We start from the raw sequence: 141,072 nt of genomic DNA on the forward strand, positions 1-141,072 counted from the left end.
GTCCATTTTAATTTATGTGGTTTTGATCATGCACTTTTAAGTTTTTATGATTTGCTCGTATCTAAAATAATTCATACGTTTTTTAACGTAGCATATAAATCATTTTCCGTGAAGTCTGAGTTAATAGACGTTAGAGGTTGCTTATACGCCATTCTTACTTACAATAAATTATTAATATAATAGCATATATAATTTAAGTTTAAAAAAGGATTAAGATTCATTTTAACCCATGCAGTTTTGGTCGTGGACCTTTTAAGCCTTTATGGTTTATTTGTGTCTAAAATAATTATTACATTTTTAAAAACGTAACATATAAACCCCTCCCATCAAATCTGAGTTAACAAACATTAGAGTTTACTTACGTGGCATACCGACTCATAATAAATTATTAATATAATGACACATATAATTTAAGTTCAAAAAATTGAGACAACCATCATAGTAGAATGAGGCATTGTCATGAAAGTGACCACTAGCAACAGCACTGAGTCATTGCTACTTAGTAGGGTGTCGTACGCATGCTGCCTCTCTCACGCTAACTACAAGCTTATGAGCTTTTGGTCCTGCCTTAGGTGGATGTGCGTCGACTAGTCCGACACTAGGCATGTAGTGGTCTCCTGGTCCATCTTTCTTCTCTTAGGTATTTTCATCCTCATCGCTTCTCACTTTGTCTTTTCTTGTGTTATCACCCACCATGCTTATGATGTGGTGGTCCAGCTCTCCCTCACCTCTACCTCTGGTCTCTCCTACTTCTTCCTTTTCGTAGGGGAGGTGGCTTACAAGGTATGGTGGTACTTGTTGGGATCGGAGCGGGTGATATTTGCAGTGGTGGGCATAGTTATGGTGGGCGACATGGTGGCATAGTCCCTAGAGCTGGCAAGTGACATTCGGTAGATCCTGATCGCTAGTTCCAAAGCATATGCCATTAAGTCGTGCACCATGGCATTGCTCGCCAGCACGAACGACACTTGCTACAATCTCAACGAGTACCATCATACCTTGTAAGCCACCTCTTCCACGAAGCATGACATCATGAAGATGAAGAGTAGGTGGAAGAAGTGGTTGAGCTGGTCCATGTAGCCCTCTCGCACTTGCTCACTATCCTCGACTAGCTTATCGAGGAAGAGGAAGCGACGGACGAAGACAGAGAGGTAGATGTAGGAAAGGTCGAAAGTGGAAGTGAGGGAGAGCTGAACCACCATATCATAGGCACGACAGGTGGGAGCACAATAGAGGACAAAATGGGAGGTAGCGGGGACAAAGATGCCCAGGAGAAGGAAAATGGTTCGGACCATGAGACAATTAGTCGATGCATATCCACTTGATCTTATTTGCTCCTTCATAGTTTGCAATCAAATCGAGGAGATTGATTGAAGTTGATACGGAAAAGAGAGAATACATTAGAATGACGTGATCCTTTTGGGTGTTTTACCATTCCCATTTTGTATCTAATATGGGTGTTGGGCTTTGTATGTAATATGGGTGGCCTCTTTTGAGGGGGTGTTTGTGATACTCACAATTTTGGTGTGGTGGAGGATGACCATTTATATATTGTAATTATTTTTATTTTTAATTCAACTCTATTTTATTAAAAAATTAATTTATATGAAAATAAAGATAAAAGAATAGTAATTAATTATTTTTAATTTTTGTGAATTTATTGTTAATTAAGTTAGATGTTAATACTTAGTGGTGGCCAACCCGAGTTTATTAATTGAATGCTAACATGAGCAACAAATATGAAGAATCCAACTATTTGAATGGAAATGTTGTCTAATTTATAAGAGAAAATTATAAGGATAGATATGTAAAAAAAACTTAAGCCTATCACATGTAATTAATATCAAATCCTATCTTTACTAAATTACTTATGCTTACTATCAGCTAGCATAGCCACAGCGATAAAAACTTTGTAGAATCAGAACTAAAAATATAAAAATGAAAAAAAAAATAAATAAAAAAAACTATAGGTGATTGATTTGGATGTGTTTTACCAACATAGGTCTCAACTTTGTATTATTCACTGACATGACATATGAATTATTTATGGTGATAGGGATGGGAGACCAAAATCAAGAGAAATCATGATTTCATTTTGATATAATTCCTTTTCTGACATATATATATATATATTTTACCTTTCTCAATAATGCTGGGAGTTACTTTACAGCAGAAATCATGATCCCCAAATTATATATAACGGCTCTTTTCTTTCTAAGTACGCTTCCACAACGTAACGGGTCAGAACTTGTAACGGTTATGTTATTACAATCTGTGCATCAAATTCATGCGGTTCAGTCGAACCGCATGAATTTGATGCACAGATCGAGATTGTAACCCAAGCCGGTTTAATAGGCCATCGTACCGTTCCGACCCAATTACCGGGTTTGGTTCGTATCAATCTGACACCGAGAACACGGATCAGTCGAACCGGATCAATCCGATACGGAGAAGACGAGCGAGGGGTATTATTAACATAACGCTTTAAACACCCCCCGGTGGGGAGGTGCCAAGAAACCCCAACTCCCCTTCGCCCCTTCCTCCGAAGCCAGCCTCCCGTCGCCCCTTTTGTTCTTTGCAGGGAACGGAGCCGGCGAAACAAGGGGAAGAAACTCTATTCCTCACTACGGCGCCGTGGAAGGCGGATACCGAGGTCGACCGAGGGTTGATTCGAGTCCTTTCAAGCCAAAGATTTCTCGTGCTCTTCGGTACGCGTGCTTTCCTGTCTTCTCCCCACTTTTTTGTTGCCGAAGAAGGGATTTTTTTGTTCCTTTTTTTTTTGGAAAATATTCTTTTATTGAGACGCAGCTTTCAGGAATTTTGGTAGGTTTGTTTATTGTATCAAGAACGATAAATTTTGCGGTCAATCTAGTTTCTCGAGGAATTGCGGGAACTAGAATGAGTGTGCATTGAACTTGGATTGTGAGAGTTGGTCTTCTTTCTGTAATTTTGATGCTGTAAATTGGTAGAATAGTTTTAGTTTTGGGGTAGACTTGCTCTTCAGAGGGCACTGTGTCGGTGAGCTGTCGATTGCCAGCCATTTTACGACTTTTGAGGCTTGTTTCAACCACATATAAAAGTAGGCCGTTACTGCCTATTTGGTTGGAAGAACTGCATAGGCACCTATGGTTGTATATATTGCTTGGTAGAACATCACTACTTTATGTTAGCCTTTAAATTTTATTTATTAATTCGAGAAAGCTTGAAACAGGTTCCTGGATAAAAACTTGGTGGAGGCATTGATGAATAGAGATGAGAAGTTATTGTTGGTTAAACAAAAGTGACCTTTAAATATTTTTTGTTTATATGGCTGGAAATGAGAGACAAGAAAAATTTTTACACTTGCAAGATGTGCTTCTTACGTTATTACCAAACATGCAACAACCAAATAAGGAGATGGATTTAGAAACAAAGTTAGTGCAGATAAAAGTCCATACTGACACTCATTATAATCAGGGTTCGCCTTATCGGTCTGTACCGGTGTACCAATCGGTTGACGGTATGATACGTATCGTACCGTACCGACATACCATGTGTCGGTATGGAGGGGCATAACAATGGTACAAAAAATGATTGAAAATAGCTTTAAATTTTTTTGAAAAATAGAAAAAAAAGTTAGATTAAGGTTTTTAAGTTGAAAATAAATTTAAATTTAGTATAATTTTAGTAAAAATAATCTAAATTGGGAAAGAATAATGATAGATATCTTTTTTGGGCTTTGATGAGTTTTTGTGGTACGTTTCGGACCATCCTTCTGTTGATATTGAATCATCTACAACGAAATGATTTGAATTGTTAGATTATTTGTTAAACAACTTAAATTTTAAAATTCAAATGAATCAAGTAATCGATCGATGAATTTACTTAGTTCTACCACCAAAAACAGTGACAGGACTCCACGGGCGGTGGATCGAGGTCCTCGATCTTATGAATTTGTATATTAATTTGATATGTTTGTCTAACCTAATTATGAAATTGATCCCATGATATAGTATACTAATACACCGTATGCTATTGGTGCATCAATGTGGTGATGGCGGTAGTCTGATCGTCATAAACCATACGTGTCCGAGGCAGATCCTAAGGCAAGTATGATCGTGACATGTATTTGTGCGAAAGTTGGAGCATGTCGAAACTTCTACTTTTGCCACTGATTTTTTGCTTTGTATCATAAGATCGATCACTGTATTGCATCTTGAAGAAGTCTCGTCACTTGGGTGATGGGATCATGTCATTGGTCCATGATCTGAATCTTGGGTGGCCTACGTAAAATATTGTTCCTCGGTCGAAGCATCACCGTCAAATTGTGTTAATGAGATGATCAACTCCTCGACATCGCCGCCATCATTGGTCGAGGCATTGTTGTCCATGTCGTTGCCATGTCTCTAGACCGAGTGGGTTGCTGAATACGATTGAGAAGTTGTCTACATGCTTTTGATTAGAGAGTTCTTCCTTTAACCTAGGTGTTAATCCTTTCTAATTAGCATCCTAAGCTTCATTTAATCCATAAATTGCAGTTTTGTGGAGTTCAAGAGAGTGTAAAAGCGAGAATGAGAGAAGTATGTGAGTGAGAAAGTGATTGAGAGAATATATGAGTTAAAGAGAGTGAAAGCTGAGAGAGTGAATGGACCGTTTGAATTCAACAAATCCTAGCCATTGATCGGTATTAGTCGAAATCTGACCGTTATTGATAGGTACAGACCGTTTCGACTGTTAAAGATCTCGTATCGGGCGATACAGGTTCCTCTGTTATGGACCACTCAGTATTGGGCAGTTCGTGTGCCGGTCCCCTATCGGACCGGTACATACTGCCCAGTACAGGTTGGCATGGCGAACTATGGTTATACTAATGTCCTTGGGAATAAGTAGTGAGTACTTGGATCCTAAACCTGTGTACTTATTGCCTTATGTATTAGTTTCTATACAGTTCAGTTTTGTAAGTTTTGAATCTTCTACAAGTGAAGCAAGAAATGCTGTATTCATTGTGGCAAATTGTTTGATATTGCAATTTTCTAGCTGGAGGTTGTTTATCTTAATCATTCTATCCATAAGATTGTCTTTGTTTCATATGTGTATTCCTGCTGCTAGCAAATCCTCTTTTAGAAAAAGGTTGATAATGTTTGCGAGAGAGATATAAGTCAGTGGTTGTCTGTTGATTAGGTTTTGTTGTTATTTGAAGTTTCTTATAGTGATCGTAAATTCAAATAGTTGCATTAGGTAAGATTCCCACTTCTCAGCAATTTGGACCTTGTCAAAAGCATCCTACGAAGTCGTAGGCTTTGCAATTTGGAAATTGATGTGTAGTTCTGGCTCCAAACCACCTATACATATTTTGAATCATTTATTTCTGAACATACTAGGTATCACATTGCTAAGCTTCTTAAGCTCTTTATAATTTGTCAATAGCCTCTGAGTCAGTATTTCTGTTGCTAATTTATAATTTATCATGTGAGAAGGACCCATGTGTGTCATATTCATGAATTAATTAGACATGCGCTTGCTTGCTCGAGATAAGTAGCTTCTTCCAATGAATAACCACATTCTCTATCTATATATATAACAGCAAGAGACATATTAGCTTCTTTTAATGTTTCCATATGGTCGAAGTATTGCTTAGCACAAATTATTCTTGGTTGAATAGCTACCGTGGACTTTGGGATGTCAATTTTAGTGGTCATAAGGTTGAGATTCTGTTGTTGCTATTGATTTTGGCTTGCTGGTGAATTGTAGTACTCTCGAATTTTTTTCGCAATAGTTGAATGTTGTTGCATGGTACTGGTTGAAAAAGTGACATATGAGCTTCTTGGTCGACATTAGGCATTGTGGCCAGCTGCCATTTGTGGCTGTATAGGTTGTACCAAGCCATTCATGTTGCATCAATAGATTTATTGTTGGTGGTAGAATAGCATGAGCATCTACTGATAGCATTGTAGAATCCTGAAAGTCACATAGTTGTCGTAGAATGAATCCAATGAATCAACCCACCGTTAATGGTTTCCCAGCATATAGGGTTGGTAATAACCGTAGCTTTTGCCTAATTTTGTTTTTTGCATGATCATCTACTGATAGCATTGTAGAATCCTGAAAGTCACATAGTTGTCGTAGAATGAATCCAATGAATCCACCCACCGTTAATGGTTTCCCAGCATGTAGCATTTGGCTATTTTAGTTTTTTGCATAGTAGCACATGTTGTTGTTGTACAGGATTTTGAGATTGCCACCTTGGTGTCACTTCAATGCTAATAGCATCATTGTTGATCTAGATTTTGACATCTCACTATGGGAGGTGGATTGTGTTTCCAATTCCTGTAAGAGCATGAGCAAAGTGGTTGTCTTTAGTGGGAAAGGTCACAGACACCATCTCTTGATGTGCAATGTTGTTCAGAGGCATGCCAATATTCAAGACTTTCTCTCCTTTACTTGTTCTGGCGTTCTTTTTGTTGGTGCTTTACTTGATTGGCATTAAATTTTGTTTGATTAAAGTCGGAGTAATGTTTACACTAATTGGATCTAATGAAGATTGCAGTGTGGTGACAAGATTGTGGAGTGCTTCTTTAAGCTTCTCTAACTGCTACAATTCTCACAAAGTTCTTGTTGACATATTTGGGTGAAGAACAAACCAATAGTTCCACCTTGTCCTAAACATTTTCAGTCTGACCACTAAGTTCTGAATTGTACTTTATGATCCTCATCTCATCTCCAAAGGTTAAGCTGTCTTCATAAGCATGCTGCATATAAGACCGGTAAAAGACTTGGTTATTTTGGATGCAGGTTGTCCTTGCCCTAGTACCAATTTATGGATATGCTTCTAATAAGCTTCATCTCAATTCGTGGAGAGCTAAAAGCTTCTCAAGAGAACTATCACTTAGGATTACTGCTAACTAATCTACCTTATTTATATAAAAATAGAAAACAAGCAATAATCGAAACATGAGCCTTGGAGTCTCATATTTATCTTCTATTTATAGGGCTGCTATAGATATCTTCTAATCTAACAAGAGTTCAAAACCAGTCTAAATAACTCTATTTAAAATATTGGAATTAAATTAGATGACACTATTGCTTCAATAACCGGCACAAAAACCCTTCTAGGACATGAGGAATGTCTATCAACAGGTTCTTTTAATTTTTTTGGTAGTTTTCTAGGACTAAACACTTGTGATGATTCATCACAACATTGTCATTTTTGATATTTTCATCTAAAGTATATAATGCAAGGTTTGACTTATCGGTCTGAGTCAGTGTGTCGGCTGGCCGGCGGCACAGCACATGCTGCCCCGTATTGGTGTACCGACACACGGTATGCCGGTGCGTACTGGTGTTTTGACGAGGAAGCAAAAGAGGTTGAAGAGGAAGGTCCGGTAGAGGAGCAGGGGAGGAATGAGAAAGGAAGAAGGAAGAAGAAGAAAAAAAAGGAGGAGAAGTGTAGTGATACCTGGGAAGCAGCAGCATCATAGCAGCGAAGAGGCAGTGCTGCTGCAGCATCGCAGCAGCGAAGTGGTGAAGATGCAGCGCTACTGCACCATTGCAGTGGCGAAGAGGCAACGCCACGGCTTTGTACGCGAGAAGAGCTCTAATATGCTTTTTTAAAATTTTTTTGATGCTGAAATGGATTGGGGCCCATCACTTTTTGATTTTTTTAAAATTTAATTCGGACCGTCTGAAATAGGGTGGTCCACGTATTGCTCCACGCTTGGACTGGTACATATTGTCCAAATCGTACCATTTTGGGTGGTACAGAGCTACAACAATCCTTGGTATAATGAACATAGTTTGAAAATTTTCCATCTTTAGTATCTTTTTTTTTTAGGAGTATCTGGATGATAGATGGAGTTACCAAGAATTTTATATTTCCTTTATTTGATCTTTCATATCAGATTGTGATTAGCTTTCTCCTTCAACAAGATGACAGGATGACTCACCAAAGAACAAAAGCTAGGATCTTTCGATAAATGAGTTAGAATTTTTTTCTTCCATATTAATTTTTGAGTACTATATTTTACATGCTATATATTCACCTATCTTTTTGACTCTTTTGGCAGGAATCTGGAATTTGAGTGATCATTTAACATTTTGGGCAGCACCATGAGTGAAGTTTTCAACAACCAAATATTAGTTGAGAAGCTCACCAAGCTCAACAATTCACAGCAAAGTATTGAAAGTATCCTTAATTTTAAAGTAGGCCTCTTCTTTCATCTCTTTTTCTCTTCATCTCTTCATCCAGATATAAATTGATCAATCAATTAAATATAAAATGATACTGGTTTCAAAACAATGCAATGCATGATATCAAGATTGTTTGACTTAGAAAATTGACTGACATTTTATATTGCTTGGTTTGACTAATGCAACCACATGCCTATTGTGAATTGTATGAAGGCATCTATGAAGTTCTTGACATTTTTCCTGTGTTTGTTAACTAAGGCAAGACTTTTTTGTCAACTGAGAGCAAGCTTTTGTAGCCTTAGTTTATAATGCTGTATTTAGTTATCAACCATATTTGTCAACCAAGCCTTTCTGCTTGAAAGATGGGGCACACTGTTTAGCATAACTCTATATTTTGAAGGGTACGTTCTGTTGTTTAAGCATTTAGGACCAGCTTTCCATCCAATATCAACACTCTACAAGTGGGGGGTTGTTTTGTGCTAAGAAAAAATTGACAAGAAAGAGGCTTGCTTCTAGATGTAGATGGGAAATTGACTATAAGGTCAATGTTAATATGTTGCTGGCTCTAGGTGCAAGTATGATCATCGGACAAAGATAAATTTGAGGGTCAGCAAATGAAGAGTGATGAGTTTACGGATGTACAATATACAATTTCAGTAGACCAAACTTTGATAATATGTAAGCAAAGAGGCAAGTGAACATTGCATTATAGAGATGGCCAGATGTTGCAGTGGCGGTTGGAGATACTTGTGTTTGTAGTGGGAGTGTGGAACCACATTGAAACATAGTGGATTCCGTATTAGTAGACTTAGTCTCTATATTTTGGATGGCCTTTCCTTTATGTATTTTGGTGATTAGTGGTGTTACGGTAAGTAACTTTTTAGCCGTGACTTCAGGGTCGACGCGGCTGGATCAGGGCTCCAAATGGCTTGGATCAGACGTGACCCTCCGCGGGATCCCGAGGGGGTAGATGCGGGGTCGGGGGTTGCCGGGGTGTGCGGGCGTGTTGCTGGCACGAACCGCACCGCTGCACGTAGGCTTTTGCATCTCGGCACATGGTTGGCCAGTAGTAGCCTTGGCGGAGTATCTTGTGCGCCAAGGTTTGCCCGCCGATGTGTTCGCCACAGACCCCCTCGTGAGTTTCAGCCAGGACTGTCCTCGCTTCGTCTGGCTCCAAGCATCGCAGGAGGGGATGGGTGAAGGACCGCTTGTAAAGTCGACCACTCTCCTCGGTGTACCATGCGTGTGTGCGGCGTAGGCGCCGAGCGGCGACTTCGTCGAGGGGGAGAGTTCCGTCCCGCTTGAAGCGCAGCAGCTCTTGCACCCACGTGGTCGGCGCGCCGCCTGGGGCCGTAGTCGCTACTTCAACAGCGCGAGTGGGGAGTTCCTCAATCCTCGGCCACGCTTCGGGGGCTTGTCTCGACGCCAGCTTAGTGAGCGCATCAGCTCTCCCGTTTTCCTTTCTCGGAACATTAGATAATGTGAAGTAAGGGAATCTCGCGGTCAGGTCCCTTACCCGTGCCAGGTATTTGGCCATGGTTGCGTCCCGAGCTTCATATCCATCGTTGAGCTGTTCGGCCACAAGTTGCGAGTCGGTGAGGACGCGTATTGCGGCTACCTGCATCTCGAGGGCCAGCCTCAATCCTGCTAGGAGTGCCTCGTATTCCGCCTCGTTATTTGTGGCTTCGAACCCGAAGCGAAGGGAACGCTCGAACGAGCGTCCGTCAGGGGCGAGAAGGACCAACCCTGCTCCGGCACCCCTCGAGTTGGCCAAGCCGTCCACGTGTAGGGTCCAAACCTCGGGGGTTTGTCCGGGATCTCTGTCCATTTGGGCCAACTCCGCGACGAAGTCGGCTACCACCTGGGCCTTGATGGCGGTTCTGGGAACGTAGTTGATATCATGTTCACCGAGCTCCACCGCCCATCGGAGGAGCCGACCTGCAACATCGAATTTTGTTAAGACCTGCCGGAGAGGCTGGTCGGTGATGACTTCCACCGGGTGCGCCTGAAAGTAAGGGCGCAGCTTCCGGGCCGAGAGCACCAGGGCGAGTGCGAGCTTTCCTATCGGCGGGTAGCGTTCTTCAGGTCCACTCAGGACGTGGCTGACGTAGTAGATCGGGAGTTGAGGACCGGAGTTTTCCTTGACAAGGACGGAGCTGACCGCACGCGGGGAGGCCGCCAAGTAGAGTCCCAGCTTCTCGCCAGGGGAGACAGAGGCGAGTCGCGGGAGGCTGGCCAGGTGCTGCTTCATCTGTTTCAAAGCCTCCTCGCATTCCAATGTCCATTGGAAGTTCTTCGGGTCTTTGAGCGCCTTGAAGAACGGGAGGCAGCGATCGCCCGATCGGGCGAGGAAGCGAGACAGGGCGACAAGTCTTCCGTTGAGTCGCTGCAGGTCTTTAACCGTCCGGGGGGACTGCATATCGATTATTGCCTGTACTTTTTCCGGGTTGGCATCGATTCCTCTCTGGTGAACAATGAACCCTAGGAACTTCCTGGAGGTGACGCTGAAAGCGCACTTTGCGGGGTTGAGCCGCATGCCGAACTTGCGCAGCGTGGCGAAGGCCTCGGCTAGGTCGGCAAGGTGCGTTCCAGCCTCTCTGCTTTTTACAATCATGTCGTCCACGTAGATTTCCATGTTCCTCCCGATTTGATGGGCAAACATCTTGTTTACCGTCCTCTGGTATGTGGCTCCAGCATTTTTTAACCCGAACGACATGACCTTGTAGAAGTATATCCCTCGATCAGTGAGGAAAGCCGTGTGTTCCCTGTCTTCAGGCGCCATCCTGATCTGGTTGTACCCTGAATAGGCGTTCATGAAAGAGAGGCGTGCGTGCCCCGCTGTTGCGTCGACCAGCTGGTCGATCTTCGGGAGGGGATAGCAGTCTTTAGGACATGCACTGTTGAGACTGGTGTAGTCAACGCACATTCTCCAGCTTCCATTGTGTTTTTTCACGAGGACTACATTGGACAACCACCGAGGATACTTGGCTTCTTCTATGAAAGCCTGCCGCCAAGAGTCGGTCCACCTCCTCTTGTATGGCGCGTTGTCGGTCAGGCGTGTGGTGCCGGGGCTTTTGCTTCACCGGGCGAGCGTCAGGTGGGATATTGAGATGATGTTCCGCGACCTCCGGTTCGACCCCCCTCATGTCCGATGGGGACCAGGCGAAGATGTCGGCATTTTCTCGCAGAAGACCAACGAGCTGCTCTCGTTCCCGCTCGGGCAGCTCTGATCCGATCTTGACCGTCTGATCCGGTCGTGCTTCCCGCAAGGGGACATCAACCATGGACCCCCTCGGCTCAGGATGAGGGGCCGGCTTCTTTGCTTCCCGGGGATCTTCTAAGGACGCCTCTCCCCTGGCCCTTTTGCCCAATGAGACGGAGGTAAGGTAGCAGCGCCTGGACTCTTGGGGGCTTCCGGCGACTTCCCCGACCCCCTCACGAGTCGGGAATTTGACGGTCCGGTAGTAGGTCGAGACGACGGCTCTGACCTTGTTGAGGGTTGGCCGACCGAGTATGGCGTTATAAGCGGTGGGAAGGTCGACCACCAGAAAAGTGGTCATCACGGTTTTCGATTTCGGCGGGGTCCCTAGAGTCAGAGGCAAGGTGATGGCTCCCAGGGGTGATATTGAATCTCCCGTGAAGCCGGTGAGCGCCGAACACATCGGGCTTAAATTTTCCCTGGCTAGGCCCAGCTTCTGAAAGGCGTCAAAGTAGAGTATGTCGGCCGAGCTCCCCGTGTCGACCATGATTCTCCTCATTTGCGCGTTGGCTACCCTGGCCGATATCACCAGGGCGTCGTCGTGGTCGGGTCGCTCAACAGCTCCGGTTGGGAAGGTGATCCCGGGCTCGGGTTTGTGCCCCGAGGCTTCGTCGGGAGCGGCCCGGGCGTATTCCTTTCTGCCCGACATAGAACTTCCTCCGGATGCGGGGCCCCCGGCTATGACATCGATGTGTCGCTCGACGGGGCCCTTTGGGCGAGGGGACTGCTCCTTGTTCGGCCGGAGGTACTGGCCGAGATGACCTCTGAGGATGAGCTCCTCGATTTGTCTTTTCAACTCGTAGCACTGCTCAGTGTCGTGCCCGTGTTGTCGATGGAATCGGCAATACTTTGAACGGTCTGCGAGCTCCCGCGGATTCTTCATCGGGTGAGGGTCCCTGAGCAGCCCCTTCCCCCTTTCGTGCAGAAATATCTTAGTCCGGGAAGAATTCAAGGCCGGAAGAGGAGGCCTTGGGTCAGGCCTGTCCAACTTTCGCCGGGAGGCAGTAGGTTGTTGCTGTCGGGGCGGCTCCGACTTGACCTTTCTGTGCTCCTCCCGCTTCCCGACCATCCAGGTTTCCGCGGCGATGAACTGACTGGCCCGTTGGAGCATCTCGGGGACCGCGACAGGGGGCCTCTCGACGAGCGACTAGAAGAACCTGGAGGGCCGCAGGCCAGTCATAAAGGCTTGCATTAAGAGAGAGGGGTGAGCATCCGACAACCCACGGATTTGCGTCGTAAATCGGTTCACAAAGTGAGAAAGGGGCTCGTCCTCCTTCTGGTTGAGCCCTAAGAGCAACGCCATGGACGGCTTCGGTCGGGCGTACGCCAGGAAGTTAAGCTCGAAATCTTTGGCGAGCTGGTCAAAGGAGGCGACGGTTCCTGGCTTCAGGTCGTTGTACCACGCGCGGGCTGGTCCTCGCAGGGTCGTCGGGAACGCCCTGCACATCAGGGCGTCTGAAGTACCGAATAGCGCCATCTGGGCCCGAATAGCGGCCACGTGGTCCGCCGGGTCCGTTGCGCCGTCATACGCGTCCAGGGAGGGGAGGCGGAAGTGCAGCGGGATCGCCTGATCCTGTATCTCGGGGGTGAACGGAGATCCTTGGTGTCCGTCCGCCCCGAGCTCTCCCTTTGACTTATGAACCTCCTGTTGTACCTCGTCAAGCCTTTGACTGACGAGGCACAGCTGGGCTCGTAGGGCGTTCGTCGAATCGGCGGTCGGAGCCTCGGGCTCGGGGCGGCTCACCGTGTCCTCTGCTTCCCTGCTCCCCGGCCGAGTTGCGGGGTTTCGAGGCGAGCCCGGAAGCTCTGGGAGCGGCACGTGGGTCCGGGCGGGGGTCTCCTGTTGCTGCGAGGGCCGCGCCGCATGCGGAGAGGTTCGCTGGGAAACGATGGTCTGCACCATGCTTGTCAGAGCTCGGACCTGGTGGGCGAGGTCATGAAAGGCCTCGGGCAACACTTGCGACGAGTCGACGGGTGCACTGCCAGGGGGCGACAAGCCCGGGTCATTGAACAGTTGCCAGTAGCGCTCCGACACCGCCGCGGGGCGCTCGTCGTGGGTCTCGTCACGCCGTTCCCCTAAGGCGGGGAGCTCCGCATTTGAAGATCCGCCGAGGTGGATTTGCTGATCACCTGACATTTGGATCGGCCCTCCTTCTAGCGCCAATCTGTTACGGTAAGTAACTTTTTAGCCGTGACTTCAGGGTCGACGCGGCTGGATCAGGGCTCCAAATGGCTTGGATCAGACGTGGCCCTCCGCGGGATCCCGAGGGGGCAGATGCGGGGGGCCTGGCTGGAAAACTCCGCTTCGTCGGGGGGACTTCACGGCGGTCGAGTACCTGCACACAGGTCGGGCTGGCAGCTCGGCCCGACCCCTCCGATGATTAAGTCAGATGGGAAGAGTATAGTATTGGATCATGGCCCCCCTTTGGCGTTGGGAGCCGGGGGGTATTTATAAAAAGGGGGGGGGTTTGATGTTACCTGACGGGCCATCTTGTAAGATCAGGGCCGTACCTCTGATGGCGTCTGTTGCCGTCGCGGGCGTTGCGTGGAGGGCCGAGCTGCCGCAGGGTATGGGGGGAGTCAGCTGGTGCCTTTACCTGCCTCGGCCGGCCACGATGGGTCAGCCGAGGAGGTTGTTTGAGTACGGTGGGTGTGGGCGCGTGTCGCGTCGTCGTTAATGCTCTTTCTGGGGTAATGCGCCGTACTGGGCGTCTGACGTGGGGGGGGGGTGTATTACGTCAAATCCGGGGGGTTATGTCAAGTCAGTTTCTTACCCCTATCAAGTGGGGGATAGCATGGACTTAGAGTTTCATTTTCTTGTTGTTTTGACTGAGATAACATTCATGTCGGCTTATTAGTCTTCCAAGGCAGATCTTTATCTGATCATCTATGACATTAGTTTATTTTTATATCAGTTTTGTTTTATTTCTCATTACTAGTGATAGCTATTTGCCCAATGTAACTATTTCTAAAGCTTACTATAATTAGGTGAAAAGAAAATGGCTTTTGTTTATATGGGTCGTTCTAGCTTGTTGGGAACAACACATTGTTGTGTTGTCGCTGATATTGTTGTTGCTGACTTGCTGCTTCTGTGATATTTGTCACCTGCAACCCTGTACTCTGAGTTCTTTCCTAGTACTGTCATGGTGTGTGGTGCAACACCAGGGTTTATCTTCTTTGGCATGTCGCAGATACTTCCCCATCTATATGCGAATGCATCATCAGCAACACATCATGCTGCAGGGCATCAACACCTGCTGGCAATCGTTGATCATGTTTTATGAAATTATTCTGCATTATTTTGCTTTCATATCATCATCCATGTTTATCATCTTTATAAAATGTTGTTCCTTTTAAAATGACAAGCAAACCCAGTCCATTTTCTGAAGTTAAGTTAGATCAAATGATACTGCATTTAAGAAACACAAATATTTGGATTATTAGGTATCATGAATGGCCTTTTTGCTTGGTGTCAGTTGGAACCACAAAGTTTCAATCCTGAGAATGTATATACGTTTACACACAAGATTGTACATTAGGAAAGAAGCAGCAATCTTGTGATCTGGGGTTTGGATACATGTCCATATAATTTATGATTCTTCACTTACATCTTACACTTTGTGGTTGCAATTTTTCTGGAGTAATGTACATCTCTTGGTGGTCTTTCTTGGTAAAATTCAGCAGTTTTTTGTGCTTTCCATGTTTCAGTTGCTTCTTTTGAGTTTGTTGGAATTCTCCTCTGCTCTTACTGTTCAATTGTGGAAAATTTTCCTTTTCTTTCTCTTATCCTATTCTTTTTGTGACTTTGTTTCCTCTCTTTGTGCATAGGTCACTTTCTTAATGAAATAGCCTGGTAGTCTTTTGCCTTAACTTACAAAGGGGTGTGTTTTTCTTGTTGTATGACTTCTGTAAGCATGCAAATTTTCTCCTTTGGAAGTTTTCGTTTGTTCTGTTTTATCAAGATACAGCAACTAAACCGTGCTTTTGGTTGCAATATGTTGCATTTATTTCATTCAATTTGAATGTTGTTCTTGTCATATCTATCATGTGTTTGGCCAATTTGATATTTCTTTGTTGTTTCTTAACTGGGGATTAGCACTATCAAATTGGTGTATTTTTCACCGGAAGAAAGCCAAAGATATAGTTGAGACATGGGATCAAGCATTCAGTAACTCTCCAAGAGAAAAAAGAGTGCCTTTTCTGTATCTGGCAAATGACATCTTACAGAACAGTAGACGCAAGGGAAGCGAGTTTGTAAATGAGTTTTGGAAAGTGCTTCCTGGCTGCTTAAAGAATGTCTATGAGAATGGTGAAGATCACGGAAAGAAAGTGGTTAATAGACTAGTAAGTGTTTTCCATTCTATCATTTTTTTGCTTTTGTAAATTCGTATTTGACTGTTGATCCCAATTCCAACAATAATGTTCCTGTATCACACAAGCAGTTGTGCTATGCTTCTTTGACATGGCAATTCTTTTTTTTATTGGTAGTGCATATCAAATGCTTTTTGTGTTGTTTACTTTCTAATATTTTGAGTCCGTTGTGTGCTAGTTAAGAAAATATGGCTTTGTCTCTGCTATTAGGAACTAAGGTAGTCTCCTTTGTTAATGATACCCTTAATGGCCATAGGAAGTTGAAGCTCTCTATGAAGCCCACTACATGAGGATGACCCTTCATCTCAAGATTAATTAGGAGAGGAAGCATCAAATAGCATGCTCAGTTCTTGTCCTTCATCTCATGGTTAATTAGGAGAAGAAGCACTAAATGGATAGTTCTAGAGGGACGATTCTGTCTGCTCATGCTCAGTTTAAGAATTTTGTCCCTTTCGTCTCTTTCTTTGCCCCTACCCTTGTCTACACCATCCTCTCCTCTGAATTGAGTTTGTATTTTTACCGCTGGTGCATCAAACATTTGCTGGTTGTATTAAGTAGTATCATTTTATTCTTCAGAATTTGTGGAATAATTTTTACATCACATCTCCTGTCATGATTTCTTCTCTATTTCTTGGTCTCATAATGCTCTGGTTCTATTTCCTAATGGATGTTGTCATGTCCCAGCATTGCTTGTCGAATTTCATGGTACCTGTGTTTAAGTACTTAGATGTCAAATTTTAGTTTGAAAGGAAAATTGCCATAATGTTGTAGACAACCCACAAGGATTGCCCCAAGGGGCTTAGGACGACAACGACAACAACAAGCCATTATGTCCCTACCATTTGGGATCAACTACATGGATCTCATTCCTCTACCGAGCCATGCATAGGGCAGCAAACGAAATCCCTAGTTGAAGCAAGACCATTTATATTTAATAAAGCCTCACACTTCTAATCCCAATCAACACACATAGTCTAACTACCGGGTATAGTTCTCCTTGCAACATGTTTGTATTAAATGGTATTCGCTTACCTTGTTCTTTGTTGGGGCTACACCTAATTGTTCTCTTTTTTAGTGTGCATCCATCTTCACTTTCTTAAAATAATGGCTTCTGGTACATGTTCAAAGTTATTCGATACAAAAATTCATAAAACATGGTTAGCCTTACAATTGTACGATGAAAATTATTTTTAATTTAAGGGCACATTGTCACGGACATTTGTCGTGCACTCGCAACACCTTCGTTAATGGATTGTTCGTTGTTTTTGTTTGCTTGTACATATGTTTGACAATGTGTTTTGCCATTTTTTTGTGTTTTTGCTTGAAAATTATGAGCAGGAATAGTTTACAAGGCTGTGGAGCGATCGCTCATCAGAATGGGCAAAACGTCATCCATCTTAGCACCCCAGAAGCTCCCAAATGGAACAAGGTTGGATGGGGGTTTAGGGTAGTGTTGGGCGTTGAAAATTGTCTTTTAATCTAAGGGCACACTATCACGAACAGTTGTCACGCACCAGTAGCACCTTCGTCAATAGATCGTTTGTCGCTTTTGTTTGCTTGTACATATGTTTAGCAGCATGTTTTGCTATATTTTTATATATTTTTACTTCAAAGCTGTGAGCAAGAACAATTTGTAGGGCTGCAGAGCGATCGCTCACTAGAACGGGCAAAATTACCCCAGAATGGCTCAATTTTTGTGTGCCATGGCTTGTTTTCTAGCAGATTGCAGTGCAAAGCAAAACATCAACCATCTCAGCACCCCATAACCCCAAGTGGCATAGGGCTGGATGGGGGTTTGGGATAATGTTAGTCGTTGATTGGATTCACAAGTTTGCACGTTAAACATACGAGAATTTTCCAATGCGCCCAACACTTGGTGAGTAGTCGTTTACGGGCTTGCGACTGTTCGTTTGCCTTCTAAAGTCCTTTATTTTCTCCTTCATCTCTTTTCTTGCACACCAAGTGTTTACTGAATTGCTTATGAAGCTACCCTCTTCGCGGGATGTCAGGATTTGTCTGTCGCTCATTTTCGAACTAATTAATTTTCTCTTTATAGGTCCTTTGGGACCTGAATGAGGTTGTAACTAAGTTGACCCTTTGCGGATGGATAACACAAGGGTGCATTACGACTTAGGCAATTGTAGCTAAGTCCATGAAATTACGGTATCAGAGCGGGCAAGCAGTTCGAGCAAACGGCGAAAGTTTACAATCTCGCCATGGCGAAGCACCATGGCCAATCGAACAAGATGGGGCAAGTGGGACCATTACCCCAAGCAGTCGCAGGTGGGCTGCAAGTGTAAACTCACTATCAAGTTGTTGGAGTGCTCAAGAGGAGCACGACATTGAAAATGACCTGTGAGAAGTTGGATATTCTCCGCGAGGGGAGGAAGCACAATCCGGAGTGCCATTCGCGAAAAGAAGCCATAAGGAGAGGCTTATAACTGCAGAAACCCACCTTGACATTCTGGAAACGAGCCTAGAGGAACTCTGCCAAGGCTAATGAAGGCTTCTTAGGGTAGAGAACTCGCAAGAGGAAGCGGAATCTTGGATTGACAAGGTCGAGTCCCGAGTAGATCGATTGATGGAAGACACCAAAGACTTTGTGCAACACCTACACGAGGTCGTGGCAAACTCACCTCCAAGATTACATTGCTCATAAGGGCTCTTAATGCGAGAGGGAACAACACTCGTGTTGTTGTGCCACAAAACTTGAGGGTACCCGAGCCGCAATACTATGGAGGTGTTAGGGATGCAAAGGATCTCGAGAATTTTCTGTTCGGTATGGAACTATACTTCCGAGTTACAAGGCCTGATTCTCAAGAAACCAAAGTTTCGATAGCAACCATGTATTTGAATGGGAATGCAAAACTTTGGTAGCGAACACGTTGGGAAGAGATCCAACAAAGTCGGTATCGAGTGGACACATGGGAGGACTTGAAGTGGGAGTTGAGAACTCAATTCCTACCCGAGAACATGGAGTTCGTCGTAAGAAGGAAGCTGAGACAACTCCGCCAAAGTACTTCCATTCGTGAAGTAGTTTTCAACAGTGATGTTGGACATACAAGACATGTCCGAAAAGGGCTAGCTGCTCAACTTCCTCGATGGCTTGAAGTCGTGGGCATAATAGGAATTGCATCGAAGAAATGTCATCGATATGGTTGGGGCAATCGTAGCTGTGGAAAGGTTCATTGATTTTGTTTCCTCGGAGGGCTTGGGGAAGAAGAAATAATCTTCGAAAAATCGCCCATCTAAGTATTCTTGAGTGAAGGAGCCCGTGAGCGAGCTAAAGAAAAAGAGTTCACACAAGGGGGTGAGTTCAAAAGGCAAGGCCCCAAAACCTAGCGAATGCTTCTTGTGCGGAGGATCACACATGGTGAGGGAGTGCTTACAAAAGCAAGTACGAAATGCATTAATAGCATGAATCCATCCCCCAAAATCAGACAAGGGCAAGATCGTCACCCTTAGTTCGAATAGTTTGGAATCTAGTAGCGACGATGAGGAGTCGTAAGGACTCCGGATGGGAGCAATTCGCTTGTTGAATTTGTTACGGGGTCAAGTAAGGGAGAATATGGAGACAAAGCAATAAAAAGTAGGGAGTAGCTAGTTGATATACGTGGACATCAAGCTAAATAGTCGAACCCGTGCAATGATGGACATAGGTGCAACCCACAATTTCATTGTCGACCGAGAAGCATGGTGACATGGGTTGAACTTAGAGAAGAGCCCAAATCGAATGAAGGCGGTGAACTCAGAGGCTAAGCATATCTCCAGATTGACAAATAGGGTTCCCATCAAGATCTGGATGTGGAGCGGAAGCACAAATATGATGGCAGTGTCGTTGGACAACTTCCAAGTGATCCTCGGAATGGAGTTCATGCACACGATGAAGTTGGTGCCTATGCTGTTTCTAAACTCCCTATGCTTGATGGGAGGTGGCGACCCCTACGTGGTTCCTGTTTCTCGAGAAGGAACCTAGGACCTAAAGCAAATATTTGCTCTACAACTAAACCTGTTGTGGTGGCGGACATCTTAAAGGAGTTCACTGATGTTATGCCACCTGAGTTGCCAAAAACTACCACCAAGTAGAGGCATGGATCCCCATATTGAGCTGGGGCCGGGAGTAAAGCCTCTAACGAGACCACCATACCGCGTTGTCACGACCTTAGCTGGTTTTGCCTAAGGCGTGCGGCACCCTCGCGCGTCCGTCCGCAAAGGTCAGCCTCCCCGAAGCCTCCCATTGTCCCTTAGGACCAACAAAAGAGAGAACGGGTTAAAGAGAATGCCTCAATCGGGATCCACAAGCAAACATGTCCGAAAAACACTTCATAGACAATGCAAATTACAAACAGACTTTACAAGCTCTGAATAGTTGCACAACAAAGGGTAAAATGGTCTATTACAGACCGAAAAGCTCTCGCACGTGTCCACATGACACAACCTTTATTTACAAGCCTAAAGAGGCCACCAACCCAACTAACATGGGACTATTTAGCCTTCGGCCGCCCCTCTACTTGCTGTACAAGGTATAAACATGCCAAAAGACAACGGACAGACATAAGCATTACATCCAACATCTTGTTCTAGAAGTTTGTCCGTTACATTCTCCCCCACTTATCCCTTCGACGTCCTCGCCGAAGCCTTTGTGAACACTGCAACTCTTCGCCTTTGCTGAGTCTTCAATCTTCCGCTCCAGCTGCAATGCGCCTCCTGGCTCCCAGCTGCTCTCCGCTGCTGTTTTTGAGTAGTCGAATCTTTGATCCGCCATGCTACTTCAACTCACTAATGACTCTGACTCTGGTGTGGGGTTGGCTGAGTTGTGTTGATCCTTGTCGATTCTTGCGGATCCACCAAATGAAGGAAAAGACCATCTTTACTGCGCCAGTCTCTCAAAATTTCCACATGCTGCTTGAACTGGGTGGATGCTTGTTGGAGCTTTAACGAGCATCGCCTCGCAAACTTCTGAAGTTTTTGGGTCCTTCCTCCACAAAATCTGCTCATTGACTCTTCTTTCAGTTAGTTGTCACATCCAAGTAGGTTCGCATCACTTCCGCTTTCGATTGGCATTTCGTTGGGAAATGAAGCGGACAATCTACTCTCAGTAGCACTGATCACCGTTGGTGAGGATTTGACAACTATTGTCTTCCATTATCTTCGAAGGGTCTTTGAACTTGTGCAGAGCTCCTCTGCTGGATAGATAAGAGAACTGGGGTACTCGGTTTCGCCCATTCTCTTAAGAGTTGAGAAGGCAAAGGTTACTTTGACTTCGCCCGCCTCCTCGAGGTTGTACTTCATGCATCGAGCTGGTTACTGGTCTTCGCCTACTCTTTGCTCACACTTCTGAAGCACTTGAAGTGTTTGCACTCCTTGCGTTGAGTTAGCTACTGTGATTCACCTTCTCAATGCCATCGAACTTCTGGAATGCGGGAAGTTTTCACCCCAACTTGGAGTAATTCTCTGATAGATGAGGTCGCCTCTGGGATTGTATCGTCTTCTCCATCAACCCTGTCGCCTACTCCACTGAGTAGCAAAGGTACAGCACCGCATACTGCCTGCTTCGTTCCTTGGTCGTGCACTCTTGCATGACCCGAAGTCCTTCACTTACGGCTATCTTGATGAGAAACTTGTTGACACCGGTCTTACGAAGTTTCTTGGCCTCTGCCCTTCAGCCTTGTCTCGGTACTTGGAGATTGCCTTTGCATGCTCCACCTCCTCGGCCCCTTTCACGACCAAGCGCTCTCCCTCCATGAGAGCAAGGGATCAATGACTTGCACGGAAGTCCCGCCTCTGCGGTACCATGGCGCTGCCATGCCTATGGCCCTACTATCCGTTGCCTCGCCTCTGTATCCCTTTTCTGCATGATCAGTAGAAATGTCTCTGTGGCACTCCTCTGAGTCCACCTCCATTCCGACTGATGCTTGATTTTGGGTAGTTAAGTCCCTCTGGACTCGTCGTCGCTTCCTCGCCCCTTTCGACCCCCTGCTTCAACACCTCTGTGTTCTCTAAGCAGTCCGTTTGGTCGATGGAAAGACAGACTGCAACTCCCATGCATGGCCTCTGCCATCATGTTGTAGAGTTTGCATCGATTCTGTTCTCCTTAGCTTCCTTGGTAGCAACGTTCGCTTACTCGACCTTGTCCTCTGACTTGTCGGGCTCCCTTAAGCGAATATGAGCTCTGGAGAAGTCCAACTCTCCAGCTGCTTCGATCATACCTCTGCATGATCAAGTCCCTCCCATGGAACTCACTGGTACTTGCATTCGAACTTTTCCCTTGGTGGAACCCAGCCCCCATATGCTGATGACCAAGGTTTTCATCCGATGCAAAATTCGGTGCACGCCCCGGAAGACCCGCCTCTGCGGTACCATGGCCTTCACTCCTTGAATCCATAGCCCTTCTTGCCGTCGTGTTGTTCACCAAAGCTGAGCTCACAGTAGCTCCCGATCATACCTCCATATGATCTCATCCCTCACGGGACTCATTGTGTGTATCGCATTGCCACGAACTGTTCCACCACGATCCGCTGCACCATGTCGCCTCTTGGTGACATCTCCATTGCATTTTGATCCTTGTGGAATAAACTCGAATTGTGAACCCTCCATGTGTGGCCTCTGCCAATACATCGCAGGGTCCCTTCCACCTTTGATTTTGTTCGCTCCTCTGGCAATCGACCTTCATCCACCCACTCCTGGGTCACACCTAGATGAAGCACCGCTTTAAGACAGTCCGTCGCCTAGTAGCTCTCGAAGTCCACCGACTTCACTGTAATCTATGCACCATTGTCTGGATCCTGGGCCTCTGCCCCTACCAGCACAATCTCCGCTGCGCACTGCTTCCTTCATAGCAACTCAAATGGCAACACTGTGGCATATTCTTCAAGAGTACCCGCCTCTGCGTCCTCTTGCCTCGTGCTAAGGCCCTTCTGAACCCAACTTCGCCTCCGCAAATTGAGTCGCCTTAGTTCCTCCATCAAATGCTTCTCCGAGTTAAGGTGCATGTGCCGCGAAGCTCCCTTCGTCTTTGGCACCATGCAAGATGAGTCCGCTCCGTCAGAAAGGACCCATGGAACAACATGATCCTACTCTTGCCTCTGCAAGAGTTCATGTCCTTGACCTCTGTCTAAGGAAAGCACTGTGCCTCTGCTCCATGTTCCAACTTCTATGCTGGCTCCCTTCATGCGGCTTGGGTACTTCGCCAAGTTACACCCAAGTTGCTCCGCTCCTCGTTTTTGCATTTAGTCGATGGTGGCCCTCGCGCCCACCATTCCACGGGTCAGCCCTCCCTTGAGTTCGTTCTCCACATCGACTCCAAGTGTACCTTCATAAGTTGCTTTAGGTCGCTCCCCCACTTGATCTCGCAATGCATCCACCAATGCATTCTCTCAAGCGAGATCATGCGACGACTCCTCGCCGCTTGCTCAGTCCATCGAGCTTCGTGGAGTTGTTGTTTGTTGAGGTACTCCTCCTCAACATGTGAGGTCCATGTCACATGATTCTCCCTCTGGAGAGCCGAGACTTATCCCTCCTGGATAACTATCCCGTTGGAGCAACATCTCTCTTCGTTTTGGAGACCACCATCCCCTTGGACTACTCCGAACTGCTGAACAAACTGTGCACTGTTCTGCCTCCTGCAAATGCACTTGCTAGATTGCGACTTCATGTCAATACAGCCCCCGCTGCACCCCTCAAGGCCTAGCAACATGCTGAACTCATTGCACACTTCAGCCTCCGACGGACGTATCCTTCACATGCCGAAGAGAAAGTTTCAATGCTCCATGGCACCGAGTTTCGGTCGCCTTGGGATGGCCACGAACATTCCATCGTCCGCATACAAGCCCATGCATGAGTACCAAATTCTTCGAGTTAGCAATTCCCCTCACCTCTGTGAGCTTTGCATAACTCTTTTGGTCGTTGAGCAACTCATTCCACCTTGCATGGTCTCATTCTTGCCAAGCGCCTCGCTTGCCTAGAGCACCATCAAGTATAGTTGTCAACGTTGAGCCGTAGCTTAAACTCAGCCATCCCAACCTTTGTGCGCTCCAAATTCTTCTAAGCTTGCCTGTTCTCGTGGTGCCTCTTGCGCGAAGGGTTGGCCATTCCTCTGAATGCCAATCTCAGATGCCCGCTCCTCTGAGCGACTCTTTTCCCTACATCTCCATGCCCGCTTTCCCTCAAACGGTCGCGCGTGTGCTGACTGCCCTCAACGCAGCCCTGCTAGGTCCCCCACGTTTGCATGTCAAGTGTTTCTATGAGTGCTTGTCCCGCTTTGATACCATAATGTCACGACTTTAGCTGGTTTTGCCTAAGGCGTGCGGCACCCTCGCGCGTCCGTCCGCAAAGGTCAGCCTCCCCGAAGCCTCATATTGTCCCTTAGGACCAACAAAAGAGAGAACGGGTTAAAGAGAACGCCTCAATCGGGATCCACAAGCAAACATGTCCGAAAAACACTTCATAGACAATGCAAATTACAAACAGACTTTACAAGCTCTGAATAGTTGCACAACAAAGGGTAAAATGGTCCATTACAGACCGAAAAGCTCTCGCACGTGTCCACATGACACAACCTTTATTTACAAGCCTAAAGAGGCCACCAACCCAACTAACATGGGACTATTTAGCCTTCGGCCGCCTCTCTACCTGCTGTACAAGGTATAAACATGCCAAAAGACAACGGACAGACATAAGCATTACATCCAACATCTTGTTCTAGAAGTTTGTCCGTTACAGCGTGGCCCCTCCAGATTTAGCGAAGCTCAAGAAGTAATTAGATAAGCTGCTAAGCGTGGTCTCATCTGCAGTTCTAAAGCACCATTTGGAGCTCCAGTCCTCTTATAGAAGAAACAAGATGGGAGCCTCTGATTATACGTCGACTATCAAGTCCTAAACAAGGTGATGGTGAAGAACAAGTATCCCATCTTGCTCATTGTAGACTTGCTCAACCAATTGGGCAAGACGAATTATTTCTCCAAACTCGACCTTCGGTCGGGTTACTGGCTGCTGAAGATGATGAAGCGAAGACTACCTATGTGGTCAGGTATGGAGCGTTCGAGTTCTTGGTGATGCCTTTCGGCTTAACCAACGCTCTGGACAAATTCTGCACTCTTATGAAGCGATTGTTTAAGGAGTATCTAAACAAGTTGATGGTCGCCTACTTGGATGATATCGTCATTTTCAACTAAACACTCGAGGAGCATGTCGAGCACATTCGAATAATTTTCAAGGTTTACAAGGAGAACACTCTATTTGTGAAAAGGGAGAAGTGCTACTTTGCGCAGACGAAGATTTTATTCTTAGGGCATTGAATCGTGAAGGTTCCATTCGGGTGAACAAATTGAAGGTGCAAGTTGTGGCGGAGTGGCAAACACCAAAGAAGGTACCAGAGCTGAGATCCTTCCTTAGTTCCGTCAACTATTATTGACGCTTCATAACTGGGTACTCGAAGCGCGCATCTCCATTGATGGAGTTACTGAAGGAGCAGCCATGGCGATTGTCAGACAAATATGAAGCTACATTCGAAGACCTAAAGGCTACTTTATTAGAAGAACTAGTTCTCAAATTGCGGACCAGCCTTTCGAAGTCTATACAGATTCTTCGGACTTTGCTATTGGAGTACTTATGCAAGAGGGTCACCTGGTGGCCTATGAGAGCCGCAAGCTTAATAAGATCGAGCAGCGATATTCAGTGCATAGGAAAGAGATGACAGCGGTGGTCCATTGCCTACAAGTTTTGTGGCACTACCTTCTCAGAACGTGTTTTGTGCTAAGGACAAATAACATCGCATTGAGTTACTTTCAAACTCAAAAGAAGCTCTCCCCAAAACAAGCACGGTGGCAGGACTTACTGATTGAATTTGATATAAACGAAGTACAAGCCTGGAAGAGCAAATGTCATGGCCTATGCATTGAGCAAGAAAGTGGAGATGGTGAATGCGATGCAATTGGAAGGCGGAGGCCAAGCAAGTCAACTGCACTTCAACTTCCTTTCCAGTATTAGTGATGGACTGTACAGTGATCCCCAGGCAGTAACTCTGATGCAACTGATTAAAGAAGACAAGACAATGATTATGAGTCCAAGATGGACTCGTCTACATCGAAGGGAATGAAGTTTATATTCCTCGAGCGGACAATTTGAAACATGAACTCTTGAGAGAGTGTCACGATTCCCTTTGGACATGATATTGGGGTATTCACCGAATGTTGGCTCTTGTGGAGAGGGTCTTCTATTGGTCGAAGATGGGGACTCATGTGGAGGAATATGTTCAGATGTGCCTTGTCAACAAGATAAGGTAGAGCAACGGAAGCTGGTAGGACTTTTGGAGCCATTGCCTGTACCTAAAAAGTTGTAGGAGAGCATTTTCTTGGATTTCATATCAAGCTTGTCGATAGTAGGGGGACTCGGGTCGATACTCGTGGTGGTCGATTGGTTTTCAAAGTATACAACATTCATTGTTGCACTCCTACACTACTCAGCGGAAGCGGCCAAGTTGATGATGAAGAATGTGGTGAAGTATTGAGGAGCATAATATCATCAGCGATTGAGACACGCGGTTCTTAGGACGATTATGGACCGAGCTGTTCAAATTGTTGGGATCTAAGTTATTCTTTTCCACAAGCCTTCACCTCTAGACGGATGGCCAAATTAAAAGAATAAATTCGTTCTTTGAGTAATATCTTCGGCACTACGTGAGTACCAACCAACGAGATTGAGTGAAGTTGTTGGACATATTCCAATTCTTCTATAACTTGTAACGAAGCTCTGCATCCAACAAGAGCCCTTTTGAGGTTATTACGGGATAGCAATCGTTGACTCCTCACACCTTGGCGATTAGTTATACCAGGAGTAGCCCATCAGCATATCACTTTGCAAAGGAATAGCACCAAAATGCAAATATTGCTTGGGCATAGTTGGAGAAGGCGACAAAAAAGATGAAGAAGTGGGCAGATCTAGGATGGTGATCACAGAAGTTTAAAGTCGACGACTTGGTGTTGGTGAAGCTCTAACCAGGATCACTCTAGTTCTTTAGGCATAAAGTGCACAAGGGATTGGTGTGCAAATATGAAGGGCCCTTCCCAATTATTAGCAGGATAGACAATATATCCTACAAGTTGCAGTTGTTTGTGTGGCTCAAAATTCATAATATCTTCCATGCGAGCAACTTGAAATCGTACCACTCAGATCCACAAGATGCTTTTCGAAGTGTTTCAACTCGGCTACCCCCCACTAGAGCCTCTTACGAAAAGTGAGTTGAAGCCATTTTAATAGATCGCAAGACAAAGATATCTAATGGAGCAAAGCAAATCGAATATTTGGTGAAGTGGCGAAGGCTCCCTCGAACAGAAGCTAGTTGGGAGCCTGTCATCAAAGCCTACTGGGCTATCGACAAGCGTTGATAAGGGTGTCAACGGTTTAAGTGTGGGAGAATGTCATGGGCGGTCGTGGCACACCTGTAACACCTTTGGCAGTGGATCATTCGTCGCTTTTGTTTGCTTGTACATATGTTTGGCAGTGTGTTTTGCCTTGTTTTTGTGTGTTTTTGTGTGAAAACTATGAGCAGGAAAAGTATGCAGGGCTGTAGAGCGATCGCTCACCTGAATAGGCAAAATTGTCTCAAAATGGCCTAGTTTTTGCGTGCCATGGTTTGTTTTCTGCAAGTTGCGGTGCAGAGCAAAATGTTTGTCATTTCAGCACCCCAGAACCCCTCGGGTGGCATGGGGCTGGATGGGGGTTTTGGGGTAGTGTTGAGCGTTAATTAGATTCACAAGTTCACACATTAAGCTTATGGGAACTTGCCAACGCGCCTGACACCCGGTGAGCAGTCGTTTGCAGACTTACTACTGTTCCTTTGCCTTCTAAAGTTCTTGTTTTCTCTTTCTCTTTTCTCTCGCACACCAAATGTTTGCTGAATTGCTTGTAAAGCTGTTCTCTTCGCGAGATGTCGGGACTTGTTTGTCTCTCGTTTTCGAACTAATAAATTTGCTCCTTTACAGGTTCTTCGGGACCTGAGCGAGGTTGCAAATAGGTTGACCCTTTGCAAACGAATAACACAAGGGTGCCTCATGACTTAGGTAATTCTAACTAAGTCCGTGACAACACGACAAAACAAAGAAGACTCAATGGAAGCACACTTGATTTATCGAAAACAATATTAGCAATGAAGGATACTATTATATTTTGTTCATCATATAGCAGAAATTGAGAAGAGAGAGAGAGAGATACATGAGATCTTTTTCCAAGTAATTTTAGTATGAGGTTGCTCTGCTTGTCTCCAGTGTTGTAAGAATGTATTGCCGCAGAAGTGACACCTGGTGCACACTTCGGGGTCTTTTTCGTGTATTGCGTAGGTGCAAGGGAAGGCATTGGACAACATAAGTACTGTGTATAATTCTTGTAGTTCAATCAATGTAAACGAAAGGGTAGGTTATAGATGTTAAAGGGAAAGTATAATATGCTGTAATATTAGGCATCTGTGGTTAAAAGATGGAAATATGATATGAAAGATAATGGGAATAGAGAAGAAGCTGATAAATCTTGGACTCCTTTCAGGTCCCAAATTCATTGTTGGGGAGGAAAAGATGCACTTAGAGCGCTCACACCTAACATGGAAAAGAGAAGTTCATTTGTTCTATTCCTAGTCACAACCCTTTGTCATGACTCATTAATTAACCTATTGAGCTTGAATCACTGAGCTAAAAAAGAGCTTAAATTCAAATGAATGATAGTAAATCCATGATGCTCTTACCAGTGAGATATTTGATGCATTAATTTATTGAGTCTGAACTGCTAGCCTAATATGCTTAACCTTAAGTTAATGCTTGTATGCACATCAAGCTCCTATAAGCCAATTCAAACCTTTAAACACTATCAATGTGGGACTAAATTTGGAGTTGTTACACCTTTTGTCCTTTTGGTAGACTCGAATTGAAGAAATGAAAAGGAAGGAAAACTATAAACTTAATGAAAATACAACCAAGAAAAGATCCCTTGACAAGGCTGACCAATGACTGTTATCTCTTTAGTCTTTTTTTCGTTGTAGTTTCAAATTTGCTTCTGCATATAATCTTCTCTTGCTACGAGCCTACGAAATAGTTGATTGATATTGACTTCTTGATATAGAATCTGTAAATCAAATATAAGTTTCTTATTTGGACATAATCTTCAATCGGTCAAATTTCTTGACTTTTTTCATTCTCATTTGGTTCTCTTTTTCTTCACTTTGGTCAACTGATGTAGGTGATATAGAGACACATAAGATGTTGTTCATGTAACAACTTATGATGTTTGCAAAACAATAAAATGATTTCAAAGAACCATAAAGATTAAATGACAAAATGAAAATAGGCCCAATTTGAACCTATGTTCATTGCCAATCCAAAGGGATTTAGGTTTGGCTTCTCTGTGTCTAGTGTAAATTTGGAAAGTAAATCCATTTACCATCTATTTCTCTAACTCAAAAAGGAAAAAGAAGAGAAGGAGAATATATATAAATGAACAAAAAGAAAGGACATGGTGCACAACTGTTCAACAGGGAGATTAACCTCCAAATGAGTGCCAATAAAACCAATATTTATGTTAAGATTGGCTATATGTAAATTCATTGTATAATTAGTGAATTCTGGATTATATATGAAAAGAATGTTCCATTCTGTCAGATTATATTTTTATAGCAAAAAATTGGGGATATGCAACATAAAAAATGTTCTAGGAGTACATGTAGTTGGTAATGCCCCAAACATTTGTGTTGTTTGGTTCTTGAAATATGAGCTTAGTTTAGCTTAATGTAAGAGTGATGCCAATTTGAGTTGCTCATACCTAATCAAGTATTCTGAAGTATTCCTTGTAGTGACATCATTTAGCATATGCGGAATACTGGTAAGGTGACACTGGCATTTCCAGAGAATGACAATGACTGATGTGTAGTACATTCTTGTCAGAAGCTGAGAACAAATACCATCTTCTTCTGGCACACTAATGACAGTGGCTCATTCGTTCTTAATTCTTTTTTTCTGTTTATTTCAGGTAGAAATTTGGGATGAAAGGAAAGTCTTTGGTTCTCGTGGGCGAGGCCTTAAGGATGAGATTCTTGGTAATGCACCTATTCTTGTTTCAGATAATGGGAAGAGTACAAATCCCATAAAATTTGTACGGAAAGATGCTAATTTCGTAAGAATAGTAAGTAGATATGTTTTTTTTCCTGTGTTGGTTTATTTACTGTTTCTTTCTTACAGAGTCAACCATTTAAATAGTTCTCTATGCATATCCTTCATGATGTTTGGTGAATACCCAGAAACTGGCTCTTGGAGAAATGCCTGAAAAGATAGTGACTGCATATCAGTCCGTGCTTGATGATCGTTCCAATGAAGATACTGCCTTAAGCAATTGCAAAATTTCTGTTCAAGTACTGGAGAAGATGGAAAAGGACGTTGATGTTTCCTGTACACAAGGTAATATTTGTTCTTAATAGCAAATTTTTATGTATTTTAAAATGCTTGGAGGGGCTATAGTTACAATTTTGATGGGATGTTTAGTTACAAATGTTGTGTTTTGTATGCTCATTGTAACATTACTTGTATGGCATGTTTAGTTGTGTGAGTTGCATGATTGACATATATATTCTTAGCAACTATAAAGCCATAGAAACATTGGTGGTAACAAGTTTTGCTTTCTATGAACTCATATCTGTTACCTTCTAGTATTCTGTTGAGTTGTTATTGCATATGATGACAAAATCTTATTTTTGGGTACAGCTTAATTGATTATTTAATGTTGTTCAGTTGAAAGAAAACATGAATACTTGTACTTCAAACATTGATCAATTGTTTTGTGGTGCATGAAAAGACTAGCATGCAGCCATGATTTTATGATTCTTGCTACACATATATTCAAATTTGAGACGATGATGTTTTGTATGTTAATTTTCCTGGAGAGAATATTCTGACTTTGACTATGGACAACTACATTGCAACAACAGGTCTGAAATAATGCATTAGTAGACTTACTAAATGTACAAACTATGGTCATCATGCCTGGCCCTGTTGTCATGTAAATCTCCAGTCCGGTCTTCCATATGAACCAGGATTGTGGCAAGTTGCCTCAACTTGCAGTAAGTGCTATGTTTGGTTCCTTAAGGTATTCACTGGTCTTCACAACGAACTCTTACTAACATCCATCATGTATTCTTTTGAAAACAAACTAATATTTTCTTTAGATTTGATAATTTCGGCCCTCAAATCATGTATTCTTTCATAATTCATGTATTAATTTTTTTTCAGTCTTCAGTTCCTTTTTGCCAAAAGTGATTATCATATTGTCAACATGCAAAACCATTATGATGACGAGTTGAAAGCAACCACTGACATGCTTTTCTCTAGTCACGAGCTGTGGTTGTTCTGCTAAACCTTCAAAACCATTTTTGTTCTTATATCTGGATTGTAATTTGTTATAACCCTTATGCAACATATGTATGGTTGGCTAATGTCCACCCTCGAAGGTTAACATAGTGGGTATATTTTATAAATAACTTAAGCAACTACCAACCATTTCATACCAGTTACTCGAATTTGTTTCTGTTTAACCTTTATTAGCCTAGTGAACCTTCTATAGCTTTATGAACACAGAAGCAGGTATGAAGTAGAGAGATTTATAAGGGATAAATATTTCAAAATTTTAAAGCAATAGGAGAATCATCCTTGGATGGGTTGGACAGATTTTTGCTAAAGGGTGAGTGGGTTATCAGCCATTGTGTCAGTTTGGATTGAAGTGTTGGGTACCTAACACTAAATCAGCATGGTTTTAGTCTTCAATGGGGTTTCTAATGCACTTGGTGGCTTCAATTTACAGTTTTCATATTCATTTAAATGCTAGTGGCTATTAAATATGACTCTGACCACTTCTGCTGCATTTGTTTTGATAAACCGATCGATATGTGGTTTAGATCTTCTGACTTTTCAATCCCTCAAGCCATGGAATGCTTGTCCTGCCTGCCTGTGCTTCCTTCCCAGTTTTGGAGAGATATGGAGGCCAAGGATGAAGGAAAGCTAGACATTGTTTTGTTTCAATTTTTCCATATTATCTTTAATCCTTTCATGTTACCTGTTGGCTGTCTTGTGTTGGCACGGCATTTGTCATGTTGTGCTGGTCTCCAACCTAAATAAGAGGTATTGATATCTTTTTATTTGGTGGGTATGAACATTTTCAGCTTCTGTCATTGTAACCATCAGGCGTATCTGGAACTAAAAAAAGGGTGGCCAGTGCTGTTAATGCAGGGTCCAGGGAGGGTCTGTGTATGAACTATGAAGCCTGATTGGTTGCTTTGTGTTCTAATGCTGTATTCAGTCATATTCTTGTTATGCTCCCAATGAAGTGTTTATGTTGTTATTTGTTTCATGATCAGGTAACCAACAAGGATCACCGATGATCGATAACCTTCAGGTGCAGGAAACTATTCTTAAACAATGCATTGAACAACTAGAAATTGCTTTCGCAGGTAGAGCTACACTGGTTGCTCAGCTAAAGGAGGCTCTCAATGAGCAGGTTGTGTTTTTCTCATGAATTTCAGTAGATAGGTCTTAATATTAGACTCTCCGAGTGTTATAATTGACTTTTACTGGAATTAAATAAACCAGGAATTGAAGCTGGAGCTCATCCACAACCACTTACAAGTAATAACTCTTGTCCTTTACAATCTAGTTTGAATCTGTGATATGTTGATGGAATAAGTTGTATCATATCATTATTAGAGAAATTGAACTTGACAGTATTTTCATCTTTTGTTTAAAATTCCATAAAAAGAAAAATTCTGTGAATTACTTCCTATTTCCTTATGCTGTTGCTACATTCAAAAATATGGGTAATCTCTGTCTTTGGGAATTTTTATAGATTTGAAAAGTGTGGTCTATTAAACACTAGTTGTGGTCAAATATATACTTTTTGTATTTCACGTTATCTAGTTTTAATACTTAAATTGCATTTGATTGTGATTTTGTTTTCTACTTGGGACAGTTTGTTGTAATGATCTTTTATGCCATAAAATAGTCCATTGAAATTTAATATCATTACATCCATCATTCTTGGTCTCAATATGTAATCTCTCTAGTGGTTACCAAGGTTTAAAATCTTGATCCATGGTTGATATTGGATGATGGCTCATTATGGATCAATGATCAACACTCAATTAGAATTATCTGGTCCAGAGAGAGGGAGTGAAGAGGAGGAGATGGAGGATTGGTGGAGCAGGAGGTGGAGAAGATGGAGGAGGTGCTGTTGACCCTTACAAGGAGTGCTTACATGGCTTGGTGGAGGAAGCAGTGGTACAGAGAGAAGAAAATTGTTACAATTGACAAAAAACCTAAAAGAGGAATTCATATCTTACCGGCTGATATATGTGATTTCAATAATTAAAACTGGGTAGTAGACCTGGTAAGATTGATTCCTAGAATATGCTTCATCATATGCTTTAGGATGAATTTATAGCTACCATTGATACCAAAGAATGAAGTGTGCCTTGGATACTTCAGTTCATCTATATAAATGTTTTGATTGATTGGGAGCCAGCACAATGGCATGCAAGTTGTCCCTTCCCGGTGCATACCAACAAAGGATTATTGTTTAAAACTAGGGATGTGCCCATGGTAATATCTTGACTGGCACAGTATGGTATTGAGGTTGTGCTGGCCAGCATAGTAGAAGTCGCCTAGTCTTTGTATTGGCATGAGTTGCTAGATTGAAGACCGACTCCCATTAAAATGGCACGTAATAGGCATGATCGTCACATGGCCATTACATACAATTCTCACATTTTTATTTTTGTCGATTGCATTGGTCTACTATGTCTGCGTAGGCTCTTACCTTGCGCTTGCTTTGGGGACCCTGGGCCTGGAGTTAGCAGCAGCCATGGGAGGAATAATTGAGATTATCAGCTTTATCTGCAGCCATGTGAAGAGATGAGGTGAGATATGGTTGACAATCCTGCCAATGGAGGAGAAAAGGAGAAGGCACAAAGAAGGGAAAGCATGAGCAGTGGCCATGTCGAAATGTTTGGTGAACTTTTTGAGGCAGGTGCCAAGGGAGACAGTGGCACAGTGGAGCAGCAACTAGGAGGCATAGTAAAATGGTTCTTGTGAAGGTGTCTCAGTCATCCTCGATAACCAGGGTTGTCATTGTTGGATCGAGTGGCAAAAAGGTTAAACTCGTTGGTGAGGGTGTCCTACACAAGTTGCTTGAGCATTCCTAGTGCTTGATCTCGGGGTTCAAGCGGGCGGCCTTGCCATGGTGGCTCAGATCTTATGCTTCTAACATCCATTTGGCCTTCTGGCTCCTCCCCACAATGAGGCTTGAATTTGGGTCACCTCTGAGCACATAACCTGGTGAGACAGACACCGGCATGTTGGTGGAAATCACTAATGCCTGGGAAGAGGAAGAACAATGTAGTCATTGCTGACAACATTTGTCTTAAACATGATAATCAACAACAGTTGTTGTAAGACAAATGAGAAATGGAAAAGAAAACATGTTAAGACACAACATCAGTGGAGAAAGTGTTGCAACTCCCTACCTTAGCTTATATAGCTAAAATTATACTGCTTGACTTCCTTCTTTTCTGGATATTTATTTCTTTTTAAGTCGTCCATAAGCTAATCTTTTAGCAAGTATTAGGTGGCTGCAAAGTGAAAATGCAAAGGGTAGCAAGACCCTGATTCTTGCCCAAGTGCCAGCAACAGCTGATATCAAAAATTTTACATGGAAGATCAGCTTGAAAGATTTACATTATTGATATGTTTCGAAAGTTGCAACATGAAATGAAGTACTGCATGCCTTTGCTAGTCATTGTAGAAGGTTCAAGCTTAACCTCTATAGTGAAAGAATGAATAAATGGAAGACAGGAATATGATGGAAGTCAGCATAATAACTTAGATCAAAAGCGTTTGTTGCTTTTATGAAGACATGCATCTGAGCATGAAACTGTCTAGAGATTTATTAAACAGTCACAGTTTACTATTAAATGTTGGTGAAGGACTATAGGTGCACACACAGATTTGTTAAGCGATTTGCTTAGTCAGTAAAACCACTGTTTGGGAATGATACTCTGGTTTGCGGAAAAAATTTGATGAGTGAAATAGGTGAGATTCAAGAATAAGTGCAAGACAGGCACAAAGGTCAGCTATCAAAGAGAAGAATTTCCTGTGGAAAAGATAGTTAAAATATTAAAATACACTGTGCCAAAGGAAAAATGAATAGTTAACAATTGAAGTAATATCATCCAAATGGCCCCAAATGCACCTCAATTTGAGACCCCTATTTGGGCACAAGGAAGCATCAATTTAACAGGGTAAAACTTGGAACCTGCTGTGTCTCATTGCATCACTAGGTGTACTTGTTAAACAAGAATTAAGAAGTCAATTTCCTGTCAGCAAAGATATGCATACTTCAGAAGTGGACGGCTATGCTACACTGTTGTGTACACCTATATCATCAGTAATCAATGATTTTGTTTGTGGTGTTATAATTGACCCATCTCGAAAGACTTATAGCATGTCATTATTGCTTTGTATTATAAATGTCAATAGCATGCTACAATTTGCATGTGCCATCCAATGCTGAGCAAGAATGATGTGCAATACTTTGTTGCGTTTGAACAGTTGCAGCTTTGTTCTTGTCATATCAGGCATACAGTGTATAAGCTTAACCAGGGTACACCTATTGTCTGCATGTTCATGTTAAAACCAATTTACTTATACATGTCAATTGAGGTTAATTTCATGAACTCAACCCTTCAATAATAAAGCTGCATGGGTAAAAGATTTACGACTTGAGCTGTTTGTGTGCATGAAATTTTTTGTAATACTTGGCTTGGTTTGGGTTCTAACTTATTAAAATTGATTGTGGCTCCTGAATCAAGTTAGAATTACTTTAATGGAGGCATTAGTTTCTTATGTTTTATTAATATACTTCTGAAAGAATTGTGCCAAAAGGAAAATTCTTGGACAACATGAGGCAATTAACTGATTTTGCTACTGATTCATGGTGTGCATATTTCTTTCTTGATGATGGAACTATAGAACACCTTGCTTTATTATCTGCATATTCTGAAGTGAAGACTTTATTCTTACACATTTTAGGACCTAGGCTCTCCAGGTTTGTTGGTTTGAATGTGACGGTTTCCTGAGTTTGATGATTCCCTGATTTTGACGATATGACCATGTTGATAGTGAAGTCACTGCTGTAATTTAGTCTAGTATCATGTATTGCCAATTGTGCTTGCATTTTAAGCTAGGACCGTTTTATGAATGTTGTGTTTGATGATTTGATCTAATTCATTTTTCTTTCACTTAAATTGGTTTTCGGCTTTTTGTTTGAAAATTTGCAGATTGCTCAATATCAGACCGAAAATACTAGCAGCATGAGGCAACGACTTGGTTTGGCCACCACCACAAATGAAATTGTTGCTGGCATGACACTACCTGTCGGAAACTTTGCATCAAAAGCGACATCTGCTACAGAACCCAAAATTTCTCCAATATCCATCACTCAACTGGCACCGGCCCAACCTGTAACATCAATTGCCAGAAGCTTAAGCAGTGTCGAAGATGATCACAAGAAGGCAGCAGCTGCCGTTGCAGCAAAGCTTGCTGCATCATCATCCTCAGCACAGGTTCTTACCTCTATTCTATCCTCTTTAGCTGCAGAAGAAGCTGCTTCCATGAGCAATGGTCTCAGTTCCCGAGTCGTCTCCAATAGCCCAAATTTCCCTTTGGAGAAAAGGCCCAGGCTTGAGAACCTAATGTCCATGGCTGATATGGACAAAACTTCTTACTTCAGTCAGGTGCAGCAGCCACAACAACAACAGCAGACAGTTCCTCTTGTGCTTCCACAAACCTCAGCTGCAAGTATGCAACAATTCTCCCAGAGTAATCTGGCACCACCTAATATTACACCACCACCTCCGCCTCTCCCACCACTGCCTCCACCACCGATGCAGCAGTATGCGCATGGAAGTGGAGCAACAATAAGTGTAACACCTTATGGGTTCATTGGTGGTTCACTGGCCCCTCCGCCACCTCTACCTTCCAACCCATCTCTGGGGTTGACACGACCTGGTATTCCACCACCACTTCCACCACCACCACCACCACCACATCAGCAACAGCAGCCAATCACAGTGGGGTTTTACCAGTCTCCAGGAATTGGGTTCTATGGGCAAGCACAGACTGCTCCCACTGTCCAGCGACAGTAAAAAACATGTTCTGAGGGTTCTACATGACCCAGAGTTTTTATGTACATTATTAGCAGCTTCAATTAATGCAGATTGATGGAATAGGTCAGAGTGATCTAGGAAAAGCTAGATTTGGAGCACTGATCTTGGAAGATTCAATGAACAAAGTCATCGGTGATGGACACATCAAAGTCCGGTTAGTGAAAATGTTTGAATCTGTTGTAATCCCCTACAAGAATTTTTTGTTTCCTTTTCCAATGGATGATGAACCCACCTCTGTGGGTCCTGTTAACCTTTTATTTCTCTTTTTTTTTCCCCTTACATTTTCTTCCTTGTTAGTTTTCTTCACTGTTATCTTCATGATCGGAAAAGCTGCCAGTCTACAAGTGCAAAGGTCCAGCATCCTTGAACAAGGACCAGTAGAATAAAGTAATTTCTGTATCTATAGGATACATAGGAACCGAAGCTGCTGTGCTGACATTACTGTGTTTATGCATATTGGTGCCATGTTGGTGATTGTTTTATACTGACTTCAGTTGTTGTCATGTTCGTATGTCATTCTCTGATAGTCACCATAAATTACGACAGCTTTGGTATCTAGTTCGGACAGTCATTATATATTTGTGCTTGTTGGTTTATATTTTGGATTATAGAGGAAATGAATGTGTTTATTTCAGTTGTTATCATTCAAACTTGGTAGGGGCTGTAATTAAGCTACAATTCTTGGTTCAGATCAGCCAAGTATTTGAGTTGGACTTATATGTTATCATTCAAACTTGGTAGGGGTTGTAATTAGTTGGGTCATATGGGTAAGCCAAGGGAAAAAGGGGGAGAGAGGTATTTGAGTTGGAGCACATTTATTAGATTTTATATCACATTATATATACCATTAAAGACATTTATTAAAAAAAAAGGCAATTAGATCTCTTAATAACCAAATAATCACTACTAGGATTCCAACAGTAATCTAATGGCTGCCAAGCTTAAGGTAGAGATGATAAAACAAGAGAGGCATGTGGACAAGAAGGAATCCAACACTTGCCATCTGCCTTCCAACATCTAATATTTGCCTATGACTGCGTCAATTTTGACCATTTTGTAGCACACCCATAACAAAATATATTCTTCAATATCCTTGCGGCGCAACCAAATCTATTTTGGATCTCCACCACCATTCTTCATTGGTTACGTATTCATAACCCCCGCAACCTCCTCACTTGTGCTCCTTTTGTGTTTGTAGATATCCCTTTCGCCTCTCTCCCTGTCTCTCTCTCTCTCTCTCTCGCTCTCGGTCTCGCGCGCGCGCACACGCCCAAATCGCCATGGCCGCCCCACTCCGCTACGCGCTGCTCCATAACCCCGCAACAGACCTATCCGGGAAACACCATGGCTACAGCCTCCGCGTCATCCCCTCCTCCTACCGCGCCACCGCCGCGGAGAAATCCACTACTTTATGCTCCCTCCTCCGTCTCAAACGCACAAACCCTAACCTCCCTCGCTCCCTCTCCTCCTCCGATCTTCCCTCCCCTGGTGGCGGCGCTGGCGACGACATTCACTTCGGCGGCGGCGGCGGTGGCGGTGGATGGGGCTCCGATGGGACTCCCGGCGACCATCACCACGGCGAGGAGCCCTCTGGTGGTTCCGGGCCCCTTGGCGTCTTCCTCGAGGGTTGGCGAGCTAGGGTCTCAGCCGACCCGCAGTTCCCCTTCAAGGTCCTCATGGAGGAGCTCGTTGGCGTGAGCGCCTGCGTCCTCGGCGACATGGCCTCCCGCCCCAACTTTGGCCTCAGCGAGCTCGACTTCGTCTTCTCTACCCTCGTCGTTGGATCCATCCTCAACTTCGTCCTCATGTACCTCCTCGCCCCCACTTCTGCCTCGGCCTCCGCTTCCTCTGCCCTCCCTGGAATATTCGCGTCCTGTCCCACCGGCCATATGTTTGAGCCCGGCTCCTACTCGCTCTTCTCCCGGCTTGGCACCCTGGTCTACAAAGGCGTCACCTTCGCCACTGTAGGGTTTGCTGCAGGGCTTGTGGGGACGGCCATCTCAAATGGATTGATTGCTTTGAGGAAGAGGATGGATCCGGAGTTTGAAGTTCCCAACAAGCCCCCTCCCACGATGCTCAATGCCTGTACCTGGGCCTTGCACATGGGTTTGAGCAGCAACTTGCGTTACCAAACGTTGAATGGCATGGAGTTCGTGATGGAGAACGTGTTGCCTCCGGCTGGTTTTAAGTCGTCCGTGTTGGTTTTGAGGTGCTTGAACAATGTGTTGGGTGGGATGTCATTTGTGATGCTCGCAAGGCTGACTGGTGCACAGAAGGTAGAGGCGGATAAGGGAGAAGAGAAGAAGAGATCGATTGATAGTGGTGTTCTAGCGGTTGCAGAGGTTGGAAGCACAAATTCGCAGAGTGCATCAAGTAAGTGATTCTTGGCTTATTGCTGACGGTCTTCTTTTCCTTTTGTTTGCAAAGGAGGGGGAAACATCGAATTGCTCAGAGAAAATCTAGAAAGAGAGATCAGGGAAAGTGTTTTCACTAAGCCAAGTTGTTTGTACTGTAGGAATGCTTAAGATTGGTGTGATTTATTTCAATGAATAATGAATAATGAGGTGAATTTGGTAGAATAATTCAGAACAAAAACATCTCATGATGCTATCAATTATAAATTATGTGCAAATGGTTCAATAATGTAAAAGGTTTTGCTGAACTGCTCCATTAATTGCAGGATCGATAACTATCATGACATTGTTGAATATATAATGGATTATTAACATATGTTAGCATGTATAGAAATTAAGTTGCCATCATACGTAAATGTTTCTTTTTTCATGTTCGAGTTGGCCATTGGACTTGATTTCTCCTATAGATCGGACAGCAAATAGTTTGACATTATTAGTAATAGCTCTTGTATTCTTCTTTAGGTTTTGGGAGACTTTGATTTCTATTTTTTCCCCAAGGCATTTTAGACTACCAAGAACTTGGATTTCTATTTCATCAAGCTGCTCCTCACCGTCCTATTCTGGCTTCGTTACATAATCCGTGTCTCCTTAAGAGTCTGTCTTTTTTTGTCGCTTTTATGAGTTTATTCTATAATTTTCGTTTTGATTTTTACATTTGACAAGTATAGTGTCTGAAAAATGTATTTGTTATTTTTGTCTGATCTACTTATTAAAATTAGCTTACGGAGTTTTTCCCCCCTTAATTTGTTCCGTAGCTGATGTTATATTGATGCTCTTTCTGATGTCAAACCACAAACTGAAGTGAAATAGCCTATTCTTTCATGAGATATCACAAGTTTAACATATCTTTTAAGGGGATTGAATTTTTCATTAAGTCAGCTTGGGGAAGAATTTTGGTGTCTTTGCTTGATATCTCACTGATGTTTAAGGAGAGATGTAGTCATGGCTTTTGATTATGGTTCGTTTGATGTAATTGATTAGCTGAGCTTTGCTCGAGCATGAGAATGTTGAGGTTCTGAATCAGGTAAAACATGTCAATTGTCGATATAAGCCGAATACAGGCATGATATTGTTTGATCATGTTTGATCGTGAATGACTTGATAAAGGCATGGCTTATAAGTTTTATAGTACAAGTAATATAATATATTCTAAACAATATGAACCATTAGATTTGAAGGGAAACAGCTATTTGAGGCCACATAAAAGGCATTCTTTTTATCTGATTGATTTAATCTAATGATCATTGATCACCCAAGGCCCTCATAAAATGCTTAAGTTCTCTTTCCTATTCTTTCTATGATCTTTGCTGATTTGAGCAGTAGTTTGCTAACAATCAGGGAATTGCAGGACTCCATCCCTACACTGCTTTCACCAAGATTGAGCACCGCACCCCATCATCATTATCACACACCACACACCATCTTCATAGAGCTCCCATTTCTTGCACCCCCTTCTTGGCACTTCAATTCTTTGTTCCATGTGTCACTCCTCTCTATATGAATATATGCTCGAAATTATGGATCTTTTACTGTTTTGCTAAATCTTGTTGTATGGATTAGATTCCTTCTAATGTTTGGATTTTTTTTGTTTCAATGAATCTTTTTTCCTTTCAATGCTTTGTGATCCTGCCAAACACATACAAGCTTAGTTAGCTTGTTCATTCTCAAGCTATGTACAAACACTGCACTCGCTAACTATACTGAGCTCAAGCTGTGCTGTAACATTCCTCTGTTCATTCAGGCCAAGGAACCAATGTATTCGATTTGTTTACAGTCCTACTTCCCATGCTTGTAGCTTTTATAGAATCTATACTATGATCTCTGTGATGAAATGGAAGGTAGCTTTTTGAATGCCTTGTGAGAATACTTGGATATTAGTTATATCCAGATGGATGGAATTTGGGAGTCTATGTACTTTAGTACATAATGCTGTGTTGTGAGATTTCACCTAAATGCATTAGGTTTAAGCACATGGTTTGGGGAAATTGAGATGTTTAGGCAAACTATTGGTCATGATAACTAACATTGTGATGTTTAGTCAAACTAATGCATATGATTACCCACAGAATGCTCATAGCTGTGAGAGGAGATGAATGAGATTAATGAACAGTTATGATTGTATTACAAGATTATCAGGAAGGTAATAGGTTTTGGTTATGTTCTAGTGTTGACAAGGTTTAAAGTCTTGGTCGACGGTCAGATCAGTATAATACAAATATGAATTGACATATTAGGAGAGGAGAGGAAAGGCGAAGAATAAGAGGAGAGGGAAAAAGATTATTGGTGGAGCTAGAGGAAGAGGAGGCGGAGGGGAAGGTGACGGATGAGGAAGATAAAGAAGGTATTATTATTTGTGAATAACAGGAGACCATTGACGAAGTGATGGCAACGGCGATGATATGGAAGTGAAGCTCGGTGCCAATGCGAAATGAAAAAAAGATTATACATTGCTACAGTCAAAAATAATAAAAATTTGGAGAGTGAAATCATTCAGTTCTTATTCCAGTTGGCTGTTGGACAGGTAAATATCAATGTATGCTGGTCGTTATAGATGGTATATGGAACTTTGTTTGTTGATATGGATATGTGGTCCTCTGTGTCGAGTGTTAAATTGTCTCATAAAAATTTGGACATTCCTTTCGTGTCGAGAATGCAAGTTTTATTCATGTTGCATAATTAGTTTGATTAAACTACTTACAGTCTGTTAAGAGAATTGGTAGGGCTTTGTGTTACATGATATTGCATCTTGTGATTAATTTATTGAATTTTCGGTTGATATATAATTGAATGGACTTTTGGAGTATTGTCTAGGATTGATTCATTGTTATGTTCTATAGCAATATCATACGAGCACTTCTTCAATGAAGATTTTTGGTAATGGCAGACTATTTTGAATGTTTGTAATTTTGTATTATCCATTAAGTGTTTGTTAAAATATCTACTTATAAAATTTTGAATTAAATATTTTATTTTTATTTAAATATTTTTTTAGTTTTTATATATTTTTATTTGATTATAAAGATTTCAGGGAGGGGACAAATATGCAAATGTATCACATGACTTAAACAAAATCAATTAAGTCCGATATATATATATATATATATATATATATATATATATATATATATATATATATATATATATATATATATATATATATATATATATATATAATTGAAGGTAGGAATACAAAGAATATTTTAGTTTTTCATCTAAATTTTTGATTGATAATACTGAGCCAAGATACAATCAGAAATAATTTATTTGTGTGCACAAAGGGTTGAAATAAAATCACAATCTTACACCAACTGTAGAAAACAAAATAAATAGAATAGTAAAAAAGAGAAAGAACATAATTATATTTTATTAATTGTATCCTTGCATGCAAACAAAGAGATTTATAAATAGGCAATAAGAGGCCCATCAAGTTTCCCTAAAATGTGGGTACATTAGTAGCCACATTCCTGAAACATTTGAAATCTTACATTCTTAAAGAACAAGGTAAATGAGTCTTAATCGTTGGTCTAAAATATTTAAATCTAAATTAATAATATCATAATCATCACACTATTATAAGTCACTATTATAAGTTTATTTAAATATTTCACACTTTTGATGTGTGACTAAATTGATTTTAGTCACTTTCATTTGTGACTAAAATGAGGTGTTACACTTCTTTTTATTATGTATAATTTAGAATTAGACTTTAGCATAATGCATATGTGACATTGCTTTATGGTGATTTCAAATTTTGACATGCAAGTAGCTATTTCTTATTCAGCTATATTAGCTCTAATATTGATTGGTATGATTCGACTTGATGATCTACAAGCTAATTTAAATTTTGTTCACCTCTTATGTAGGATTAAATTGGAGAATTAAAATAATATTAAAATTATAAAATAAAACTGCATGAGTTTTATAAAAGAATATGGCTTTAGTTGTTCATTAGTTTTGGAGGAGATTCTCAATAATTATGATGCATCGTACATAGTCAAAAGATCAGATCATGAGTTCTAATGAATGAGGTATCTTTTTTAATTATCTAAATTAAAATAGTAAAAAATATGCATTCGGAATTATGCCATAAGATTAGTAAGATACAACTAAAACCCCACTCTCAGTTACCAATTCATGAAAGAAACATTAAAAAAAGATATTTTTAGAAAATTCACCAGATTTTATTTATATTGATAATTATAATGAGAATATAAAAAGTTACCAAAATATCTCAATAAGGAGTGATAAATGGTATTATTACACCACTATTATTCCAAGAAAGTCATTTTATCTAAGATAGTTTTTTAAATATCTGTTCACTACTTCAATTTTTAGATATATGTTTACTATTTCAGTCTACCCATCTGTTTGCGGATGATAAACAGTACGTATATTCAACTAGGTACCCTAAAAGCAAAAGAGCTCACTCTAGAATATGCTAGTAAAAACTTTATCTCTATCACTAATAATGAAACATGGAATTCCATGCAACTTCACTGTATTCTCAACATAAATGCGAGTAACGCTTATAATGATATCGTATGGCATAAAAAAGAGCATGTTTTGTAAAGCAATTCATAATCACAAAGATAATGATTTTTTCTTGAGATAGTGGAAGTTCATTGATAAAATCTATAGATATATCAGTCCAAGCATCATTAGGAATAGAAAGAGGTTAAAGTAAACCAGAGGCAATAACTGTCTCACCTTTGTGGCGCTAGCAAACATCACATTCTACAATAAATTTCTTGATAGTTTTTTTTCATACCCTTTCAATAAAAAAATTGATAGATGATTTTCTTGATTCAGTAGTCATATTTATTTGCACCCTCAATGATTAAGTAAAATAAGTGATGGTCAACACAAGTAGCTCTATCAATATTATTTATTTTGGCACCTTCCGTAAAAATGAGCATTAGTACCAAGGATATGCTTGCTATCAACTCCCCACTAATCTAATCATATTCACTGGTAATATTGTCTCCCCTTTTAGTGTAACGAGCCGTCATGCTCGAAGACTATAAGGTTAAAGTTTTTTACGGTCAATATCATCTCGAACTAGCTTTCTGTAGTGGTCTCAATATATCACATGTCCTTAAAGTTCCCCACAAGCCAAGCGATTGAGATGAACTAAAGAGTGATACGAGAGATACTACCAATGCTGCCTAATGTCAATCTCGCTATGGAAGAAGTCGACATAAACATACGAGCAACTCTATCTCAAGTCATACCCTTATCTCTATATGCGAACAAGTTGTGAAGTCCAATTTGAAAAGAGACCTATATTACGTTAAGAAGATCGAGGTCAATATAGTTAAAATCTACCCTCGATCTCAAATGGAAAATGGAGGCAACTCTCTAATAGTAGTCATGATGGCACTCTATTTCACTTGCTTTCCAAAAATATATGCCACAGGGAGTGCAAGGAACCTCGTCATCGAACTCCTCGATTGGCATAGTGACCATGTGATCCATAAGGAGCTTGGCCACAACATCCTACACTACTTCAAAGTTGAGGCAATCATCTTGACCTCTAGATGAAGTTGATTGCTTTATATGCTTCTCAAACATCAGCCACTAGGTTCTTCGTGCACCTTCTTGGCTAACGATCGATTACTTTGTGGGTTTCCTCCTCCTCAATGGAAAGCTGCACCTCACTCTAGGTTCTCTTTCAGGAAGGCCAGCCACATGAGTTGAACTTGGGTTATTTTCTCATCCTTTGCTTCGTAGTTAGTGGCATGCTCAACTTCACCACCATCCATGTCGATTGCTTCATTAAGTCAAGAGCAACCCTAAATTGGTTGTTTTGCCTAGTTGATCATTCCTCTCAAGATGACTGCTATCCAAGTTGGTAGCTTCATCAAGATAAACCACCCTCCATGTCAGCTGCTTATAGATATGCCTCCAAGTTTCCCACGTTGATAAGAAGGTTGCACCAAACTGCTATCCAAGTGTGTGCCTCTAAGAGGGCCACACTGTGCACTTATGATGATCACACCTCCAAGTCGATCATGCTTATAATTCGTTGACATCATCCAAGTCAATAGTGCCTCCAAGCTGATCACATCATTAACTCAGTCATGCTTCCAAGAAGGTAATACCTCCAAGCCGACTATGCCTCCAAGATAGCTCCAACATCTAGTCAACTGAGTTGCCAAGCTAGCCGTGCCTCCAAGTCGGTAGTGCATCTTAGATTTTCATGCTTTCAAGTAGGCCACACCTCCAATCCGGTATCCCTTCAAGTTGACCACACCATCAAGTCAGTAGTGCCTCTAAGTCGATTTTGCCATCAAGAGTATTGTGCATCCAAGTAAGCCACATCTTCAAGATGGTGACACCTCCAAGTTGATCGTTTATATCAACCATGCTATCAAATTGATCGCACTTCCGAGACAACCATTCAAGTCTACCATACCATCAACTTGGCCACCTCATATATAGTTAGTCACTTTATGTTAGTCATGCCATCTTTCATGTTTGACTGATTATTTCGTTACTAACTCCTTGTGCCCAAATTATCCTTTAAATTATTCTTAGACATTGAAACTTATGATCTATCTTCTCTGAGTAATGCAATTAGCAATTACATACCTCATGACAAGTGTTATTGCTTGTTTTTATCTACCAAGCCTAAGGTGGTAGCACATAGTATCAACTTGTTGTCTTTAGGGCATATTCACTTCTTTAGGTCAGATTCACTTCTTCCTTCAGCTCCGACGATCCTTTGCCCTTTACATGGACTCTCTGTAGGATCTTTAGGTGACTAAGTTGATACATCTTTTCTCTCTTCAATTGGTTCCTAAAAAGAGATAGTATGAAGATGCTGGTTATCTTAAGTTGGTAAAAACCTTAATTGTTTATTGCAAAGTCGTCAACTCAAATCTCATCTTCTTTACTTATCCTTTGTAAAATAAAAATAAAAAAACTTATTATCTTTAGTACTAACTGTAGGGTTATCCTATTGAGAGAGAGGATACTATTTATTTCTCTAATCCCTAATGAAAATCAAGGTACTTGTCAAATCCATACTAGGTATGTAAAGAAGAAAGGTAATTTGAATACCTCTCTATTAGTGATGAATTCTAATTCCCATTAGACTAACATATTTGGGTTGACACATAGCAACATCCTCTATTTCCACTTTAATTTCCTAGATTGACTATCACCAAGAAAAAAGAAAGTAAATAAAGAAACAGAGGAAAAGAATTATCCACCTAAAAAAAAAAAAAAAAAGGAATACTATCAAACACAAAATGGAAGATATTTGACTAGGTGAATATGGAATTTTATCTTCTTCGATGAACACGGAATATACTTTATTTGATTAGACTTATTATAATTATAATTTCTTCCTTTTTTTTTTTCCTTTTCTTCTTGTCCTCCAGGTCTATAAAGAGCCAGAAGATTGTAATGTGCCATTAGCCTAGGAATAAATACTTTTTTATTCCAAATAACTTGTGGACGGTGTGAGGTCACGAATGTTGAAGCTAATTTGCTAAAGGGACTAATAGCTTAACTTCACATCTCAACATAGTTCGAAGAACAGTTCAAGGCATCCCTCTCTTCACGTAATAGGTAAATATTGATTTTATAACACCTTTTTCTTTCATTATAAATATTAAGATACATGCAAATCATTTTTCTCACCTCCTCCCTCCACTTTGGTTTTTTTTTAATATTATATATGCCTTTCTCAATTGTCCTATACCATCCTATGTAAATCCTTACGTTGGATAAGGAAGTTGTATATGTTAAATTCTCGAGTAGATTATTCTATTTTAGTGTAAATTTTTATGGATTAGGTCTAGGCTAATCATATATGATTATGCTATGAAAGTTATCTGTGTATGACTACTATAATGCTCTATTTTAATTTTTCGTTAGAAGTGAAGGAAAGATATATACAATGCCAAAACTTAAAGAGATTGTTTTTATTACTTAGGTACTTAGGCTCTAATCTTTTAGGTCATAAAGGAGCAACATTACTGTTATACTAATTCTTAATTTCGTAGTGATTATCTCATTAAGTTAATTTATTACTTACTTATCAAGTTGGATGATAACAACTCTAATGTTTAAATGACAACACAATTTCCGTCAAGAACCTTCAAGCATTTGACACAAATCACATCGTCCATTGCTCTTTGTCCTATGCTTCAATAAAATCAAAGAGTAATTAATATTTAATTTATCACATTGAGGAGGGCTAATTGCATATTATCTCATATAGTTAGTTTGTCTTTGGCATCCTGGTTTCTATATTTTAAAAAGTTACATTGGTATCCCTATAGTTACGAAAGTTAAACATCTAAGTCTATTTACCCTAACGACATTAGTTTCATCGACGAAAACATAAAAATAAAAGGTAAAAAGATAATTTTAATGTTCAATGGTGAATGGTATCAGTGGCAAATGACGATGCTGCTAGCGTCGACACCAATGCAGTTGCCTAGCTACCTCTAATAACAATAAGGTCTACTCTTATTGTGATGCCACTTGCCTCCACAAGAAGCATACCATCGACCTTATCATTGCCTGCCCTGTGTCACTTTGCATCTCGATGTTGATATGTCAAGCAGCAACTGCATAGACGTTGGCACATATGATGGTGGCAACCATGACATCTATGACGAAAAAGGTAGCTGTCTCTCTACTGACCCATCGAGTGGATCCTAATCTTGACCCCTTTCCCTTTGTATCTGCGTCGGTGTCGACGTAGATGCCGAGTAGTCACCACCCTCTGATCCATACTTCCTTAGCAAGCTATGCACCATGTCTAACCACCTCCCTGGTGAATGGTCCCTGCTGTTGGACAAGACCATCACCTTTGCCCATGCCTCCCTAATCATCCACAGCACCTCCGGCATCGGCGATCGCTTTTTTGCCTCGATCGCTACACATGCCACAGTGATGCTCAGCAACACTGTCAACTTTTCCTCAGATACCTCGTTCCTAGACGACCTGAGGTCCGTGTCAAAGTCGTTATGCTCCTCCTCCCACACGGAGCTGACTCATCAGGGGATGTTTGGTGCTGTGCTCCACCAGGTCCTGGAAGGGAGTCTTCCCGATGAGGAGCTCTAGGATGAGGATGTCGAAGTTATAAATGTCAGAGAGGGGGGTGAAAGAGGGCTTGGGAAGGTGGGACTCGGGCATGCAGTAGAATAGGGAGGAGGATGCATAGAGGAGGAGGTGGTGGTGAGGTTATGGGGTGAGGAGGAGGAGGAGGAGGGATGGGATGAGAGCATAGTCGGCGAGGCATGACTTGAAGTCTGGGCCAAGCAGGGCGTTGGAGGGCTTGAGGTTGTCGTGCACAGTTAGCATGTTGCTTTAGTGGAGGTAGAGGAGGCTAGTGGCCACTTCCTCCATTATCTTCAAGTACGATGTCCAATGTAACGATCGCTCGGTATTTGCGTTGACACAGATGCAAAGGAGGAGGGGTCAAGATTAGGATTCACCTGATGGAACAACGACGAGGCGACCACCATCTTCGCATGGACATCATGGCAGTTACCACCATCTACATTGATATCAACGCAGTTGCCGCTCAACAACTGCATCAACATCGACGCAGATGCAGAGCGACATGAGGCGAGTGACAATGAGGTTGATAGTGTGCTTCTCGTGGAGGTGGGTAGCGTCGTAATGAGAGCGAACCTTATTTTCATAGAAGGTGGCCAAGCAACTACGTCGGCATTGACATCAATGGCGTCACCATCTGCCACCACCGATGCCAGTGACACCGTCCGCTATCGAATATTAAAATTACCTTTTTACCCTTTGTTTTCATATTTTCGTCAATAAAATTTATGTTGTTATGGTAAATGGGCCTAACTGTTTTAATTTCGTAACTATAGATATGTCAATACTTTTTAAAGTATATGGACCAAGATGCTAAAGACAACTAACTATAGGGGTAATATGTAATTAACCCCATTGAGGAGCCTCTTCTCCTTCGTTAGCCGCTACACCTAATCCCTTCAAATCCTTCCTTTTTTTTTAATGGGAGTCATATCCATGTTTAGGGAAATACAAAATTAATTATTTTTCAACTCACATGAAACCTCTTAGCGCGCGAATTGTATCATCACTAATTGACTCTATTGATGACGTATTGGATGATGACTTCTTTGTCCAAAGATACACGTATTCAAATGACTGATATCTAAATGTTATATTAAAACTAACAGTCAAATATCACAAATATTTTAATAAAAAAGTGAAAAAAATAAAGTGTCCATTATTTATTTCCAAAAGTTAAATAAAATTTGGCATATGTCTATCATTTTAAAGCAAATAACTTTTCTGCTTGGGATTTGAAACAAATAGCTATTTATGATAGTTTAGATCGAGATGATAGTGATAATAATAATGATAATGATGACCGATGATAATTAGCTTGTAAATAATTATCTTCAAGAATTTACATCCTAATATTTTATTTTATTTTATAATTTTTAAATGAGTACATTCGGTCATTTTTAAAGCCTTATATTAAAAAAAATGGAAAAAGAATTCAGAGTTTTTCCTTTTATATACGATATGGATTTTATAGCTCACAGCTTTTGTGCCATATCTTTAAAAAATTAGTTTAGTTAATTTTGCATGAAGCTTCTTGCCTTTTAAAGCCATTTTGGATAATTAGGAAAATTATTAATTTATTCTTTCTAATTTTATTATTTAAACCAAAAAGATTATTCAGGAATTTAAATTATCCATCTTATGCCCATTACACTAATATATAAATTTCATATTGATTTCTTTTATGGAAAATTATAAAAAGATCACCATTGAAGATAATAAATAATTGCAAAAGAAATCAATCTTAACAAATATGTACTATTTTCCAAATGCAAACTGGACAACTATGTATCATTAATTACTTGCTTCTATTTGCCACATTTGCATCATCTTATGTGCAGTAATGGAAATCCAGTATGGAAAATCTAGTTGCATTTGATTCAAGGTCAAGGAGGATTAAAGATATTATGTCAAGGCGATTAATATTAATGACTAATGGGTTAAAATAACTCTGCCAATTTCCTTATTGATTCTAATGGAAGGAGGGTTAAGATTAAGTAGATAATTCAGGATAGTTTAATATGATTATTCTACTTAGGCATCATGAAAACATGTTATAGTTCAATAAATATCTTAATATTTACAAAGATATATCGTCTAAATAAATTCACGAATGGTAAGCAGCATGCCAATGTGAAGCATTGAGGTGTCTGCCTTCCCCACACTTCGTTCTCTTTGATCCGTCTGTTCTCATACGTTGCTTTTGCTACTGTGTAAGAATCCCATGTGTGTTTTTGCTTGAACACTGCTGTTTGATGATGATCACAGTGCATGGCTCTCCAGCATTCATTTTGTTGGCATTTTAATCCATTCCTTTGATCCACCGATCATTTAATGTTTGCAACTCCTGATTGTTAAATGGTTCAGCATGCATGAATATCTCCAGCCACTCATGAATTTTCATCGCTGATCTAAAATATTTATTCTCCAAAAATATTTGCCCCATCGAAGGACACTCTTAAATTTCTCTACTTTTCTATTTATAAGATTATTTCTTTTCCTCGATTCAATTTTGTAGTGAATAAGAAATGGTTTTTGTTCATTAGAAAAAAATTTGGATTGTTTATGCCTAACATGTTTTTTTGTTAACCAAAGTAATTCTTTGTTCGTGTCGCTTTTCATTTTTTTGTAATTACTATTTCAGATCAGTTATATATATTTTTTTATCGTCATTGAGATATATTGATAATAACATTCTTGATTAATATAAAAATATTAAAATCCTTATTTACAGTTTGAATATTTCTAAAGCTTTTCCATTGACTTGCTAATCATGAACACAAGTCGGTCTACAAATGTAGCAGTATGGTCTTTCCTTTAGTCTCAACAATCTCTTAGTCATTTGCATGCGGAGGAGAAGGAGGGAATGCATTACTCTTCTCTTCTCACACGGTCAGTGTTGATGCATTACAGGGCGACACCGCTTTCGTCTAAATTCTGTCAGCCTCCATCATCAAGCTGTTGGGTTCCAAGTTGAGAACCATGGAACGCCGCCCGAGTGGCAAAATGCCATGCATGCCGCCGGAGTGGCAAGATGTGAATGCAGTCTCGATTGCCGTCCCTTCACCTACTGAAGATGAAGCTGGATGTTCCTCGAGTCAACAAGGAGGACTGGTTTCAGAAGAATTAATTGGGAGCATCGACAAGCTCAACGAGGAGCAGGTCAAGGCGCTGATAGGGAGCCTAAAGGCACGTCTGAAACGCGTGAAGAAGAGGAGATATGGCAGGAGTCGGTCCATGGACGCAGCCAAGCGACTTGACGGCCAGGAGCAGCAGGTGAAGATTTCGCAAGTGCAGGAGGAGATTCTGCGGCACATGAGCAGGCTCACGGATGCCTGCAACGTCCAAGGATTCGTTTACGGCCTCGTCCTGGAGAAGGGGAAGCTGTTAACCGGCGCCTCCAGTGGCTTGAAAGACTGGTGGCAGGACAAAGTGCAGTTCGACAAGAACGGCCCGTTGGCCTTGCAGAAGCATCAGATCGAAAACTCGATTGCTTCGTCGAGCGCAGAAAGCAGCTCCCTGACTTCGGTTCACAAAACGCTGCTGGAGCTGCAGGATACAACGCTGGGCTCTCTGCTTTCTTCACTGATACGGTACTGCGATCCTCCTCAGAGAAAGTACCCGCTTGAGCTTGGCATTCCACCAACGTGGTGGCCTTCCGGAAGAGAGGACTGGTGGCCGGAGATGGGGTTCCCGGAGGACCTCGAGCCGCCGCCGTACCGGAAGCCGCATGACCTGAGGAAAGCATGGAAGTCGTGTGCGCTCATTGCGGTCATCAAGCACATGGCGCCTAATTTCGATAAGATGAGGAGGATCATAAGATACTCCAAGTGCCTTCAAGAAAAGATGACTGCAAAGGAGAGCTTGCTTTGGAACGCAGTGCTCGATCAAGAGAAACGACTGCATGCCACTGCACCCATTGATGCCCCAGCAGTTCACAAGATTGTGATCGATGCACACTCGAGCCCTGTCAACGAAGAGGTTGTGGTTGGTTCTCCACATGATGAGCAGATGGCGGTGGATGTCACCCGCAAGAGGGTGTCAGAAGATGAGCCAAGCATGGCGCAGCGAATCTTTACATGCGATTTCCCTCAGTGTCTGCACCACGATTACCGCTATGGGTTCCCCGATCAGAATTCGAGGATTCGCCACCAGTTCAGCTGTCTGCATCGCGAAGGAACGGCTCAGATTGTCGACGACAACGAGCTGAGAATGAACGAAGGTGGAGCTGCTGCTGTTGTTTCGTGTGACGTAAATGGAGGTGGAATTGCAGTTGGTGGTGCGACATCCATGGATTATCTCTGCAACTTTTATGACGCCAATGTTGACATCAACAACCAAGATCTGTATCGATTGCGGTCTCCGACGCAGATGGAGGCCAATATGAACAATTCAGCTTCTACTTCAACCATGATTCAGCAAAATCCTATGAATCCTTTTGAGCAGAGCGGTTCAATGAATCTCAGTCATTTTCAATGGACACTTGCATCAATTGGAGGTCGTCAAGCTACAGATTTCATGGACCAAAGCCCTGCACAGGAGGAAGAAGAGTTTCAGCTGTGGTGGTAACTTGATTGAAGAGAGCGCCAAGATCTCAAGGCAAGGTTTTCCTTCTGAATCAAGTTGTAGATAATAACAATGCAGGTATGTTTAGTATGTCTGGCAAAATCACTTGTGTACTTCTCTTATAGATATTCCAAGTGTGGAACTCAACAATACATTAGCTGAAAAAAGAGATAATTATGCTAGAAAAAATTCTATAGAAACTTTGAGTGCAACAATCTGGTGCCATCAATTGACTTCTTTGCTTTCTTGCTGGGGGTTATGTGTATCTATGCTTTGTGGTTCTCTGTGTTTTTGCAGTTCCTTTCTCTCTTTCATACCAAAAGATGACAAATTACAGTAGCCTGTAACAAGTTCATACTTGGTGATTGCGTGTGCAATGTGCTCCTGATTTGATCTTATGCCGAAACGGAAGAAGACTTGAATGAACTGAACATAGAACTTAAATGGATCAGATATCTTCAGATGGTGACAATATTAAACCAATACAAATGGCAGCCACAGATTTGAAGATCTTATCTCATTAGAGTTGCACCAGCAGCCTAGTATCAGGGCTTAGAACAATTATGTTACTGATGCTGTCACACAATTAAGGACATACATTGGTAGAAATAAGCTTGTCTACTTCAATAATCATAATATATTTAGAGAAGAAGTCTGATATCTTCAAGCAGAGGAGCTCATGGGCACTTGGGACCTCCTCTCTTGGTCTTCCAGTTATTGTAGCATGGGCAAACCTCCTTGTGTGCATAGGTTCCTGGAGGAACACACCTGCACTTGAAGCAGCACTTCTGGCAGAAGAACAAGCAGGGCTTCTTGTAGGCAGTCTTGGAGCATCTATATTGACAGGCACCTGGGCACTCTGCAAAATCATATCCAAGGATGAATAAATGAGAGATCGCCAATCTGGCAAACATCGCTAATTACAAGCATTAATAGATTTAATTTTCTTTTCCTGGTAGAGCTTATGACTAATATAAGTTGCAACATAACAAAGATTTTTCCTCTCTATATTTCTATAAGAACTTCACAAAAATATTGTCATCGGATTAGATTAAGTCAGCCAAGCAAGGAGATATATGTTGTTGATGTGCAGAACACTCTTATTTAGCGTTGACCAAAAAGATGTGATGGCAAGGAGGCATCTATTGTTGATGTACTTGTAGCTTTCCAATTCCTATTAACTTTCTCTCTAGTCAATTTGCTTACCAAGACTGGATCTATCTCTGTCATCACAGATTTGTAGTAGATGCAAGTTTCCTCTGTATTTATGTCAAAATTATTAGTTTTTGAGTTGGAAGAACTTAAAGGAGTTGACCACTATCACTAGTGTAGCAAGGAGAAGGAGAGGCTGATGAGAAATCAGCGACAGATAAGTGCAGGGTGCATTAGTAGCAATACACGAAGTTAATTATCCATTTACCGATACTTGTTAAAGAGTCTTTTTACTGGCTTATGAACAGATTTGTCTTTTGGTTGATGTGATAGAATCATGCATGATGGTTGATGAAAATACAGGAGAAGATACTCCATCAAACAATGGAACTGTTCTCCAGTTGCCATTGAAGGTTTCATGTTAACCTGACAGGGTTGGCATAAGATCAAAGTAGCTCAGGACATTTAAGGCCAGTTCTAACAAATGCAAGTACAAGCACTTCATAAATGGATCAAACATGTTGCATCTGATGCAGCAGTTTGTAAGAACAGAGAGCAATCAGAAACATAGCTGCCATTTCTAAAACCATACCTGCTTCAGAAAACCCAGAATGCTTATGTTTATGCTGCCAACCAAGTGAAAAGACACCAGTTAGGCCTTATACACAGAATCTCTCACTCCCTTCGACAATGCAAACATTATATGGAATGACAACTAAGTTGCTATTTTACTGACCCCTTTTTCTGCCAAGCTCACACCGAACTCCTCAGCTGGGAGATCCTACATACATGTCAAATGCATAGGCAAAATTGCAGCCTTCATCAGATGCCGTTGCTGTGTAATCTACAAAAGGAGAGAAAGAGAGAGAGGAAGGGTGGGAGATTTAACCTTGGCTGATGCTGCCATTACAGCACAGCAAACGAGGAGGATCAGGAAGAGAAGAGCCTGAGTAGATCTCTCCATTACAGACGAACCCACAAGAAAGCCGTTGCAACCCAAGCTGTGCATTTATAAGGCGGAGAGCAGCTTCTCCACCGCTATTGCCACCACCCTTCACCGACACACCTCCATCATCAATTCCCTCACACCTTTTTTGCCTGTGTGTGTCTCTTCGGCTGGGATGGATTGGCCAGCTCGTGCATGTACTACTCTTGCCTGGTTGAATTCAAAGCTACGGGGTGGGGGGGCCGTCGCCATCCTCTCTACGCATAGTTGCTGTTAAAGCAAGTCTGTGTACAGGAATCTAAACCAATTGGCTGCAGAAATGCTCCAAAAATTGTGAACAGGAAATCCAAATCCATTCGTTGATGCATCCACATGGTGGATTGTGGCCTACTTCTAATAATTTGAGCTATCATTCATGCACAGTATACTCTGATGGTATTCGAGGAAAGATATTATTAGTTACTCGCATTGACAAGACCACATAATTGTGGTCTTCTACTCTTTTTAGTGGCCACTGATACATGGAATTTATTGTATATATAAATAATCAATTACCTACACTAATCAAAGAAAACAAATGTTGTTTGATAAAAATTCAAGAGAATTTTATTATCCAAATTTTGTATCGAAAAAAATGATTAGGGATATATATTTTCTTTGTAAGCGCCATTTGGATGCTTCAAATCTCACTTAGGAAAATTTATATTATTATTATTTATTATTATCATTATTATTTTATCGAGCTCTCAATTTACTTACGATAAAGAGTCTTGAATTTAGATAAATGTGAAATATACTACATGGACTATATGATAATCTTATATTACTAGTTTTAAGAGTTGTTTTAATGATTATTATATTATATATAGTTAAATGATCATAAAATATGTATATATATATATATATATATATATATATATATATATAAAGAAAAAGGAAAAAAAAGGGTAAAAGCTTCGTTAGGTCTGCAAACAAGCGGGCCCTGCTCACATGCCCTTGGCTACTGTCTCATTAATTTAGTAGACAAGCATCCAAAGACTGCAACCCTGCCTTGAGCGCTACGGTGAGCTTTCCTGACGATGGCTCCACCAAGGCACGAGAGATCTCTGACGGGACAAGCTTCAAACATCCGATCACACTGTTGATAGATACTTCTACGGTCTTGGAGATTTTACATACGGTTAACAAATCTCAAGTCGATCGTCGCAGGCAAATCGTATACGATCGACCCTCGAGCACTAGAATAAAAGCTCTTAGTTAGCATGTGATAAAGGGGGGTCACAAGCTTTCTATAAAAGCCCATTGACTTGATCTTTGGAAGGGCCAAAATCGAAAAACCTCTCCCCTCCCGACTTATACCAGCGTGCAGGAACCCGACAACGACAAAACGAAACATACCCACTGAAAAGGGTCATTTAGAATCAACCACGAGCTCAACTAATCCGCGACGAAGGCTTGATCATCGGGACAATCCTAGATATTGATAGTCGAACCGAGTCATTTAACGGGTCATTTGAACGAGGCGAAGATTCTACAAGCAAATGAACTGATCTTTGATCCAATCTTATTTTAATTTTAAAAAAAATTATTTTCTCGTCACAATAATTAATGATAGATTGACTCCTTTATGAACAGGTGGAAATATTGCTCAACGTGAACAAATCGAGTACAAGTTCTATCAAGTTAACAAGGACAATATCATCTACTCAGATGTTTTCGGTTTCACAAATGGTATCATAATAATATTTATTTTAGTTACATTTATAACGTAATAAAGAGAATAATGCATTGATTTGGCCATATATAATAACAAGGACGAAGCATATAATTTTTGCATGATTTTTAATTATCTAATCAAATAAATTTGCCAATCTGCAATTGTCATGTGAGTAGATGAACGAGGTAGCAATCGATAGTCATGATCACCTTATTTCACCCAACACTTACTATAGCAGTCAAAGATCAAACAGAAGAAAAGTCTCCAAAGTGTGTATAAGGTTGGAGCCAAGCTGTCTTGGTAAAACATTTAGATGCTTATTGGGGGGCTAAATTGGTTTGCTTACATATATTTCTCCTACATAATATCATAACATAACAAAGTTCACTTTTTAGCATAAGCACATCACATTGTAAACAAATATCATTTGGGTCTTGATCTTAATTAAACACTAAGTGTTGCTTAATTTCAATCATTTTGAAGATACAAGTCTCCATGACCAAATGAATTAGTAACCATATGCTTTATTGTGAATGAAATGACTGTCTTTTGTCAATATCATAGAGTAAGAAAACATCTGAATTTTCAACAACTCTGGAACTTGAATTTTAATTGGGATGAGGTATGTAGTTGTTCATCACACTCATACAAGGGACTTACATGTATGAAAATTAATAGTCTAATATTTCAGTATAATCCTACATTTGAAGTGGGTTAGGAATTGAATGAAACTTAGATGGATCTATCATCATTAACTACGACTTAGATACTCACAAAATTAATGCATTAGTTGCAGGATCATAATAAACAATGAATAAATTTTCCTTCTCATATAGTATATTTAAATAAATTATATAATATCTTTATTTTGGTGGTAAAAACACTAAAACATGTTAAAAATATTGTGATAGACAATTTTTTTTTGAGATAATTTAAGTATTTTATAAATAAAAAATACTATTAAAAAATAAAATTAGAGTATGAATTAAAAATTTTAAAATAAAAAACTTTCTAGAAAAGTCGCTTGGAACACAGCACACCTCTGAGCAGCGGAGACCGAAGAGCTCGGATCCAGGGAGAGGTTCCCCAAATCTTGCGCGAAGCGAGCGAGTGAGAGCGATCCGAGCTCGTCGCCCACGAAGACGAGCTTCAAAACTCGATTTTGATGGTTCTTTCTCTCTCCATCATTCCATTCACGGTCGGTAGTTGTTTTGGCTTTCTTTGTCTCTATGGAGTTCGATTCTGTTCCACTTTTTTGACGTGTAATTTCGACCTTTCTAGGTTCTGGATTTGATTTGTTGTCTCTAGGTTGGGTTGGATCGAGTGTGATCATCAAAATGCTGCCTTTATGCTCATCTATGGTAGAGAGGTGAACCGTGGCAATTTGGTTTCGGGTGCCGCCGTTGGGTTTGGAATGAGGTCTCTGGAGAGTCTTTTAGATTAATCGTGTTTTCCTGTGGATTTTCTTCCAAAATCTTCTTCTTTTGTCTGGATTTGTTGAGTACGAGTTAGAACCGTAACATTTGGGAGTCAGGTAGTGGTACCGATGCTTTAAGCCACTAGTTATTGGCCCTTAGCTTACATCCAGGAGTTCCATTTGTTTGAGTCTCTTCTTGATTGGTTTTGGTCACTGTTCTTACTTCTTGTTGGGTTCATAAATGTGGAATCTTTGCTGATAAATTAGGTATTTTTCTTGTGATGACCACTAAGCTGTGAATGGCCAATTCAAACATACAACCGCATCGGCCTGTATGCCCGAAACCCTTCGTTTTCTGCCTCACATTCTTGGTACTCCTGGTTATCCCATATCTTTTCTTCTGGGTTGACTCTGGCATACACGTCGTCAGCCATGTATTGCCCAAAAAAAAGATCGTTTCAGTGATTGCGAACCTCAATACTCCTTCGAGAAACCACGAAGGTGAGTCTACATTGTTCAAGGAGTCAACTTTCTTGCATCAACATGCACCAGCAGATGAAGAGTTCACGCAATGTAATCCGAGCAATGCTCTCTTGAAGGTTTTCATGTATGATTTACCACCTGAGTTTCACTTTGGAATTTTGGGTTGGAATGGTGATGGCAAGAGTGTGTGGCCAAATATACGGGCTGAAGTTCCACACTATCCTGGTGGGTTGAATCTTCAGCACAGCATTGATTATTGGCTGACATTGGATCTCCTGTCTTCAAGATTTTCTGACCGGAGTGCCCCATGTAGTGCTGTGAGGGTTGAGGATTCTAGGGAAGCTGATGTTGTGTTTGTTCCTTTCTTTTCATCTTTAAGCTGCAATCGGCATTCAAAGGTCAATCCACCTGAAACAGTTAGTACAAACGAGTTGTTGCAGAAAAAGTTGGTGGAATTTTTAACGTCTCAGAGGGAGTGGAAAAGGTCAGGGGGACGAGACCACATTATAATGGCACACCATCCAAACAGCATGTTAGATGCTCGTATGAAGCTGTCGCCTTGCATGTTCATTCTTTCAGATTTTGGGCGGTACTTTCCCCATGTAGCTAATGTGGAGAAAGACATAATTGCACCTTACAAGCATTTGATCAAGACATTTGTCAATGATTCGTTTGGCTTTGATGATCGCTCAATTTTATTGTACTTTCAAGGAGGTATCCACAGGAAAAATGTAAGTGCTTTTCAATTGACACTCGTGAAGTCTGTCAGAAGTATGCTTGATAGTAATTGTTGATGCATCACTGCAGCCGATTCTTTCATTTTGCTACTTGATTAATCCATGAACAGAAGCTTATGAAAACTTTGTTTGGTCAAATGGCTTCTTTGGCTTCTGTATGTGCAAGTAATGGTATACTATTCAGCACATTATAGGTGTGGTCAACCTGAAAATCAATTTCTTTATTTTAAGTTGTAGAGTCAATTCGCTTGCCCAAGTCCAGATGAACAGGATCGAGAAAAAGAGAAATGTTGTTCATCTACATTTATGGAAGAATAAAGGGGAAGAGAAGATAATGCAATTGTTATTTTCACTGTACCATAATGGGCAAGTGAAGAATCTTCTAAAATGTTATTAGTGATCCTTTTTTATTTGTGAGTGACTGTGAACCTAAAGGAGAAAGGAAATAACTATAGAATATCTATGTCTGAACCTACAATTTTGAATGCACTTTGTTTATTGTTGAGAGAGGCAATAGCCCTTTAGAGAATGGTGGCTTCCCACTGGCTCATAAAATTGCCAGGACCACCAAAAGTCTCTCATAATATAAAGAGTACTTAGGACATGTTTTTTTCTTATTGGTTTTGCAATCTTTTATTGTGAATGTTAATCACCATCAGATAATAAATATTTTTTGGGTGTGATTGAACACCTAGGCATTTAATTTACCATAGTCCCATGACATTTTAGATCAGATTTCCATGTCAAGTATTTGGAACTTCATATCTATTAATATTTATCCCTTGTTGGTTTAATGTTTTAGCTGCTTAACTCATGACCATTAAATTCATTCTTACAGTTCTAATTCATGATTTTTGAATCCAGCTGATTTTCATCTCAACTAGACCATAGTTGTTCCCATAATCTCACTTCTCTATTCAATAAATCACCTATATTCTTGAGGGTTAAGTTGAAGTGTCACATCATTCCCTAGAGTAAAATTACATGATCTATATGCAGAAATCAACTTTATAAACTGTAATTCAAGTATAATAGTTTTTATCAATGCATTACATGCTGTACATTGATTAGCAAATGACTGTTCTACTAATGTAACAGCAATACTCCTATGTTTACACTTCCATATGGTTAGAATGTTATAGGTCCACACCTTGAACAGTTAATTATATACATGCTTTAGCCTATCTATTCTTAGTTCCACCATGTTACTATACCACAGTTGCCATGGTACTTCTTAATCAGGACAATTCTTTTTGGCCCTTTTCCATTTAAAAGGATAACATAAAGATAAGAGATGCAGGAAAAACAGAATTGTCCTGTGGAGAAGTATGCAGAACTAAAATGTAAAGAACATCATCATATGAAAATTTTGATGAACAAGATAATAAAATTTTTTGCTCCAAATGTCTATCATATATATAAATGTTAAGGAAGTATTACTTTTTTGTTCCTTGTAAGAAAATTAAAATGAAGGAAAAAGTTATTCAGCTTTCTTATTGAGGAACAAATTCTCACGAATTTTGGGTTTCTAATTTCTTGTTCCTGTTATGGTGTTATGGAAGTGTTTGTTAGCTAGAAGAAAAAGAACAATCAACCAGATCACAAGGTGACTTGATTTTGCTCTTCTATCCCTGCTTTGTGTTATAATTGATGTACTTGTCTTCTTTCATGACTTTCTGTATTAAATCAATGAACATATTTTTATCTTAATGTATCGTTTGAGGTATTATACCATGAATTAGAAGTTTTGACTTAATTATTTCTCGTTTCCTTGAAAACCTAGTCAACAACCAAATTCCAGATTCATCAAGCATGAGTCAATTTCTTTTGTCATCCTTATCTTCTTTAAAGTCTTGTCAGAAACCTTAGCTTTTTTTCTCTTAGATCAACCTACTGATTGATTGTATTCTATGGAGAAAATTTTCTGTCACACTTTGTAATATATTATCTTCCATTCTATAGTTGGTCTTCATGCCAGAATGTTAGGCATTGGCATGGATGTGGCTTAGTATTGATATAGTATATAAACAAGAATTACAAACAGTGGCATGTTGATGATGCAACTGTCATGAAAAAAAAGAGAAGATATACCCCTGAAAGGGTCCCAGTACAAGTTCATGTTTCCAATATGATATAAATCTAGGCTTGTTTGTTTTTTTCTTTTCTTTAAGCATGAAGCAAATTTTGCCACAGGCTTTTGTGATGTGACCTCAGGCTTTTTAATAGTTGGAGTAAGCCAAAACAAGTGAATAATGAAATGAACATTCAACGATGTGGTTAGGAAGTTGTTTATCTTCGACCTTTATATTGGGAATCAAATATAGCTTGGTGTATGTAGTATATAAGTTCTAGTAGAAGGCTAATAGAGAAATGTCATCATATTATTCTTTGTCACAAAATGCAAGATCAAAGCTCCAAAATTACAGGTAACAGCTAAATTTTCTGGTACAATTAATTGGCCTTACTTTTGTCCTCTTCAATTTGAGGTCTGGGGAGGGTTAATATATGCAGCCTTATCTCTATGATAGAAGGTCTGTTTTAGTGACTTGATCCCTTTAATATATATTCAAATCCATAACTATAAAGTTGTCATCATGATTATCAGTAGCAGAGTACAACAAGCCCAAGGTATTGCTCGGAGGGTGCATGATCTTAATAGCAGTTGTTTGGTGGTTGTAGATCCAAAAATTTTATAAATATGCATACTTAGTTTGAGTATCATGCAATATATGGAACTAGAATTAAAGTTGCTATGTTGAGGAATATATATAGATAATGTGGAAGAAATACAACCTTAAAGAGGAAGTTACTTCACAGAGATTGGAAGTTACTTTGGTGAGCAAAACAGAGAACAAATTTGTTTCAGTTGGACGTTATGTATCTTGTGTTGGATAGCTTAGAGAGCAGGTTTACTACTTATAACAGAGCTTAAAAAAATTGTGCAAGTTCGATGAATTGAGAGATCTTATGCAGATCATGCTATGAAAAACATACTTGATTCTCAACTGGTTCCTTGGTTTCTGGTAGTATCTTTTATTTTTTGTAGGTTTTATGTTAATGTTAACTCAGAGTGCATTGGATCTACATACAGTACTGGCTTTAGTGACAAAGAATAAACCAGTTTAGTGACCTTGTCTCCTCTTGTTGCATTGTTCCGTAATGGTGAAGACAAATACCTTCGGTCAGGACAATTTGTTATATCCATGTCATGTTCAATCAAGAAAATCTTGTGCATGGCTGCTATGTTGTATTGAGTAATGACTAGAAAGTCATGATTTAGTGCATTCATTTGCCTTTCTCTGTTAGACTTGTTCGCACTGTAGTGTCTAATGGTTGTTTATCAATGACACAGAATTGTGAATGTGTTTCTCGTTATCAACTCTATTTTTCCATTCTAATTACCATTGACACATTTTGAACCTGAAAGTCCACAAACATCTTGGATGTACCCTTGAGAAGTAGAACCTTATATGAGTGTAGAAATTGTACCTTGTTTACGCTCCATTGCTTCTTTCTTATATAGCAAACAAGATAAGCTGATAATTTCCTTTTATGGCTTGGTGTTTAGGGAGGATCAATCCGAAAACAGCTCTTTAATCTTCTGAAAGGTGAAAAAAGTGCGCATTTTGCATTTGGAAGCCTTCGTGAGAATGGGACCGATGAAGCCAGTCGAGGAATGCATTCATCAAAATTCTGTCTAAATATCGCCGGGGACACCCCATCTTCCAACCGGCTTTTTGATGCCATCGCTAGTCACTGTGTCCCAGTCATCATCAGTGATGACATCGAGCTCCCGTATGAAGATGTCCTCGACTATTCCAAGTTTTGCATCTTTGTGCGGAAATTTGATGCTATCAAGAAAGGTTTTCTGATGACATTGATTAGAAGCGTAAGCCGAGAGGACTGGACCCAGATGTGGCAAAGATTGAAGGAGGTCGAAGGTTACTTTGAGTTTCAATACCCATCAAAGAAAGATGATGCGGTTCAGATGGTATGGCAGGCAGTGGCCAGAAAAGTACCAGCAATTCAGCTCAAAGTACACAGATCATCTAGATTCTCCCGATTTGATGTATCCACATAGGAAAAGAAGTTTGTCATCTTAGGAGTATGATCAAGTAGATCAGTAATCTTCACATCATTCCTACAACCCAGAATTGTTCGGGATTGGAGAATGCAGCAATCAATTTCCCAGATTGACATTGTTAATTTGCATGAAGGGGAAGGAGGGAAGGATGAAAAGTTGTATTTTACATACAGAATTAAAAACAAATGTTTTTTAATGTTCCTTGCAGAAATCCTTCAAAGTCGAACTCTCATCGTTATCATATTTTCCTCTTTGAATTATTTGACCTATATGAACATATAAAGCAAACATGTATAATTTATTGCTTAATCAATCTTTCTATGAGGAACATTTAAATTCATGAGCAATATCAAAAACCTATTAATCTTGTATCAAAATTTACATAAAAATTAATTTAAATAATAAATTACACAAAACTATAGTAGATGTTCGAGAGTCTAACCAAGAGATTTCCAGGTTTTAACATTGAAAATGTTTCATGCCAAAAAACACTTTGATCCTTATAAAATCATACGAAAAATCAACTCTAATGCTTATAAAATTGTCCTTCTACCATATCTGATATTATTCGAGTTATCAATATTAAATATATAACAACTTATTGTAATATGATGAGTTTACCTTATGAATAGATCCATAGAAAAATGAAGCGAAAGATTTAGATGACTGGACTATTCTCGGTATTAAGCAAAATAAAATATGTTATTAAAACCCCGGGCCCAGTGCACGTGGACACACGTCACGTACGCTCGACCACAAAACGCGTTTACACGCGTGGGTCTCACGTGCGTGCTTGACCTGCCGTGGTCCGCACCGCGAGACGCGCGTTCATTGGTCATTACTAAATCCAATTTCATTGATTTCCCCTATATAAAGCTGTTCTAATACGACCAAAACATTACTCTATCTTGTCAACAATGTCCTCATAATTTAACGTGATTTGGGAAGCATTACTCGCACTTAAAGTGTTATTTTTAATTCATCCTCGATTAAAAAATATATATATATATATATATGTATAATTCAAAAATACTTGCAAAGCATGTAATTTTGCCCAAAACTTTAAAGAGGAAGATAGTAATGGTTCGGGACAACAACTTATCCTCGGCAGGAGCCAACTCTGCCAAGTGTGGGTCAACCCATGCATGAAGTCAAACCAATGGCTCAACCGTCAAAATCTGACGTGCATTGCCCAACCTTATCCCTTCTGTATCTCAATAAAATCTTGGCTACTCTGCTGACGATTACTCTCGTTCTACCCACCTCTTGATCGGGGACGACTGTGGATCCCAGTAGGTGAGAGCGCGAGCTAGAAATTTTAGGAATCCATTCTTTTCTTGGTTCAAACAGAAATACATTAAAAGCTAAATGTCATTATATAATATTCAAGAAGATAAATTACTTTTTTTTAGATAAAAAATATAAAATTATGCCAACCATATGGCTTAATTAGTAAATAATTCTATAATAAATTACTTTTTTTTCCTTTATTTGAAATTATATTAGTTTATATACTCTAATGTGACAGACAACATGATCAAAACTTGACCTGCAGCCAAAAAAATGGTGTAAATTTGCAGCAAGAGCAATGTGACTTGGAACCATAGATAGAAAGTTAATATTAGGTTGGCCAGTTTGGTCCAGTGCAGGTTAAAATAGAAAGTTAAAATGCTGCCACCAAAGACTTGGATTAAATTTAGAAAAACAAAACAGGACAAATCCCAGACTAAGATACTGTAAATTTTGCATGTATAATTTTTTGGTTGCTGGAGGCCATGGTGATAAAGTCAAAAATAATCAACTCCTGCAGTAAAGAAAGAGGTCAGACTTTGTCTGGTTCTGCCTTCCTTGCATCTTCCTTTCTCCTCCTCCAGCTCACCAACCCAAAGGATAGAGAGGTCCAAAATCATCCAAGAACACCCAAGGTAATCCTTCCTTTTCTATGTATATACTTTTCTTTTTCCTTCCTCCTTTTAATTTCTTCCCAAGGATTTGAAGAAAAGATCTGGTTTTGTTCTGTGCGTTTCCATTAATTTCTTTTTTCTGTATGTTTATTTGTTTATTCAGAACTTTGAGGTCTTCAGTCTTGATAGACCTTTGATCCTATCTTTATTGAGTTTCTATTTCATCTTCATGCTCAAGATTTGCGTTGTAAAAGATGGGATTTTGATCAAGGTTTGGGATATGTTTCGCGGGATGCTGAGGGATTCGTCTTTGGCTTCTGTGGCACGAGAGCAAGGACCCTCTTCTGGGAACACTCAAAAACATTTTTTTCTGGTAATTGGAAATATTTGACTTTTCCTCATAGGCATCTTACCTTTTGTTGTGTTCTTCTTGTGTGAAAGAAAGGCATCTCCTTTGTTTGCAACTTTTACCTTCAGAACCAATTTTATTTTCCCTTCAAGTCCATGACAATCTCTCTTCCCCCCTGAACCTGATCTATGTCTGTAATTCTTGATTTTTTGCTTTATTTTTTTTTATGAAAAGTATTTTAGACTATTCTTTAGACGTACCTGCTAGGTTGTGGCATGACGTATTTGCGATTCATTTTTGTTTTGGCAGGTAAAAGCCTGAGATTCCTTCTCTGATGACTTTGTTTTAGATGACAAGCTATGGAAGGAGGATGAGGGGGTAGATTTTTCTTGGATTGCAAGATTTACTGCCTGCTGGTGCTAAGATTCGCTCAGATCTGCTGTTCTGTAAATCGAAAACCTGTAGATACTTCTAGTTGAATCCCTGAAACCTTTGCATACCTTATCAGTAGTGGAAGTTGACAAGAGGATCAGTAAGATGAGTGAAGCTCCGGTTGGTAGATATTGGTGCCATGCGTGCCATCGAGTTGTTAATCCGGTCATGGAACCGGAGCTCAAGTGTCCTTTCTGTGATGATGGTTTTGTGGAAGAGATGGAGAGTAGAGGATTTGATGACTCCGACTCCACTATCGATTCAGATCGGTCCCTCTCCCTATGGGCTCCGATCTGGTATCAATTGATCAATGGTTCTTCTCGCCGTTCAAGGTCCCGAAGGGAAGAGGATGACGACGACTCAGATCTGGACCGTGAGTTCGAAGACTTCATAAGGAGGCGAAGGAGGAGATCTGCCATTATTCAGTTGCTCCAGAGTTTACAGGATGATCTTAGGTCTGAGACAGACAACTTTGAGACTGAAGTAGAGAGGGAAAGGGAAAGAGAGAACCTAATTCTCATCAATCCTTTCAACCAGGCCATAATTCTCCAAGGATCCTTGGACACAGACCAGAATGATGGCCAAGAATCGAATAGTGCCGGTGCCTCATCAGGAGATTCCTTTATGGGTTCTGCTTTGGACATGCTGTTGCAGCATTTGGCGGAGAACGATCTGAATAGGTATGGGACTCCACCGGCTAAGAAAGAGGCCATAGATGCATTGCCCACAGTGAAAATTGAGGAAACCTTGGGCTGTTCTGTCTGTCTTGAGGACTTTGCTATAGGAATGGAAGCTAAAGAGATGCCATGCAAACATAAGTTCCACCGTGACTGCATACTTCCATGGCTGGAACTCCATAGTTCGTGCCCAGTTTGTAGGTCTCAGATGCCTGCTGATGATTCAAAAGTTTCAAATGGATCTAGTAATGGCAGTAGGATCGATGAAACTGATGGTGATGATGGTGATGGTGGTGATAGAGTTGGTCGAGGAGATCCTAATAGATTCTGGGTCCCTGTTCCGTGGCCTTTCAGTGGTCTCTTCTCACTATCAGGTTCTCAGAATGGTGGGACCTCATCTTCAAATGCATCATCATCAAACTCTGGAACTAACACACATGGTGAGGAGAACTGATTTTGTTTTATTCATCTTTTCCATGGATGAATCAGAGGGAGTTCAGGTAGATTTCAGCTTGTGGCGGCTCTAGCCTGATCTGATCTCTTATCATTGTCAATATCACACCCGTGGATGTTCATCTTTTGCAGATAGATAAGGGATGATATCTAGATAGCATCTTCGTTCGTAGTGTTGTATGTTGTCGATTGTACTCCTTGTTTCTCTTGCTTTTTTTGGTTTCAAATATGGCAGCTGTAATGACTGGAATATAATTCTCTTGTGTGCACCTGTTATGAAGAAGAATATATTGTAGCTGAAAAATACTCGGGAATGGAGAAATTTATATCACAAGGTTCAGGTACTTTTTCATCTTCCTGCAGTGGTTCTTCCGAATTGCGTTGCTATGAAATTTGTTTTGTGGCTGAAATCTCGAACCATTGTTGAAAGTTCCATCTTTTGGTTGCAACACATGCTGCATCTTGATTATGATGTCTTGGAGGAATAAAAGTCTGAATAGTTTCCGAGAAAGAAATTTGTTAGGTACAAATACTTGATCAATATACTTTTCAGCGAATTGGGACAAAGAGTAGTTTATACTTGTTCTTGAGCCAAAGGTTGAGTGAAGTTTCTCTTCTTTTACATATAGTTTTCATTTGGTGTATCAAGATTTTAGAATTCTAACATTTTTTTTCTTGCAAGGATTAAGCTTTTGTTTTCAAGCATGTAACGGTGCAAACGAACTTTCTAACGAAGACTACCTTGTAGTTGCCACATTTGCAGAAATGCATACAAAGATGAGATGAAACTATCAGCAGCAGAGTTAGTTGCAAATGCAAATTACTGGATTAGGTGACTATGTGTTGTGTTCAGCTTCACACAACCTGCAAGCAAAGTGTCTGATGTCAGACCTCCAAATTGCTACAGGGAAGGTTTGTCCATGGTTTCTCTTGTGGAACAAAGCTTCCCAGAATGAGTTGTGCCAAACTGAATGGGTGGGATAGACTGAGATGAACTAAGACACAGGACATATAATGCCTCTGATGAGGAAGAAAACACAGCAGATTTGGGATGTCTGAGAGCAGCTGATTCATTCTCATGTGTTGGTTGTTACATAAACAATTGAGCCATTGTAAAGCAGGATTGATGATTTCTTTTATCAGTTATGTTAAAATCCTCTAACATAACATATAAAATATTAAGGCAAGATTATACTGTTATATATGGATTACGAAAAAAATAATTAGTATTAACTAATTAGTGTATGATAGATAACTAGATTAGACTTGATGGTGGAACCAGAAAAATGGAGAACTGATCTTATTAAATTAATTTATCTAAAATTAATCTGGTCATTTTTTAGATAATCTACATGAAGATCTAGATATCTTATGATCACCTAATAAAGTCTTTAGCATGTTTGATCTACAAAAGAAGTTGAATAATGTCAGAAAATACTTGTTCCTGAAGAACCAAAACATAGCTTACTTTCCTAATTTGTTTTTGTAGGACATGGAGAAATCTTGAAGGTTTATTATAAAAGAGTGAATTCAACTCTTTAGAATGTTAATGAGAGGTGAATTAGCAGACCATCACCATTACTTGATACCTCAATGTATCATCTCATCTCTATGGTACAAAATAGATGACCGATTTATATGATATGACCATGTGGCTAAGTTTGCATGAAATTTCACATCTACAAATATCATTTTATGTAGCAATAATTTCGATATTAATAGTACATGTTGTGGTTGGCAAGTAATTCTGATATTAATAGTACATGTTTGGATGTTGCTTCGCGACATCCAAAGGTATCCTATTGATTATTATTATTATAGTGTGTTGCTTCGTGATATCCAAGATATTTTATTGATTATCATTGAAATATAAATTATTAAATAATTTATATCTTAATTATATCATATTATTATTGTTTTTGTTCGGATCGTATGATGCTTGCATTACATTGCTTCCCTGTTTAGGATGTTGTATGTGTTCTTGCTCGTCTTCCCTATTGCATTGTTCCTATACTTGCGGGCTTTGGAGGTTTCCTCGCCCTTACGGGTAGAACCAGAGGTGAAGTTGTTGTGTTCGAGCATTCGAAAGATATTATCCAATTTTGATTGGCGATCTATTGTCGACGGTTTGTTATCGGCGACGATGCAATGGAGGGTGACGGCCCGGCCTACTGTGGTCACTGGCCCTGAGTTGATAAGCTATTGTGTTGGACGGTGGCGCTGCTACGTGCGGCGACATTGCCACGGTAGGAGGCTGTTGTCCACGTAGTGCGGCAGCCAAGGCGGTTGCCGCACAAGCGTCACAGCAGGAAGGACCTTCCGAAGCAGTTCTCTGCGATTTCTTCTCATCGCTGACCTCAGAAGGAATCGAGGCGGTCTACGGGTTGATGGAAGTGGCAAACGGCAGCGCTGTGGAGGGCAATAGCCTTCCCTGATCATGACCCGAGAATGTGCCGCAGTTGCACAAGCAGCGATGGCGGAGGGCTTCGCCGGCAACTGCGCATGAAGCGCGGTGCAGTCATGGCGGAGGTGTCGCGTCATCGGCGATGAAGGGCTGTGGACGCTGCCGTGTCCACAGTAGTGGAGCTCGGCACAGGCATGTTGAGTGACAATGCCGATTGCTGTGCCCTTGGGCGTTGGCCTCGGTCGACAATGCCGAGAACCATGAGGTGGTCCGGCGCGCGGTCGATTGGACAATGGTGTTGCTGGCCGGCCGTGGGGGTCAAAGTCAGCGCGACCGTGTTTGGATTCTATGGATGGCAGCACTTTCGAGCATTGTAGAAGGGTCCTGGGGTCGCAATATGGTGTTGGCGGCGCCGGGTGGCAGCGCCGTCCAACTGCAAGCACCCATGCGGCATTGCGGTCGGTTGTATTATGGTGGAAAGAGGGCTCGGCGGGCTGTTGGGCGTTGTTGCGATGGAACTCGATGCCCGGCGATGCTGCGCCATGAAGTTGGTCGCCGGACCGGTGGCAAGCCATCCGCAGCAGAGGGGCACCAGTGAAGGATCGTCGCCCAAGAGATTGTGTCGATATCGTGCGATGGAGAAGTCACGATGAGAAGAAATCTCAGAGAAGGGTATTTGGGTGACAGTGATTTTGACTTATTAAAATATATTTTGACCAAAATTTACCCCTAATTAGATTATCATTGTAGCTCATTTTTAGCCTTGATTTTGACCATTATGATCCAAATTTTGCATCGATAAATTTTTTATCGAATTTGGATCTGATCAATTTTTATTTTTTATCAGTCAAATCTAATTTTAACTTAATGAAATTTGACTAATTTATCCTAATTTGAATTTTAATCTAATAATTATCTTGGGCTTGGATCTTAAATACAAATTGATTATAGTGATTGTTGGGCTCAATTTAGGTGGTCAAATTCTGGGCTGCCCAATTCATTGTGGCTTAATTTTTGAATTACCAAACTAAGTAGGGTTATGGCCTTTAGGTCCTTTATAGAATTATATAAACGAAAAGTATAAGTTATGAATTTTTCTTATAGTTTCTCCTATGACATATTAGTGAAATTATTATTATTTGTCGTATTTAAATTTTAATTATTATTATTCGATATTTATGTAATTATTTACATGCATATATTTTAAATTATGATATTATATTAATTTTTACAATAAGGCATGAATTTTTATCATGATTATTTTTATCACAAGTTTTTGTGCTGATTAAAATTTTATTTAATAATTATTACAACTACTTTTTATTAATTAATATTGTATAATTAGATTAAAAAATATTTGATAAATATTATTTGTAACTTATATCAATAAGTTTTATTTTACTAGTAATTGTCGAGGTAGCTTTAGATAATAGACTTATAAGGTATAAATGTATTAGCCTTGTTGCCACCAAAGTGGCATGGACTAATAAACTTATAAAATTACGATAAGGATTAATCTTAAATGTATTAACAAAAATAATATTAATAATAATATATATAATTATTAAGAATATCTTAAAAAATTATTAATTAACTCTTAGTATGTAGCTTTGTTTGACAAATGATAAGGGCCTAAGATTCAAGTTCTAAAATTGACTTGAAAAAAAATCAAATAAAAAAATATTTCTTATAGTATGTTATGTGTTAAGTCTATATTAGATTAAATATTAGTTTTGATAGATATTAGAGTTACCATAAATAAAATATTTAAAAACTATAAAGGAATAAAATAAGATATTTATGAGGGACAAAAGACTATATGCTCATATATATATATAGGAAATTAAATCAATTTAAAATAATAATATTTTTATATGTTGATTTTATAAATTATATCAGGAAGTTCACTTTCTGATTTATGTTTACATTAGTTGAATGTATAATTTACAAGAATAGTATAATGCAAATTATATTATCAATAATAGAAACTAATTTTGTGGTATGTTTTGAGACCACTCAAGCTTTATTATTATAAAATTTTATCTCAAGACTTAACGTGGTCTAATTCAATTATCAAGTTGCTAAAGATATTTTATGGCATACCGTAATAATTTTTTTTTTCTAATAATGACAAGTACTATGGTGATTCTAAGCATATTAACATAAAGTACTTAGTAGTTGAGTCTAGAAATAATTAGTGTTAATTAAGGAACTTAAATTTTATTATATTGATTATTAATCCATTCACTTAGTTCTTAGAATCTAAAGTATTTGAAAAGATGTATTTTTATTATTGGGTTTGTGAACAACCCATAAAAGATATGATAATATATGTTTGAATAGATATTATAATTGATATTTTTATTTATATAATTAAATTTATTTATTTTTATTATTCTGTTCATATTTATGTATATACATATTATAGTTGGATGTAATAATAGGATTATCTTCACAAGATAAATTACATGAGTTATTTGGACTACATTAGGAAAAATTAATAGTGTTGTAATATATAGAAGGAAATATGATACCAATGATATATAACTACTATGATCCGCGTTAGTAGTCGAACTTAATGTAATACAATTATACTTATTAGACTTGTTAACTTATTTTTAAATTCTTATGTGTATAAATGTTTTTCTAAATTTTACAGACCAATTGGATAAAATTATTTTTAAAATAAAATTTATTTTATTTATTTTGATCTTAAACTTTTTTTTAGCTTATCGATTAATAAGTGAAGTGAGAAAATATTAGATTTTATGATCTTAATTAATTGATTAAGATACAGTAAGATTCTAATTAAATTTTGATTTAGGTTATCAACTAAATCCACTTATGTTAGGATATCTAACGAGATACTTTTGATGAAAAAGACTCTTCAAATTATTTTTTTTAGACCCTCTACTCTCACTTATATATACGTAGGATTTTGTAGAGATCATAGTAATTCCTTTTCTTACCTTTCAAAAGTTTTATATTCTATCAATGGTGTGTTATTTCTGAGGTACCATGTTAATTATTATGTTTAAAAGACACAGATATTTTATTTTTTTATTTATGATATTTAATTTCAATCCTAACATAAAATTTATACATAATAATTTTATTTCTTACCCTTTTCACATCATTGTGACGTTATCCATGATAACTCTAACATCATCGTTGCACAGTTGGCCTCTTGCTGTGCTCAGCGTAAAGATTTTTGCGCAACAACGAACAAAGTCTCTAACCAGACTGAGGTGTCACACAAGGATGCAATTGTCGAGGTCAGAGAACACGTCGAAGAGCATCACGTCGTCCGTCATGGAAGCTTCTGTTGTTGACGTAGAACAAGTGATAAGCTTTGGAGAGGAGAGGATCTCAAAGTTTTCTTCATTGGCCGGCCTTATGGTCCCTTGGATAGATAGAGAGAGCTCGACCATGTTGGAGTTCTTGCAAGGCAAGACTCCCGTGCAAGTTCATGGAAGCTTCTCTTGTTGCCTTCTTCCTTTTCATTGTGTATGTAGCTTTCATGGAAGAAGCCTTAATGAAATTGGCTTTCATGGAAGAAGCCTTAATGTATCATTAGTCAAAGTTGGAATCAGTTTGTGATTTGTGAATATAAACATGGTCTTCTGACATGAGTATTAAGCACCAAATTGCCTGTGGGTTTCATGACAAGTTACAATGAGACTGGAATTAGGGCAAAAACCCATAGTTGTTGTAACTTGCTTTGACTGACTAAAGTTTCTAATTGTTGACTTTTGTACTAGTCAACATCTAAAAGAGTAGAACAGATGTTGAAGAAGGATTCAAAGGTGAAATACTATGGATTAGCATAGAGTCAAGTTTATGTCATCACAAGTGACAACAAATCAATACTGCCATGGAAATTTCAGTAGACTAAGTCAGCATTGAGAAATTGGAAGTGGGTGTCCAAATCTTAATTGATGAAGTCAATCCTTTCTTTCTCTATCAGAAAAGAAAATTTTAATTAGTCAACTGTATTCCTAGTTCTCCTTCCAAAAAAGATATTTGTAGGTAAAGAAGCTGACTTCTGTTAAAGATGTTGAATGTTTATCATCTAGAACTAAAGGGGTTGTAATAATGCCAATAACAAAGCTAACAAGTAAAATATTGACCAAGTATTTCACGTAATATTCGTTGACAATTAACAGCTCTAATACCACATTTTCAGAAATATAATCGAGAAACAAGATAGGAGAAAAGAATTCAAATGTCAACAACATAAGAGAAGAACTTAACCAATAAATAAAATGCAATTAAATTCCAAACCTGCAAACCAATATGAAATCATGTGTAAGTAATTATTCTCACAGACATTCATGATGGAAACCTTTGTCAAGTTCTTATTCTAACTCAAGGCAAAACACTAAGCTTAGGAGTACCCTAAATTGGAACTAGTCATTGTTTAATCTTGAAGTGGAACCATAGGACAACCTGCATAGATTGGTGCAATGTTACGGGCAAGTGGGCTTCGTACTATGTATATTTTGGTTCCTCGTTTTGTCGATAATGGTGGAACGTATGGGAGTTTGGAGTCTTGGAAACGTAATTGTCGATGATGGAATTCCAAGAACATATTATAATAAATGGTGCAAAGAATACTGTCCTGTTAGATTTTAGATGATTTAGTTTGAAAAAAGATTATTTAAAATTATTATAGTACTTTTTTATTTGACTTATTTGGAGCATCTTAACAAAATTACCTTAAAAGTCTCTTGCATGCAATCCTATGTATGAATGATCATAATAAAACTTTTAGAAAATCTAACCCGATTAGCTAATTAATGGCTATTATCATTATCTTTCTGGTAGATATGAGTGAATTTATAATTAGTGAACGTAGAAATTAAGTAAAAACACTCTTATAATAGTTCAAAATATTATTCTAACAGCTACAAATAAAATCCGGATCAAATGGTAAACTAATAGTCCAAAGTAGGGTACTATTCTCGATGCTTCTGCCTTGTACTTACATCCTCCTTTTCCTCGTCCAGCACTCGAAGGCATGGCAAGTAAAGTTGAGTGTCCACTAGGACAACTCATCTGTCAACCATTACGCATCACACATAGAGAGAGAGAGAGTTTTGGTTTGTAGTGGACCGCCGACGGGGTCTCCATTGTTGCAGGTCGCCGGTCGCCGGTCGCTGGCGACTGTCGACACGTGAGAAGAAATAACGAGCTCGAGGTGACTTAAGATCGCTATAGAATGATGGAGATGGAGACCTCATTATTCCTCACCTTGAGTCCATCCAGTGGGTGGTGGGTTTGCTGTCGAGGAACTTCTAGTTGATGATATGCATGTCATTCCCACGGCGGATGAGAAACCTCTGACAGCAACCTCTCACTTGATAGTACAGTTGATGGAACACAAGAAGGAGCAAATTCCCATTTGTGTTGCAAGTGAAAATTTATTCTCCACAACGGTGTTCTCCTCTATATGATCATAGAGTTTCTGACGTCTACTCTCCGTCTAACTCATGCTCTATAAATATTCTAAAAGGATATTGTAGCCTCCATCACCGATAAAAGAAAGCTACATTAAAAATATTATCTTGAAGTCATTAATGATTAAAAGAATCAGATTCCATATATTAGTGTCTATAACTTTTATATTTTATTTTTAAAATAAATTTATATCCAATATGATGTGTATTAACTCTAATTAGATTTATTCAGACTCATCGTTATCTAATTATATGTGACTAAAATCCTATCTCTAATATTGACTGGTCCAAACAAAACATAGAGTAGGTGATTTGTTCTCCTGAAACCCTCATGCATTGAATTATGTCAAAAGGAGTAGAGTAGGAAGGAGGGAATGTATCATCATGGCATAGCATGGAGTGAGACTTTGAACTTGGTAAAGTGAAACAGTGGAAGAATCATCCAATGACTTAGGGTTTGAAGGGTGTACTGGTGGACACATCGGAAGGACCACAGCAGTGAACATGAAGAAGACTCTTCCCCTTGTCGTCAACGAAGGCTGCTGCTTTCTTCCGTTTCTTTCGACGGAGGACAGCCGGCCAACCCAACTAAAATGAAGAAGAGAATCCCATCGAGATTTCTAGTACTGCCGCATTCGTTTATATGATCTCACAAAACCCACGTTTTAGTGATGGATGGCCTAAAGATACCACCATTTAATGTCAAGAAAAATGACACATGATATGTTATATTATTCAATAGGATTAGTCTTATCTTGACTCATCTACTTTAATATCTTAAAATAAATTTAAAGAGAGATTATTGGATAGTAATACGTTGATATGCATTACAACTTATCATTATGAATAATAGGAAGACAATTAACCCACACATATAAATGAGAGAAGATATTAGTCCCATAATTATATAAATTAAAATTTTATTAATATATATTAGGTTTGATCCATAACTTAATATCTATAATTTTTAAAATTTATAATTATTTAATTAATAAGATCCACAAATCATTACTAATGCAAGGAATTGAGATAGGCAAACATAATTTTACGACTTCAAATGGCCACCTTTGATGGTAGACTAATAAGAATTATTTTGACGAACACTCAAAACCTAATAAAAAATCAAAAAGTAAATCCACTCTCAAAAATACATTTTCAATCAGTTTTAAAAGTTGATAATTCCTCTCGACTCGAATAACTCTTCATTAACTTATTTACCTTTAAAATATAAACATATCTTATCGAATATTTGAGATCCAAATCAAGTATTTATTCATGCCAACTCTGCAAGAATACTTTTCCAAACCTATTGAAAAGAAAACTAGAATCTTATTCGAACAAATCAAATAGATAAAAACTGTCCAAAAATAATTACTACTCTATGATAAAAGGATAAAGTCAAAATCAAAAATATTTCAACCATCAACTATTCAACTTGGATAAGGATATCCAATAATCAACTTTAAGTCAAGAAAAATAGATACCCAAATAGAATTTACCACATAAAATGTGGATCACAGAGAGTGATTGTTTTCCTAGTCAAGTCAATAGCGTGGATTCCACCACAAGGCAATGTTTCATCTTCACACGCCGTCAAAGTCAACCTAGTGAGGTGTCGAGGTAAGTTTGCATCGTTTGTGAACTAAAATCTTTAGCAATCCTACCTCGATTAATTGCTATTAAGAATGTGGAAAACACTCGAAGAAACCAATTCTAAACGTTTCATCAATATCACATATCATCCCACAATATTATAATTATTCTTTATACTATTTGTTTTAAATTATAAACATCATTATTTTAGTGGCAAGCAATTAAAGAAATCCCATAGTTGGTTTCGATCGAGAGCTTGAAGCAAGATCTCAATGGAGAAAATAAATTGTAGATTACAAAAAATATTTAAGGTTGGTGTGTGTTTCTAAATTTTTAAACAAGAATCAAATTGCTTGGAGAAACTGGTTTTTTTTTCAAGCATAAGGATTTGATTCTGTGGATTAACTCAAGATATTATTTTTTATATATAATTTAATCTCATATATTAAATAATTTAGATTTTTCTGCATAGAAATAGACAATGAGAATCGAAATATATAAATTTTATCTTAACTATTCGATAAGTTTATTCGTTATTATTATTTATAAAAAATATTATTTTGTTACTAAGATTTTCTCCTAAAAAAAAGAAAAACTTGTGATCAAGAAATTTGTAGTAGATTATATGGTTTACAAGTTCTGAAAAGGAAAATAGAAAGCACGAATGGGGGAGAATTTTTGAATAGAGACAAATGAATGAATTAAGTGAGTGGACTATTTGATGAAGGACAAAATAGTGCACCATTTTTGACAATGAAAGAAATTGACATGAGCTAGTATGGCCAAAACTAGGGTTAGGTGAATTGACACTTGGAGGAGAAATAGGTGTTTTCCATTGTTGGTGGAGAGTTGGACTCTGTGATGGCACTTACAACTATCAAAGTTTTGATAGGAAGAAATATTCTAATTTAGAATAGAGAAGATATATGTTTTCCATATAAAATTTTTCTAACTTCTCGATGTCATCATTATTATCTTCTAACTCATAATATTATTGAAAGTCTCAACTAATGTAATTGATAAAGATCTTAATAATAATAATAATCTTAAAATAACAAAATTATTAATATCTATGTCATAAAAGAGCATGAGAAAAATAAATCTATGTAATAACTTTTTTAGCTTCAAAATCATTTGTTTGAGTTGCAACCTACTCATGGTGATCGAGAGAAAACTATAAGATCCATGTGGTCTTTATCCACATCCAACGTAATGGATATTTGAGACTATTAATGAAATAAATAGACTTTTGTACTCGAATCAACCCGTCATTGTGCATTGGATATGCATCCAAGTCAGTCCTTACAAAATATAGTAGGAAGAAGTAAGAAAATAGAGAAAATTATAGGGAATGAATGAAGCTCTTTAATTTTTTTTTAAATGAATAATAATGTTGTGAAAATAATAATGGTAGAGGAATTAACACCCATATTTGTAGTGTTCTGATTTGTTTAAGATAATGTCTACCTAAGATTTCGTTTGGTGACACCATAAATATTTATCCTGAACCTATTAGTGGTAAACACAAATAAAATATAATCTTTAACAGTACACAAGTAAAAGCAAAGATTTAGAGAAAAATTTACCAATTTAATTTGACATATAATACAACAATTTATAGTAAAAAAAATTTAATTTGAAATTGTTCCGACAAACCATTTACATTATGAAACCATAAGTTTAAGTATTAATGCATAATTCGATTGCTTAAAGTCAACTAAACTTAATTTGAGTCTACATGAATCACTTATTGATGTAATAATGTTGGTAAAACAAACATGATGTTAACTTAAACATTCAACTTATAAAACTAATGTCGAGGGCATTTATGTTTTCTTCGATGCTTAAATCAATCTTATGATATGAGATTAAAATAATAATTTATATATTGACATATAAAGAGCCCGACCCTAATTATATGTGTTTAGACAAAAGTTATCTAATTTAATTTTATTTTAAAAAATAGATAATCATGAACTTTTGGATCCATTCATAAGGTCAATGAGATGATTATTCATTAGACATTAAAATATATATTTGATGTGACTTATTATTTATATGTTATTGAGGACATTTCATTATAAAAAAGGACTAGGTTGAATAAAAACAATGTACTGCTATTGGAGTTTGTGAAGGATATTCAACTTCACTAAACTAGAGAGAGATGGATTGGGACTGAGAGAGGGACATGTAATTTAGATGTACATAGAGAAGTGATTGGTTTTCTACTATCCTTGATTCAACCATCATCCAAACTTTACATATAGTTTTGTCTAGCTGTGATAATTTGAAGAATTGCAAAGAAGTATAACTTTTTCCATCCAAAATCATAGGAAAAAATATTTTTCTTGTTTTTCTAATCATCTTTTAATGGAAAAATATATCATAATTCTTATGAAAAAAATATTTAAATATGGATACTCATATATAATGACTTTTTATTATCATATTTTATTTTTTTAAATGATTTTTTTGCTATTTTTTAATCATCTTTCTTATAACTATTCTTTTCTTTTTTTTGGTTTTCTTCTTCTTCTTCTTCTTCTTCTTCTTCTTCTTCTTCTTCTTCTTCTTCTTCTTCTTCTTCTTCTTTCTCGACTTCATGTTGACTTATTTCTCCATGACAACCAACTTATTGGAGTGAACCAATGCCTCGAGGCATGACTCGACCGATGTTTGATCCGATTCTGATAATTAAGATTCATCCACAAAAATAAGAAGATATTGCCAGATGCCATGTATCGCCTGGATTTAATGCTGCCTTAACCAATCATTCGATTGATGACTGGGGAATACAAAGCTACACTGCCACTGAAATGTTTCGACGATTTCATTTGGTTATATGAGGAAGGAAACATCGGCATCAAGGTTTTGGAAACCAGTGATGGTGCATCATACACTCCATCTGTTTCTCCCAAGTGAAGAAGGTGAAGAAGATTCACTGTAGCTATTCACAATCCGCTGCAGTAAACTGCGGCGGCTGGTTTTCTGAGAGCCACCGTTTTGGACGGAGGTGGGCAACGGGCAAAGAGATGGAGGCAGGGAGTTGCTGCATGCTGCTTCTTTTGCTATGCTTGGCGTTGCGGAGAGGGACAGCAGGCGGGCGAGGAGCAGCGGCATCTCTTCGTAAGAAGACGAGGAGAACCGCCGACACGACCCGCTCGCCGGCTGCCTCCTCCTCTTCGTCCTCCTCTTGTTGCCTGTTTTCTGTTTCTGCTCGTGGTTTTCGGAATCTGCTTTCGGGTTTTGATTTACTTCGGTGTTGGACATGCACCAAGTCGTGCCCGCTGCCCCGCTTCTATATCAGTGTCTCGATAGAGACCAATGTGCGAGTGAGTGAGAGAGAGAGAGAGAGGGAGAGAGAGAGAGAGAGAAGCGTGCGGCTCTTTTTCTTCTGTTCCTTTCGAAAGTTGCTGCCTTTTGTTCTCTGCTCCGCTTCTATATCTGCCAAAGCGCTTCTTTTTGTCGTCATTCTTTGTTCTTCGACGAAATTGATGACACACAACAAAGTGAGCAGGAAAGATCCATTTTTGATGCTTCTGGATCGAGGTTTAAGAAGAAATCAACGTGGGACAAGGATCAAAATCATTTCTTTGTTGTGATATTTCCCCCTCTCTTTTAGTAAAAATAATGGGCCACCAGACGCAAAAATCTATAGCGGGGATGGGGCTATTCTATCGGCCACTGCTGTCGCCGCCACCACCACCACCACCACCTCCGTTTCATGGAGACTCTCCTTTCAGTATCGCAAAGGGAGAATGGTATGAGAGGAGGGTTCCATCAGAGGAGCATGAGGGCATTGAGGCCCTGAACAGGAGATTGGGTGCGGAAGAAGAGAGTGAGAGGTCTAATGGAAGGAGAGTTCATGAGGATAAGCAGCCCAAGTCCTCTGGCAGAGGCCATTGGAGACCATCAGAGGATGCCAAGCTGAAGGAGCTTGTCTCCCAATATGGCCCCCATAACTGGAACTTGATTGCCGAGAAGCTTGAAGGAAGATCAGGTACGCCATTTCATCCTTCATTCACATCAACTGCAAATAGAAGACAGAAAAATTCTGAGTTTGCTGATTCTTTCTTGACTTTATGCATCGTTCAAGAAAACTGGTTCAGATTCTGCCTATTTTATTTGTCCATAGGAAAAAAGTATTGAGCCTGACGAATGATAAGTGGAGTTTGCTTCTTGGGTTGAAATGGTTGATGGATTTTGTTGTGGACAGGGAAGAGTTGCAGACTGAGATGGTTCAACCAACTGGACCCAAGGATCAACAGGAGAGCCTTCAGTGTGGAAGAAGATGAAAAGCTTTTAGCTTTTCACAGGGTGTACGGGAACAAATGGTCTCTCATCGCAAGGTTCTTCCCCGGGAGGACAGACAATGCTGTGAAGAACCAATGGCATGTGATCATGGCAAGGAAGAAGAGGGAGCAATGCAGTCGTTACATGAGAAGGAAGGCCTTCACCACCTCCCCTGACCACTGGACTCAGGCCTTGCCACAGATGATGAACATGAGCAGTGGACACAATGCTTGGAGTGGTGACTCCTCTATCACCAGCACCAGAGATGAGTCTACCTCAACTTGCACTGGTCTCCCCCTCACTCCCTCCGCTTGCAGGTTCATGCCTTGTTTCTTGAAAGATTCTGGTCTGGCATCACATCAACAGGCCTTCCACTTCTTCTTGGGTATGTTCCATTTCTTTTCCTTTTCCTGACCTTTCTGATGCTTCTCCATCCTTAGCGTTTCATCTCCTTTTGCTAATCTGGATTTGGGCCCTTCCTCAGTTCCTTTCCTTGGAGAGGCAGGGGGTGGATGATGAGTGACTCTTTTATTTTCTTCTTACCATTCAACTATCTAATTTTAGTCTATCAATTGTGCTCCAATGCTCCAATTGTGCTCCAATGCTACACTGTCTGTGAGTTATGGTGTACCCGAGAAGGCCATTCCGATACTTAAATTAGAACAATGGTTGTGTATATTAGAGCACGACAAACACAATCTCTCTTTAACGAGCATTTCTGAGATTTTGTTATAGATTATTTAGATAATCATCAAATTTTAATGGATAAATATCTTATAATGGATAGTTTGGTGTTGTCATTGTGCATTATTTGAACATGAAGAATCACCCCAACTATTAGACGTTAAGGGAGGCATTGCGGGTTGATACATTGCACCCTACTTAATATCAAAACAGGGGACCATCACCTATCATTTTTCTGGTATTATTGTCCAATCACATATATATATATATATATATATATATATATATATGTTATTCCTCAATCTTATTTATGATCAGTTTCCTTCATTCTACTCTACCCTTCAAACATTTGCAGATATTATTTGTTCTCTTTAACACTTTGATTCAAAGTGTAAATATGTTGTGTCTACATGAAGGGCTTCAAATTAAGTCTGTTTCTTGTGCAGGCTTAGATGAGAAGCTGCAGACCAGAAGGAATGGATGTAATGAAAAGCCTGGTGAACCTGGCACTGTCTTCAACAATGGTAAAGCACCAATGGTGGAACTTGCCATGGGATCTGGTCACTTTGCTTACTCTGATGCATCTTTTGAAGGTTCAGCAACTGAACCAGCAGCCAACCACACCAACAATGCCTTCCTGCAAGCTGAAAGAGATGGTGGCACAAACAAGATCAGTTCTCGCTTCATTGATTTCCTGGGTATTGGAGCAGCATAAAGTGGTCAACTGGAAAGCTCAAAAAACCAAGTCCAATGAGAGTCTCTGCAGACACTTACAGAGCACAGAAAACTGGGAGAAGCCAAAGGTGGAAGACAAAGAACAAAACAGAACAAGAATACATACAACAGATTGGTTCAGTATAGGAAAGTAGGAGATTGATTCTGACACCCAGCTCTGTTTGTGCATTGCATCACATCTTTTGCAGACACTGATCCAACGAAGTATGATCTTATTTTTATCTGCAGTTTATCTCCATTCTCAGTTCTACACCTGCATGACTGTACTTGTTCCAAAATCTCATTAAAGCTACTGCATAACATTGTCGTTCTTCCATAGAGTTTGTAGCTTGTGTCACTGAAGGAATGAGAAATAGATCTATCATCTCGTTCTCCTAATCGTAATGTGGCTACCAGCTTATCATGAGGAGCGGACCGGACCGGAATGATAAGGCAATTATCCAACCCTAGCAATAGCCCCTTATCCAAGAGGAAATATTTCCTTGAGCTCATCCTATTATAAAATATCATCAATCTAACATTACTTATTTATCCATCACTTTGCTCTTCACTTTGGTCCTAACATTGATAGAGGCATCACCAACTATCACCACTATCACATATAATATGAAAGAATAGATCAAAATCATTAAAAAGATGAGAGAAAAAAATACTTAGTAGTATGATCCTCGACTAAAAATTAAAACAAACATCTTTTTACACAAGATATGTAATATCATACTATACCAATGTTTCGAGGTTGGCTTGGTATGATATGGCACTGGCGTACCGAGCGGTACACCAAGACATACCGAACGGTACACTTGGGTTTATCGAACGATTTCCTCTTACTATAACACTGTAACAGTGCTATTGCTATAGTGTAACACCGTAATAGTGCTACTGCTACAGTGTAACACTGTAGCACAGTTTGTTTGGTAGCGAGCGATCCGCATACCGATATGTCGTCAAATCGGTACATATCGCTCGTATTGGATGGTACAATTCGAAATTGTATACCATATTTTTACGTGCTTTCAAATATTATCATGCAAGCTAAAAGAAGATAATGAAATATTCTAACTTAAAACTCCTACCTGAAAAATATTATTTTTATCGATGAAATCTTGAACATAATTTTAATCAACAAATAACACAGGAGCACAATTTTTAATTACTCTCTTCCAACTAATGGATAATTGTTCCAACCATATTATTTTAATGAAAGTATTGATTATTTTACTTATCATAACATATTCAATAATGGAGTTTTATGCAATTTTGCATGAAAATATGGTAGCACTAGCTTTAAAAGGCTTTTTATGCAATTTTGAATATCTTATATAACAAAGAAATATGAGATGGTATAATCAGGAGAATAAATAAAAAATGAATTTTAATTTAGTTACACTTAACTATCCTCTTAACATTAACTTTTATAACTTCAGTCTCTTGATAAATAAATAGTATTCAACTTCTACCTTTTGCATTATATGGTATCAAAATAGAAAAGATAATGGTCAACCTAATTCTCCTTATTATCAATATCTCTATCACATTCATCTCAAAATATAATATAAGCATTCATTTTTTTTAAATAATACAATTAATAAAATACTAATATATAATCAACCATAATGTTTATTTTATATTTTTAATCATTTTATACTATTAATTAAGCACAATAACTCCCAACTTCATGTCTCTACACAAATCAGTCTTATTCTTCAGAATCTGTGTTTCATTGAAATCTTTATTTATTTCATATACTAATCAAGAATTAATCTTAATTTCCATTTATGTTATTTATTTATATTAAAATAATTAGAAATGCAAGGATGGATGAATTCTAATAGCAAGGATAATTAGAAATGCAAAGGTTAGCTCCTTATTCATGAATTATTATTATTTACTTAAGAGCTCCTAAAATTTCAAGGATCCTTAATAGCTCCATTATACCATCTTACTCTTTGATGTTAACAATAGGAGAGCTTTCCACACATCAAGTTTTGTATAAGCCAACATCCATCCTTAGGGAAGAGCACATGTAATGTCAGTAAATGTTATCTTCTTTAAATATGAAATTTTATCTTATTTTATCCTAAATGAAATATTGATTCAATTATGTCTCTATTAAGACATTTTAATGATTAATGCTTGCATAGTTGATGAGTTTCATGTTCAAATCTACTTTAAAACATGTCCTGTACTTACCTCATACATATAATCATACATATTTGGGTGAATTTTCAAAACAAATAATCATACATATTTACCTCAAAATTTTTGTATCATTTATACTAACAATTTGTTTCCTGATTATGTAAATCTACGACCCCGAATTATATCAAGCTTTACAATTGTCTTATATATTTTTTATATCTAAATAATATATAACAAACATAAAAATTTCTAATGTCCTCTTTTAACTTTTAGTCCTAACTTTAATTAATAAATAGAAAAATATTCTTTTATAATAATGTAAGAAAATATTTGTCGAAGTTTTTTTTTTCTATCCTACTTCTAGAAAAAATCAACTTTTTTTTTTAATCCATTCATTTAGTTTTATAAAAATTATTTACCATTGATTTGTTCTTTCATCGATTTAAATTGGTTCAAGCAATCTTTATACAACCATTCCCTTACATGTAATTCCATTCCAATTGGCAATCACAATTGTAAATCACACACGCTCTGCACGTGTAAAGGAAGCGAAGCTGATCCCTCCCACGTTGTATTCTCATCCTGCCCGTCCAAACTAAGCCTCGGATCCGACCCGCCGGATTGACGGTCATGATCAATTCCTCTATGATCACATCGGCTCAACAGCCGTCCAATTAATATTACGGTCGATCTCCCCAGTGAGGAGCGCGGCGTCGTCGCTTGGTTACGTTTCGCGTTCTTAATCTCGATCTGGGAGGCGATCTCGATCGGCTCTTCTGCAGGTGCGATGATCTCCGTCTCCGATTTAACTCTAGATCGACCTCCTCAACCGGATTCATAGGCCTAACTTCCCCAATCCTAGTCCATTACTCGTCTCATGCAGTGGTGGCTTCTGAATTGGATTTCTTCGCTGATCGATAAGATTTTGTGCACGGTTGGGGTTGATGTTAGATGTCGATGTGTGTTCTATCAATTAGTTTATTCCATGATGAGTATCTTGTCTCATTTTCTTGATTCTGTTGGTAGATTTGGATTTCGTTTGACAGAAATATGAACCCCTGTGCAGGGGAGATGGAGGGCGTTAGGGCACTCCTGTTAGCGATCGTGTTTGTAGTGGCAGACTTGCCGTGGGTGTTGGGCTTCCCTCTCACAGCTCCTGCGTTTCTGTGGTCGCCTCAACCTTACCGGTATTGTCCTTGAGATGCAGATACTAAGTAGGTTTGGTCTTGGAAAGCAAATTATTGCTATATTACTTTTTTATGCAACTATGCTTGTGATAAGTAAATATGACATTATTTCTATTTGTGTTATACGGAACATTTTGAATAAAAAGTGTTAGCCTTTTTTCCATTATTAGTATGTTAACAATTACAACTTCTGATCATTCACATTGTTGGCAATGATAGCACATCTAGCTGGACATGCAGGACTTGGGTAGTCTTTTTGCATCTTTTTGTTCTGACCATGACAATTTACACATTAATATAGTGGTTCTGTTGCTGTTCTCATATTTCCTCAGTTTTTACTATCTTTTCAATAAATCATATGTCATAAGTAATAAAAAAACTGGATTTACCTCATCTTCATCGCTCTTCCGGCACATCAAAGAGAGGGGAGGTGGAACTGAACATACTAGATGAAGTTGTTACTTAATAACACCATATTATACCTTCTATTATCCTCTCATCATGTTAAACTTGTATTCTTACAAGTGCTGAGAGCCTGGGTAATGATCAAGTCAACCTGACCTAGAATAATTAATTGGAAGTATAAGAAACATGGCCCGACCTATCTTTTTTTCCTCGTGTTCCTTCTAGTGAAACAAATGTGACAAGGTTGATGATTATGTCCTTTCTTGGTATGACTAAATGAAATTTCTATGATCTATTTACTGTCCTTACAAGTAGATCTCTAAAAGTGTCGCTTGAAGTTTTAACATTAATTATGGTTTTCTTTGAGTGTTTGACTGAAATGTTCTGCCAGTTTTGAGATATTTCTAGTATTTCGTTAAGCAACATTGTATTTGAGCGTATTATAAAATGAAAAATTATATCCAATGATGTGCTATGAAAAGAGTTAAGTCTCAAATTCAAAAAATGATCTTTTCTTATAGATTTTCTTCATTGTATTTCTAGTATTCAATGGGACACTCATAAAAACAATCTGTGAGTGAATGGATGGGTTACTTTAACAGGGGAGGATAACAAAAAAAAAAGGTGTGTGAATATATTAATTTTTTTCAACCTTAAAGATTTTCTTCCATGTCTCCATCTTTTTCATTGATAAAAGGCCTCTATTTCATGGTTGAGTTAATCTCATGGCCTGTTGCAATCTTGTACATGTTTAGTGATGTAGGCCTTAGTACTTTCTATTCAAACTTAATGTTGGTGCAATTATATATGAAATTGGCAGCATTGAGTAAGTGATACTCAAGTGCATAGGAACTGGATTTTAGATCTTTTGCATTTAAGCATTACAATATTTGGTCTTGCTAGAACCAATATACAATTGTTTTTCTTAAAATATGTACTTTAAATGATCCTCAATTTTCTTAAATCACATGAATTAAGAAATGAATTTGTTTGGATGATTAAAAGATCATAGATGATATCAAGATGTAGACTATATCATTGGATTTGGTAGTTTTAGACTTTTAGAGTCACTTGATCGCTCTATGTTTTGCCTAGACTGGTATGGAATCTATGGACTAGCCGATACATACCAGAACAATGGCATGTCAGATCAGTGGTATGGACTGTAGCATGTGCTTCCCAATGCATTATATATAATATCATGAAAGAGATTTGCACACTGTTTGTCAGTATGCTAGCACGCACCATACCCATACCAATCCAACATAGGACTGGCATGGGTCTGGTGCTTGAAACATCAAACCATGCTATAAACAACATCTTGATATCTTGCATTTCTATTCTCTCCATTGACTTATATAAAAGGAGAAGAGAAGAGAAAGAAAAGAGGATAAGAGGACAGAGGGGAAGAGAGGAAAAGAGAAGAGAAGCTAAGAGAAGGGCATTGTGAATATTTAGCAAAAATGTAAACTTTATGTTGGTTTTATGATCAAATAATTAAATTTTAAACAACTATAGAATATTGAAAATAATTTTTAGAATATACCAAAGATTTTCAAAAATATCAAAAACATATATAAGCATTATATTTGTATTTTTAAATGTGTTAAGTGTATATTTACAAATACTTCATTACAACATGTTTGCCAGTACCTATATATTGACTTTTGATCTGTTTATCTTGTATCTTTATATCCTAAGGTTTAGCAGCAACCATATCAACTGTTAAATCGTTGTTGCACCAATGCTCTTTGGAGTTTAAAACTATTGACTTTTTCATAAACATATCCAGCTGCTTATAAATTATGTGGGAGTTCTTCGTTCTTTTTCTTGTCAGTTCTTTTTTCTCTTTGTTTACTTGATGCATGTTTTCCATAGGCTTATAATTACTCAGTGAGAATTAAATTGACACTTATAATCATTTAGTATTATCATGGATGGTTGATTTTCTTTGTGATTTATACTATGAAAGTACATGAATCACAAATTCATTCAATGATGAATGTGGCAAAATTGTTGTTTTCCTACTGTAGAAGCATGACTTCTAATTGCATAGGCATGTGCTTGAATGAATTCACTATTCAATCATTTTTAGGCTTATAGTTGCCACCGAGGAATATTTTAATTTTTAATGTTTACAGGCATTTTTTTCCTTTTGAAACTAGTTGCCTACTAATGTTGCAGATCACCACATTATAACAATAAAGAATTCGTTGACTACCGCACAATCTCCTCTAAGGACTTAACAAAATTGGTTTTGTCTGAAGGCGGCTGGTCAAATATTCTGGTAAGTTGTCTAATTGGTGATTAGCTATAATAACTTGGTGCACTTTCATAAAATTTGATTTAGCTTTCAATGTTTTCTTTGTGAAGCATATATTATTTAACTTGGGTATATATTTTGTAGTGCTCCAAGGAAAGCCTTGATGAGAATACGGATGTTGCTGTTGTTTTTGTTGGAAGGAAGGTAATGAAATTCAATAACTACCTGCTTTTTACTTCGTGAGTAAGGGTTTTTCAATTTGGAGAAATAAGAATTACTTGCTTCTGAAATTGATATCAAACCATTATTTGACAACTATTTGCTTAATTTTTATCCTTGAGAACATGAAGTAAGAGGCTCATATTTGTAATTAAAATAAAGGATTATGTTATCAGTCCTGTACATAGAACCATTTTATATCAAATTGCAAACTGCACCAGTGTTGCTCTATCCATTTAGCGACCTTCTCCTCATTATTGTGAATCTATAGACTGAAATATTGACTTCATGAGGAATTTGTAATTGTTACAAACGTCACAAACTTGGTAATGCTCCTCCAGTATAAATACTGACTATGTGCTCCTTTGTTGTGTAGTTGCATTCGTCAGATATCTCTAGTCCAAAACAATCGGATCCTTCTTTGATAGACATTCTGAAGGTATCCATAGTCACTTTCATTTTTCTATCTTTTACAGTCAAATTTTTGTTTGCTCATCATATTTTGATTTAACTTTTCTCTTTTGTTGTTCAGCTGTCATTCACAACTTCAAACTTCTCTATGGCAATCCCATATGTTGCCATAGATGAACAGGAGACACTGGAAAATTCTCTAATTGAAGGTTTTGAAGAAAATTGTGCACAAGGATTAGGACTGAATCGCATTGCTTACTTGGATTCCTGTTCCATAAATGGCAGAAACCTTGAGAAACTTAACAGCTTGCATTCCGTTCATGTAAATTATTTTTGTTTAAATTGAAACTGTTGCTTTATGATTTTATCTAAATACTAATTGTCTATTTCTGAACTTTAATTGATGCAGGACTTTCTGGCCTCACGGACAAGTGGGAAGACAGATTTAGTTGTTCTGTGCAGTGGAAGATCGGAAGAGTCGGGCCACACACAATCAGAAGGCATGTTATTAGTTTGAGAAAGATAATTTCTGTGTGAATTTTTACATAAATTAAAATGTTGTGCTTAGTTATAAATTGTTGTCAACTTGTTGATATCTGCAGGGGAGGTTTTCTCTGACATAGTTGATTTATTAAAGCAGTCTGGTGCCAAGTATACAGTTCTCTATACGTCCAGGCCATACAAAACATTACAGTACCCTGCTCATTTGGCATTGAGGTTTCTTGCAGATAGTACCCAGAGCAATGCCTCTAACAACTCAACTTGTGATGGAGTTTGCCAAATAAAGTCATCTCTCCTAGAAGGGATATTTGTTGTAAGCCCTTAATTCGTTATCTATCCTTTTGATCGAGTTTCATAATTGAATCTTTCAGTAACATATAATGTTGAGGGTAATACGCATTGAGTTTTTCATTTAAATTTAAATTATTATATGTTCAGATGAAAAACAGATTTTTATCTTGGAGGTTTATGATTTACACAAATGAACATCATTGAGGACTACTCAATGAAGAATTGCCAAACTTGACCATCTTATAATTGTGATTATGTTTTTATTGTTGGATCTGCAATTATTATTAGTTGCTGTTGGTCTCACTCATTCAGAGGTTCAGTAGAATGTGGTAGCTTGTGTTCATTACTCATACTTATCTAACAGGAGACACCAATGGGTTGTTTTTTATTATGCAGTTTTGCTTACACCAGAAAGTTACTAATTGCATGCTTTTTATGCATCTTCCTTTTCAGGCAATTGTGCTGCTCATAATTTTGATATCAGGTCTGTGTTGTATGATTGGAATCGACACACCTACAAGGTTTGAGACTTCACAAGAATCCTGAGGGTTATCCAGAGAGGTGTGCCATTGATGCACTGGTGTTCTTGGACCTAAGGCACCAATATATCTATATTTTTCACGATAATGGCAAGTAAGGTTATTTTGGTTTTCTTATCATTTTCCATGATAATGACCAAGTAAGTTTGTTTCGCTTTTCTAATCCAGCGTTTTTGCCTGTGTATAAGGTATTTGTTCTCTTTGAAAACTTGTAGATCTAAATCTGAGGCATTCATGTTGTATTATGAATTTGTATGTCTTTCTCATTTTTCCTATCTCGTGGCCTGGAATTGGCATGAATAATAATCCATGTATTCCTACAGTGCCTGCTGGAATACTGTTAATCCAATAAAACTGCCTGCATTTCTTATTAAATGAGGTAAAGAAAAAGGTTTCAAAGTTTGGATCAATTGTCTTTGAAAGTTATTGTTGGTTTGTGACAATTATGTCGTTGTGTTATATATTTTAAATATTTGATAGATTTCAACAAATTCTTGATATTAGCTGCAGGCCAAAGCAAACCTTGGATGTGGTAAATAAGTAGATTGTCTAAATGTTGATGATACACGAGTATAGGGAGAGGATATCCTGTGAGTACCATATGCAGTATTTTAGATCGTAGTAGTGTTATAACAACCATGTATTTAATGGGTCTGATCCACTTGACATGCATGCACTATTAAGTTGTATCCTGAGATAAGATTATATGAAAAAAGGAATATTAAAATTCCTTTTTTAAATTTAAAATGCATTGTTTTTATCATTTATAAATGCGTCTTGAAAACATTCTGGTGCAATTTTTGCATTAAAAAACTCTAATCCGATCGCTCTTGTACGATTATCTGATACGAGGACAAATTAATTGTTACGGTTGAATTATGAATGTTTCGGATCTAGCGTTGATCCTTGTGGATGTTCACTGGATCCCTTACGAGATAGCTGGATCTAGGGTTGATATCCGCGAATTAAGGCTGGATCCATTTGGATAAAGTTATTATAAATGTGACTTTCATTAGGGTCATCCTCTCGGAGGAGTTGTCCATATTCTCAGAGGCCATATTTATTGGAACGGATGCCATGTGACTTTCATTAGGGTCATCCTCTCCGAGGAGTTGTCCATTTGCATCGATTTTTGTCCTTGCAAAAGTACCTTTGGGAATGAGGTGACTTTTGACTTCTTTCTCTTCAACCAACTTAAAATTAGATCTCATCATTATCTATACCATAAACCAGTGTCGCACGACATAGAAAGGTGACATTTATGTGATCAACTCTTTCATTAGTTAGCATAGTAAGATCAAGCTGGATTAATTAATTTTGATAGAAAATATATAATCAATCAAATACCATGTAAAGCTCATAGAGGAAAAAAAAGGTCCAAACGACTAGACACCCGTTTGCCCCTATGGATAAGAGTCGAAGTGGTAGTTCGGATTAGTTATCGAACTGTTTCCCTTGTAAAATGTTTATACAAATATTTTCGAGAGTCAAAGGGGATAGCCAACCTACTAGACCCGATCTTGGAGGCACCGTTGCAACCTCGGTGGGAGGGTCTAAGGGAGATGTAAAAAGTGTGGGGTGAAGGCCCAATTGCAAAGCAGTACTACCATGGATCCCTATGCCCGAGGATGGTGAAGTAGCTCTATTGCTCCTCCTCGAAGGTCCTAATCGATACTTGTTACCGAAATGAAGTGATAGGAAGTTTGGCTGCTACCAACTCCTTTAGTTTCACTTCACTGACTTGTTTATTTTCAATTTGCAGCATCAGTACTATGTAACGACTCTCATTGATCATGTCTGAGATGTTGGTGTCGTCATTCACTAGTAATCTATTATAATTGACGACCTTCGAGCTGAGGTCGAGGAGCTGAAGAAAGGGGGAGCCTCCTCTGCTATTGTCGAGGCGGAGGCTCAAGCATCCAAACTGACATGTCAATTGGAGGACGTTGAGCATCGCTTGGTTGGCCTTGCCAAGCAGTTGAAAGAGATCTAAGGCCACAATCATGCGATAGAAGATGAGCTTCTACGGCTCACCTAAGAGTTAGACACAATGAAGGTGTGCAGCTCGAAGCTCTCCCAAGAGCTAGATATGGTGAAGACACGTAGCTCGAAGCTCACCAAGGAGGTTGCAACGACTATTGAGAAAGCCTACAAGCTAAAGGAAGCATTAGAGGGTGAGCAAAGCTACATACCAAAGCACCAAGATGAAGCTATCATCGATTGCCGATTATAAGATGTTCATCAAGTTCCAAAAGAGTTTGAGAGGATGGGACAAGTTTTGAACCAATTTGATACCAAATTGCGCTAGCAAATAATACATGAATATTTATTTTGCACACGGTGAAGGCATGCGCTACCATCGAATCTCATCACTTCCAATTTCCAAAAAAAACAAAAAGTTTGGCAACAACTATAGAGCTCAAAGAACATATCAATATTTATTTTGCACACAAGAAAAAAGAAATCTTCCAAGTACTACATTTGAAATTTTTAATGCTACATTGATGAGATAGACATACTTTCATGCATTCAATCACAAAATAAAACTAATTAATTATATGTTGTGCCATTAAACGCAATTGATGATACATTGACAACAATGAAGTTAGAAAGTCCGGACAACATCAGTCCCTGTTTACATTGTAGACCTTAAAAGAATGATGAACAAACAAGTCCATCAACACCTTCCCAAGCAAGCTTCCTGAATAAACATTGGGTGATGAAAAAGTTAAACAGTCAGTGTACTGAGAAGCAAGTGCCAAAGAACACTTTGATGACAAGCTTGGAAGATCAAAACACAAACCAATATCTGAAATAAGGTCACACACTGTGGCAATTACTAATATTGACAAACCCTGATCAAGTAAACATTATTCTTCCCATCCAATCCGACTTCAGCAGCTCAGATTCCCCATGGATTGTATCTCTCTGTGGAAAAGAAAAAGGCACTAGAATTGTGACTTGTCCAGGGAATCAAAGTAGGGGTGCTCCATTGCTGCTTTAGCTGAGATTCTGTTAGCTGGGTCGTATTGAAGCATCTTCTGCAAAATTTACCACGAAAAGAAGAGTCTGGTCAAGAATACAGTCCGTGAAAATGAATCATACAAGTTAAAATACGACACACTATCGTGTTGAAACAAGTAAATGAAAAACAAGTCAACTGGATTTCGGTAAGCAGTTTCAGATAAATAGTGGTGTAACATCATTGTGTTCGTATACACAGACTGTAATATTTGATTAATGGATTCTTCACATAATGAATGATAATCCTAACATGCATCATGTTACAATGATCAGAACATCAAAATAAAACAAAGAACAAATATCTTTACTTCAGCAATCATAAATTATTCTTCTACTAGTTGAGCAAGTATGGCAAGGCATCAACCGGAGGACATTACATCGGATATTCAAGAATAGAAAATATGATTTCTTATGTTGATGAAATTTGATATTTTGATCGCATAATATCACTCATTTATCTCCAAATTGGAAATGACATGTTCCTTGTGCTAGCATGAGTCAGAAGGAACAGGATATTTTCATCAGTTTACAAGCCACCAATATTACTAGGAAACATGTATATAATAAACTAATTCAGCTTAGCCTAAATCAATGATCTAACACTTGAAGAAAGCTTTCCAAGGTAACTATAAACATAAAACTGTTTACCGATAAAAGATCAACGCCTTCAGGTTCAAGTGCTGGAACTGCACGTGCCAAGTTCTGAGGTTTCCATTGTGGATAGGCATGCCAATCCCGCAGCGAGCCAACTCCAGGCCATTGCTCTTCAGTTGGAGTCCCTAACAGCCTTTATGAAAGAATGTCATGTCAACTTATGATACAGCAGCAATATGTAATGCAGAACATATCAGACCACAGATATTGACACCATCAGTGCTTCTGTAAAAATACTTGGGTAAATGCTATTTATTGATCAATTAAACAGAGTTCAAATGCTAAAAGTGATTCTAGTGCTATACCTGGAAGATTGACAGCCACATTCAAACTTATATTTATGTAAAAAGAAAAAGAAACTAAGGAAGTCGGGGCTTGTAGTTTTAGTTATTCACATGAATTGTGGCTAGGCAACAGCATCAACTATTCATTAATAAAAAAAGAAACTTAATTTCAATATATATTTTCCAGAAGCCATGGGGATTTTGATATATCTTTTACGAGGAAAGGGATCATTAAATGTCATCAAATGCTTTCAGTGCAATGTTTTTCGAATATCAAACTTTTTTCTTGTTCAAATTCCATATCAGCATACTCAAGTGTAAAATTTTCGAGTCTACAAGTAAAACCCACTTATATATGTATCCCACCATAAATATTGACATTTTCAGGACCTGGTTGAATTACAGGTTAGCACACAAGTATGATGTGGAACTTTGGTGTACATCCTCCTTGATCAGAAACCCACACTAAATCAGGAAGGACTTCTTTCAGGAGAGAACAAACCTGAAGATGTGAAGTAACTGCTGCAACTCGGAATCACCAGGAAAAAGAGATTGTCTTCGCACCATTTCAGCTGTGTCAATGAGGACAAAGAGATAAGCAGCAGACAGATGTTCATATCTTGTAACCTAACTAAATCATGTAGATAGCCTTCCCTACAACAGTTGGCTATATGCATTTCAAGGTCAGACTATAGCGTTCATGTAATTGAGAAGGAAACACCTTAAGATTATGTTGCATCAAAGACTCCAAGATATCCTCAGAGAAGAACTTTAATCAATCGTATTAGGTTTTTCATTTCCCTTGAAGAGTGTTGCACTCTAAAATTGGAGAGACTTGTTCATCTCCCAGCAATGGCATGGTAAAAATATCAGATAAAGCATGCAACCCCTAAAATGTGGTGGAGGAATGCAACAAAAATTTTCAGATGATGTATAAAATTTGAAGATAAGATTCTATATCAGTTATCTCATAATAAATTTGTTACTGGCTATAGTGGCTAACATTTTTTGAGACTGCAATAATCTGTTGATATCCTCAGTTTAAGAACTTTAATCAATTGTATTAGGTTTTTCATTTCCCTTGAAGAGTGTTGCACTCTAAAATTGGAGAGACTTGTTCATCTCCCAGCAATGGCATGGTAAAAATATCAGATAAAGCATGCAACCCCTAAAATGTGGTGGAGGAATGCAACAAAAATTTTCAGATGATGTATAAAATTTGAAGATAAGATTCTATATCAGTTATCTCATAATAAATTTGTTACTGGCTATAGTGGCTAACATTTTTTGAGACTGCAATAATCTGTTGATATCCTCAGTTTAAGAAAGCTATTTTTAATATGAAAAATCAAGTCATTTAAAATTTCTGGCAACATTTAACAAACCAATCAAGGAGCAGTAGTAAGATAGCCATTCAAGAGTAAACTCAACCAAGAATTTATTTTTCACAAATTTTCATATGAATCAGATAAGTTGAATTCTACGAGGTGGCAGTTGTGATATCTCAGGTATCTCAACCTCTAATATGTGCCAGGCTTCTTTTCTACAATTATAGGCCTCTTACATTGCATATGGACCTTGTTTTTGCAAGTTTATGTGTCTTTGTCTGCTTGGTTTAAATGGCATATAAGAGAATGGACCTGCCCATTATAAGATCAAAAGATCTGTTTGATATTTCAAGGTCTTTAGATTCAAGTGCCACCAGCTCTATGGTTCAAAATAGAAGCAAAAAGGAAGAAGAGGGTAAGAGATGGATGGAGGGAAGGAGGGAGGGAGGGAAAGATATAGGCCCTGCAGATTCCTTGCTGCAGACACAATCACCTTGCCTTAAATCGTTACCACCATAGAGCTGGAGCACATCAAGAAAAGGTATATCCTAAAGTTGTTGGCAAACCATGGCTCCTTCTCACTAGATTTTAGTGGTTGGTAATTTTCTCTTCTTTATTTTCTTTTTCTTGTTCCAATGGCCAGGTGGTCCGAGATGTTTTCTTCCGATGGCCAACTGACATCTCAATGCACGCGCATTGCATTAGTGGATAACCAAAATAGTGCGTGTCCGCATTACAATGTTATAATTGACATCACAAAAGAATTCCAATATGATAACTAAAATGTCAATCTTAATTCCTACTTCAAACTATCCATCCTAATCATTTCTTGTAGCTAGAATGAGTTTAAAGTTAACAAAAATCTAATATATATTAAAAAAATAAAGACATATATAGTTTAAGTCCAGGTATAGTAACAACAAAGCCCAAATAAAGCATATTATTTCCCATAAAGATTAACACTCTCATACCACAAATTTTGTGACACATAATTTTAATTAACTAGAAACGTTATTTTTTATGAGGGCCCATTTTATGAAAGAGACTTCATATTTTAGTGAACTAAAAGGTAGATATCATACCAAAGATACATCCTACAGACCATATATCCACTCCGGTTGAGTAGTGGGTTGTTCCCAACAAGACCTCAGGTGCTCTATACCAGAGAGTAACAATCTACATAGGAATGAAATTGTTAGTCCACAACATAACCAATAAAAAAAGGTAGCTACATAGCTTTGAAGTAGAAAGTAGCATTAACTTGAACAAATTGAAGGTAAAGCTAAAGAGAATTTCTAAACATGGAAATTGGTATAAATAAAGACCTCATGTGTGTAACTCTTCAAAGGGATTGTGAAGGCTCTTCCCAGCCCAAGATCAGCAATCTTCAAGATGCCCTTCTCTTTATCGACCAAGAGATTTTGAGGTTTCAGGTCCCTGGTTCCATCGTATTACACCGGGCATAAGATATATGGTACTCATGGCATGGTTCCCTTTGAAAATCAAGATAGGGCAAAGAACCAGTAGAGAAAAGAACCTGTGGAGCACGCCATGGCTATGACAATGTGCAACTCCTTTACACAACTGATACAAAAAGCTCTATGGTACAAAAAAGGAGAGAGTTATTTGTTTCTAACAATTACAAGGCCATTTTAAATAGGTGAAAGGACTGAAATTTCCAAAAAAAGACAATGAACTAGCCAAGTCTATCCATACATAAAAAAAATCCTTCCGTAGTTCTATCTCGAACTTTCAAAATTAAATTTCAATACCATAAACATGAAATTGAAATCAAATATAACCATGAAATTCTGATACATGGTGAAACAATAAAACAAGAATTTAATTTTTTTGGAAAATTCTGATAAAAAAGAGGCATAATGTTGAACACAGTAAGCAACAATGTGTGAGGATTTTATGATTCGAATCTCTAACTTGCAGGCTTTAGAAATCAAATTACAACACCCTATTAATTCATCGTAGTAAAAATAGATTAGGATCTGCTGGGATCCACAAAGACCATATTTCTGGAACCGAAGGAATTCAAGATCAGAAAAGGCTTTTCTTGTTCCCATTTGCAAAATTTAATGTACGCAAAAACCCACAATTCGAAGGTAAAAAAGAGAAGTACCTGAATGACTGGGGAGGGGATCGACCTGGGGTTTGTTCCCCTGCGATGAGAGTCGATGTACTTCTTGAGATCAGTATCCAAGTATTCGAACACCAGATAAAGCAACGGCTTTCCGTTTTTCTCTACTTGCTCCACATTCAGCAACCTAACCAACCAATAAAACATCCCAATAACAAAGAATTAACCTTAAGGAAAAAGAAGCAACAATGCGAGGGCAAGGGAGTACCGGACGATGTAGATGGAGCGGGAGAGAAGTTGGAGGAGGGAGATCTCGCGGAGGGCGGTAGGGGGGATGCCCTCCTCGTCCATCTCGAGGCGAGTCTTCTTGAGGGCGACGAGCTGCCCCGTGGCCTTGTCCTGCGCCTTGTACACCTTCCCATACGTCCCTTCCCCAACCTTCTCCAGCTTCTCGTACTTTTCCATCGCGCGCCCCGCAAGACCTACTCCTCCGATCTCGACCGATAACCCTCCTCCCAGACCCCAAGAACCCTAGATCGGGAAGAGAGAGATGGAGCGGACGCCAGCCCTGTTTTGAATTTCTGTAGAGAGAGAGAGGAGGGGGGGAAGAAATAGTGTGTGCGTGTTAGGGGTATAAATGTAATTTTGCGTGAATTTATTACTGTAAAACTGGGCTGGAAACAGGTGGCGGTTTGATGGGCTTATAAAAATTGGACGGCCCAACGGCCAGCGGGCGCGTGTCCCCAACGGTCGATGCGTTCAAATTTCAAAATGGGTGAGTCATCTGTCGTTGCTTAGGTCGTGACGCACCGGTTCGATGATAGTCTTATAGCACTTCAAGTTCAACCCACTTAAGCGACGACTTTGGGTACGAGTGAGGAATGTGGCACCAATAAAATAAGCATAGTTATTAAAATTCGACCAAACTGATTGTTTGAACTAAAAAAATAAGGATTTGGATCATTCTCACTTGTTGGATCGATTGCGTTAAAAAATTGAAACAAATCAATTGAACAGATCGATTTTTGGATTAACCATATGAACCGACCGGGTAAAATAAAATCCATCCAATTTTATAATATAACTTATATTACTTAAACACATTTAAGTTAAATATTTATTGTTATTTGTTTTAAGAATATTTTATATTAATTAAAATTAAATTAAGATGAGAAAAAAATATCATTTTCTCCTTTTTTTCATTAACCTCTTTTCGTCTTACTATCTCTCCCCTCTGTCTTCTTGAAAATAAAAATTAAATTATATATTTTATTTTATAAAAAATAAGTGATGAATTAAATATTCAAGTCCTTTTTAATTAAACTAACTGGCACCTTTAAATCCTTTAATTGAAGGTGATAAATCAGCTGCAGCACATGCCACATAGTTGGAATCATTTTGTCGGTGGATGCTTCCACAAGCCACCATTGAGTCAGAGTGTTTGAAGCCGTCCATCCAAAGGTGGCCTCATAAGTGACCACTAACGAGATTGGGTGAGTCAAGAAGGGAGCCAAAGGTGTGGCTGTGCTAAGTAGGAGTTCCTTTTTTATGTATTATATTAGCATCTAATTTGTCATTTATTATCCTCTCGATAATTATTATCCTCTCCATGACAACTGAAGTTCCCACCATTAAATCTTGCTTCGAGAACTTTCTTTTACATTGACTCAGTCAAACATTCCAATTATGACCAAATGAGTGAATCCATCAGGGGTGAAAACAACAAAGTTTTATTTTATATTGTGACCAAATTAATTATTTCAGTTAAATCATGTTAAGATTATAAATCATACATTCCTAATGAAAAATAAGTACTCAACAAAACAAAAAAAATAAAGAAAAAATTTGTTTGGAAAAGATTAGTGTTGCTTTTATGAGTTTTTTTCTTTGCCACATTGTTGAATTTTAATTTGGCATCAAACTTTGCCCATCCCAAATAATCTTTCATTGAAAATGGAATTGTTTACACCAATTTTTTTTTCTTGCCTTTTAGTAGTTCATGGTTTGATAATAAAAGAAAACCATGGCTAGATAAAAAGGCTCCATCTTCAGGAAAAGGAAAAAAAAGAGATTGAAAGAGAAAATATCATGGCTGGCATGCATCATCAAATCATGCAATGGCCTCCATTCCATCTTAAGATCTCAGCTGTTGATTCTTATCTGAACATGTAATCAAGGACGATGACGATGGCCATGGCGAGCCGCGTGTCGAGATCGGACTGGACCACGAGGCGGAACACGTCGCCCCCGAACGCCACGCCTCCCACAGGTTCCTTCTCCCGGATCTCCGCTACCCTCCGCCGCCACCGCCGGTCGTACACGGCGCAGCTCCGCTTCGCGTACGATCCCTCCACCTCGTAGCAGTATGCGCCGCCCTCGCCGCGGCGGCACGGTGTCACGTGAGCGAGCGCCGTGGAATGCAAAAGGCTCACGTGCTTCTTGACGGAGCAGAGAGGGTTGACGGCATCCTCGCCGTCGTAAACCAGCCACTTCTCCCCAAGACTCAGCTTCTGCACTCAAAAACCAGGGCGAGTCACCGAGCCGTCCTCACCGAGTTAACTCAGTAATCTACTTGCGCCAACGAGCTCTTCCTGCGTACCTTTCGCCGGAGGGTTAGCAGTGGCTTTCCCGCAGCGTCCATGAGCACGACCTCCCCCGTACTCCCAGACCCGTAGGTGTCGACTCGGAAGACCAAGCTTCCCTCGGCATCAAACACCGTGAACCCTCTGCAGCTGAACAGCAGCGACTTCCGCCACACCGTCAGCACCGAAGCACCGAAACCGTTCCGGCCGACGTCCTCGCCGGTGGCGCAACAGGCTGCGGCGCTCGGGTGGACCTTCGTCATCATATCATGCACCACGTCGGTGGAGGTTCTCCGGCTCGCTGTGTACTTGGCGACGGCAGGGAGGGGAGCTCATATATATAGACGACACATGGACGAAAATACCCCCTATATCAGAATAATATTTGCGTGCGCATGCAATGGGTTGGGGGAGTTTACGTCAAAGGGGGGCTATAATTAATGCTGGCTGTGTTAATTACCATTACACAGCTGATTAAGTCAACATAATTACGTTATTTACGGAGATGTGAAAGGACACGTGGACGGTTGAAATCGACCGAATGAGTTAGAATACGCACCGGTCTTTGGACGGCTTGGCGGCGTTAGCGAGTCACAACAACGGGTCGAGGCATTCCTCTTTAGCCATGGAATTATGATATATTTATTGAAACAAATTATTTTTGCATACGGATTAAATATAATGTCTTAATTTAACTATGAATAAGATTTAAAATATATTAATTTGAATATTATGGAGCTCAAAGGATTGATCTCAAGGCTTATATATCACTGATTTCTTTGAGAGTAAATTAATTGGGCAATCTTCCTCCTAAAGTGAGTCAAGATTGTGTTGTTGACAAACAATGCAACGATCACAGATATTTTTGGGCCATTTTGCAAGCATGTCATTCATTATATGTGGCATAATCTCCACCATAATAATAGTCAAACCGAGTGCAGTCGGGTGAGATGTGCTTCGATTTCTAAGCATGTCGGCAATAGAAAATTAATTTTCAATGTGTTTTTGCGCCTCAAGTTATGGGATATATGTATTTGGACGACCCAAAACAGGCAAAAGTCTTATGTTCTTTTATTTTTATGTATGGAGGATAAGATAATTAAAAGTAAACTAAAATAAATTAAGTGTTGAAAAGTCTAATTAGATTATGTATGTAGGATAATAGAAAACTTGAGTTGGTTTATAATATTAGTTGGATATGTTATTATAACAGTTGAGCTTTAAGCATATTTAACAAGTTCATAGTTAAATTATCATACAAGAGATCATATCATAGTATTATAATTTGAAATGAAAAAAATTATATGTAATTAAAGCACATAGTTTTCATTGTACACAATTAAACCAAAGCCAACAAATAGATCTCGAGGACATGTTATCCCATCTTGTCCTAAAAAATAGCTACAGAAAGTTAAGCATAATGAATGCCAATTGTCTTGAAGCCATAGAAGGTTGGCAACATATCACATCGGACATCTTCCACTGAAGGGACAAAACTACATGCTAAACAATGTGGTATACATCACATTGGCAATGAGAGTGATCCTTTTTGACACAGCCTTAAAGAGTGTTCCTAATCAAACACAAATTTGGTTCTCTAATAAGATGGCAAGAAACGGGCACGGAGATGGGCACACTGCCTTCTCAGGGGACAGTCGCATGGTCAACAAAAACAGTATGAGATGAAGAGTCAAAATAGGATGCTAGGGATTGAAAGAGTCGGGTGGTATACAAATTTAAGTTTTCCACTTGAATTAATATCCAATCTCATGTACATTAAAATGACTAGTTTGAATAAAAATATGATCGACTAGATAATTCTCAATATGATATCAAGTTTAAAGTTTGTAAAAAAAGAGTGAAATAAGGTTAACAAGTATTATTTTAGACGTTCTAATATGATTCAAATAACCTTAGAGAATTAGGAATTTAAGTGTGACAAGAATTCTTTGTGAATTAGATGTTGTTTTATCTTAACATCTAATTGGTTTGGGATAACTAGAGAGAATTTATTTTTGATGAATTTATTTTTCTTGATAGATGTGTCTTATGTCGATTTTTCCTATTATTATTATTGATTCTTTAAAATTTTCTTTTAGCGTCAAGTTCTTCTCCCCCAATAAAGATTAATATATATTTGATTAGCATTCAAGAGATTGTTGTATTCAAGTAGTACTCTTATTAACAATGGATGGAGACAGATATCTAATTCTTTGTGTGTGGTCTCAACTTGTCTGACATATCTAATTTGGTTTTGGTTTTGGTTTGCTCTTTGTAGATTAGCTGTTCATTCTCAGTTTCTCTGATTCATATGGAAAGCAATTGATGTTGCCATCTAAAGGTGTGTGGATACCACAGAAGAGTAGTGGGAGGGAAAAAGGAGACACTGGATTCATAGTGCTGAAAGCAACAACAGAAAGGGGATTAGGCCTTGAAAGCCCACGTGACATTTCAGCAGTACAAAGGTCAGCGGTTCTATCTTTCACGTTTCAGCAGTACAAAGGTCGGCGATTCTATCTTTTTTTTATTTTATTTTCGATATTAATATCTCGAAGGTTCTTATGCAAGAATTATGGTCGATTTGTAACGAAACTATGCATATGATTTTGAAAACCTCATTCCTAATCCTTTTGTTGAGAATTTTTTATCAACTCTTGTGAGGGTTTAATTATCAAGTTTACCTTTTGAAATTAAAATCATAAATTTATTTTTTAAATTATTTCACTTATTAGTCGATCTCTCAAGATTTATGAACACTCATTGATCTTTGAGATGAAATAGTTCATCAGAGTTTGTTTGGAGATTGATTTATCTCAACTTTCGAAATCGAAGATGTGAATCGATAACTAGAGAAAAAGAGAAGTATGAAAACTCACGTGACATTTGAGTAGTACAAAGGTTAGCGGTTTTATCTTTTTTCATTTTGTTTCCGATATTGATATCTTGAATGTTCTAATACAACGGTAGTGGTCGATTTGTAGTGAAACTATGCATATGATTTTGTGGAGACCTCATTTCCGATCCTTTCTTGAGAATTTTCTGTCCACCCTTGTGTGGGTTTAATTATCGAGTTTACCTTTTTGAAATTGAGATCGTAAATTTATTTTTAAATTATTTCATTTATTAGTCGATCCCTCAAGATTCATGAACATTCATTGACCTTTGAGATGAAACAGTTCATCAGAGTTTGTTTGGAGATCGATTTGTCTCAATCTTTGAAATAGAGGGTATAAATCGGTCAAAAAGAGAATTATGAAAACCCACGTGACATTTGAGTAGTACAAAGGTCAACGGTTCTATCTTTTTCCATTTTGTTTCCGATATTGATGCCTCGAAGGTTCTTATGCAAGGGTTGTGGTCGATTTGTAGTGAAACTATGCATATGATTTTGTGGAAACCTCATTTCCGATCCTTTCTCAAGAATTTTTTGTCAACGCTTGCGTGGGTCGATCTCACAAGATTGATAAACACTCGTTGACCTTTTGTGAGAAGACAGTTTATCAAAGTTTGTTGGAGATCGATTTGTCTCGTACTTTGAAATAGAGGGTGTTGATCGGTCAACTAGAGAAAAAGATCTTGCAAGTATTATTGTATTGGAAACTTTTCACCATTTACTTCCTCTATAAGAACTATGAATACCTTAAAAAAAAACTAAGTGTCTTCGATATGAGGATGACACCACCACTAGAGCAATCGCCTCTTAAACAGGATGACTTTGGTAAGACAGGCAAACATGTTTATGAGTCCTTTGATTGTGTCTATGGTCATTAGATCCTTGTGTCGAATATTAAATTTTGATGATGAAATCAATTAATGAATTTATTGGACTAATATGCTTTTTAAGATAAGTGATATAAGAAAATACTTTGATCATAAAATTTTTTGTATATATGCGTGAATGATAGACATATGTGATAAATAAGAGCATAGTAAGATCCGAGTTGAGTTTCATGTTATGATAAGAAAAGTATTAATGGACATAAAGTAACAAGTGTTCGAGTCTTTAAGTATAAAAACATACACCCCAATTAAAATTTAGAGAGAGTCGGATCTACATCTGAATTGAATCGGGTCGGATCATAAATCACCAAAATTAAAACCACCTTCGATTGTCTAAAACTGAATGATCACCAAGCTATCGTCACTTAGCGGATCGGGTCGAAACCCGAAAGGAATCGGGTCGGGTCATCTGCTCGACGGCTTCCTTCCGCCGGGCCAAGAGAGGGGCTCTCCCAGGACTCGGATAATCCGACGGGCGGACTCGGCGGCGTCGCGCTTCGACCTCGCTTTCGTCTCTTCCAATCCGCGCAGTTGGCCCACATGAAGGCATAGCTTCGGCCCGAGCACGATCGACTCGCCTCCGTGGCGATTCCGAAGCCTCTCTTCCCGCCCGGTATTCGCCTTCTTCCTTTCTTGGTCTCTGTGCGGTAGCTTCAGATGTTATCAAACGATCGTGTGATTGAAACTTATACATGTCGATAATTTTTGGAGCGACCGAGTTCTGACTTAATTTGAACCAGAGAAACTTCTAGACCTGCTTGTTGCATGATTCTTGCACTCGATTGTTTGTATTTGTTCCTTCCAGCATAAAAAACCTATTCCTTTGAATGTCCCGTAGAACTTTTACGTTTCTTTTAGGCTTCTCTTGTGTTTGGTGGATTTCCCGTTTCCGAAATGTCTATAGGGCTAACCCTTTTTCAAAAAGGTACTGTTACCTATCTAGCCTTTTGAACTTTGGAAATATTATACTTGCCTCTACAAATTTTCATATAGCATACGCATCCTTCGAATGTTTAGTTACTTTACTTATGTCACTCCCATTAACATTGATCCAATAAAGATTGGTTAACTATCACTAGCCGTTGTCACTAGTAGATAACTTGTTTCTAAGACCTGAATTATCATTTTCTTCCCCTTCAATGCATTAGGCTTTGCCTTTCCTTTTCTCTTCCCATCTCGTCACACACTTTGATCTTGAAAGACTAATTAATATTTGAAGGATTATCTCTAATATTGAAAGAGAGTTATTTGGAGCTGGCAAACACTACATCAAAGAAGAGGCTCGTAGAGGAGCCACCCAATCTGATGGGTATCGGTGTGACTTGGGAGTTCTAAAATCTTTATGCTAATGTTCAACTAATGGATATCGATTCGAACAACATGGCTTCAAGCTTTTGAGTGTTGTAGCTATCTAAATAATAAACTTAAATTTAGAGGGGTAAATATGAAAATCAATAACTTTGAAGGACAGAGCTTGATTATAAGTAGGATTCTAATTAAAATTTTATGTTTATCTGGGTTAGTTGGGACATTACAACATTAAGTCGAGATCTGTAAAATTTCTCTTTGAAATATATTGCAATCTCAGTTTTTTTAATTGCTTTTGCTTGAGATGTATACTTCTGTTAGAATCCCTTTTGAAGCACCTTTTTTGTTACTAGCTTAAAGACAAGGTTAACAAAAAAGTTTTTTTAACTAATCCATAGGTCAAAATTACTTTAGAATGTTTGTCCTATACTTTAACCTGTACACTTTTTTGTGATATTTAGTTTGTATATAACATTAAAAAGTTCCACCAAAAATATAACAAACATGAGTTTCCTAATCCACGCTTATTAGCACTTAAATAGAAGGATTAATCTACTGCATTGGACCCCTACCAAGACAGGACGGATGGTTAATATACATAGTCTTACCCCTGCAAATAGAGTAATTGTTTTCATGACTGGAAAACTAGTTACTCGAGATTGAGAAAAAGGGAGGAGAGAAGAAGAATAAAGGGGAAGAGAAAAAGATAAAGAGTAGAAAGAAGAAAATAGAAAATACAAGAGACTAAACAGATTATTATCAAGTGAAATCCCTATATTTTAAAAGTTTAAGCTATATGTATTTAGTTTATCTATGTTCTCTTTTCAGGCAGTTCCTACATTTATATACTCAAATCATGCTGCCTGTTTCCACTTCTGACAACCGAGGTTTGGACAACATCTATAACTGTTAGTTGTAAGATTCTTCTAATATTATTGAATATGGATTGTCCTCCTAAGCAGTTGCACTTTGTGAGTGCACTTAATGTGTTTTGAGGATTTCATTGTGATCCCACTCGCACTCTCATATCTACCACAAAGCACAATTAGCTATTTCAGGTATGAAATTAGATATCCTTCTGACTTAAAAAGCATGTAAAATGATTAAAAGCTTCTAGCAGATGCGGTCCATGATGACCAGAAAAGCCATCACGAGCTCAGTATCCATGGCTGGCTGAATGATCAAGTTGAACACATCATCACTCAATGTGACTGACTTGTTCACCTTCTTGGGGCTTATTTGTGCCACTTCCTCTCCCTTGCTGTCCAGGATCTTGCAATTTCTTCTTTTGAAGCAGCCTTCAGTTCTGAAACTGGGCACTGGTGATTGGTCATCTGGAGTGTCCATGAATACCTCTGCCTCCTCACAACTTTGAAGGATTGACCTCCTTCTCATGGAGAACACATGAGTTTTGTAACTTGTTCTCAAGTCATCTTCGCCTTTGAATCCGCTCCATCTGTCATGCATGCTCAAGATCTGCTCGATATGTGATAGGCTTAATAAGAAATAATGATTGAGAAAGCTGTAGCATTCTCTTTAAAAATTTACATTAACTAATTCATTTTTTGAGGCATATTTCAGTATCATGATGCCATCCTTGCTTTTAGTTACCTGCATAAAGAATATGGTTTCTACTTAGAGCCTTTTGAATTGCCAATTATTTCCCATATTGATTCCCGGAACCAGTCTGCTGATAAGGTAAAATTAAATTTTGTGTAAATGTTCAGATGTTTGATGCAGTTATAATTATGATAAGTCACACCGCTACAAAATAACAATGACAAGTTGCATCAACATAGATATAATTTAGTTGGGATGTACATATGAATTTTGCTACTGAATGGATTTTCATTCTGGTACAAATTGATGTGTTTTATTTGCCTCTAAGCTAGTCAGTGAACTAGAAAAAAATATTTTATTAGATAGTAACACTATTAGCTTAATTTTAACAATATATTATGGTATTTGATTGCAATGTACAATGTTCACCAGGTTTGGTGTCCATGGATATTTCTTTTGTTAACCAGTCATATCGTATGATAGCGACTTAAGAGTAGAATTGTTTTTGCTTAAAAGGTAAGGCTTCTTTAGATCAATTCTAAGTACATAAAAGCAAGGCAAAAAAAGATCTGATTTAGGTACAAATACCTTTAATTGTAAACTTATTTACCTTTTGGCCACTTATCATTTTAGTTTTTGCTTTTAGCTGATTATGAAATCTTTTTTTTCTAGGATTTGATAAAGTGATAGAGAAAGGAGAAGCAAAGGTTAATATCTAGGATAATATCCGAAATCAATTTGATCCCAAGGTATCTCATGTGAGGTAGTATTCTGCATCACACTAAATGTGTTTCATACATCGTTCTAAAAAGTATTCTTATGGATGTAGCATAATACTACTCACACATATTTGTGGATAAAAGAAATTTTATTTATTTAACCATGTTTGTTATTATAAACCTTTCCTGTTTTATAGACCCCAATTACAAGAAAAATAGAAAGAAGAAAAACTAACAGGATAAGATAAAATAAAACTAAGAAAATTATATCCCCTGGTAAAGATACCTTTCAAGAGTAATCAATCTTCCTTTTATCTTCGGTAAAGATACTTTTCTAAATTTGTGTGTTAAATAATTTTTTACTTTTAGAATTATATGATTGATTTTGACTTTCTTGTTGATATAATCTTCAATCATGCCTTTACTCTTTGGATATAATCTTTAATCAAGCTCAAATTTCATCTTTTCTTTAATTTTGGTTTGGTTTTTTTCTCCTTGGGCAATCAAGGTAGGTAAAATAGAGATCCATAAGTTGTGATGTGCAAACTTATTACATTTACAAATATCCTTCTAAAGTACCAAAGATAAACTAAACAAAATAACTTCTGGATCAACCATGGATCCACCTTTTCTTTATATTTTTAAACAAGAATATCAACAGGATTTTATATGAATTTTTTTATGGATAAATGTAGATAAAATGGCTCATAGGTGATCACTGATAGCAAAGGAAATTGAAAATCTGCATCTACTGGCTTGTTTATTTATTTATTTAAGCTGATTATTTATTTTTAAACTGGAACTCCCATGAGATCTCTGATATGTATCACCTTTACACGTGAACTTAAGACATTTTAGAGGACTAGATGATTTGGCTGAGCTTTGGTTGATACAAAGACAAAATCAGAAAAAAACGAATAATAAAATGGATGGATATCCTTATCCATCTTGGGGTCCAAATTTGTCTAGCTGATTAGGCATCAAGCAGAGATTTATGTCAACCAAATACGAATTGTAATCCAATAATGATTTGGCAAGGTTCTATATATGTCAATTTACTATGTTTAATAGGATAATTTCATGTAGGCTGCTGCCGTTGATTGGTTATCACATAGCCAACCTTCTCTCTTTGTTAAGAATGGTTCTCTTTAGCACTAGAGACATGCCTGACTTCCATGTTGCACAATTGTAAGCTTTTTTCTTAACCACTACCATCCTATAACCAGAGAAAAGCAAAACAGAAGATAGAAGAAACCAGATCTTTGTTCCCTACCTGAGGCCTCAGAGCTATCACTGCCTTCCCATTTCCATCCATGAGCAGGAGCTCTCCTTCAAAGCACTTGTGCTTCCTTGAATAATTGTCGACCCGAAAGGCTAATCTTCCCTTGTTATCATAAATTGAGAATCCATCTGTTCCATGGAAAGCCATGCTTGACTTCTTCCAAACTGTCCACACTGATGGATAGTTTGTCACTGTTGCAAGCTCTTCATCATCAATCTTTCTCAGTGAAGGATGAACCCGAGACATTTTTCAGCAATAGCGGGGTGGAGAGAAAGGCTGTAAAGGAACTTCTCTTATGGGCTTATTATATATGTAGGCTTGGAAGTATGGAGTGAGGAAGTAGTGAAGGGATATCACTACTTGATGGACAAAAGATGAGGTACCCTTTTATGGTTATAACACTTTTTAGAATTAATATGAATATATTTTTTAGCGTTACATAGGATTTGAACTCTGTAATGCCAGAGCTAACATGTCATTATCATGCAGAGTAGGACAATGCTGCAGGGATTGAGATTCTAGTAGTATTTCTAATAGGCCGAAAGGGGAAAGCATGGTACTTTGGTATATTGTGAATCCAACCACCCTCTGTTTTCATGTTGTGGTGAACTGGAGGCTATGTTCATGTGAGCAGAAAAGGCAAATGTTCAATTATCCTTTCCACAAAATGGTACTTTGATGGCTAAATTCACTAATCAATACTGTATATAATATCTGGTAGTTCCAAAGGGAATACCAGTTAAATTTGCAAAAAAGGTGACTTATATTCCTTGTTATGTTCTTAACTGCTGACAGCATGGACACATTTGTTCTTTTGGAAACATGACTGAATTTGAAACATGTAAACTCTAAAAGTTGTTTCATATAAACATAACTGACTTCATTAACCATTAAAATCATGATTATGTCTAAATTCTATTTCTTTTCTAACAGATGATGCTTTACAAAGTTGATGGTAGACATTTGCTCTTCATTCTTGGTTAGAAATTGTTTAAACAAAATATAAATCAACAAATATAATTGGTTTCATAACATGGCATATTTTGAGAGGAATAGCATTTAAATTGTTCAAGTAGAAATGTAGGTTGGTAGAAAGGTAAATTGTGTAAATCTATCAAATTCTGTATGATCTCTTCCAGGGCCTACAAGGTAATTGACAGCTGCCGAGGTGGGACTATGGGAATTTGCAAATGTCACAAACTTCGTTGGCTTCCATGAAAGCAGAGGCAACTTACAGATGACAGATAAGACAAGCTTACAGATCATTAGGCTTTGTTTTCTCACAACACTTGCATGACTGACAGAGATGCCATCTTATTTGGTTGCCTCTAGAAAGTATTTATTATGTATGGCCTCCTTCCCTAGAGCTATAAAAAGAAAAATATAAGTAGCTCTTGGTAAAGTTATATTTCTGAACAACTAAGATTATGCTGATGGAGAACAGCTAAAAGAAGAGTTTGCTCAGAATCAAGCCTCGTGGATATATCTATTTCAGAATCATGCTTTTAGAGTACCTCTTCTAATGTGATATAATTGTGGCAGAAGTGGTCATTGCACCCAATTGTAGTACAGCTTCATTTAATATCATTTTTATCATCCACATGGTATCTTTTTAATTAAGGCCCTTAGAGAACATTATTTCTTGAAGTTTTTTCTCATCCACCTGAGCTGCATATATTTTAGGGGCAATTATATTTGTATGCTTTTAAAAGTGAAAATTTCATGTCTACTTCTGTAACTATGCAAATATTCGTATGTATCCATATAAATGGGGTATGTATTTGTTGTTAGATTCCTGCATATATTAAACCCATTATATCTGCTTAATTATGATATGTTTAGATTTTTTTAATTTAAATCTTGAAATACCTAAAATAACCTTGTTCCTGTGCTCTTTTACATTTGTTTTTGGTCTTGCCCTATCTTTTCCTTTCTTTTATTGTCATTAACCCATTTTTATCCATCTCTGTCGTAGCTTTGCAGAAAGAAATTTCCCAAGGAAGGAGACCAAATAGATACGAGAGAAGAGGAAGCAAAGGTAAGGTGGAATGGAGAAAGAGGTAACAGGCGATGACATACAAGAGAAATGAAGATGGAACTTTACATATCTTCCATAGACTTTCATAGAGAACAAATACAGATTATTTTTTTCTCATTAAACATGCCAAATTACAATTAGGAAACACAGGTGTGGTGGGAAGATTCAATGCCGGTTAGAAACATTGTTTATGTTGTTAATGGTGATCTAATACTTCAAAGTGTACTAGGATTTTTGCTGCCTGCAATGTTGTTAGATTGACCTTTTTCTTTATGTAATTTGGACTTAGCTTCATTGGAGTTTTAGATAAAATTTGCCAAGTTTCTTCCAAGTTCAATGTATAGGGAAAGTTAGTGAGATTAAACTAAGCAATCAAATCTTTCATCAGCTCATCTCTTTTGTACTCACTGAACAAACCAGTCATCCAAGTCCATGTAATTAGGCCAGCATTAGAGTATAATAGAAGAAAAACCAACAGCGAGACAAAAGCTTGACAAGCAATTAGGAGAAATGCCGTGCTCATGCTTGTGGCTGTTCAACACCAGAGTCTCTTCCTGTGGATTCCAGGAAACCTTGCAGCTTAAACAATGGAGACAGCAGGCAACTTGATACCAACAACCACTTTGATTTCTTCTTAATCTTCCCAGACTTGCAGTCCACCACTGTGAAAAGAATGAGCAGGAAAAGGACATGCTCTTGTGATGCGTTTGGATTTGGATTAGCGTGCTGAGGATGCAGTGAGCTGCTGTTGTTGTCTTCCGAACAACAACGTCCAAAATGTAAGCTGACAACTGCATGTCTGCAAGTCTCAAGGCCTTCAAACACAAACACAAAGGCAAATGCATGCTTTGGTTTACTCTCTCCACCCTTCACATTCTACCTGGGGCTCAAATCTTAAAGGAAGAGGATTCTGTATTTTTAGTAGCAAGGTTTTAATCTCCATCCGTCATCGACTGCTATCATGGCATGAAAAAAATACAAGAATAAAAATAATGACATTGAATTAATATCGAGTTACATGTTTCAATCAATATTCCAACTGGAGACCGAAAGATCGCTGAAAAGAGAGACAAAGAAAGAGAGAATTTGGTGGATATAAGAAAATATTCTTGGGTGAATTCTTGCGAAAAAAAAAAAAGACAATGTTTCTGTATAGGCTTACAGTGTCAAAACTATTATAACCCTACTTTAAAACAATATAATTAGATCAGTTGATCTAATGGACGGCCCAATAATCTTATGGGCCGGTCCGATGCAAAGGGCGAAAGTCTTTTTGGCTCTTCCTTTAAGAGGTATTTTAAAATTATAAAAAAATTATGGTATTATTTTTTAGAAATAAAAAAGAGGTAACAATAAAAAAAAGTCCAAAATAAGGGACTTTTGTTAGCAATTAATCTGATAATTTTTTCCGATAAATTATAATATCTTTGCATACACAACATCATTTATCCTGTAAGAGATATGAATCACATTTCGAATATCATTTTCATTATCATGTATATAGTTCACACATATTTATATTTAGATGATCTATTGATCTTTTATTTCTCATGCATCTCCTCGTACTATCTCTTCCTGATGCTAATGAATATTAAATTAACTTTTATTTTTCGAACAATTCCATCCTAATTGTCCAAACATCCGTGGCCATCCAATTCTCAAGCACAAGGATCTTGAAGGAGCATGGCTCCGAGTTGTCTCTTTTGTCCATGGAATTCTGATATGCGCTCTCCGAGGTGATTGATTGCTTATTTCAAGAAGATAACGATGTTGTGGCTTTACCTATATTTCTTCTTCGCGTTGTTCAGCCTCCGGATAATGGATTCGAGTGGTTGCATACCTTCGACGAGTGTTGATCGAGTCTAACATGTACGAGATGATTGGATTATATCACTATTTTATACGTCAATATATTCTCTATTCCCAACTCTTTTAAGATGATAATTTTGTTTTCTTATCATCCGGTACAATAAGATAAGGAACTAATATAGATATAGACCTTTTTCTATGCTAGTGGGTGCCATAATTACAATAGCGTATATGTCAAAAAGAATCTATAAATTGAAGGAAACAATGTGTCTAATCATTACATTTTGATTTGATTAAAGATAAACAAACAGTATAGATATGCTTGATAGGGATCTCGAATACCAAAGTCAAAATTTTAAGAAAAAAATATATAGAAATTTAGGAGTTATTATTATTTGGAAAGGATAACGGATAAAGATAACAATCGATTTTAAGATCAAATTCTTTATCTCTTTGATTGGTCAAAACTTAATAAGGAAAGAGAGATACTTAGCAAGGATTTCAAAAAATTATAACTTAAATTGTAAAAGGAGTGGATGTTGGAACTGGAATAATTATAACCAAATTTCTTAATAATTTTTATCTTTTTAATAATATCTTCTTTTAATTGTTTTAAATTATTAGATATTGTTATTGCTGAGTTTTAAATCTTGATGATAAAATCAATTAATAAGTTTATAGGATTAATACATAAGTGACATAGAAAATACTTTGTTCACGTACTCAACAATCAAACTCAAACCGTCAATTGTCAAAGTAGGAGAATCGAATATTGTATCGAAAATTAAACGTCGAGTCAAAGAATTGGTCGACATGTCAAAGATCAGACTTTATATTAGAGATTTGCAAGTTACGGAAGGGATTAGATGTTGAATTAAAAGATTAGATATCGTGAAAAAGTTAATGGGAATGATGATTTCTAGAATAAAACTTCATAATCAAGTAAATTCAAAATAAATTGTATTATTTGACTCAATGGGAATAATAAAGATAACATTTATTGTATTGTTTTCTTTTGATTCAATTAAATAGTTTTAGTCATTTCAACTGTTCTTTTAATTTTATAACCACTTTGATAATTTCATTTTCTTTGTGGTTGTTCTGTGTTTTTTCCCCAAAATGATTACAAATAGAAGGCCTATAAATTGAGGCTTACAATCTTAGTTTTGGGTCATCAAGGCAAAAGAAAGTACACCATTTTATATTTCAATTAAATATTCTGTGCAACTTAGATTTTGGACAATAATTACACTTTTGGATTCTTTTTCCAATTTATTTAATTCCTGTTCTTATTTTGATTAAATATGTGTAATTTTCACTTTTGTTCTAACAAAAGATTCCAATGCTTACATTCAAAAACTATTTTGGCCATATCCAAAAGGACACCCTCTGTCATGTCCTGACAGAACTATAATCATCATAAGGCATTTTGTTGTTACCCACAGGATGTGTTTCTTCACAGAGAGACAGAGAGAGTATAGTAATTGACATGGTTAATGGAATTAAAGCCCTAACAATCTCCATGTAATCCAATATTTGGATCACAACTTTGTATCCAGGCTCAAAAGACTCTTATTACCCAGCAGCCTCTTCCTGCACAATTTCTGGATCATGTTTTCCATCTTCTTTTCACAGTTAGTAAATTGAAAACAGGATGAGTCTTTAGCCATCTTCTTCAGAAGATAAGAGTTAGCTGATGACAGTAGAATAAGACAAGGGTACAATATAGAACAACGTTAAGGTGCAGAACAACAACCACAATCTCAGAGCAGTGGCGCAAAATATCTTCTTTGACTGTACTCACTGTGCCTTGTTTTCCACTGCCAAGTGGTTGCGAGTGCTTCCACAATATATTACATACTTCTAAGAGGTATCCTATCAAGCACCAAAGAGTAGTAGTACGACACATTCTCCTATTGTTTGAGATCTAAGGAAGAAGGAAGAGTGAGAGGTCCCACAGGCATAATTTTGTTCTGATGCAATATCTAAGATGAAAACTCCCAGTGTTTGAGATCTATGGAAGATGGAAGGGTGAGATCTGCAGCCACAACTTTGTTCTAATGGATCATCTGAGCTGAAATCTCAAGATATATATAAAAGAGTAGAACTAAGGTTTTACAGAAGAATCTCTCTCTCTCTCTCTCTCTCTCTCTCTCTTTTTCTAAATCATGTAACAATGGACAGCACATGAAGTACGGGTCTCAGACTGAATAATTGCTCCATGGGACAAGAATCTCAAGCAAGCAGCTATAGACACTTTCCTCGTGATTCACTTGCCAACCAAAACAAAGTGAAAACAAGCCAATGGTAATAACAGCAAATAGATTCAAAGAAGTAATACAACAACAACAACAATAAGAAGAAGAAGAAGGAGTACTCCAAATCAAACCATTTATATTCTAAATCTAACTTCATATCCAGTATCAACCACTGTTTGAGTTGTGTGTGTCTACCTTGCACGGCCATGCGGGAGCAGTCACTGGCAGGAGGTGCAGTTGCAGGTCTTGGGCACGAAGGCGCAGACGCCGAAGGGCTTGTCGGGGAGGTTGCAGTCGATGCCGAAGCAGCAGGGCATGGTGGAGCAGTTGCTGGCGTTGTTGGCGGCGCAGCACCGGCAATCCAGGCAGAGCTGGAACGGCGTCAGCTCGCGGGCCGCCGCCGCTTGTCGATGCTGGATCGGGGTGGCCGTCGTGTAGTACTCCATGACCGGGTGCAGTTCGACGTCGGCCGACACTCCTCCTGCATGCAAGCGAAGTGATGAGGAATGATCGGTGGCAACCGAAGTAGGGAAATTTAGGGGCAGCAATTGCCTTTAGTGGGCAAAGTGATCAGGAAGAGTTTGAGAATTAACATGAGGTTGAGGTTGGTGGTGGGATTGCTCATGTTTGAGAGAGAGAGAGAGAGAGAGAGAGAGAGAGAGAGGTTGTAAATGATTATAGTATGTTGAAGGGGAAGAAACTGCTTGATCCTTCTCTCTCTGCCTCTCTGAGATGATCTCTTTCAGCAAATTAAGGATGACTGGTTTTGGGAAAGAGAAGATGGCCATCGGGGGAACTACGCGTTAAATGACAAAACTGCCATTGCATATTTATTACTCTTAACATTTATAAATATATTGACAACTTAAGCTTTCGCTATTATCAGAACACTTAATTAAAGTATCTTTAATCGATACTTTTGTAATCTTTTCCCCTTATTTGATTTGCACTATTTATTTGGGCTTATTCCGAACCTAACAGTTTAAACTTTTGAGATTATCGATCACTTAATCAAATTATTCGTAATTAAGTTTCGCCTCTTAGATTTGGAACACTAAGTTTCTTAAAAGGACGAAAATTCTCGTAAAGGTCCGATCTATTTATAAGCTTTGATCATTACCTAAATAATTTGAAAGCATTTTTCAACTTTTTCTTCAGCACAAATGAGATAATTATGATGATAGCATGATCACAGCGTCAACAGTCAACCCCTCTTTAACTCACCTGATTAATGATGTTTGTATTTATATAGCCTTGTTGATGTCACATCTCCCTGATGATAAGCCACAAGAGAACACCAAGAAGAAGAAGAAGAAGAAGAAGAAGAAGAAGAAGAAGAAGAATGATGATAAACAACAGTATACATGTGATTTTGGTTCGAAATATCTTTCTTTGACTTCTTCCAACAATCCTCTGCAATTTTCCAGTCACGAGTTAAATTCTGAATGCCTGCTATGAGCTTTCCATATAATTAACATCAATCTTGCTTGTATCACACAAATTCTTTTTCTCACCAAGATTTCATGTTTTAATTGCAGAGAACAGAGTGTATGACTGCTTGCTATTTAACACTTCAAGCAGCTCCAGTCATCTTGCTGAAACAAGAGAAAACTTTGGACATATTACTCTCATTGCTACATCAAAAAAATACACAGTCTATTTGCACCACTGCCTTTGCATTGCTTTTGTCAAGCAGTGATGTGGTGGTATTTTGTAACTTGAACTGTGCAGTTTTGAGAGAGATGCAAAGTTTTGATTAGCTATTATGCTAAGAAATGAATAATAGTCAGTGCAACTACCTCAATTAAAAAACTTGTTTTAGCATCTTAGAGAACTCTGTATTTTTGTAAAATTATTTTCTTCTTCCATCTCAATAATTGCCATTTTGGATTTTGTCAAAAGTCTCCCTAATTTCTTTGTTTCTTGTTTTTTTCTACTTTTGTTTGAATTTCTATATCTTGTTCGAGGTTTAATAATGAACCAACATGCAGAAAAAGAAGAAATCCTTCAAGGCAGAATGGTCAGAAGAAGAAGAAGAAGAAGAACAAATTGCATCAGTATCACCTACCATTCTGTCCTATGGCAAGCTAAACTTGTTCATGGCCTGCGTAACAGCACCTTGGAAAGGTTTGGAGTAATCCAAAGAAGCAGTCTCAAAGTCAAAAGACTGGTGAAAACCCACTCACTAAAGAGGCAGCTCAATGCCAGTTCAGTAGTCACTGTTAGATGTTCTCTTTCCATGTTGACAATGACCACAAGTCATGTTCTATAGCGAGGAAGAAAGCCAAAAGATTAGGTGATTAATTAAGATTGAGGTGCCCTTCGTTGCTTAGAAAACCATTTCTCTCAGAAACAGAGAAGGTTGAGCAAGTAATCTGGCCGCGGAATGATGTGATAGACTTCAATCCGGATGGCTGCGAAAACTAATTAAGATTTACCTGATGATTTGAAGCATCATACAATATTCAAGGCTGGATAGTTAGATGATCAAATTCTCTTTCTATCTTTGAAAGATGTGTTCGTCCGACAGATACAACTTTGTCACTCGCACCGGTCCCATTTCTGAATTTTAGCACAAAGCAAGAACTATCCAACAGTATCAATCTCGAGGGGAGAGAGAAAAGATCAATGGCTAAGTCAGATCTCCACGCCTCCTCCTGTAAAAAAAGGACCACAGTCCGGTGTGTTCCTAACAACAAATTGCTCAACTCAACTGAATAGATCTTTCAAGATGAACCCTAAAGAGAAAAGAGAGAAAAAAACACTTGCATCATGAATAGAAACTCTTATTCATAGCTTTCCTGTTATGAACATATTCTTATGAGGATATTAAAGAAAATTTCTGATACGTAATATCGTGGTAGATTTGACTACTCTATTTTAATAATAAGTTGGTATTCTCATGTCATGTCTCAATAGTCTAATGAATATTATCCCCATCAGAAGGAAAGAAAATCGCAAGTGACTAATCCGGTCACGATATGATTAGAACTTTGATCTTGATGGCTGCTTTAGATAATCATGAATTTGGTATTGATGAATACCCATTGACTTAGTAGATGTAAGATAGAAGGTAATGGTGGAGAGATGCTTAGCCCACCAGGGATCAGTGGATAAGATTCCAAGCTGCCAACAACCATTGTTGATTGATGTGAGAGAATAAGAGGACCATGTCTGGTACAGAACCCTATGTGGATCTCTTTTGGGGAAGATAAAGCTTGAAGTCATTGTTGGGATTGAGTAGGTTTCCATGAGTGAGACTGATACTGGAATGCTTGTATACTGGAGGAAGTGTCAACACCATGCCCTAATGCCTGTCACTCAGCTGATCCATCTGGATTAAGCCTGGATTTCAAGTTTGAGAAACACAAGTTTGAAACTGGTTCTTCAAGCTGTCAAGGTAATATATTGATCTAGAAAGCCAACTGATACATGATGAGCAAACATTTTTGCAACTTAGACCTGATATTAACAAGACAAATCGAACAAGTTAAAGAACAAGGAATAATTTATATGGGTTGTTGTATTCATCGACTGGAAGGAACGATCGACACAGAGTAGGAAATTAATAGTGATCTCCTGATGAGGGAATTCAGAAAGAGGATGAAGCAAGATTTTCGCAATATGAATGATTAGGATCAAACAATAATTAGTGACAAAGAAATGATTAGGATCAAACTTGATGGCTATCGTCAAATGATATCCAAGATCAGATGGATGAAGTGGGAAGTTGAACATTTGAGATGTCAATAACATGGGTATAAGCTGTTAACAAGGACAAGAAAGCATTAAGATTGGAACATATACCTATCAGAAGCAGGGGAAGAATAGAATCTGATCTGCTGCTCTTGGTTTCTAAAAGTCATCAATAAGAAGAAAACAAGGACTACTGAGAGCTGAATGATGAAAAGGGAGAGAATAAAGGGAAGAACTTTATGAGTTGGAACCATATTGAAGCTTCAGCTTCAAGCTCAACTTGATGCACAATTCATTCAGAAAATAATACATTGCTGGTACAACTTGGTGAAGAAAAATATTCTTATTCTGGTTGTCATACATGCAGGCTAACAAATATCTAACAAATAATTTGGGGTGAGAATTTGGTCCTAAAACTAAACCATAATACTTGATAGATTTTAAAAAAAAGCTATAGTAGTCTTCACTAGATTCATACAGAATCTACAGGGACAAGAAAAGAAAGACCAAAAAGAGCCTTAAAAGCCCTCATTATTTGATTTCAGAAGGTTTGACGGAAAGTATATGAAAAATTAGTAGGGTCTGAGCTGGGATAACTAGGAACTCAATAAATTAGCATGTACTCATAGCCCTAACGAGAAATTTGGGGTGTCTGCGGCAGTGCAATGGAAACAAGCAGCTATCACATTAGATGGAAATAAAATGGTGGAGAAGATGCAGCATCAATCATCATTTGAAGAGGCAAAGATTACAAATGAAATTTAGGAAGCAAGCTAACATTTAAGTTGACCAGTTGGCATTTGTCACTTTTCATGTCAGAAAGGATAAACTAACAAACAAACCAAGCAATAAGGTTATCTTTACACTAATGTTTCCCCAGACACTCATGCTCCAGAATGAGATTCATGTCTTATTAGTTCAACTAGCTTTCATTACTAGGGCGAGACCTAGCCTGTCTGACAAGGTTTGTGTCAGTTATGATACACAAACACCGATTAGAAATAAATATCTTGCAAACAACCGATAGTAGAAGTATAAAATTTACATCAAAACATAGCGGCAGAAGCAAAACCCAGACAAGCAAAAAAAAAAGAACATAGCAAGCAGACAATATACAATGAACCACCTCCCCAACCACAGAGCAGAATGATAGACTCACCTGACCCTGCATGATGGAAGAGCACTTGGCGGACATTTTGCGTTTGGTGTGGCTCTACAGCTGACCCCACTTCCTGCAAGTCTACGGTGCATCTTGTACTCGGAAATCCCACTGCCGCCTACTGCCTGAAATGAGCCCTCACTTCCACTGCTCACCTGCAGGGGCTCAAGCGTCTCCACGACATCACTCATAAGAGGCCTTGCTTTTGGGTTATGGCTCAAGCAGTAGTATGCCAGGCTACAGGCCTTCTGAGCAGCTCTCACGGAATATTGATCCTCCAACCTGGGGTCAATGATTTGCAGTAGCTTTCTCTTGTCATTGAGCTTGGGACGAGCCCAGTCAACCAAGCTCTGCTCCTTACTTGGGCGTGCCTTATCCACAGATCGCCGACCTGTCAAGAGCTCAAGAAGGACAACTCCAAAACTGTAGACATCACTCCTGGCTGTCAAATGACCTGCTCATGCACAAACAGCAATTACAATCAAAATAGCAAATCACATGCTTCTATTGAGATACAATGGAGAATCACGAGGAAATCAGTATATATAATTAATCAGTTATTGAGAATTATGTATAACAAAATGAAAATTATGACATGGAAACAATTCCAAGATGTCAAGATATGGTACCTGTCATGACGTATTCAGGGGCAGCATAACCATAGGTTCCCATCACCCTTGTTGACACATGGGTCTCATCACCCTCTGGTCCAGCTTTTGCAAGACCAAAATCAGAGAGCTTGGCTGTGTAATCCTGTAAAGAAGTTGATGGGAAAGAACAAATTGAAGGTGAATACCAAAAGCTACGTATGCAATTTTGAACAAAATTTGCATATAGAAACCAAGAAACCATAAATTCTAAAGAACCCCAGAAAAGGACCGGTACTTAACAGAGTCCAATAAAATATTCGAGGTCTTAAAATCTCGATAGATAACAGGTCTTTCAGCATTGTGAAGGAAAGCTAGCCCTTTAGCAGCACCAAGTGCGATTGACATTCTTGTTGCCCAGGATAGTGGAGCAGCTGCCTCTGAATGCCTCAAAGAAGAAAGCCAGGTTCAGATGGAAGTTTATCAGAGCTCACCAACAAAGAAGCATAATTTTTAATGGTGTAGAGAAATCATAACAAACAAGAAACTTCAAGTTCAAAGTCTAAATCAGCATCAATTATCAAAGTGCTAATTCCTTAAGCATCAACGAAAACCAAAACAGCTGAAAGAAAAATCAAACTGAAATCTTTGACAGAAGTAACATAGAGAAAATTTCAATAGAGTAAATTCCTTCTTATATCCCTCCATGATATACATCAAGGCCGCTCATGTGCATATGCTAATTAGAGGCAAAGATAACAAATCAGCACAGCAGGCCACCACTTTCCTTAACTACACCAAGATGTCCTCTCATATGCAAACCATTGGTACATCATAAATATTTCAATCTCAACATCAAGTCACCAAATCTTATATTTCAACTAACTTATAATAAGATTGACAAATAATTTTGGTGGACAACAGACACAAACGGTCATACTACACAAATTTGTATGTACATTGGCAAAATTATGAGAAAAGCAGCAGTCCCACTAGCTAACATAACTAGGAAAAAGGCATAAATGACATCAGATTTAAAAATATTTAAAAATTTCTTGTCGATTTTCATTAAGTGCCAACTTCATGTCCATTTTCTTTTTCTACTTGTCATCTAGAACAGCAAAAAATAGAAAGCAGATACTGTCTTGCCAAGCTAATAAAATTAAACATATCCAACAAGTCATTCACAAAGAGGCAAAATCCAAATCATTTTGAATTTTCACTTCCGTTTGCTGAAAACCCATTTCTGATATTATCTCGAATGTCAGACAGACACACACAGATACTATCTCTCTCTCTCTACTTTGACAGGTTCTTTACTCCAATTTTAAGATCCAATTTCATTGAGTATTTTGATATTGCAACAATAATTAGTCCATTTTATTTTATTTTTTCTTTTGTTCCTTTCTAAAGACTCTAATTAACCTTGAGATATTTTATAGTTCTGAGAGTAGCTTGTTATACCAAGAACTTGACAATAGTTTATCTTTAAGCTTAGGCTTACAGAATAAATTCTGTCCATGACTAAGCTATGTTAGTATCTTGCTTGCAAGTACTTGCAGAACTTCTTTATTATGCTAGAAATGGGCCTAGGTTGGCTCCAGGCACAAAAAACTTAGGTTTCAGCATAGAGCAGCTCTAACCTTTATTCATTAATAATTTGCATGACTGATTTCTGAAATAGCATGCTTGGCTTGAGCCGATTTTCAATTGTAATTATTTCTTTGCTGATTAAATATTATACCAATCCAGAAGATTAATGCCATCAAATGAATCATACACCTCCATCCTTCTCCATTTCCATCTTCTTTCCCCTCCCTGAAATCGTTTTCACACTTATCCTTGTTCCCATCTTCCATCTCTTAGTTCCACATTTCATGCGTTGCCAAAAAACAAAGATAAATAACCCTTGTAGTTTCTTAATTTATTTATGCATAGAAAGCTCGAGTTATAGTTCAATAAGGTCAAATCAGCTGCCATGGCCTTACTACTTTTTCCAACCCACTTATCAAGCATCATTTTGAATATTTGAAGAGGAAAATTGCTGTCTTAAATTGCTGAATGTCTCATTGTGCCATCAGGGACAATATCAAACAACAAAATAATTTTGATAATTTAGAATATTGCACCAATAGAGGTGAAAGAAAAAGTAAGAAAGACTAAATAAACTTTTTTACGATATGTTATCAGACGATGAAAAAGACAATATTCCTCATATTTCTTTAATCATATTGTTTCAGTCTCTGACATGTACAGCACCTCATGATTTAGATATACAGATTATTTTATTTTAACTGATGTTTAGACATTGGATTGTAGTTTATGATAGTTTCCTAACATTTTCTCCTTTGCTTAGATTGCACATGAACTGATGAATACTCTATCTACCTATAGGAAGTACAGTCAACAGAAGATTATGTAATTTGAAACTAAATACAACATTTCTATCTTACGCACAAGAAACCTGTGGAGAAGAATAAGTTCTAAAATAATTGCATAAGATTGTAAAAGAACAATAAGGGCATATTCTAATATGTAGAAAATAATGTCAGAGTAATGTACTTCGAAACAAGTGGTTCTCAAGACTTCCACGGAACATGAACTCATAGACAAGAAGCCTATGATCATCTTCACAGCAATATCCGATCAACTTCACTAGATTAGGGTGCCTCAGTTGTCCTAGAAAATTAACCTCTGTCTGGTGACACAAGTATGTAAGTCAAAGTCAAAAACAACTCAACTAACCAAAGGCATAGATAAAATTATTTTGAAGAGAATCAGATTAAGCCAATGCACTATCTTATCTTACAAGCAAAATATGTACATGCATATCACAGAGGTTTTAATTTTGCTTGTTATATTGAGATGTTCCTTATGTTTGTTGAAAAATAAAACATAATAATTGACATTCAATCATAGAAAACAACATAGAAGTTCTTTTTGCAATTATTGATTGGAATATCCTGTCTATGATTCCTGTAATGGTTTCACATTTTTTAAAAATATGTCAACTCAACATGGAAAAGTCACACAGCTTAAGGGCTGCATTGTTGGGCCCTGCCAAACTATGAGAACATAAAAGACTTTGCTAGCAATGTTCTATTCGTACCTCAAAGTCTAGAACACAATTTGCAGTTGAACCGTTCACAATTGCATGTAAAAAATGGATAGTAAAACTTTATATATTCTTAGTACCTTTGTTTCAAGTAGCAGGCATTAATCTCGGTAATTTTTTTACTAATTAATGATGGAGGTGCATAAGTTCTGAATTTGCCAAATGATTTAGGAGACAAATGCATCTTTTTGTTTCCACATGAAAACAAGCCAATAAAGATTAGCATCAACTATGGATGAGATGGCCAGATATTTGTCGCATATGAAAGAATAATCCAGATAAATTGCATAGCTTTGACATAACTTACTTTAGCACAAAGATCAAATAATAGACCAAGTGAGAACCAACTTACAAGCCATTCTCGATGCCCCTGATGACCATCTTTGTTGAGGACCTTAACGGCGACCGGAAGTGATTTGAGGCCAACTCTCACATTCTCATCTATATAACCCTTGTAGACAGCGCCAAACCCTCCTTCACCAAGAACATAATCTGGCCGGAAGCTCTTTGTAATCGTCTCTAGCTCGAACAATGTGAATGCTATCACATCATTGTATATTGCAATGTTTCTTGAATCCTCAATGTGTCGAGGAGTCGAGGGGTCACTCATTTCTGAGAAAGTACGAGTGTGTTTTTTCTCTGGAAGAGCATTCTTAACAGGTAGTTGGAACATTTGGAGCTGCTGAACTGCACAAATAAATTTACACACACATATTTAGATTAACCACTGATTCTACATAATTCTGAAATTCATGATGAACTGAATAAAAATGATGATTTGAAGAGTACAGAAGATCTAAAATAACGATTGGGGCAAGTGAAGTATAATGAAGATAATCAAATATATATCCTGCTCATTTCTACTTGCTACTTGATTCATTTTTCATTGGTGAGGCTGAGCAACTAAAATTTCTGCATACCAGACAGAATCAAGCTGGAACACCAACAAGCAAGTTCCTCGAAGTAGTTGCATGACAAACTAATTTACAAAACAAAGTTTGTTCCTTCCTCCGTAAAAAATTAAACTTGAGCAACTATTTACTAGAATAGCTCTAAACACAGAAAACATGAACTACCAGAAGACAATTATAATATAAACCGAAAAGGAATGAGATATTACAAAAATTACACAATAACACATCACTAGTGACGAAGAAGAGACGGAGACAAATAGGAAGAAAAGCAAACCCCATAAACTGAAACTGAAGAAAGAAAGAAACCTAAACCCTTTTCAAAAACCAGTCCATGAGGCCGATTCCAGCGACAAGATCCGACCTTTCCAAAAGCTCCAGACCAGATCGATTCACATCTAAGATCCAAACAACAATGCCAGCAAGAAGCCATAAAAAAAACAGCAGGCAATTGGCAACGACCAAGAAAAAGTGGAATCTTCAAGCAGAATCAAAAGACACAATGCCGTCTCCGAACAATCCGATCCACAAGCCGGGCAAACAACAGAATGGCTCAACGCATCAATCAGTAATCCTTGGGAAAGCACCAAAAGGAGGGAATTTTGGGGAAAGGGAAAGCGGAAGCTGTCACCTTGCGCATGAGCGGCGACGACGGCATTATCCTCTCTGGTTCCGCAATTGCCCATCTTTGAAACCTTCTTTCATTCTTCGCCAGCACCTAATCCCCTCTACTCCCAAGCGATGCCGAGCTTCATGCGGCTCCCCAAACCCCAGACGGAGGCAAGAAACCGGAAGACGCAAAAGACAGAGAAAAGAATTACGAGAAAGGTAACATTTTTTTCCCCTTTCTCCTTTGCAACGGGGAGTTCTTACAACGAGGCCACCCAACTCTACCACCTTCCCAAGATTCGCCTTTCAATTAAAGAGGGGAGGAATTCACCTGTGAGCGAGGGGTACGAGAGAGAGAGACTGTGTGTGCGCGCGCGCACTTGGGGCATGGCAGGAAGCAACATGTGATCCCATTCACCAACCTGGCTGGCCTTCCCTTTATACTCTCAGAAAACAACCAAAAGCACCTCTCTCTCTCTCTCTCTTTCTAACATGCATATATTTTATGCATTTCGCAACTTACACATACTTTCAACACTATCATGGCATTGGATTTTGTTGGGAGACACTCGAAAACTTTGAGATATTTACCAAAATTGCATGGGGTCCACGATCCCAAGGTTGACAGTCCAATCAATTGTCCCCTCTTTGAGAAAAAGAATCGGAAGGATCTCCTCTGTCTCATGCACTGTGTGCACTTTCTTACAATTCAATGTATTATTATTAATTGATAAGACAGTAAGATCCTTTCCTACCACCTATCATCATCAAAGGAAAAAGTTAGATGTAACATATTGGATCAACCAATGATTCAATAAATTATTAATATTTCAAAAAGATCTTGACAAGCTAACCAAGTGTCAAACCCCAAAAAGAACATGCTCATTGGGATTAGCATCTGTTAGTTGTAATTGCAAGCAAAAGGGACCATCTGTCTAATTTGTTGCTTAGCCATCTACCTCCAAACTTGATAAGCTAATTAAGTGCTAAACTTCAAACTCAAATGTTACCACATGCCCTGCACTAGATTAAGTGTGAGAGATCTGACTCTAAGACAAACTTGTGTGGTATTATTTCTAGGGAATTATTCTGGAATTATAATTGTGAGGGAATGTGTTAGTGTAAGATTTACTATAAATATTTCTTACATGTCTTTATTTTTTTTCTCTATTTGGATATTATTTTTCCTGTAGGTTTCGGAGGCACAATCACTTTGGTTGTCTCAAATTTATGACAACAGTAGAATATGGCTGCTATGTTTCACCCTCTTCAGCTTTGGACTAAATCAACTGTATCCTTGATAGTGGTTAGAGGAAAAGCTTTGATTTGATGGAGTGGAGAAGACTTGTAAGGAAAAGGGCTTCGAGTGTCTCAGATTTCTAAATCCAAAAAGGATAAGAATAGAACTTTGTCGATGGTGGAAGGGAGCTTCACAGGTAGGTGGCAAGATCACCTTTCTTAGGACAGAGGTGACTGCTGCTCCTCTAAGTGGTCAATTTCTCACTACCTATTAAAGTGGTATGGAATCAGAGTTCTTGAATTGCTAATAAATGATCTAATATATCTTGAAATATTAGGTTTAGAAGAGAGATTTTGATGGAAGGATACAAGATTTTGAGAAGTTGTGTGGGAGAGATCCCGCAAGTAATACTATCATGTAAGGTATGTAATACCGTACTGTAACTGTACCGATGTTTTGAGGTTGGCTCGATATGGTACGATATCGATGTACCGAGCGGTATATTAGGACGTACCGAACAGTTTTATATATTTTTCTTCTTCTACTATAGTACTGTTATAGTGTAACACTGTAGCACCGTAGTATGTTCCATCCGGTATTGGACGGTCTGCATACCGATATGTCGTCGGATCGATACGTACCACTCGTATCAGACGGTATCATTCGTATGGTATACCATGCTACTGTGAAACCAATGAAATGACAACGCCTGAGTCGTCCAAGATATGCTATATATTATCACCACTTATATTGTATTGCGAGTGTCCAAAAAAGTTATAGCTTAATTAATTTTGAGCCCAAATAATAACTTAATTAATTATATGTATAGGCCTGATAATCCAATAACACTTCAACATTGACTCTCTATTACGACATATAATCATTCGATATGACTTTCGAGATTTCAACATTACGTTCGATCTTTCAATAGTATGTATTTATATCACTTAGTTTATCATAGATGTGTATAACTTTATCTTAATTTAATTAAGATGTGAAATAAAATTCATAGCATGTGATGTAAAAGCTACTGACACAATTGCCTCTGTCCTTCTTGGCATTTGCCATCAGGTGGAGACGGCATCAATGGACGGTAGAGATGTGATGGAAGGCTAAGATACGAGGATTGACGGATTTCATTCCATGATATCACAGGAAGAAGAGAATGTTTGAGTCTGACTCGAGCTCGAGTCCGAAGCTAATCCATCCCAATTTGCCACCAAAAAGGAGATATTGGGTTCCGTTTAGTGTGTGATTAAGACTCGATGGAGAGATCATTTTGGGTCCCTGTCGTTAGGAGGGAATGTCATCAATGGACGGTCGAGATGTGAAGATTGGATCAATGGAAGGCTGAGATAAGAATATTGACGGAAAGAGATTACTAAATCTAATTCGATCTCGAGTTTGAATCTAATCCATCCCACTTTGCCACCCAAAAGGAAAGATGGTGTGTGATTAAGATTCGAGATCAGGAGGGATGCCATCAATGGACGGTGGAGATGTGAAGATTGGAACAGTGGAAGTCTGAGATACGACGGTTGACGGACTTCGTTCCAGAAATACCAAAGAGAGAGAATGTTAGGTCTAATTCCGTCTCGAATCTGAACCAAACCAATTCCAATTTGGGACCGAAAACAGAGATTGGGTTCGGGTTGGCGTGTGATTTAGACTCGAGAAAGAGATCGATCTCCGCAGCGATAATATTTACATACATTTTGGGCTATATAAGGGGGTGTAGCCAAGCCCGGAGGAGTGGGAGCTATAGGAACCGGGAAGTGGTGCGGAGGAGCGAGGATGAAGGTGATCGACAAGATACGGGGGGCGGCTGAGGGCGATGGGAGGACGGTGTTCTCCTTCGAATTCTTCCCCCCCAAGACGGAGGAGGGCGTGGAGAACCTCTTCGAGCGCATGGACCGCATGGTCGCCCACAACCCCAACTTCTGCGACATCACCTGGGGCGCCGGCGGGTCCACCGCCGACCTCACCCTCGACATCGCCAACCGGATGCAGAACATGGTACGGAATTCCTCTCGCTGCTCAGGGAAATGTCGTCCTTCCTCTTTTTTCGCTTCGCCAGTGATTCTTCTTGATCGGTTAGTCACTGATTCTTTAGCCGAAAGATGGGTTTTTGATGCGTGTTTACTTGAATTGCATGTGGATCTCGCTTCAAAGTAGCCCAAATCTGTGTCATTTTCGGTATTAGTATACATGAACTTTTCCAGATCTGCTGTTCCTGTGCCAATGTTATTGGATCTGCATTCCTTGATGATTGAATTTTGTCGTTCTCTATTTGCTACGCTGCTTTTTGTTATTGCTGAAAGTTTGTGTTTTATAGAAAAGCTTCAAACTTGAGATCTGCTCTGAAGCAACGAGGTGGTTGAGATATCGTTTGAGTTGTTTATTTGATCTTATTTTCTTTAATCGGTTAGTGCTTCGCATGCCTATTTCGTTTTGGTTGCAGATGCAGATTGTATATGGAGTGTATGATTTCTGTCATCTGAATGCTTGGAATAGAATATTTCGCTGCACGTCATAATTGTGCTATTCTTGAGCTCGTCACTTCCTTTATGCAGATCTGTGTAGAAACTATGATGCACTTGACCTGCACCAATATGCCGGTGGAGAAGATTGACCATGCTCTGGATACCATCAAGGCCAATGGGATTCAAAATGTTCTGGCACTCAGGGGGGATCCCCCACATGGTCAGGATAAGTTTGTTCAAGTTGCTGGCGGATTTGCATGCGCCCTCGATCTGGTATGGCTCCTCTCTACTTAGTAGTGCATTTTTTGAAGTAAGAGTACAACTCCCTTGAGATTGACCTTGTCAAGAGTCTTCTGTTATTTTAATTCTATTCAACTGATACTAAACAGATTCTTATATTTCATATTTTAGATGTTACTTATCGACTGATTAGATATCATTCTGTTTCTTTCAGGGAACCCCTTTTTAGTTGGTTAATTACTTATCATGCTTTTTGGCAATTATCATTTTGTACTTTGTGCTTATGCATGAGTGCTGCAATTAACTTGCAGGTGCAGCACATTCGTGCTAAGTATGGGGACTACTTTGGTATCACTGTTGCTGGCTATCCAGGTTAGGAAAAAAACTCTAGTCCAACATGGTATCATCTTGGTTCTTTATATCGATTGTGATTGTTACTTATAAAAGATATCTTCTGTTTTAGAGGCACATCCTGATATGATACAAGGAGATGGAGGTGCTACACAGGAAGCCTATAACAATGATCTTTCTTATCTGAAGAGAAAGGTTGCTCTTTATTCTCGTTAATTATGATTTGGTTAATATTACACTCTGGTTCCGATTGAATGAGTAATTATTTTAACAGTTATGCTCAACAAAGTTCACTAGGTTTTAGTTTATGTTTATATTTATGTGGAACCTTTGATGTCACGGAAGAATATAAAGGATATTGAGTTTATGGAACTTGATTTAAAAATATTCATGCTCATGGGCGAGAATGAAGATATTTCATGCATACATTGATTGTTTTCTTATATTGGTCTTAAATATTCTGGTGAGGCCACAATTGTTCGTTTTATAATGTATCAACTTGGTTTATGCTTGAAGTCAACAATTGCGTTGCACATGCCTCTTGTTAAATGCCTTTTAGATAAGGTAACCATGATATATTAGTAGACATCCTAAAATGGACTTGGATCTGTGTAAATTCTTGTAGTTATGTCTATGGAATATGCCATAGCAGAAATTGTTCATGCCTCGTCACATTTTCCCACAAATTCATATTAGTGCCACTTCTAGTGTGCTTGTGATCTAACTACTCTATGCTACTTTTGTCATTGCAGAAATTTGATTTTCTTTTTTTGTGGACTCAATTGGTCAAAAGTTAAACCTTGTGTGAGACTTAGACGTCTTAAAATCACATCTCTGCTCGGTTGTGATTTATCAATCTTAACTGGCTAATTTATGTTAAGAATACTATTCAGTCTCTAGAGATTAATGGTTACAACAACTCAAGCTTTCGACGTCACCTAATTGTTTCACTAATATTACTTTTCTGCTTTTTATAACATCTTTCAGTTGATCTATCGCTCTCCCATCTCTGTCTATCCCTTGAACAGGTGGATGCTGGTGCTGACCTTATTATCACTCAGCTATTCTATGATACTGATATATTTCTGAAGTTTGTCAATGATTGTCGTCAAATTGGGATAACTTGTCCAATTGTACCTGGCATCATGCCAATCAACAACTATAAGGGCTTCTTGCGAATGACTGGGTTTTGCAAAACTAAAGTAAGTACTGTTGTTCTGTAACTTCTATCTCTATTCTTATTATGGAATAGCATTTTGGAATTATTAAAGAAAGTAAGGTAATCAATGACTTAGGCATATTTCTGTCAACCATGTGCACAATGTGATGTAAGACCATAATACTGTCATTTGTTACCAGTCTAGCTACTGCAGTATCAGTTCCTTCTATAAGAGTTTCTTTTGGGAAAATCAGGTATCCTTCTATAAAATAGGAAGACTTAGTAATTTAACAAAACTGATTATTCTGAACCAACAAAAAAATCTTGCAAAGAAACTCTTATATCCTTCTGCAGTACATTATTCAAAGTACTGTGTTAGAAAGATAAAGGCTTTGCTGTAAAAGTTCCTTTTGCTAATTCATAGTGTCATGCATTCATGTTACATTGATGCATCTAGATATAAGATTTGCATTGCTTAGATAGTCATAGTTCATAATGGTTTGACAAGTATTGTTCTGCAGATACCACCTGAGATTACAGCTGCTTTGGATCCTATTAAAGACAATGAAGATGCTGTCAGGGCATATGGAGTTCACTTAGGGACTGAAATGTGCAAGAAGATTTTATCTCATGGAATCAAAACATTGCATCTTTACACACTAAACATGGAGAAGTCTGCATTGGCCATATTAATGGTTGCTATTTCCTCCTGCACCATGGTTTTGTGTTGTTTGATTTAACATTTGACTAAGTATACATATTTTCAGAATCTTGGTTTGATAGAAGAGTCTAAAGTTTCAAGGTCCTTGCCTTGGAGACGTCCGGCAAATGTTTTTCGTGTCAAAGAGGATGTTCGGCCTATTTTCTGGTATGCTTTCTTTTTCATTTCATAATATTCGCAAACCATAACTTTTACTAGTACCTATATAGATGACCTTGGAAGTATGCAGTTTTGATGTGGTTTTATTTACTAAATCAAATAGGGCTAATCGTCCAAAAAGTTACATCTCAAGGACTGTTGGTTGGGATCAATATCCACATGGGAGATGGGGTGATTCTAATAACCCATCATACGGAGCTTTAACTGATTACCAGGTAATTGTGATACATTATGTTCCATCTCTAGCTTTCCTTTTGACAGTCTTACATTTTGGAAATGTAGGCTCATGTATTTAACACTTTTTCTTTTGGGTCCATGTGATGTTAAGAAAGATTGGATCCAGCAGCCTAAAAATTGTCAATTTCTATGCTTATACATGACCTTATCTGGTTCGTGAATAAAACTACAGTATTGTTGCTCAAAGAAGACAACAATTTTCTTAGATGTCTTCATGTCCAAAGAATATATGATGCTCAGAGAGTAAATAGGCAGTTCTATTAGGTAATTCTTTAATGATAACACGTTAATTGACTCTGTTCTGTTGTTTAGAGATTTATGAAATATGGTATTTTGTTTACTATTGGCTGCTGTCTTTTGTTTTTAGTTTCCTTCTAGATTCTCAGATGGACAAGAAATGTTATTCAGAAGGACAGTGTCACCAGTCCATCTTATTTGACTCACGTTTCCTATGATCTTGTCTACATCAGTCTATTGTTACAGATTTAAACAGCAAAAATATCCTCAGTGGCTTTACAAATGTCGAGCTTTTTCTTTGAAGAGCTCCTGAAATCTTATTAAACTTAATGGGAGCTCTATCTACACTTCCATCCATCATGTATGAACAATGGTTCCAGCTTTATTATCTCCATTCTTTGTCAAGCGGCTTTTTTGTGCAGTTATTTTATCCATGTCAAGAACCTCTTCCCGATAATCTTAATTTTTAATTTAGACCATATTACAGTTTAGAATTTTTTCATTCTTACTTTAATACTAAACCTTAAGATACCTTTCTCTGCTTCCACTACTTATCATGAAGGTCATTAATACTTGATATCGACATATAGTATGTTAGCCTTTCAAACAAGAGCTGCATTAATATGCTACAGTTCAAAGTATGGAGTGTTTTTTCTGCCACTTCCATTTAAAGTTCTAACATCTTAGAATTGGCATTTGGAAATACAAACTGAAATTGAAGCAAATCACAGAACTCATATTTGTTACCAAGGTTATAAGTTCTTTACTCATTTTGAGTTGGTGACAACAATTTGTAGAAAGGATTGATATTTATCTCTTTTTTGTCATATTTGATTGTGTCATATTAATGCCCCTTAAATGATATGTTAGAAATGTTTGTCTAAAGGTTTTATCCAAATATATTCTCCCGAAGAAAAGTTCAGTTGCTTCATGTGGTAACTTAGCAATTTTATAAATTTGCTGCAACTAATTAACTCATTTGACAGTTCATGCGCCCACGATCACGGGACAAGAAACTTCAAGAGGAATGGGCAACCCCATTGAAATCTGTGGATGATATCAACGAGGTGCTTTCTAAGTTCTTTAATGTGATTTGGATCGCATTGTTTGGATTATGAATGGATCTTGAAAAAGAATGCACGACTATGAACCGGGTACTACTTTTATTAATATCCTGTAATGCATATGCCAGAGATTTATGAAATTCTGCCTGGGAAAACTGAGAAGCAGCCCATGGTCGGAATTAGATGGTCTTCAACCAGAGACAAAGATAATCAATGAACAACTGTCACAGGTCAACTTGAAGGGTTTTCTAACTATTAACAGTCAACCTCCTGTTAATGGAGAGAAATCCGACTCTCCTGCTGTTGGTAAGCTATCATAACTTTTAGTTGCACAAAAGTCATAGTTGTTGCTTCTTGATAAATCTATGTTTTGTTTCCACGGGAGAACTGTGATGTATAAATCATGTTACTAGCAATTGTATTCTTATTGTGAGAACACCTGCTTTGATTTATATGAGGAACTTAAGAAATTCCATGTTTTGTTAAGTGAGCCCTTTTCTGTTTCAAATCACTGGGAATATTTTTCCTGTAAAAGAAAGCAGCTCTTATTAGAGAATAACGACATGGCCTCCACTTGCAAATTTTCTTTGGTTAATTGTAACTAGATTATTAACAGTTTGGCAAATGTGATACATGTTGCCAATTTACTAATTTATTTGGATTTTTCTGCTTAAATTTTATGGTCTGGGCATGTTTTGGTTTTTTAGATGGTTTTACTGGCCTCAATGTAAAAATAGCCAGACTCATTACCAGCCCAATCTTTTATCCATAAAAGTTTTAAGCCCCCAAGAACAATTTGCTGTTGATCTCCTTCTGACCACTCTGCACGGTCTTATCTTGTCAGTTCTTAACTTCAACCTTATGTTATTCTATTTTGCAGGATGGGGTGGACCAGGGGGTTATGTTTACCAAAAGGCGTATCTGGAATTCTTTTGTTCAAAAGACAAGCTAATTTCAATCACTGAAAATTGCAAGGCCTTGCCATCTCTCACATACATTGCTGTGAACAAAGAAGGGGAGTATGTCTCCAATGTTGTTCTCAATGCAGTCAATGCAGTAACATGGGGTGTTTTCCCTGGCAAAGAGATCATCCAACCAACTGTTGTGGACCCTGCTAGCTTCATGATCTGGAAGGATGAAGCTTTTGAGATTTGGACAAGGGGATGGGCTCGATTGTTTCCTGAGGGTGATCCATCAAGGGAGCTACTAGCTCAGGTATTCTTGTACTCTGGGTTGATATAAAGCTCTATTTATTCTTAGTAATGGTTCTCTGTCACATTTAAAAATACTTCTATGATTATTATTTAGATCATAAAATCTAATTTTGTTTGAACCGATCAGTGTTAATTGATTCTTGCTGGTCCAATTATGGGCCAGTATTAAACAATATATGTTAGTACCAGTCTGTACTCATTTATTTTTTGTTACTTTCTCAAACAATATCAGGTGGTAAGGTCGGTATGCCCGTAGTATGTTGTTACCATATCGGTCCGACCAGTTAAAATCGGTACTAAGCCAATCAGTATTTAGATCATAAAACAATTTAAATCCTTAATTTATATTATATTCCCAAAGAATAAGAGCTCTTTTCAATTTTGCAGTTTTATCTGAACTTCTAGAAGAATCTGTTGATCATTGTTAGTATGCAATCTTTTTTGCTTCCTGAGACATGCTTTTTATCATCCATCTTTTGGGGAACTAATTGACTTTCTAACATGTTTGTGGTTCTTTTCACATTTACAGGTGCAAAAAAGTTGCTTCTTGGTTAGCCTTGTTGACAATGATTATATTCACGGTGACATTTTTGCTGCTTTCAAAGGCGCGTGAAACGTTTTGACTCAAAAGTCTACTCATCTGTCGTAGCAACATTTTGTCTGCGATTTATCTAGTAATGAGCAGACGAGAGTCCACTTATCCGAATTTGCGTTCTAATGGATGCATTAGTTTTTCTTTTACAATCATTTCTAGAACGATTGTTTAATTTGCATAAATAAACTGAGTTGTCAGGTGCGGTCCTGATGTTTCTTTGTTTGCATATCAATGTGCCTGCTCTTGGCTGTGGATGTTCTTTCTGTTGCCTCTTGTCCTGTTTGTGCTATGATTTCTTCACAAAGCTTGAAAGCATTTTACAGCTTGAGAACATGAAATCAACTGTGTCATTGACTTTGTAACTAATGCAGACTCTCTCTAAAATCTTTCATGGGTTGTGATACACCCAACACTGGCTTTGTCATTGTGTTGCAGAAGTTATTTGCACGGAAAAATGAAATAAGATGTCCACAGTCAACCAACTTGCAGGGTAAAAGGGGGGGAACCACACAATATCAAACTCAACACTGATGCGTAGGAAATTGTTAGCAATCTTTGAAGTCCTTTGGGATTGACAACATCTATTGTGGATACATTCAAATTGGCTTGTTATTGTTCTAAAGAATTGCTAACCATAGTAGTAGAAAATAAAAAATAATATATTCTTTTTTGGATACTAGATTTCTGTAAACCTACTCTAAATTAACAAGATTGCTGATAATTTTGCTACTGGTGCAGTGCCTTTAGTATTTAGAAAGACGAGTCAGATCTTGTCACCATTGGGCTTTCTCAATAGAGTTGACTTATCAGAGTCTGTACCAGTCAGATCTCGTCACCATTGGGCCTTCTCAATAGAGTTGACTTATCAGAGCATGTCACGACAGCAACAAACATTTCTTTTCGGCAAACTGTCATATTGCATCAAGAAAGACAGACTATTCATAATTATTTTTCACTTTTTTGTCGAATCAAACACTTTCAACAAACGAATCGACCGTAAAAGACTTTCTCAGGAACACATGTTGACATGGAAAAGAGTAAATAGAATAGAAGTCAAAATGGGTTCGTTTGCGGGTCAATATCTGACCGATCAAACCGAGTCCTACGGACTCGAGTCGAATCAAAGTGAATCGAAATTTCTCGATCCGAACTCGACCTTATGAGTCCAGTTTGAGGCTTCCCACCCTTAGCACACTCCAACCATCATTTACCTTGCACTGCGGTAGATCCAATGCCACCCGATGAGGGCGCGGCACGTGCACGAACGTGCACCGAAGGAAGGCAGTCTGCGGTACAGCGAAGTCCAGCCAGGATTCTGGGCCCCACCTCGCTTCAGGGCTGGATTTTGACGCCATGTGGCGACAGCAAGACGACAAATTCGATTCTTCAATTCTCGATTCAACCAAATTTCTAGCGAATTCATTCTGTTTAATCACTTCTTTGCATTCAAACTTTTGCATGACCAAAAGCACGGCACCGTTTACTGTCGTTTGCTTGCTCTAAGCTGTCAAGAACAAAGTGCATGCTGTCCATTCCCATCCATATCGAGAGCTTCCGGCCGATGCTCACATTCCTATTTAACTGCCTTCTTCACGTAGAGAAAGTTTAAGATGTGTGTGATGTATGTTAGTCTCATGGTATGGTATGGATAAATTGGTAGTGTTACCACAACTGTGAGGATCAATCAAGGCATGACATATATGTAAAAATGCAAAATCCTTTTATTACTTAAATGGCCAACATTTACGATGACAAAATTGTTTATATTTTGTCTTCATGAAAGACATCCTTTTTATTTTTATAAATTCAGAATTTAGTCTATGTTGAAAAATCCAATCCTATTTGGATTATTTTTAAACATTTGTTTTCCTCATGTGTTCTCCTAAAGTGTCATTTTAAGTTATGTTTTTTTCTTAGACTTTTTGTTAAACAATCATTAATATCCTTCTAAAAAGTTTGTTTCCTTGCTTGACAGTAAGAAAATTAAGGATTTTTTGAGAAACTATCATCAAAGTTTTAACCGTCATCACCTTCGATCGTATATCATTAACCACTGAAATATATCGAAAGATACATTATTGATTACATTCAATTATAGGTCAAATAATTATAATAAATAAAAAGAAAAAAAAAATTTAATTTGAAAAGTAAGATTTTTAGATGGACCACAAAACAGGCTTTGGAAAATTCTCCCTCCCCAAAATTAGGTCAAAAAATAATAATTAATTACCAGCCCGGCTGACACAGTAATAACTCAAGCCTTAATTGTTGCAGACCCCAAAAGAAATGGCGCCCATAATTGGATCAGCCCACCCAACAACACTGTCTTAGCGGCGCAACTTTTAAAGCACGGCAGTGAAGAAAGCGAGCCCACTTTTGTGGCCCCCCTTAAACCGCCTTACGTACTCAACGGGCCCCCACCTTGAGCTGGATTCGTGGAGCCCATCGAACCCCGTTTGGTACCCGAACACCCACGCGATCTCGTCTGTTCTCTCTCGATATCCGTCGTCCCATCTCAAACGAACGGTCCAGAAGCGGTCTTTCGGGCGTAAATGCACGTCAAGGTTCGCTGTGTTTTTGTTAGAAAAGCCTCTTCATCTGGTAAAATTATGATTAGATACAACATATTTACATATCTGTTCATGTAAAGATTCTAAATAACATATTTATCCTCGTATATTCCAGTTCTAATAATCTTCAACTGTGGTTAATAATATTGTATATAAATATAAAATATCTAAAAATAGTATTATAAAAGAACAGTAGTGTTCATTATGATTTCAAATAATAGTCAAATGATAATTAATTGATGGTGCTTAATTACATAATAATTATAAGCTAGATGGATCGGTGGTATAAAAATATTTAAATTATTATCTACAGTCCCTACTAAAATATTTTTATGTTTTTCAATCTCTTAATTTGAATATAGACCAATTTAAAACTAGAGACATGCCATCTTGTCTATTTAAAATGTACAAAAATACTTTTTTAGAAGAATATTAATATTAATTATAATTTTAAATAATATTCAAATGATAGTGTTTCATTACGAAGATGTATATATATTTATATGCAAGTTTTAGGTTTGGTGAGGACATATGTGATAAATGTAATTAAGAGGGATGCAAACGAAAAAATAACACCAAATATTTATGCTCAAAATGACACGCTCAACCCCCTTAACGGAGGGGCAGTTTGGGAAGCAAGGAAGTCTCGATGGGGTTTTATCTGTGCTTCTCCTCTTTCTTCCCTTCCATTACTGTTCGTACTGCCCCCCAAAAGGAGTTCCTTTTTCCTTTTCGATCGCGTTTTTGGAGAGATTTTAGGGTTCTCCGGAGCCCTAATCTCGCTGTGATTCTTTCCACTGCTGGTGGGAGATCAGTGTCGCCTTTCTCGGCGAACTTTCTGGGGCTTTGTTTTGGCAAGATTTCTCTCTGTGTCGTTGCTGCTGGAGTTGGATTTAAGCTCGTTGGTTCCTCGACCATCATGCATTGCGAAAAGGTCGAATATTTCAGCTAGTTAGGGGGTCTTTGAGCTCCGGTGCTGCGAAAGAAAGACAATTTAGGATTATATGGTGGTCTCCAATATTTCTTGGTGTTCTTGGGGCAAGGAAAGCGGAGGCATTGTTGAAGTTTGAAGCAATCTTGGCTACATCATGGTCTCAGTTCGGCATGATTCAGGTGCTTTGGACAAAAAAAATTGGATTTTGAGCTTAGATGCTGCTGTTTATTTATGAGTTCAAGCCTATTTTTTTCCGAGAGTTGGAAGCTTTCTTGATGGGAAGTCATATGCGTTCGTTGATTAACTGTCATTTGATGTTGTTCTGAGCACTCGTTACAATTATTCCTCTGCGCATGTATTCCCAAAATTGATAGAGGATTTGCGTCATCCAGATCCCTTTCATAGTGGTAAGGAAGATATTATCATTTGAATATGCTGTCTGAGAAGCTTTTAGGATCCACAGAGTTGATTCGCCACTTGATCATTCTCCTTGCACTCCTTGGGGTGTTGTTTGCGTGCCAGTATAAGGCCCAGCCACCGATTTCTTTTGCAAGCACTGCAAGATCATTAGACGCTCTCCTTCAGGATTATGCTTACCGTGCTATTGTTCGTCCCCGCACCGGGATTTCCTATAATGGAACTGTCCCTTCCAACCTCACTGGCATCAAGATTGCAGCAATAAGGCTCAGAAGTGGGAGTCTGAGAAAGAGGGGAGTTCATAGCTTTAAGGAATTCAGCATTCCAGTTGGTGTAGTTGTGCAACCTTATGTCCGAAGACTGGTCTTGGTTTATCAGAGTCTTGGCAACTGGTCTTCTGTCTACTACCCTCTTCCTGGCTATAGTTACCTGACTCCAGTTCTTGGTCTCCTTGCTTATGATGCGGCAAATTTGTCTGCCACAAACTTGCCTGAGTTAAATATTGTGGTTTTGGAATCACCCATATCCATCAACTTCACAAATGTCACTCCTGTGCCGAGTGGTACAATTGCCAGATGTGTGTGGTTTGGTTTAGATGGCTCGCCATATTTCAGAGACTTGGTATCAAGCAATGTTTGTTCAACATACCGACAGGGCCATTTCTCCATCGTTGTCAACTCCAGTGAGATTGCTCCTTCCCCAGCACCAAGTTTAACACCAAGGCCACGGCCAAGCCCTGGTGGCTTTAAGAGTAGTAACAAGTCGAAGGTGTGGAAGATTGTTGTTGGTGCGGTTGGTGGATTTGTTGCTTTGGTTTTCTTGGCTCTACTTGTTTACTTCATGCAACGTTATAAGCAGAATAAGAAGGTGGAACAGATGGAGCAGCATGCAAATGCAGGAGTATCACTACAAACAGCAAGTGTTGGAGATGCGCGGGTGCCGGTGGCTTCAGTGACAAGGACACAGCCGGTCCTGGAGAATGAACTTGTTGCTTGAGTGTTACTGTTGGATCAGCAAAGGAGTCCATTGAAGGATGATTAGGCAGGAATGAGCTGAGGACCGTCTTTCAAGTGTTTCATATATGTGGAACAGATGACAGCCATTGCTATGTTCCTTGTGCCTTTGTTGGTTGCAATGAGATTTCCATGGTACCAGTTTCGTTGTGCGCTCAGACCCTCGATGCTAATTTGAGGTAGAAATTCTTTGCAGGGAGGTTGTTCACTGTTTACCATATTCTTATTATTTGAAATGCCTGTTGTCATGTAAAAAGGCCACGAAGGAGATGGCATTTCTTGCTAGACGGAACTGTTTCAATTATTTATTTGTTGTCTGCTGTGCTTAAGAGGATCGCGCTAATAAAGCTGAGATATCGTTCATTTCATCTTTTGTGGGGCTACTCTTGTAAGCTAATGCACATCTTTTTGGGAAATTTTGATCTCTCCTTGTGCTGCTAATTCTATATTCTTTCAGACAATTCTCTGCTCGCCATGCTGCAGTTCTTGAAAGTTTCGGAGAAAGGTAAAATTCACTCTTCCACTCATTCCAAATACTGTCAATAGTGTGCTAGTGCAGCTGTGCTTTCTTTTAACTAAAATTGTGCTAAATTTATCATTCATGAATGTTTTTTATCTCCTCCCACAAAATGATCTTATTGATGCTGCAATTTTTTATTGCAAAAATTTTCAATATGGTCACTTCTTTTCCAATAGTAACATTGAATATTTGGCTTGATTGTTACGCTCAATGCTTCTTTGATTCTGATATTTAGATAAATCGGATCTCTGGTTGCCCGGTATACCACTTAGCACCACAACCATGGTTACGGCCTCTAAAATTTTGCGTCTTTTGCATCATAGCTTTCTTTATCTTTTTTATAGAAAATATTTATTTTTGTACTTTACAAGACATTCTCATCTTGCACATTCTATCGGTGTCATTGTTACATCAAGATATGCAGGCAATTTTGATGCCAATCAAGATAACTTGATTTATCAGACAAATCAAGATTGCAAATATGTTTTGTTTTAATTAAATTATATCTAGTGAGTCTCAGTGGAAGATCTCTACTAGTCCTTGCCTCTTAA

At 38.4% G+C, this 141,072-nt stretch overlaps 15 protein-coding genes and 1 long non-coding RNA gene across 32 annotated transcripts in view; 10 read left to right on the plus strand and 6 right to left on the minus strand.

The window, feature by feature from the left end:
• Positions 1–2,489: 2,489 nt before the first annotated feature.
• Positions 2,490–37,522, plus strand: LOC103971049 (uncharacterized). 2 transcript variants are annotated; one of them, XM_009384991.3, is made up of 9 exons: positions 2,490–2,708; positions 7,878–7,956; positions 8,043–8,161; positions 15,522–15,769; positions 29,807–29,959; positions 30,075–30,231; positions 32,181–32,320; positions 32,413–32,448; positions 36,153–37,522. In XM_009384991.3, exons 3-9 carry the CDS (start codon positions 8,086–8,088, stop codon positions 37,017–37,019), a joined length of 1,677 nt encoding a protein of 558 aa, XP_009383266.2. In that variant the 5' UTR covers positions 2,490–2,708; positions 7,878–7,956; positions 8,043–8,085; the 3' UTR covers positions 37,020–37,522. The 2 variants fall into 2 exon arrangements, with proteins under 2 accessions (XP_009383266.2, XP_009383265.2); XM_009384990.3 differs by lacking the exon at positions 7,878–7,956.
• Positions 37,523–38,149: 627 nt separating this feature from the next.
• On the plus strand, positions 38,150–39,702 carry LOC103971050 (protein RETICULATA-RELATED 3, chloroplastic). Its single transcript, XM_009384992.3, has one exon. It carries the CDS (start codon positions 38,321–38,323, stop codon positions 39,419–39,421), a length of 1,101 nt encoding a protein of 366 aa, XP_009383267.2. The 5' UTR covers positions 38,150–38,320; the 3' UTR covers positions 39,422–39,702.
• An 11,845-nt stretch (positions 39,703–51,547) lies between these two features.
• On the plus strand, positions 51,548–53,101 carry LOC135677916 (protein ETHYLENE-INSENSITIVE 3-like 1a). The gene has a single exon (XM_065190326.1). It carries the CDS (start codon positions 51,548–51,550, stop codon positions 53,099–53,101), a length of 1,554 nt encoding a protein of 517 aa, XP_065046398.1.
• A 497-nt stretch (positions 53,102–53,598) lies between these two features.
• LOC135675512 (gibberellin-regulated protein 12-like) lies at positions 53,599–55,432 on the minus strand. The gene is made up of 4 exons (XM_065185730.1): positions 55,140–55,432; positions 54,987–55,031; positions 54,843–54,876; positions 53,599–53,957 (listed from the first exon to the last, which is right to left on the minus strand). The coding sequence occupies exons 1-4, from the start codon at positions 55,257–55,259 to the stop codon at positions 53,776–53,778; spliced, it is 381 nt and encodes a 126-aa protein (XP_065041802.1). The 5' UTR covers positions 55,260–55,432; the 3' UTR covers positions 53,599–53,775.
• A 2,516-nt stretch (positions 55,433–57,948) lies between these two features.
• On the plus strand, positions 57,949–63,845 carry LOC103971052 (probable arabinosyltransferase ARAD1). Of its 2 annotated transcripts, XM_009384995.3 has the most exons (3): positions 57,949–58,111; positions 58,195–59,544; positions 63,119–63,845. In XM_009384995.3, exons 2-3 carry the CDS (start codon positions 58,630–58,632, stop codon positions 63,629–63,631), a joined length of 1,428 nt encoding a protein of 475 aa, XP_009383270.2. In that variant the 5' UTR covers positions 57,949–58,111; positions 58,195–58,629; the 3' UTR covers positions 63,632–63,845. The 2 variants fall into 2 exon arrangements, with proteins under 2 accessions (XP_009383270.2, XP_009383269.2); XM_009384994.3 differs by having other exon boundaries at positions 57,949–59,544.
• A 1,609-nt stretch (positions 63,846–65,454) lies between these two features.
• Positions 65,455–67,801, plus strand: LOC103971144 (E3 ubiquitin-protein ligase SIRP1). 5 transcript variants are annotated; one of them, XM_018820908.2, is made up of 3 exons: positions 65,455–65,559; positions 65,777–65,911; positions 66,197–67,801. In XM_018820908.2, the coding sequence occupies exon 3, from the start codon at positions 66,425–66,427 to the stop codon at positions 67,448–67,450; it is 1,026 nt and encodes a 341-aa protein (XP_018676453.2). In that variant the 5' UTR covers positions 65,455–65,559; positions 65,777–65,911; positions 66,197–66,424; the 3' UTR covers positions 67,451–67,801. The 5 variants fall into 5 exon arrangements, with proteins under 5 accessions (XP_018676453.2, XP_018676456.2, XP_018676455.2 ...); XM_018820910.2 differs by having other exon boundaries at positions 65,534–65,559; positions 65,810–65,911; XM_018820909.2 differs by lacking the exon at positions 65,455–65,559 and adding an exon at positions 65,566–65,652.
• Positions 67,802–80,032: 12,231 nt separating this feature from the next.
• LOC135675513 (transcription factor CSA-like) lies at positions 80,033–82,933 on the plus strand. Of its 2 annotated transcripts, XM_065185733.1 has the most exons (4): positions 80,033–80,905; positions 81,122–81,583; positions 82,329–82,406; positions 82,476–82,933. In XM_065185733.1, the coding sequence occupies exons 1-4, from the start codon at positions 80,536–80,538 to the stop codon at positions 82,595–82,597; spliced, it is 1,032 nt and encodes a 343-aa protein (XP_065041805.1). In that variant the 5' UTR covers positions 80,033–80,535; the 3' UTR covers positions 82,598–82,933. The 2 variants fall into 2 exon arrangements, with proteins under 2 accessions (XP_065041805.1, XP_065041804.1); XM_065185732.1 differs by having other exon boundaries at positions 82,329–82,933.
• A 2,487-nt stretch (positions 82,934–85,420) lies between these two features.
• LOC103971056 (uncharacterized) lies at positions 85,421–90,950 on the plus strand. Of its 3 annotated transcripts, none has more exons than XM_065185734.1 (9): positions 85,421–85,541; positions 85,826–85,946; positions 88,536–88,638; positions 88,759–88,818; positions 89,210–89,272; positions 89,366–89,566; positions 89,654–89,744; positions 89,847–90,058; positions 90,490–90,950. In XM_065185734.1, exons 2-9 carry the CDS (start codon positions 85,831–85,833, stop codon positions 90,580–90,582), a joined length of 939 nt encoding a protein of 312 aa, XP_065041806.1. In that variant the 5' UTR covers positions 85,421–85,541; positions 85,826–85,830; the 3' UTR covers positions 90,583–90,950. The 3 variants fall into 3 exon arrangements, with proteins under 3 accessions (XP_065041806.1, XP_018676396.2, XP_018676397.2); XM_018820851.2 differs by lacking the exon at positions 85,421–85,541 and adding an exon at positions 85,622–85,718; XM_018820852.2 differs by lacking the exon at positions 85,421–85,541 and adding an exon at positions 85,657–85,693.
• A 2,168-nt stretch (positions 90,951–93,118) lies between these two features.
• On the minus strand, positions 93,119–98,546 carry LOC103971057 (cyclin-dependent kinase B1-1). Its single transcript, XM_009385000.3, has 8 exons — positions 98,223–98,546; positions 97,997–98,141; positions 97,403–97,464; positions 97,191–97,302; positions 96,948–97,041; positions 95,040–95,109; positions 94,248–94,386; positions 93,119–93,616 (listed from the first exon to the last, which is right to left on the minus strand). Exons 1-8 carry the CDS (start codon positions 98,417–98,419, stop codon positions 93,524–93,526), a joined length of 912 nt encoding a protein of 303 aa, XP_009383275.2. The 5' UTR covers positions 98,420–98,546; the 3' UTR covers positions 93,119–93,523.
• Positions 98,547–99,884: 1,338 nt separating this feature from the next.
• On the minus strand, positions 99,885–100,832 carry LOC103971058 (protein LURP-one-related 8). Its single transcript, XM_009385002.3, has 2 exons — positions 100,554–100,832; positions 99,885–100,464 (listed from the first exon to the last, which is right to left on the minus strand). Exons 1-2 carry the CDS (start codon positions 100,800–100,802, stop codon positions 100,111–100,113), a joined length of 603 nt encoding a protein of 200 aa, XP_009383277.2. The 5' UTR covers positions 100,803–100,832; the 3' UTR covers positions 99,885–100,110.
• A 3,853-nt stretch (positions 100,833–104,685) lies between these two features.
• Positions 104,686–111,560, plus strand: LOC135675514 (uncharacterized). 5 transcript variants are annotated; one of them, XR_010513883.1, is made up of 3 exons: positions 104,686–104,929; positions 107,617–107,700; positions 107,857–111,560. It is a non-coding gene; the product is annotated as an uncharacterized LOC135675514 (long non-coding RNA). The 5 variants fall into 5 exon arrangements; XR_010513881.1 differs by lacking the exon at positions 107,617–107,700 and having other exon boundaries at positions 104,702–104,929; positions 107,857–109,564; positions 109,675–111,560; XR_010513882.1 differs by lacking the exon at positions 107,617–107,700 and having other exon boundaries at positions 104,703–104,929; positions 107,857–109,855; positions 110,325–111,560.
• Positions 106,653–109,431, minus strand: LOC103971059 (protein LURP-one-related 12). The gene is made up of 2 exons (XM_009385003.3): positions 109,177–109,431; positions 106,653–107,100 (listed from the first exon to the last, which is right to left on the minus strand). Exons 1-2 carry the CDS (start codon positions 109,429–109,431, stop codon positions 106,738–106,740), a joined length of 618 nt encoding a protein of 205 aa, XP_009383278.2. The 3' UTR covers positions 106,653–106,737.
• A 3,777-nt stretch (positions 111,561–115,337) lies between the features above and the next one.
• LOC135675516 (uncharacterized) lies at positions 115,338–116,048 on the minus strand. Its single transcript, XM_065185739.1, has 2 exons — positions 115,843–116,048; positions 115,338–115,771 (listed from the first exon to the last, which is right to left on the minus strand). The coding sequence occupies exons 1-2, from the start codon at positions 115,913–115,915 to the stop codon at positions 115,509–115,511; spliced, it is 336 nt and encodes a 111-aa protein (XP_065041811.1). The 5' UTR covers positions 115,916–116,048; the 3' UTR covers positions 115,338–115,508.
• A 601-nt stretch (positions 116,049–116,649) lies between these two features.
• On the minus strand, positions 116,650–125,809 carry LOC135675515 (probable serine/threonine-protein kinase PBL8). 4 transcript variants are annotated; one of them, XM_065185738.1, is made up of 7 exons: positions 125,390–125,808; positions 124,200–124,534; positions 123,295–123,430; positions 121,036–121,172; positions 120,775–120,898; positions 120,146–120,599; positions 116,650–116,885 (listed from the first exon to the last, which is right to left on the minus strand). In XM_065185738.1, the coding sequence occupies exons 1-7, from the start codon at positions 125,442–125,444 to the stop codon at positions 116,864–116,866; spliced, it is 1,263 nt and encodes a 420-aa protein (XP_065041810.1). In that variant the 5' UTR covers positions 125,445–125,808; the 3' UTR covers positions 116,650–116,863. The 4 variants fall into 4 exon arrangements, with proteins under 4 accessions (XP_065041810.1, XP_065041807.1, XP_065041809.1 ...); XM_065185735.1 differs by lacking the exon at positions 116,650–116,885 and adding an exon at positions 116,903–117,979 and having other exon boundaries at positions 125,390–125,809; XM_065185737.1 differs by lacking the exon at positions 116,650–116,885 and adding an exon at positions 116,903–117,947.
• A 2,545-nt stretch (positions 125,810–128,354) lies between these two features.
• LOC135675517 (probable methylenetetrahydrofolate reductase (NADH)) lies at positions 128,355–135,293 on the plus strand. The gene is made up of 12 exons (XM_065185740.1): positions 128,355–128,623; positions 129,181–129,363; positions 129,642–129,702; positions 129,794–129,876; positions 130,710–130,883; positions 131,362–131,535; positions 131,608–131,708; positions 131,824–131,935; positions 133,181–133,261; positions 133,387–133,564; positions 134,139–134,473; positions 135,002–135,293. The coding sequence occupies exons 1-12, from the start codon at positions 128,402–128,404 to the stop codon at positions 135,083–135,085; spliced, it is 1,788 nt and encodes a 595-aa protein (XP_065041812.1). The 5' UTR covers positions 128,355–128,401; the 3' UTR covers positions 135,086–135,293.
• A 3,019-nt stretch (positions 135,294–138,312) lies between these two features.
• LOC135675518 (uncharacterized) overlaps positions 138,313–141,072 on the plus strand; it is a 3,417-nt gene continuing 657 nt past the window's right edge. Inside the window, exon 1 of the mRNA XM_065185741.1 lies at positions 138,313–140,506. Coding sequence (XP_065041813.1) covers positions 139,004–139,984 — 981 coding nt within the window. The 5' untranslated portion in view covers positions 138,313–139,003 and the 3' untranslated portion in view covers positions 139,985–140,506. The remainder of the gene's footprint in view (positions 140,507–141,072) is intronic.

The sequence above is a fragment of the Musa acuminata genome, chromosome BXJ1-6 (genome assembly GCF_036884655.1).
Source record: "Musa acuminata AAA Group cultivar baxijiao chromosome BXJ1-6, Cavendish_Baxijiao_AAA, whole genome shotgun sequence".
NCBI lineage: Eukaryota > Viridiplantae > Streptophyta > Magnoliopsida > Zingiberales > Musaceae > Musa > Musa acuminata.

Bases quoted from the DNA above. Each gene is read 5' to 3' on its own strand.
- LOC103971049 (XM_009384991.3), top strand. From the start codon at position 8,086: ATGAGTGAAGTTTTCAACAACCAAATATTAGTTGAGAAGCTCACCAAG. The intron at 8,162-15,521 runs GTATCCTTAATT...ACTGGGGATTAG, and splicing joins TTCACAGCAAAGTATTGAAA to CACTATCAAATTGGTGTATT. The intron at 15,770-29,806 runs GTAAGTGTTTTC...TGTTTATTTCAG, and splicing joins AGAAAGTGGTTAATAGACTA to GTAGAAATTTGGGATGAAAG.
- LOC103971050 (XM_009384992.3), top strand. From the start codon at position 38,321: ATGGCCGCCCCACTCCGCTACGCGCTGCTCCATAACCCCGCAACAGAC.
- LOC135677916 (XM_065190326.1), top strand. From the start codon at position 51,548: ATGCCGCCGGAGTGGCAAGATGTGAATGCAGTCTCGATTGCCGTCCCT.
- LOC135675512 (XM_065185730.1), bottom strand. From the start codon at position 55,259: ATGCACAGCTTGGGTTGCAACGGCTTTCTTGTGGGTTCGTCTGTAATG. The intron at 55,032-55,139 runs GTTAAATCTCCC...ACATGTATGTAG, and splicing joins TAATGGCAGCATCAGCCAAG to GATCTCCCAGCTGAGGAGTT. The intron at 54,877-54,986 runs GTCAGTAAAATA...CTTGGTTGGCAG, and splicing joins TGAGCTTGGCAGAAAAAGGG to CATAAACATAAGCATTCTGG.
- LOC103971052 (XM_009384994.3), top strand. From the start codon at position 58,630: ATGGCCAATTCAAACATACAACCGCATCGGCCTGTATGCCCGAAACCC. The intron at 59,545-63,118 runs GTAAGTGCTTTT...CTTGGTGTTTAG, and splicing joins GAGGTATCCACAGGAAAAAT to GGAGGATCAATCCGAAAACA.
- LOC103971144 (XM_018820908.2), top strand. From the start codon at position 66,425: ATGAGTGAAGCTCCGGTTGGTAGATATTGGTGCCATGCGTGCCATCGA.
- LOC135675513 (XM_065185732.1), top strand. From the start codon at position 80,536: ATGGGCCACCAGACGCAAAAATCTATAGCGGGGATGGGGCTATTCTAT. The intron at 80,906-81,121 runs GTACGCCATTTC...TGTTGTGGACAG, and splicing joins GAAGCTTGAAGGAAGATCAG to GGAAGAGTTGCAGACTGAGA. The intron at 81,584-82,328 runs GTATGTTCCATT...TTTCTTGTGCAG, and splicing joins GGCCTTCCACTTCTTCTTGG to GCTTAGATGAGAAGCTGCAG.
- LOC103971056 (XM_018820851.2), top strand. From the start codon at position 85,637: ATGCAGTGGTGGCTTCTGAATTGGATTTCTTCGCTGATCGATAAGATT. The intron at 85,719-85,825 runs GTGTGTTCTATC...ACCCCTGTGCAG, and splicing joins GGTTGATGTTAGATGTCGAT to GGGAGATGGAGGGCGTTAGG. The intron at 90,059-90,489 runs GTAAGCCCTTAA...CTTCCTTTTCAG, and splicing joins TCCTAGAAGGGATATTTGTT to GCAATTGTGCTGCTCATAAT.
- LOC103971057 (XM_009385000.3), bottom strand. From the start codon at position 98,419: ATGGAAAAGTACGAGAAGCTGGAGAAGGTTGGGGAAGGGACGTATGGG. The intron at 97,303-97,402 runs GTTCTTTTCTCT...CGATGGAACCAG, and splicing joins AGCCATGGCGTGCTCCACAG to GGACCTGAAACCTCAAAATC. The intron at 93,617-94,247 runs GTAAACAGTTTT...TAAATTTTGCAG, and splicing joins AAGGCGTTGATCTTTTATCG to AAGATGCTTCAATACGACCC.
- LOC103971058 (XM_009385002.3), bottom strand. From the start codon at position 100,802: ATGATGACGAAGGTCCACCCGAGCGCCGCAGCCTGTTGCGCCACCGGC. The intron at 100,465-100,553 runs GTACGCAGGAAG...TTTTGAGTGCAG, and splicing joins TGCTAACCCTCCGGCGAAAG to AAGCTGAGTCTTGGGGAGAA.
- LOC103971059 (XM_009385003.3), bottom strand. From the start codon at position 109,431: ATGTCTCGGGTTCATCCTTCACTGAGAAAGATTGATGATGAAGAGCTT. The intron at 107,101-109,176 runs GTAGGGAACAAA...CATATCGAGCAG, and splicing joins TGATAGCTCTGAGGCCTCAG to ATCTTGAGCATGCATGACAG.
- LOC135675516 (XM_065185739.1), bottom strand. From the start codon at position 115,915: ATGAGCAATCCCACCACCAACCTCAACCTCATGTTAATTCTCAAACTC. The intron at 115,772-115,842 runs GCAATTGCTGCC...GCTTGCATGCAG, and splicing joins GATCACTTTGCCCACTAAAG to GAGGAGTGTCGGCCGACGTC.
- LOC135675515 (XM_065185735.1), bottom strand. From the start codon at position 125,444: ATGGGCAATTGCGGAACCAGAGAGGATAATGCCGTCGTCGCCGCTCAT. The intron at 123,431-124,199 runs GTAAGTTGGTTC...TTGTGTCACCAG, and splicing joins AGGGGCATCGAGAATGGCTT to ACAGAGGTTAATTTTCTAGG. The intron at 117,980-120,145 runs GTGAGTCTATCA...ATTTGTTGTTAG, and splicing joins CTTCCATCATGCAGGGTCAG to GAACACACCGGACTGTGGTC.
- LOC135675517 (XM_065185740.1), top strand. From the start codon at position 128,402: ATGAAGGTGATCGACAAGATACGGGGGGCGGCTGAGGGCGATGGGAGG. The intron at 129,703-129,793 runs GTTAGGAAAAAA...CTTCTGTTTTAG, and splicing joins CACTGTTGCTGGCTATCCAG to AGGCACATCCTGATATGATA. The intron at 131,536-131,607 runs GTTGCTATTTCC...ACATATTTTCAG, and splicing joins CTGCATTGGCCATATTAATG to AATCTTGGTTTGATAGAAGA.